The 144,179-nt window shown below is 39.4% G+C and overlaps 1 protein-coding gene across 9 annotated transcripts; it reads left to right on the top strand.

Annotated features, from left to right (window-relative positions):
• Positions 1 to 35,796: 35,796 nt before the first annotated feature.
• ZNF608 (zinc finger protein 608) lies at positions 35,797 to 140,436 on the top strand (the record flags this gene model as incomplete). Of its 9 annotated transcripts, none has more annotated exons than XM_079144054.1 (10): positions 35,797 to 36,076; positions 39,406 to 40,505; positions 78,767 to 79,022; positions 127,971 to 128,058; positions 128,556 to 131,010; positions 132,845 to 133,262; positions 133,849 to 134,021; positions 136,298 to 136,451; positions 139,062 to 139,146; positions 139,734 to 140,436. In XM_079144054.1, exons 2-10 carry the CDS (start codon positions 39,591 to 39,593, stop codon positions 139,738 to 139,740), a joined length of 4,551 nt encoding a protein of 1,516 aa, XP_079000180.1. In that variant the 5' UTR covers positions 35,797 to 36,076; positions 39,406 to 39,590. The 9 variants fall into 9 exon arrangements, with proteins under 9 accessions (XP_079000180.1, XP_079000186.1, XP_079000187.1 ...); XM_079144055.1 differs by lacking the exon at positions 35,797 to 36,076 and adding an exon at positions 37,155 to 38,033; XM_079144053.1 differs by lacking the exon at positions 35,797 to 36,076 and adding an exon at positions 37,155 to 38,401.
• Between the last annotated feature and the right edge of the window lie 3,743 nt (positions 140,437 to 144,179).

Genomic DNA, 144,179 nt, shown 5'->3' with positions numbered 1-144,179 from the left:
AAAAATTGGACAAAAGGGATTTTTAGGTTTTTCTGTATATAAAAAGTAAAATAGGCATATAAGACAATAATTTCTAAAAGATAAAACCCTAAAAAAATATTAGATTAAAAACATTTTTATACTGCTGGCTTCCATATATTATACATATAATGCAACCCATATTCAAGATGTTACTAGGCTCATATTTACCAAGCAATGTTTCACATAAGAGGCTTAACATTATTTTGAGCCATTACAGCTTTAAATGTTCATAATATGCATATTTAAATATGTACTTACACTGTATTTGACAGATTTACACACTTCCCATGTCAACCATCATATACTTTCATTAAAGATTTATTTATTTTTAAAAATACATTTTATGCCTTCATAAAAAGGCAATATTGAATCATAAAAATACACACAAAGTTGGTGTTTACAGTTTAACTACAACTCACACAAGAAACCTCAGAATCACTAGTAGTCTCTCACTTGTTGAGTGTGGAGAGAAATTCCAGGAAACAGTTTTATTTCTGTTCCCAGAGCATCATAATGAATAAATGAATTTTCCTACATATCCACGTATAACAAGTAGGAGGTACAAATATGTCATCTTCTAACAGAGCAGAAGACTAAAATTGTATTTATCTGTGCTTGGCCTCACCTTCATTAATATTGAAATTTTAAGAATCGGTAGTCATCCAGTAGCAAGAAACTTTTGGAAAATCAATACTGTGAAATTCAGATAAGAGATGAATGCTTTCCAGCAAGTTTTCTGTGTGCTTATACAATAATTCATTCATTCAATAAGTACTTACTGAGTAACTGTGATGTGCCAGACTCCATAAATAGGTAGATACAGGATGGTGACAGTCTTTGCACTCAAGGACTTAATGTTTTTGGTGAGGAACAAAGTAAATCCTCAGCTTGCTGTTATGATTGACAGTACTAGCTGTGTTCTGCATAACTCCCAGGTGGGGAGCCATTCACAGACTACAGTGTAGTCCCTGAGCAACCCCAACGCTGGCTTAGGTCATTTGGTTTATGCATCTTCCTGGCCACTATGAATAACTCAGAAATAGGCATGTCATTCAGTCACAGTCAATGAGATCTGAAGAGATGTTTGTTGGGACTTTGGGTGGAAAAACTCCATCTCTTCCAAGAGCTGCCAGAGAAGATCTGGATAATGTAATGTGAGGATGTGAGGTTGGGAATTGCTTCAGATGTCTTGTCGCCATGTAAAGCTATGCAGCTGAAGTGTTTTGGTTCATCATATGGAGCCTGAGGAGGAAGGCAAAAAATGAGGCAGGCAGAAAGGAGGAGTGCATGCCAGATGTCACCATGAGAGTAGGGGATAGAGCCTCTTCCAAAGTTGGAACTATCCCATCTGTATGAACCCAGGAATTCTCCGTTTTACTTAAGCCAGATTGCATGGGATTTCTTGTCAAAGTTACAAGAATCCTGCCATGTTCATCAACATTAGTACCTGCCTTATATCCAATTTTTGTGCCTATTTGGGTATCCACTGGTCCATGTCCCTCCAGATGTATGTTTCAGCTTAGAGTCAAAAGGAACCCAGTGGAATCAAAGACAATGTGTAAGCCTGTCTTCGTTGAGAGCTTGACCTAAGCACTGAGGTGGAACCAACCACTTTCTAATCCATCAACTCTCACTCTACCTGATTTGGAGATGAGGACAAAGAAAATAGATACTAAAATGAAGTCTTTGACATTCGAAGCTGACTTGACACTATCTTCCTAGATTTGAAGGCTTTTTGTTTTTCATATCATCAGGAGCACATAGGAAAGAGCTCAGCAGTTATGTGATGCTTAGTAAAGATTTGCTTTAAAAACTTTTTTATTGTGGTAAAGTATACATAACATAAAATTTAATATATTAACCATTTTAAGGGTACCATTCAGGGCATTTAATACAATCACAATGTTGTACAACCATCTGTCTACCTCCAGAAATTTTGCATCATACCAAACGGAAACTGTATACTCATTAAACAATAAACTGTAACTTCCCATCCCCCACCCTTAGCCCCTGACTTCTGGTAACCTCTATTCTACCTTCTGCCTCTATGAATTTGCCTATTCTCGGTACCACATATAAGTGGAATCATATATTTTCTTTTTGTGTGTTATTTCACATAGCATAATATTTTCAAGTTTCAATCATGTTGTAGCATAATGGTTCATTTTTAAATGTATTCACCTTTTCATTCCCCTAAAATATTTCATTCATTTTTCCTATTCAAAAGATAACATGGTGCCAGGGATCCCTAGGGTTGGGTTTAAACCTCAAGATAGAAGGTCCTGAGTGTTCAGTTGCGATATGGCTACTTATCTTAAGTAGCAATAGGGACTTAATAATACCCAGGCACATGTTGAAGATCTGAATTTATTCATGAAATTATTCCTACAAGTACATATAATGACAGATTTGAGGTCTGGAACCCGGTAAATTAAGGGTAATACAGACAACTCTAAGGAAGAAAATGGAAAGGGTAATGGAGAAAAACAGGCAGTAGGTAGAAAAAAGGTGGTGATTACTAAAGCAATCAGCATAGGGTTAGTGAAAGGGAGGAATCAGAGGAACCCTCTGTCACCTGAGAGGGTAGTGGTCTCATATGCAGAAAAAGAAACCAGAATAAGAGGTGCTTGTTTGGTGGGGAGATGGGGCATGGTGTAGAGATACCTACTAGATCCTGAGACCCCAAAGTAGCCGCTCTGTGAAGAAGAGTCCAAAGTGTTAAGTTGACATTTGAAAAGATTTTAGACCTGAGTGCAGCAGGTCTCAAATTTCACATTTGGTACAGGATTAATGCCTTAATATGGTAACAACATTTTATTGTACAGAATCTTTTCTCGATCTGCTTATTTTTAATATGTGTGGATTGATTATTTTTCTCACCCAGATTTAATACTTTTGGGTATGAAAGAAGGCATTTATGAAATCTGCCTGCTGATGTGCTTTTTCACCTGAAGTTGGTTCCTTTCCTTTGCTTTTTTCCAGTGCCTTTTTCAGTGATTGTAGTTCTTGTAGGGTTTGCAGGTTCTGTTGGTAAGAGCTGCCTGCACACATACTGGAACATTACAGTCTTTATAGGTCCTTATCAAAACCATCAAAATCCAGGCCACCATTAGCCCTCTCTTGGATCACAGCTCTGACCTCCTCCCTTGCCTCCTATCTCATCTCCTCATACCATCTTATCTTCCACCTCCTGAATCATCCATTCTCTAGATAAAAGCCTGACTTGATATTTTTAAAACACAACTCAGATCCTATCAATTTCTCCTGTTATGGTTTGGGTTTGGAACATCCCCCAAAAGCTCATGTGTTGAAAGCTTGGTCCTCTATGCATCAAGGTTTAGGGTGGGGGGAGTGGCTTTGGGGAAGTGATTAGACCATGAGGGCTTTGACCTCATCAGGGGATTAATCTACTGATACATGAATGAACTACTAAGAGGTGGGATCTAGCTGGGGGAAGGAGGTTCCCGGGGGTGTGCCCTAGAAGTGTTTATCTTCTCTCTTGTCCCCTACTTTCTTTCTCTATGTCCGCTTCCTGGCTTCCATGAGCCCCCTCTGCCATGTGTTCCTGCCTCCATGATGTTCTGCCTCACCTCAGACCCAGAGCAATGGAGCTGGCCAACTATGGACTGGAATCTCTGAAACCATGAGCATAATAAAACTTTTCTCCTCCTCCAAGTTGTTTGCGACTGATATTTTGGTCACAGTGATGAAAAGCTGACTAATACAACTTCTCAGTACTTTCCAGCAGTTTTTCTTTTCACTTATAATGAACTCTATAAACTCTTCACCTTAAAGGAGCCTAAATGACCTCATTCTTGCCCACATCTCGGACAATTTTGCTCCCCTCTCTACTTTAATTTCTTTTGTCCTATTTCTCTTTCCCTAAGACACTATCCTCATTCTTACTTCATAGCCTTTGAATATGCTGTTCCTTCTACAAAGAATGCTTTCACCTAGATCATAAACAGTTCAGTTCTAGTCATTCCAGTTTTGACTTCAATGTTCCAATTAGAAAGATGTTCTCTGGACTCTCTATCAAATGTCACCTGCCCTTACTCCTCTCTGTTCCTGTCCCATTATCTTGTCTTATTTTCTTCACAGAAATTATCACTGTTTAAAAGCATCTGTTTCATTTATTTCTTTGCTTATTTACTGTCTATTTCCAAAATTTTAAGTACCATGAAACAGAACAAGAACTTTGGTTTTCCAGTCTGCCCACATGTAAAGCTCCATCTGGCTCAAGAAACACTTGTGTGATTGAATGTGGTGCAGGTCACATTCAAGTCCTTCTATTTTATGGTTTTCAGTCTTCTCACCACACTCAACCATGCCTAATGCACAATATTCCCTAGTCCTCAACGTCCTCTGACACTATAAACAATTCTTCTAGTACATTCAATAATTAGAGAACTAAAGAAGTATCTCTTCATCTGATTAATTCACTTTTACTGGTGCAGGTTAAGATAGGACTTTTGGCTTCTATGAAACTGGTAGGAAGCAAAGACTAGAATTTTCTCCTACAAACTGCTCCTAATCCAAACCTCAGTCTTTTCCACACCCCAAATTGTTATTAAAAATATGTTTTTCATGTATGAGTTTGTCAGGATAAACCTAACTACTATGGATAACTATAAAACTCTGTATTTTAAAAGTCACAAAAATTTTTTTTTTTTTTTAATGTCATAAGGGCTTTGTCTTATTCAGTTTTCAGTTTCAGGCCTATGATTCCTTTCCTAATTTGTCAGGATTTTTCTGAATCCACATTATGTCACAAACCACATTAGCTTGGCTTCCTAGTTTTGTGCCAAATTCAAACTTGATCAGCATGTTTCCCCTGTCTTCTGCAAAGTAGATGATAAAATGTTGCACAGGAAAGTCCTAACAGAGCCCTACAATTGTTATACCACTAGAAATCTCTATCTGGGTTTAGCCTATTACGCACCCTATTCTCCACTCTTTCTGAGCCTGACCTTGACCATTTGTCTTAAGTCTTCTTGAAATTAAGGTATTAAATATTTATAGCAGACCTTTTTCTCTGTGTTGAAGCAATCCTATTTTTAAAAATGAGGGTTGGAGTGTAGTTCAATGGTGGAACCCATGCTTAGCATGCACTAGGCCCTGGACCCAGTATTCAGCAGTAGGTTAAAAAGGAATGAGTTTGTTTTGATTTGCTTTCATCTTCTTGTTGACTGTTCCTTTTACCACAGGAAAACTTCCTCAATCCAACCAATGTTCCACTCGTTTACTAGGACTTCCTCTAGTATCTCCTTTCATCTCCTTGCCGACTTCCAGCATCTGCTGTCTTCTGTATTATCAGTCAGTCTATCTTCTTCACTAGATCATAGTCATCACTACTGCGATATTGGTTCTCAAACTTGATTTGGTTTCAGAATTACCCAAAGACCTCAATAAAATCCAGATTGCTGCACCTCATTTCTAGAATTTCCAATACAGCAGGGGTGAAAATCAACACTTTGCATTTCTAATAAATTATTAACTGATACTAATATTGCTGGTAGGGCACCATACTTTGAAAACCACTAACCTAGCATATCCCGTCTTTAAAAAGTAAAGCAAACAAAAACACCAAAACTTTCCTCCGATTTTATAAGTACCTCCAAAAATGTTGCTCAATTTCCTCTTTCATAGCCAAACTTTCTCAGAGTATTCTCTAACCTTCCATTTTTTTATGTTCACCCTGACACCACTGAAGCATCTTTTAGCAAGTCTGTGAATGCTTTTCTTATTGCCAGATTTAAAGGTCACTTCTCTGACCTATTCTTACTCTCCATCGTGCTGAAAATTTCTTTCTTAAAATACTTTTCTTCTAATAGTTTTCAAGATGTCATGCTTTTATTCTTTACCTCCTCTCTTTCTAGTTCCACCTACTCTACCAATTTCTAAATGCTGGAGGGAAATAGGGTTTAGTAATAGACTTTCTTCTCTTGTAACTCTTATTGCAAGTTATCTATAACCATGGTTTAAAATATCACAACTCTCAACATTTGTAACTATTAGCTTGTCTTCTAAACTTTAGACATATACAAGTAGAGATTCAACTGTCCACATGACTGCCCATTTGAATATTTCTTAAGCATCTCATATTTAAATATTAATTTCCATCTTTCTTTTCTTTTTATCCTGTAGCTCAAAACCAAAGCCTCATGCATGCTAGATAAGAGCTCTACCACTGATCTATATCCCCACCCCTTGATTTAATTTTCCATCTTAAACCTAGTCTTTTCACTATTATCCCCATGGACAAAGATGTCCACAGGTTGATTCCTGGAACCTGTAGATATGTCACTTTAGAGGGCAAAAGTCACCTTACATGGCAAAAGGGACTTTGCAGGTGTGTTTGAGGTCAAGGACCTTGAGATGGGGAGACTACCCTGAATGATCTGAACTGACTCAGTGTGATCATTACATTGTCTTAGGTCTTAGGTAGAAGAGTAAAGACGTAATCACGCAAATGAGATGGCACTGTGGTTATCTAAGTGGGCCCAATCTAATTCTGAAAATCAAAGAAACCTTTCCCAAGAAGGAGACATGATAATGGAAGGAATCTCAGAGATATTAGATGCCCAAACCTCCTTTGATGTCATTGAAGATGAGGAAAGGAGGCCATAAGCTAAAAATGCTAGTGGTTGCTAAAAGCTGGAATTAGCAAGGAAACAGGTTCTCCCCTGGAGCCTCCAGAAATGAACATGGTATTGCCAGAACTTGGATTTTTAGCGCAGTGGGACTTATGTCTGACTTCTGACATATAGAAGACAGTAGATTCATGTTGTTTTAATCGGTTTAATTTGTGGTAATTTTTTTACAACAGTAATAGAAAATTAAGGCAAGCTCCATCTCCAGAAGTGTCACCAATACCTGCCCAGTGGGCTTGGCAGAAACTATAGGTATAGTCCCTGGTGCTTCCATTTCCTCTGCTGTCTACCCACGTAATCCATCAAGAGATTCTGGTGGTTCTCCAGAACAGATCTCGAATCTGTCCATTTCTCTCCATATCCATGCCAACGCCCTTGTTACACCATCAACATCTTGCATCTGAACTACCACAGTAGCCTAATAAGTGGTCTCTTTGTTTCTACACTGCCTTCTTCCAATTGATAACCCATAACTGACAATGATCTTTTGAAAAGTGCACATCACTTTCCTTCCTAAAACTCTTCAGTATCTTCCCTGCTTAAAACTGTTCAATAGCTTCCCAAGTTTCTGAACTTGGCCTACAAGGGCCTATGTGACTTGGTTCCAGCTTTCTTCTCGGATTCCTTTATATACATCTATCTTACCACGTTAGACTCCTTTCTTCTCCTATACTATCATAAACTCATTACTTTGTATTTGTTATTTGCCCTCCAGTAATTTTCTATGTATAGCTTCTTATTTTTCATGTCTGAACTTAAATATCACCTCCTTAGAAAGGCCTTCATTGACCTCTCCAGCTAAAGCACCCCAAACCACCAACTGAGTCATTAAAGGTAATTGTTTGTAATTATCAAGTTTGTTTGTTTTGCTTCTTTGTTTTTTTTTTTTTTTTTGCTGGCTGGAATACAAACTTTGTGAGGTTTGTTTAACTGATTCAGCATTATATACCCAGGGTCTACCGCAGTGCTTGACATGTTTCATGGCAAATAGACACTCCCTGTCGTCACAAATGCAAGTGAATGAGTGAGTGAGTGAGTGAGTGATGAGATCAAGTTTTATGAAATATACATAACATACAATTAACAACTTAAAAGTGAAGAACTCAGTGGCATCTAACATGTTTGCAATGTTGTTCACCTATCACTTCTAGTTTCAAAATATTCTCATCACTCCAAAATAAAATCCCATGCCCATTAAGAAATTATATCCCATTCTTCCCTCCCCGAGTCCCTGGCAGCTATCAGTCTGCTTTCTATGACAATGACTCTATCTATTCTAAATATTTCACCTTCATGAAATAACATAGCATAGGACTTTTATGTCTGGCTTCTTTCAACTAGCATAATGTCTTTGAGATTCCTCTCCACTACAACATGATCAGTACTTTGTTCCCTGTGTTGCTGAATAATATTTCACCATGCATATATTCTGTGATCTATTTAACTGCTCCTCTGTTGATGAACATGTGGGTGGCTTCCATCTTTCAGCCACTGTGAACAGTGCTTCTCTGAACAGGGTACAAATTTCCCTTTAACAGGTCACAAACTCCATTTCAGAATTTGGGACACAGGCAGTGATTTCTAGAGCACAAGCTCATTAAATTCTTGCCTGTTTCTGATTTTCTAGCATGTCTTTCATGCCCCAGGATTTCTCAGCGTCACTGAGAGTAGCTTTATGATCATATCTGCTTAATCATCATAGAATTCTTAATTAAGTTGTTTACTCTGCAGATTCATGCAGCAGGTCCTGAACTTAATATAGCTAGGCAGGAAGAGATTCAGGGGAAGGATGGGAGGAGAGGCTAAAACTAGGAGTTTTTAAAAATATGCACATTGCAAAATAATCAACTTACTCATTCAGTGATGAACTCTATTTCATTCAGAAGTGTTAGTAGCTGCCAATGCTTTCTGAATTAAGCACTTGGAGTCCCTTGGTAGTATGTTCAATGCCATCTCAGCATTAGAAAGTTTTAATCTGCAATTAGATATATATTAAGCCATTAAAATATCATTGCATTTTAATGATTTGAATCTATGAAAATATGTAAATTAGTAATGGCTTATTAAACTTTACAGTTTCGGGTTATTGTAAAAAAAGATCTGTACATATAAAATGTTAGGGGGGAAGCTTTTTGTGTATTTTATTACATCATTCTTCAGTGAGGATGACAAGAATGAAAATGTTCATGCAATTAATGATTTTAAAAAATAAGTATATGAGCTATCATGAATAGAAACGACTTCCATGAAAGCTGAGTGCAAACAGTTGTTTAGGTCTAAACACTTTATCTCGATCCCTGGCACTCTATTTTGTGCTTTGGAAAACTCCATTCAATTCAGAACATAAATTTAGAAAAGGTTTCCTCCCTGAAACCTCCTGAAAGCCTGTAGTTATGGTGGTTACTTAAATATGATTTCCATAGCTACGCTGGCTTCGAGCTACAGTTGAAATGCATATCAACAAGCTTGGTGTGAAAATGGGAAGGGAGGGGAAAAAACAGGGGAGACAGAGGACACTAATTTTCCTTCTTCAGAGTAGGAGGTATAATGTCTTTATAAAGTAATAATTAAAAGAAAAACAATTACTGGAACCTTATCTGGACCGTGCAGCTGTACTTCCTCCTTCTGCATTAGCAGTGTTTCTAAGGTTATGACAAACCATGAAAATTGCATCTTTAGAGGAGTTTTATTCCTTTTCCTATGATTTGATTGAAACAGACAGCTACATTTTGTGTATATATAATTAGGCAGTAAAATGGGCTTTGAAGGCAGGTTCCCATTTAGTATGTGAGTCACACGCACAACAGCCTTTCATTCACCAGCCAAAGACTGATCTTTTTAATGCCTCGACTGGCTCAACATGTTTTCTGAATGCTACAGCTTGCACTGGGGGGAAAAGAGAAAAAGAAAAAAAAAAATCAGCTTTTAGCCCATATTTCTTTCTTTTTTTCATCTTCTTTCCAAAGGAGAAACAATCTGAAAAGCCAATCTAGGAAGTCTTTGGTGATTTAACCTTACAACAAACTGATTTTTATCGTCTTTTTTCCAGATTGTGGTCTGGGGCACAGAGAATGCTGCACCAGTTCTTGGCGTATCTAATCCCTCTCATAAAAGGCCATTGTGGCAGTAAAACTGAGACCAATGGCTTTTCATTCTCCACCTCTCAGCTCTCCAAAGTAATGGCACTGGGTCTCCTCTCCTCATCGTGTTTTTTTTTTTTTTTTCCTTTCAGATGCATAGTTTCTCCCTTTAACAAGGTTTTTTAAAAAGGGGGGGGCATGAGGAGGGAGGAACAAGGAGGGGAGAAGAAACACAATCCCATTTTCTCAATGCTGTCCCCATATGTGGCTCTAAGTGATTTTTTTTTCCCTGAACCTAAATTAGGAAGGGCTTTAACGTAGTGGTTATTCGAGATGCAGCCTGTTTTTATGAAAGAGATTTTCCTCTGAGATTTTGTGAGTACAATGAGAACAACCCTGGGTGTATTTTTTTTTTTTTTCCCTTGTAATAGAAATCAGGCCTATCAACTGTGCATCGTCATGCCTTATCTGATTAAAAAGCAGTCGCCTATTAATCTCTATGCTTTCATCTCACTGTATACCATTTGCTATCTCCTATCTGTTCTGGCAAACTAGAAGATGCAGAGAAAAATTATCGAGCTACTTGGTTGATTTATGCAAGCCATAGTTTGTGTTTGTAGAATGTCTTTCATCTAAAGACCTCAAAGGGCCTTAGGAACATTACCACATTGACAGGGCCCAGCTCCAACATAAAGGGCACAGAAGGGCCATAGTCATGTAAATCTAAATTTCTGGAGTGATTAGTACCCTGGTAACCAAAAGAGATGAACTAGGTTCTCATTTTTGATGTGAAATTTGATGTCCATGCAAGAATTTCAATTTCCAATTCAGTCCTATCACTGGGTAAACCACTCAGTATTCAATTTACTTCCTGGGATGTCCCCCTGGGGAGTCTACTCCCCAAGATGAAGGGCTTTACATGACAGGCAGGTGTATATATTTCTTCAATTGGCCTAATCTAATAAAGCTGGACATGATTTATATGTGCAAAATGTTGCCATGTTAAATAATTCAGAATGAAACTGCCTTTTCTAGTTGCGCTACAAATAGATGTCAATCTACATTTGATGGTGCCTATCTCCCATGGGGACTTTGGATCAACTGACGGAAAATACATTCCTTGTGCTAATTCTAAGGAAGAACACAGGGAACAGCTCTCCTAACTGAAGCCTATGGCTTCTGGCCCAAACCAAAACAGATTTTCAAAGTAGACCATTCTGGCTGGTTCTGTTTTTGTAAGAGGAGCAGCCTCCATAGAGCAGGGTGGTATCCATCCAGATTTCTATGTAAATCTGACACAAAGGCTTCCTCATTAGAAGAGAGATACATGGGCTCAACGTTTAAGGCCCAAGGTCAGAATAATCAACTTGACCTCCCCAAAATTCTTTCTTTTTCATTCTCCAGTTTCTTATTTCTTTTCACATTCCTGGCTCCTATACATACCTCACAATCTCTCTTCCTACTCCCTATCATTTTCCCCTACACTAGATTTTCAAAGTGGTTTTTGTTTTTTTTGGTTTTTTTTTTTTTCACAAAAGCAGTATTTTGAGCCAAACTTTTATCATAGTTTATCTCAAATAAAGTCATAAGGTCTGTACTCATCACTTCCACATTAACCATACAGACACAATGGGAGCTGTCAGTTTGCAAAAATAAGGTCTCCACACTTCCAGAGAGTTATGTGTCTGAACTTCAGCAATGGTTTGCATTTACATGATAAAGCATAACAGGCAGTTTTTCCCAAATGGATCCTCTTCGCTTATGAAAATGAAATGGAAACATTATGAAAATAATCCAACCAGTACTGGGAGTTTCTTGATAATAACTTCGGGATGCCACTTTGTATTATCTACTTGTTAGCCTTACTTTATGAATGGATAAGATAAAACAAAGAAAATATATTTCCTGTGCCTTTCACTGGTGGATTAACCAGACCATCATAGTCAGTTATTTAATCGATATTCAACAATTTGATTGGGATCCCAGAGATTTGAGTTACCCTGAAAGACCATGAGGAAAAGGCCAAAAATAAGTGGAAAATGCCTGGTGAATTCAGTTTCTGTTCTCCCTTAGTCACCCAGTACCAAAATGTGGGTTTTCTGAGGCTGGTTCTATTTCAAATAGACAATGCTTAGCCAATATTCCTTTTAATGAAGGCATGTTTTTAATGTTTGCTTTAAACCCAACCCAGGGAAATATTCTACAGTTATGAAAGGAGGACTTTTTCTGTTTTTTTAACAAAGAGGCAAGGGGCATTGAGAGAGTTAAAATTTCTTCAGATCCCAGGATATTCCCTCTTATTCTTTTCCAATTTCTACATAGCATTTGTTGTTATCAGAAATGATCATATTTTATTACCTGTTATTCATATTTTATTACTGGTTTACTTATTATATCTTAACTGCACTAGAACATACACTTATAACAGAAGGAACTTTAGTGTCTTTGGTGCCTAGAGTAGAACCTGGAACACAATAAATATTGAGCCTGGTACTCAGTAAATAATTGTTGAAGGAATTGATGAATTAAATAATATTAGTGTTCTATATAGATGTATCAACATTTGATAGATTTCTGATTCTGTAAATAAATTAAACTACTACAGAAATGACCTGATTATTTTGATTGTTGTTTGGAATAAACATCAATCCACCAGAATTTATTGCAAGCCAAGGTCCAATAATTCCCTACTGCCACTCTATTCACATCTACACTGCAATGAAAGATTAGATGCATATGAATGAATAAGAATCAAAGCAAGATGTTAACTGTAATCTAAGTGGCAATTTTGAAACAAAGTTTAGTGTAAATCCACTGATACTTTGTGTCAAGTCCTAGGTGGCTCAGGGAGCAAGTCTGTGACTCTCAGTCCCAAGCGCTACATTTCACACATGCTTTCTTATTCCCTCTCTCTAAACAGAGGTCCTAGGCCACACGGGTGGAATCTTGGACTTCTGCAGGTTAAGTTCCTACTCTCCCATATGGTCTCCATTTTCTCTTCCACCAAAATGAAATAATTATTCCCATTTCATTTCTTTTTCTTTTCGAGACTGTAAGATGAGAATTATGTAAAACACTTAGCACCTGTGCCTCACATACACTCAATAAAAATTAGCTAGTCTTCCCCCACCCCCCAGCACTGGGGGATTGAACAGGGGAAGTAACTACTGAGTCACATTCCCAGCCCTTTTTATTTTTTAATTTTGAAACAGGGTCTCACTAAGTTGCTTAGGACCTTGCTAAATTGCTGAGACTGGCCTCAAACTTGCAATCCTCCTGTCTCAACATCCCTAGTCTCGTATTACAGGTACTCATCATCACACTGGCTTCAAAGGTTTTTTTTTTTTTTTTTTTTTTTTTGGGGGGGGGGGGGAGGGTTGCCGAGGATTGAACTTGAAGCACTCGACCACTGAGTCACATCCCCAGCTCTATTTTGTATTTGATTTAGAGACAGGTTCTCACTATGTTGCTTAGCACCTTGCTTTTGCTGAGGTTGGCTTTAAAACTCAAGATCCTCCTGCCTCAGCCTCCTGAGCAAGGCACTGGGATTACAGGCATATGCCACCATGTTCAACTCCCAAGTCTGTCTGGGGTAACTGGTCTTAACTGGTGTGGAATTCACTCCTTGTGTCTACATTATTTCCAGTTTAAGGACTCATTTCAGACAGCCTGGATGGCTATCTTTTAGAATTCTTTTGACCCACTTCTGCTTTTTTATTGGAATAAATCATCCAACAAATGTGTTTGTGCTTATATCTGTCAATAAATTTCACTTCGTAATTCAGCCATGGTAGCGCTGTTCATCTTGTCTATCTCTGGAAGCCCAGGTTCTAAGTCTGGCTACCACCTTGACTCTTACTTAGTCTTACACTTTGGACTTGAAAAAGTTCCAACATAGCCACAGTATTAGAATATTAGAATAAAATCTTGCTACTATCTTAGATCTGTGACCTTGGACAAAACACATGCAAACTAAGTTTTATATTTTCATTTACAAAATTAAAGAAGTTGGTTTAGAATGTTTTCTAAAGTATGGGGCTTAGGGTATAGCTCAGTAGTTAAGAGCTTGCCTAGCATGCATAAGGTTTGATCCAGGATACAGAAAAAAAAGAAAAAAGAAAGATAAATAATAATCTCTAAGTTGTTTCCAACTGAAAATGTTTGATTATGATATAAATTTTCTTCTGCTTTCCATAACTCTTCAGGCTAAATTCTTATAGCAAAGTGTTCTACCTCATTACTACTTTACTGATCTTGATTGTACATGTGCTATCTACTGTGTCTTTCTTGACATCTTTTACTGCCGTCAGTCTTTAATATACCAGTTTCTAACATACTCTTAGGTTCATATCAATTCATTCCAGAAATATAATTTCAGTTTATAATATTAGCAAATTTATTATGCCTGTTTGTATATTCCACAGCATCAACAAGGAATATCATTTTAACTACATGTCTCTTTGATACTTTCACTGGACAACATAACATAGGATGTGTTGCAGTCGTAAATGGCTCTGTCGGGGCTCAGAAAAAAAATACCCCAAATGAAGGTCTCAGAAGCAAAGCTTCCCTCTGATCTCCTGCCCTCAGGTCTCTTACCCCTCATTCTCTCCAGAAGCACATGATAGAAACTAGAGCCTTTTTTCCCCAAAGCCAACCATAAAAATGAGAAATAGAACTCTAACCTTCTCCTACCTTTGGGTATGAGGCTAGCCATAAAGAAATTCTCTGATTTTCCTCATTTGATAAAGGGTGATAAGACCTCATTCCAGTAAAGGACCCTGCCCAATACCCAGGAGGAAGAAATCCTACAACGAAGAGGCCAAGAATCCAACCAAACAGGCCTTACTGGGTTTCTCCACTCAGTCTCTTACTATTGGACCATATCTTTTTAGTCCAATCATCTTTCTACACCGCTGTCACTGCTTCATCAAATCTAAACCTAACATACACATTTTCCCCTGCGTCCTCATCCTGAAGGTCTAAAACTATGATTAAATAAATTTGTTGTGCTTTTCTCCTGTTAACCTGCATTTTGTTACAGAGGTGTAAGCCATGACCCTCATGATGGGGAAGAAAGGTCTCACTCTTTTCTGCCTGGACAGTTTTATGCCTTAAAAGTACACGCACACACGTTAACTCCTCTGACCCTCACAACAAACTAATGAGGTAAGTAGGGCAAGCCTTATTGTCCCAATTTATACAAGAAAATCTAGGGCATAGCAGAAAACTGAAGCAGCTTGCCCTAGGCACCACAATTGATTAGTGACAACTAGGACAAGCGCCCAGGATTCTAACTCTGAATCCAGGGTTATTTCCATGGTGCCTGCCCCCATTCTCAGAGCCCGCTCACCCCTCCAAGTGCCCATCAGCAAATGCTCTGGCATTGGAAGAAATCTCTCCTAGTCACTAACCACACTGTTTTCTTTAGGCAGAACAGCAATAATTAGTTACATAAAGACAAAAAATTGTGTGTGTGCCTGTGTGTGTACTGAAATACATATGAGAAGTTGATATAGGTAAGTATTTGCGGTTTACAGTTATGGATGTGATTTACCGATAAACACAAAACTCCTGGCTATGCTTGGCTTTAGTGCCCTATTGCTTTCTCCAAATATCCCTTTGTGTGGAAACAAATCATCTAATACTCAGTTTAAAATAATACCAAACTCCAGGATCCTGTGAAGAGTGAGTAGCATGGCTGTGTACAGGAAGCAGCAAACAGCTTCCTTGAAACTGTGCAGTTCCTTCTATTTACAGGCTTGAATGAACCATGAAGTCAGTTGTTTACTCTTGCTGAGTTGCACAAACTTTCCCTGAGTTATCACTATTGCCTCATGGACATTGGTATTAATCTCTTTCAACATCAAAAGCCTAGGAGTTCTAGCCAGGTTTGTAATCCCAGTGATTGGGAAGGATGAGGCAGGGAAATGGTGAATTTGAGTTTAGCCTCTGCAGTTTAACAAGACCTTGTCTAAATAAATAAATAAATAAGCAGATTGGAGGAGTAGCTCAGTGGTAAAGTGCCCTTGGGTTCAGTCCCCAATATCGAATAAAAAATAAATAAACAATTAAAGGGGGGGAAGGGAAAAAAAAAACAGAATGAATCAAACAACATTGCTCTATGTAAATTTATGATTTTTAATTAAAATTAAAAAAAAAACAATTAAAAAAAAAGAAACTTGGAGTTTTAAACATCTGTCATTTCTCCAGTCCTATACCACAGACCTCTTTCATTCTAGTGAATCCATGTGTTATCATAGTTGTCTCTCCAAAGTTGTCTCTTTTGATTTGCATATTCCATAATATCAACTTTCATTTGGCTATTGCTCAGGTAATCTATTACATGTCTAGCTACAACTTTAACCCTGTGAAAAAAATATAGACGAAGTAGTAATTATTATCCATCCACATGAGGGCTTGAAAGATAAGGGAGATATAAGAAGGTACTTAGGTACTAAATGTTTGTCCCCTGCTCCATAATTCATCTGCAGAAGTCCTCAGGGTAGCTATTTTTGGTGATGAGTCCTCTATGGAGGTAGACAGGGTTGAAGAATGAGGTCGTGAGAGTGGGGCCCTGATCCAGTTCAATAGGAACAGTGTCCTATATGAAGAGAACCAGACCCCTCTCTCTTTCTTTAACTTCCTGTTGTTCTTGTTCCTCTCTCTTTCTTTTTCTTTCTCCCTTCACCATATAAAGACACAGACAGAAGGCAACCATCTGCAAGTCAGGAGGAGAAATCTCACTACAAATCAACCATGCTGGAACTTGATGCATCCAGAGCTGTGAAAAAATAAATTTCTGTTGTATAAGCCACCTAGTCTACCTCATGCTGTTATTGTAGCCCAAGCTAGTCAATATATCACTTTGAGAAAAAAAATATATATATATAAGAAAACCTATGTAAAACATGATCATATTGTATGCAGGGCAAATAAATAATTTAAAATAAGAGAAGTAAAACATTATTTGGGGCTAGGAATTCTTAGTATAGAAACTATGGTAGGTTTAGATTTATTTTTTTTTAATAAAAGGATTATATGATTTGGATCACCGAAACTAGCAAAGGAAATGGAAAATTAGAGGCATGGTCACACGACCTCAGTTTTCAGAACATAGTCCAGAGTTATGAATCAAAAACAGGGAGTCCTGTGTTCAAATGTTTATTTCCTGCCAGGTACTATGTTAAATGCATGACTTTATTTAATCCTGTAAACACCTTGTTACTCAGTGCCCAATACATTGTAGGAATTCAGAAAATACTTATTAAATGATTGAACACTAGAGTATGGATTCTGAGGAAACTGAAGCTCAGAGAAATTATATTATTGCACATGACCACATGTCTATCAAAAACAAGCTATAACTTGAACAAAATCTGTGTAATTTTTAAATGGAAGTGCACACCTATAATCCCAGCAATTTGGGAGACTGAATCGGAGGATTGCAAATTTGAGACCAGTCTCAACAATTTAGTGAGACCCTGTCTCAAAGTTTAAAAAGAACTGGCTATGTAGTTCAGTGCACTAGACTCTGGATTCAATCCCTAGCACCACAAAAATAAAAACAAAAACAAATACCAGTCTACCTAAAGATGTAAAACACTGCACAGAATGTGCTTAAAAATATTAGCAAAAAATATTTTAGTGGTAAACTAAAAAGGAATGAGTGGAAAAACAATACAGAAAGAAGAGCACAACTATTTTTGGATTTTCAACAGTTTAAGGCAATGTGTTTAGAGTTGATAGAACTTCAAATGACCCATGTAAAACAAATATTTGATGTGATGTTTGCTTTTATGCTCAGCCATGGCAACTGTTACTTAGTTTTTAAATTTTATTTAGTCTAATAATTTTAATACCAAGTATAGGAGAAACAACTAAATGACTTTTCCTGGAACATTCTCCATTTTCTATATTTAAAAATGGCCTAATAATATTTCTATTATGACCTAAGATATTATTTGATACTCCTGATTCATATACTTTAATAACCCTTTGGTATATTGAATCAAATAATGAGTTTTTGGGAAACAACCTAGAATAAAACCTTGAATAAGCCTCTCTCAAATGGGATTTTTATAAGATGGTCCCTGTAGGCAACACTCAGGTATTTACAAATGCTCAGAGAAGCTCCCATAGTCAGAGAATAAAACAGCAGCATGCCCCTCCTTCCTAAGCTTCAGATACTGCTGGTGACATGTTATCCATAATAGGAAGAAGAGTGACACCTTGAAAGGCAGACTCAAAATTCAGGAAGTGGAACTAAGCCATGAGGGAAGAATCACGTGTCTAAACAAAGAAAAAGTAGTATTGTAAAAGATTTGAGAAAATCTTATGTACACAAAAGAATAAGTTATGGGCTGGAGTTGTGGCTCAGAGGAAGAGTGCTTGCCTAGCATGTGTGAAGCACTGGGTTTGATCCTCAGTACCGCATATAAATAAATAAAATAAAAGTCCATTGACAACTAAAAAAAAATTTTTTAAAGAATAGTCTATGAAAAAGAAGCAATAACAGTTTTTAGAAAAAAAAATTGTGATTATTGAAATAAAACTTGTGAATAGATAAGAGAAAGGGCATAATGGATATGCTTGATCCACTGAATGATCAAGGCAATGGAACCCAGTATACCAGGTAAAAGGATAATGTAATAGGATGCACTGTGTTTCCCCTAAATTTATGTTGAAGCCCTGGCATCTATTTCCTCAGAATGTAACTGTATATAGAGATAGAGTCATTAAAGAGATCATTAAGGTTAATTGAGGTCATATAAGTGAACCCTAATCCAGTCTGACTGGTGTCCTCACAACAAGAGGAAATTTGGAGATAGAAGAAGAGACACCAAAGGTGGATGCCCGTAAAGTCACGTGAAGACACAGCAAGAAGGAAGCCATTCACAAACCCAGGAGAGGCCCCAGAAGAACCCAAATCCACTGACAGCCTAATCAGGCATTCTGGTCTCCAGAACAAAGATAAATTCTTGTTGCTTACACCCCACAATCTACGGTATTTTGTTTTATCAGCTCTAGCAAAATAAAACAGACAAAAAAAAAAAAAAAAAAAGGAAAGTATGGGAACATGAAAAATACCTAAGAAATACAAGATATTCTACCCCAAAATTTTAACATATTCAATAAGACTTCCAGAAAGGTAGAACAAACAAAATGAAAGAAAAAATATAATCAATAAAAATAAAACAAATCTTCAGAACTGAAGGCAAATGAGTCTGCTTACTAAGAGTTCCACATGTGCTAAGCAGGATTCATTTAGAAAGGCCCACATTGGGCTGGGGATGTATCTCAGTGGTATAGCATTTACCTAGCATGCCCCAGGCCCTGGGTTCAATTCTTAGCACTGCCAAACAACAGTATCAAAAGTGAAATTCTATAAATAAATCAGAAAAACATGATGTAAGGTTCCTTTTTAATACAATAATCTATTTTCAATTTACCTGTGCAGTAAATTTTATCTCCCATTGATAGAATCAAATTTACAAATTTAGGAGCTCATTACTACAAATCTCATTTCTTTAAAATGAGGAAATTGAGACTGAGATTTCATAACAGGATGTTCTTAAAAATAAAGTTCGGAATTTCTTAACACTCTCCTACAGAACCCCATTGAGATGGCGTCCAATGGGGTTGGACCTGTTGAATATCTATGAGCTGGTGGCTTCTTCAACTGGCACTTCAATATGGCACTAAGGTAACCAGTTATATTGGTTTGTGAGAATAGCCCTATCTCTGCACTGCAAATTCCCCAGGAATCTTCTCAGAACTGGAAAGAGGGATGGTTAGTCACCAGAGAAGGGACTATGTGACCCCCAGTGCTGGATTGTAAAGGTTTTGCAGCTAATGCTTTGCTTTCTGGGTCCTCATTCTTGGAGTCCTAAAAGGTCACATAAGGAGTCAGATTTTCCTGAGGCTGCTGTGCTGGAAAGGCCATGTATGGGCATTTCCTCCAAGACGGCTCACATGTCAGTGAAGCAGTCTTGGATCCCTATAAACTAGCCCACCCTCCAGTTGAAAGTCACCAAGTGACTTCCATTGACACCACGGGAAACACAAAGGTCCACAGCAAGTCCTGCACTCATTACAGACACTCAAAATCATGAACTATAAAACATCTGTTGTTATTTTAAATCTCCAATTTGGGGAGTTGCGTGCTACATAACTATAGATAATTGAAACATTCCCTAAAATTATCAAGACTCTCAGAATTTATAGGATTTATTGTTCTGGCCTAGTGTTTGTTCTACCATAACCCAGTCCCATGGGGTTGTTTTTGTTTTTTTATTTCAAAATTAATATAGATTCCCTTTCTAAATTGAAATATAGCTTTCTAGATATTAGATATATTTATATGTCTAAATACAGTAATTCATCTTTTGATAAAGAAATGACTGTAAGTCCAATCTGGTGGCACACATTTGTTATTCTAGCATCCCATGAGGCTGAGAGAAGAGGATTGCAAGTTCTTGGTCAGCCTTGGCACCCTAATGAGACTGCCTCAAAACACAAAGCAACAACAACAATAAAACAAATGGGAATTGATAGAAAGATATCAATATTTCTTCTCATGGTTACTTCTCTATCAGTCTGTGTATAATCAAGAAGGAAAAGTCAAACAGTAATTTAAACAGGGTAAGTTTAAAATGTAAAAAGTTAACTATAAAAGGGGATGGTAGGATTGAGGGACTGGTTAGTAAGACGTCAAGAGAACTTGAAAGAACAGGGACATTTACTGTACATTTCAAAAAGTTAGAAGAAAGAATTTTGAAAGTTTTCACCAAAAATAAGTGATAAATGTTTGAGAGGATAAATCTCTCTAAAGTGATTTAAGCATTACACAATGTGTAACATGTATAGGATATTATGTGATACCCTATTAATGTGTACAACTTTTATGTTTTCATATATTAGTTAAGAGAATAGAGAATATAACAACAGCAAATATAATACATAACATCAGAAATAATACAATATCCCTATCCTTAGTACTGAGATAAGCTACCCAAGGACTAGGACTACCCTCTTCCCTGACTTATTCCAATTGGTGATTAAGACCTTTTTAGAGATGACATAGCCTGGCTCTTGGGATTGCAAAAAGTCATTGTGAGGTCATTCCAGAACTTGCAAGAAATCTCCCTTCAGCAACTTGCTGGAGATCCAGTACCTAGGGTGTTGGGGAAAGCTGTATACAGGGAGGTCTCTCATAAGAGGTCTTTGGCCTTAGGGGATGCCAAGGGAAGTCGTAGGTGACTGGGTGCTGCAGAAGAAGTCTCCCATAAAGCAAGAACCTGCCAACTGGATATGCTAAAACCAGAATGCAAAACCCTTTTCTCTTGCAATGCCTCTCTGGTATCCTCTACTAACAATGCTTAACACTGCATCAGATGGCAAGGAAAAAATATATAAAAAATATATAAAGGGTTCAGATTCCTTTCACAAAGCAGGCAAAAAGATGAGTTCAGAGCTGAGAAATCAAAAAAGATAATTGGCATAATCATTATGAACTGAATACCATGATTTTGCTTTATCATAGCTTAAGCTTCTCATTCAAATTCTACAAAGAATTACACAGGTGTTTTCAAAAGGTGAATATTTTAGTTAGCAATGATCATATGTTGTAAGCAAATTCATTATTTTCCAATCATAATTTTTATATGAATACCATTTTATTAGGATACAAAATCAGTAAATGGTTTCCAAAATTAATATTCAAAACCCCATTTGTGACTATAAATAGACATGCAGTTTTGTTTGGGGGTATTGGGAATATTCTAAAATTAGACTGTGACAAATGGTTGTAAAACTGTAAATATGCTAAAATTTTGTAATTGTACACTTAAAATGAGTAAATATCATGACCTATGAATTATGTCTCAATAAAATTATTTTTTACAAAATAAGATATTAAATGTCAAATGTTCAAATGGAAAAAATAGACATGATATATATTTAAAGGTCTGAAAAATGATAAATAATCTGTTTTTCACCATTAGCTAATTTAATAATGTTAGTACTATTCTCAGATGTTATAGGCATATCTGGTCTCTACATTTTTTTTCCTTTATAAAATATTTTCCCAGAATTATAATATTTCCTGGCTTCCACAAATCATTTTAGAGCTTCAGCTTCAATTCCCTTAATAATGTTATGCCACCCCAAATTATTTTTTGTATTTGGGTATCTTTGAATATTTTGGAAATATTTACATCATGATCTTTAGTATATGCCTTGGAAATATTTACATTGTGATCTTCAGTACATACATTGAGTATATGGGCAGAAAGAGGATATTTATCATTGGAACTTTGCTTTTTGTCTTATTTAGTCTCCTGAATTGAAATTAATCTTCTGAGACAGATCACCTGAGGTATGGGCAACTCCAATCTTGGAACTGACATCCTAGGCTCTATTTTATGAGACTGACCTATGCCTCAGCTAAGTGATGCAGTGAGTTCACTAATTAGTTTCTTATTTTTAAAGTGCAAAAATTAATGATGTTTTAGAATTATTTTTATCCTACCCTAACTTTTAAAAACACATATTCTAAAATAAAATATAAAATGGAATCTTTCAGCTTTTCATGAATTAACCAATAAAACTCTTTGTATCTTCAAATCTAGCACAATGCTTGGAAAAATACAGGTATTCACTAAATGTTAGCTTCCCCAAAAGTTACTGTATATATTGAATCATTCTGAGTTTGGGGCAACAAAATAAAAAAAGAATCGTTTTGCTTTCTCTCTCTCTCTCTCTCTCTTTTTCCAAGACTGGAAATCAAACCCAGTCCCTCATGCATTGCTAAGCAAGAGCTCTACCACTGAACTACATCTTGAACCCTTTTATTTTGATACAGGGTCATGCTAAGCTGCCCAGGCTGGCCTTGAACTTGGGATCCTCCTGCTTCATGTACCACTGTGCCCCTGCTCATCTTGGTCTCTATTCATTAACCATGTGTATTTCACTTTTACTGTGTGCTGAGATTGATCTGGCTTCCACTGATCTCCTTGTGCTCTGCTACAGGAGAGGAGTCCTCTGTGAAAGCAGCCCCCGCAGCCTCCTCTTGCGCCCTCCATTTGGAGTACCCTGTGCTGAGAATACACATGAGTGCTTCAATGGCTCCACCGCAGACTCAACTGAACGCTCCTTTTCTTTCCCTCCTTTCTCAACCAGGGTCTTTGTTCATTAGTAAACTTCTAAAACGCTAACTACTCTCTCCACTGACTCCTATCTCCCAGAATTAAGCGTGGTGATGACTGTTTCATGCTAAAACAACAAAAGGCTCTTCCCACTCTTTTTCTTCAAGCCCCTTCTCTCTCACCCTTTCAGCACAAGCTTCTAAAAAGCAGGCTTCAATTGATTGCTACATTTGCTTCTATTTCAGTTCTAAACTGGTTGCTGTCCTTGAGTTCCTGCTACAATTCCACTTAAATTGTTCCAAGATCAATAATGACTTCCCCCAAATAAAAACCAGTGAAGGTTTTTCAATCTTAAACTTACTGGATTTCCCTGATGCATGTGGAATTGTTGATCACTCTCCCTAAGAGGGAATTTCTTTCCTTATTTTTTCCTTTTTATTTCCCTCTTGGGTTTGGTTTGGTTTCATCCCCCCATTCACTCACTCAAGCCCTTGTGTTTTCTGCCCCATACTTAGATGTTGGTGTTCCCCAAGGATCTCATTTTTGACCCTGTGTTCTATTTGCTGACTTTAACATTTGCTTCAATCGACAAGTTTTCATTCATGAAGACCTATCTCTCAACAGGTTTTCATGCATACATCCCACTCCTTGCTCTGGTTAGTTTATTTAATTTGGTTGTAGAATATTCTTGTAGAATTTGCACCTTCTGATCTGGGAGTTTCTAAATTCAGAGTTACCTTGTTACATGTACTTGTTGTCTTGAATATATTGCAATGTTCCCAGAGCTGTTCACTATTTCGTACTCTTATCTGTGCATTTTGGGAACCTGTTCTCTGTACTATTCATGAATATGGACATTCAGTAAAAATTCCTTAATTTTTTAAATTTATTTTTATTTTTACTAAATGCATTTTGATTCATTGTACACAAATGGGGTACAGCTTTTCATTTTTGTGCTTGTAAACACTGTAGATTCACACGATTTGTGTACTTTCATGTACAGAAAGTAATGATATTTGTCTCATTTCACTATCTTTCCTTCCCCTGTCCCCTCCCCTCATTTCCCTCTACACAATCCAGTACTCCTAATTTCTTTCCTTACCCCATCTCGGTCCCCCATTATGGATCAGTATCCACTTATCAGAGAAAACATTCGACCTTTGATTTTTTGGGATTGGCTTATTTCAGCATGATATTCTCCAACTCCACCCATTTACCTGCAAATGCATAATTTTATTCTTTATGGCTGAATAATATTCCATTGTGTATATGTACACCATATTTTCTTTATCCATTCATCTGTCGAAGGGCACCTAGGTTGGTTCCATAGCTTAGCTATTGTGAATTGAGCTGCTATAAACATCGATATGGTTGCATCACTATAGTCTGTTAAGTCCTTTGGTTAAAACTAAGGAGTGGGATATCTGGATCAAATGGTGGGTTTGTTCCAAGTTTTCTGAGGAATCTCCATACTAAGCAGATCAGCTACACACCAATTTGCAACTCCACCAGAAATGTATGAGTGTGCCTCTTTTCCCACATCCTCGCCAACACCTTTTATTGCTTGTATTCTTGATAATCGCCATTCTAATTGGAGTGAGATGAAATCTTAGGGTAGTTTTGATTTGCATTTCTCTAATTACTAGAGATGTTGAACACTTTTTCTAAAACTCCTTAATTTAACAAACTTTTTTTTTTTTTTTTTTTTTTTTTGGTTCTAGGGATTGAACCCAGGGATGCTTAACCACAGAGCCATATCCCTAACCTTAAAAGAAAAAAAAAAAATTTTTTTTAATTTGCTAAATTGCTGAGGCCGGCCTCAAACTTGCCCTCTTTTTGCCTCAGCCTTCCCAGTTGCTGGAATTGTAGGTATATGCTACCATGCCCGGTTTAACAAACATCTTTTTATTTAAGTATTACAATTTCTAAGAATTTGGCCAGGTGTAGATAATATGATTCATTTTCTACCTCCTGGACCTTTCAGACAACCTTATCTTTATATATGTCAATAAAATGCTATAAATTCAAGAATTTTTCACAGTTCCTACTCAGCATATGCCATTGCCCTGTGATGTACTCAAGCATGTAAGTATGTGTTCCTGCCAGGCTGAGAGCACAGTCCCCTTGGACTGACACCACAGAACCAGGCACTCACTGCAGGTGAGTTGGGCCTGATGTCAGCTTCCATTGTTCTGTCAACAAAATTCCTCTGTGCTGGTTCACAATGACCGTGGCTACAATGTGACTTCAACCTAGAACCTGATCATCATCCTTTTCTTTCAAGGCCCTATGATTTGGTCAAGTTAGACTAACACTGCTGCCCCCAAAACCAATTTTTGCCTCTACATCTGTGTTCATGGTGTTTCTTCTGCTGGGCAATACCTTTCCTCCACCTCCCTTATAATGTAGAACCCATTTTAACCTACTGCTCTAGAGCCTATACCAGCTCCATACATAAAGTTGGCTTCTCCTCTCCCTGGAAGTAATGCTTTTTTGGACTGATTGTCGTAAATCAGATTCTTTTCAGGATTTGACAAGTGTCTCGTCTTACCTGGGAAACTTGATTCATTTCAAGGCACAGACAACATCTTACTCCTTTTCCAATCTTCTGTGAAGCTAATATAGCACAATAGAGTTTTATTGAATTACTGAGTGAAGGAATGTCTCAAATTTAATCACAAGAAATGAGTTAATATTTGTAAAACAGCGTAGTGCCTTGCACAGAGTTAGTGATAGACAGGTGTTTGTTAAATAAAATGAAAGGTTGATAGGGTATAAGTTTGGATTGAGGAGGAGTATTGTTACTATAATTAATGAAAATCATGTCTGTAATTTATTAACAGACTCATACTTCCTTCTTTATCGCTAGAGTTTTACTAATGTGGAACCATGGATAGAACCTTACTTTCTTTTTATATTCCATTCATTTTTCTAATTGCATATCATTTCTCTCACAGTGATAGTTAAATCTCATTATATTTAATGATTTATCCATTTTCTGTTATAACAGTTTTATCAGTGACTCCTTGTGTTATAATCTCATTATTTCACAAAATTATGTCCTATTTGTTAATAGTAACAGTTACCATGATTTTATCATCTTCAATGTTCTTTTCAATGCTAATGTCTTAGTCCTCTTTGTGAAAAGATTAAACGTATTTTCTCTTACTTTAGTATAATTCTGTTCAATGATGCTTATATTACTTAAGTGTCTTTCACTGTATTGCTGTTTTATTTAAAGAATTTAATTCATGGGAGAACTGTGTCCGTTTCATTTCTCCAGTTCTATTTCTTGAAATAAGACAGAAAGCATGCACTAAAGAAATCCAAATTGCCAAATCTTTTTCTTTATTCCAAGTATATTATACTTGTAATGAATGTTGAATATTTATTCTTTAATTTTTATTGACTCTGTTTCTTTATGGAATCGATTTTTTTAACTTCTTGATTGAAATATAGTTTATGCAAGGATGTTATAAAGTGTTCAAGTGAGTCTCCTAAGTGCATGTCGCAAGTATAAATAGAGCATTGCAGACTTTCGCCCTATATGGCCTTACCAATACATTTGGCTCAGACGAATAAAACCTATGTAAACAAAGGGTAGAATGCAAGTGAAATCTTCTATTTCTTTGTACACATAACAATGTCATTTGAGATAATTTTACTTTGTTGATGCCAAAAAATGTTCCAAAGTCAAGGGTTAAATTGTGTTTCTGAATAGCTCTTTCCTTTCCCCAAAACAAGTAACTTTCTTTTCCTTTTAGCTTTTAATGTAGAAATTTTCAAACGTGTGTGTGTGTGTGTGTGTGTGTGTGTGTGTGTGTGTGTGCAGCCCGCGCGCTCACGTGTGTGCCTGGATGCATGAGTTACATAAACAATAATATAATCCCTGGGGGGAGAGGAAGGAAAGGGGAGTACTGGGGATTGAAATGGAGCAAATAATGTTATATGTCTTCATGAACATGTCAAAATGTACTCCACAATTATATAAAACTACAATGCACTAATAAAAACATAACAAAGAATGGAATGACCCCAGTGCACACCCACTAGTCACAATAATTGAGAGTCTTATGTCATATTTAATCTCACTCTGCCACCCATTATGGTGATATTTTTAAACTGTTTAAAAATGTTGGGGCTGGGAATGTAGCTCAGTTGGTAGAGGGCTTGCCTCACAAGCACAAGGCCCTGGGTTCAATTCCTAGCACTGCAAAAAATAAATAAATAAATAAAAATAAAAATGTTCAGTTAGGCTGGGTATAGCTCAGTGGTAGAGTGTTTTCCTAGTAGGTGTGACACCCTGGGTTCAGTCCCCAGTACTGCAAAAAAAGAAGGTGGGTGGGTGTTCAATTAAATGATAACAAGAAACATATAGATATCAAATCTATATATATCATTGATAAACATATGTTCAATTAAATGATAATAAACTGAGGTACATACACACACACACACACACACACACACACACACACACACACACATACACTTATAAATCTGCGTAACCCTTAGTCTTAGGACCAGAAGTAATATACTTTGTCACATAACTTGTTTTTCTGCTGAAGCTCCATGATTTCTTCTTGGCATAGCTTTTATCTTTGGTGCAAAAATTACCACATTGCTTTTCTTTGCTGGAAAAGCAGCTAAATTAATTTTTTTGTTTGTTTGTTTGTTTTGAAAATAATTCATCAATCACCTGCAAATGTTCCTATGCTCAAGAAAAAGGGTAGCATTGTTTGGGGAGACACATTTTTGGTGACACTTTAGTATAGGGGTTAAGCATATAAACTCACTGGACTTCTGTGAAAATTAAATAAGCTAATATATATGAAGAATTAAGAAGAGATTCTGGAATATGGTCACACATGTATTTCCTATTATTATTCACTTGAATTACAAATTAATCAATTTATTTATTTATTTATTTATTTATTTATTTATTTATTTATTTGGGAGACTGAACCCAGGGGTAATTTACCACTGAGTTACAGCCTCAGATCATTTATTTATTTATTTTTAAAATTTTGCTTTGAGACAGATTCTTGGCATATTGACAAAACTGGCCTCAAATTTGCAATTCTCCAGAGTAGTTGGGATTAGAGACATGGGCCCCTATATCTGGCAAATTACAAACCTATTCTAACCTTGAAAAAAAATTGTGTATTCTTAAGACACTTGTGAGGCTTATGGAATAGATAAATTTCTAAAACGTTTTAAAAATTATCAGTAAAATTCATTGTCTTAATTATAAAGAAAAGTACATCATATTTTTGCTCTTAAAAATGGTTTGGCAAAACTATTCAGTATTAAGTTCAAAACTTTTTAATTTAATGCTTTAATTAATAAAAACATAGCAAAAATTCTTGTTAGGACAGATAATAATTATAAAAAATAAAGCATATGACTGGCACAGTGGTGCACGCTTCTGATTGCAGCGACTCTGGAAGTGGAAGCAGTAGGATCACAAGTCCAAGCAAGGCTAGCCTGGGAAGCTTAGTGAGACCCTACCTCCAAATAAATAAAAAGGGTTGGGGATGTAGCTCCGTGGTAGAGTGCCCCTGTGTTCAATCCCCACTAGTAGAAGAGAAGAGAAGAGAAGAGAAGAGAAGAGAAGAGAAGAGAAGAGAAGAGAAGAGAAGAGAAGAGAAGAGAAGAGAAGAGAAGAGAAGAGAAGAGAAGAGAAAAGAGAAAAGAGAAGAGAAAGAGAGAGATAAAGCACATGTTCCAGCAATGTGTTATTTAACTTCGTGAGATTGCTCTAAAAATCCAAAGACACGCCATGAAATCCCAGATACATAGAAAACATTAAAATATGGTTAGATGAAATGTCCCTGTACCTTAATCACTCTTAGCAGATCTCTAATATGATCCTTATGTGTTAAAAATATATAGAAGATGCTTCCCTGGATGATTTTAGAACCTGAAGACTGATGAAGAGGTAGAGAAGGAGAAGGAAGAAAACAGAATAAAATAAGGGAAGAGAAAGAAGGAAGAGAAAAGAAGGGAAATCAAAATATTTTTGGAAGAAGGGATGTCCCTAGAGGAGGCCAGCATGCCGTGTGTGTTGAACTGTAGGAACCTTAACATCCTGGCCCAGGAGTCAGCCAATCAGGAGGCTGAGAACCACATTTCCATAATGATGATTGGCTGGTGCACTGGAAGCTGCGTTGAGCTGGGGGAGGATGGGGAGAAAACGCTCTGCTGAGAAAAAAGCGAAACAACTTTCTGGCTTTCTGTTGTTTATTGCATATTCTCCAAATGATTGTAGTGATTCATCCTTTAGGGAAGCTTGTTTTGAAAACAAAAGAGGCACAGTTGTTCACAACAAAAGTGATATTCAACAGCGAAAGAAACTCTTTTCTTCTTTAAAATAAACTTTAGTCTTCTAACCATTCATATTAAGACTTCCTAGGAGGTGCATAAGGGTTACAATTAGACAGAATTTACTATTTCTGATAAGCATCAATGCTTTATTAATCTGCAGTCAACTTCATGAAATGTGCAGAGTATAATTCATAAAGTATAAAAATCCTTAAATTCTAGTGCCAAAAATATATTAAATACTTCCACAATGAAGATAATTTCACAAAGAAGCTATTTTAGGTATTTTGCCTCTGAAATCATATGTGTATGAAAGTTAAAGATACATTTATCAATGTATTTGATATCACTCTCATAAATTTCCATATGCATAAAAATCTGTTGTAAGTCATAGTGTTTTTTTGTTTTTTGTTTTGCTTTGGTTTGTTTTAATGACAGAAGTGGAATCAGAGAAAGGGAGGCAAGGAAGACAGATGAAGTGCAACATAATGGCTGTGTCCTGCTGCTTTTTGACACAGCAAAAAGTATGGCATTTTGGTGTAGTTGTTTTAAATTCAAATAGAGCAGTGACAACATTTCACCTACAAGTTTTTAAATTTAGTTTTACGAACATTGTTTCCACAGGCCATCTTTCTGGAAATGAGAATAACTCTATAATGCAGATTAAGCAGAAGTATTTTGCAGTCTTTCCCAGTGACCATTCCTTGGCTAGCTAACAGACCAGCCATTCAGAAGCAATTTTCTTCAGGCTGAAATTATGTGCTGACCGTAGCAGATCACTTCCCATAATAACCCTTCCCCCACCCAATGCTAAATACAATCTGTCTCCTACTCACTGTAATAACGTGCAAATGACTGTAATTTTGCAGACAAGAAACAGCCCAAAGTGAAACGTGTCTAAACAGAGGTCGATTTGAAAAATCAGGGCTATTACCTAAATCTGTAAAATACATATTGTAATAAAACCAGCAACAGCAATCTCCGATAAGTAGTTTTTTTTTTTTTTTTTAATGTAGCTTGTGTTTTGATCTTCTTTATGCACCCAGTCTCTACCAGCATAAAGGAAAAATCCTTTTCCAGAAATGGTTTTATTACATGCAATGTAAATTGCCTTACTTTGCTAACGGATCCGTAGACCTTGCTAGGGCACCAGTTCAGATAGAGTAGCACACACTACACCACAAGAGTCTGGGCCAAGCAGGGGTACGATTTCAGTCACTTAACACTGACCTACATTACAATTCTCTCAATGCAAGCAGTATACAAATATTTTTCTTTAAAAGAATGTGCTGTGTTGCAGTAGTTTGCTAGGTTCTCTAGAACTGAAAGGCATCAAAGGGACACAATCTGCTTTTTCTTTTTGATTATTATAAGGTGTAGGATTGGGAAAAGTAATGAGGAAATATATGAACCTACAGGGAGAAGCAACATCTTCTTCAACTTTCTTTCTCCTTCCTTTCTTATGCTGGGGATCAAATGCAGCTCTTGTGCACACTAGGCAAATGCTCTGCCACTGAGCTATATCCCTAGCCCTATACCTGTACTCTTAAATCAATCGGAACAATATTTGCTTTATATCTTCTTTTGAGATAAACTGTATTATAAAGATTTGTCAAAGTAGTCATTATTCTCTGTCTTGGATGTAGAGTCCCTTTATCATACTCTAAGGAATTAAATTGAAGATAAGTTAGTAGGGCATAAAAATGACCTGAAAAGTTTAATATAGCAGTGTTATGCAATGTCTGTAAATATCTATAATCACAACATGTTTTTTCAGAAATGTCCAAGTCTTTCATGGCAGGATACACCATTGATATCATTGCTTCCTATTCGCCCCCAACCTCTGACCCACAACAAGGACCTGAAATGTTTCAGTGTACAGGAACCTCTCTCACCTATAGACCAGTTTTTGATGCTGTATCTTGGTCCAGTGTTATTTCTGGGTAATATAAAATACCAGATATTTAAACAAAAACACCGCTCTTCTCTTTGATGAGACTTATCCAGAGAAGGATATTATTAAAAGTACTCCACAAAAACTTGAATTGGATTTAGTAGGCAGGTGTAAATGGGCAGAGAAACTTTTTCTGGAAGCTCTTTAGCAAGTAGAAAGTTAAGATATTACCTGTAGGAACTTGGCATGTTGGCTCAAACCTGTAATCCTAGTGACTCCATGATGCTGAGGCAGGAGAATCACAAGTTGGAAGCAAGCCACAACAACTTAGTGAGACCCTCTCAAAATAAAAATTAGATAAAAAGGGCCGAGGATGTGGCTTCATGATTAAGTGCCCCTGGGTTCAATCCTCTTCCCAACCCTCTCAATAGATAGGTAGATATAAATGTAGATATTACCTGTAAGGGTGTGGGGGTGTAGCTCAGAGATAGAGGGCTTGCCTGATGTGTATGAAGTGCATGAAAAAATCTATCTATATCTATATCTATATCTATGTCTATATATTAACTGTTAACTGTAGGTAAAAAGAGTGAAGACCTGGTAATGTTTGTGTGGGTGTTTAATAAATCACCAACTCTACCTTCCCTAGAAAACAGACTAGGTCACCTGTCCACTGCCTTCAGGCAGACCATTGCATAACAACTCCAGACAGATAAGGATCTTTCTGTGCAGTTTTCCTGGGTTAGCCAGTAACCAGTACCTTATATATGTTTAAATTAGGTTCATTTTTCTATAAATTAAGCCCATTTATGCATATAATTTATTTTTTTATTTTTCTATCTTTCCCCTTGATCTTGAGTAGATTTCAAGTGTTGATGTTGGCACAGATTTAAAAACTAGGTAGAGGAACAGACTTACTTCTGAAGAAACAAAAAGTCACTGGGTACAGTGGTGCATTCCTAAATCCCAGTGACTGGGGAAGCTGAGGCAGAAGAATTGCATGTTTGAAGTCAGCCTCAGCAACTTAGCCAGGTCCTGTCTTTAAAAAAAGAATAAAAAGGGCTGGGGTATAGCTCAGTGGAACAACCTGCGTTCAATCTCTAGCACAACAACAAAAACAAAACAAGCAAAAATTCAAGAAATTGGTTCTGATTCTTATTAGCATATCCCAAATAAAAGGAAACAGAGACAAAGACCACCATGTTTTCCCACGTTATTGCTTAAAGCCCTTGACCTCCTCAGATTTTTCCAAAACCTTTTGATCACTTTGTAAAGGACATAGTATATGCTGGGCAGAGTTAATCCTGGGCCCCAGGGAGGGGTAATGGCATTTCCTAGAGGTGGGATGAGACAACTGCCCCTTTCACATTATTTTTATGGTTTCCCCAACTGTCAATTCCTAGTACTGTTCTCCTTTTCAGACATCTCTTTCCATCTTCCACATCTCTGAGTTGGCACACACTATAATATAAAATTATGCTAGGTGTAGTGGTGCAGGCCTATAAGCCCAGTCACTCCGAGACTGAGACAGGAGGGTCATAAGTTTGAGGCTAGTCTCAGTAACTTAGCGAAGCCCTAAGCAACTTAGTGAGAGCCTACCGCAAAATAAAAAAAATAAAAAAGGCTGGGGATGTAGTTCAGTGGTAAAGTGCCCCTGGTTCAATACCCAGTACCAATACAAAAATAAATAAACAAACAAATAAGTAAATATATAAATAAATAATTTGAAACGATGAAGCATGCATATTACACAATGGTATACTGTTATTATCAAGTACATGTATGTGGAGATTAGTGTAGAGACAAGTATGTCCCCTGTTACTTTGATAAGAAATTAAGATAAAAACTGATGGTGGTAGCCGCTTTCCTAGCTTGCATGAAAGTTTGGGTTCTATCCCTAGCAATGCAAGGGGAAAAAAAAGAAAAGAAAAGAAGAAAGGAAGAAAAACATTTTTATACAGAATTGAATTTCCTCATTGTGTAAGGGCAGCAACTCTGATTTTCAAGGCTGATAGTTCATTGTCTTAGTTTCTATCATTAATTAGCTGATAGTCCTCTGATTCCACTTGATGGCTCCTTTGTCAAACAAACAAATACCACATGGTAAAGCCCGCAAGGACACCATTGTATTCAAACATTGCCTAGAAGAATTTGGGAATCAGGAGATGGGAATAGGGTGTAAATGGAGTGTGGAAATGCTGCCATGGAAGGGAATGCTTTAATTTTTCAAAATATTGAGTTAAATACGTGGTGCAGTTGGGCATAAGCCTTCATCTTTGGCCAGTGTTATTTATCAAAAAGGGTTAAGGAGACTGGGGTTGTGGCTCAGTGGTAGAGGCTTGCCTAGCCTGTGTGAGGCACTGGGTTGGATCCTCAGCACTGCATGAAAATAAACAAATAAAATAATTGTGTTCATCTACAACTACAATATTTTTTTGAAAACAAGGGTAAAGGCGAGGTGTGCAATTAGGGCTAGTTTCGAACATTTGTGTACTAGGATGCTTAGACTTTGGTTTTGGTTATAATAAATCTATGCTGTAGACCTGTGGTTTGCTTTTACGTAGGAGGTGTATTGGAGGGCCCTACCCATCTCCATTGTCACTAGATCTCATATTTTTAAAATGCCCTTTGAAGTCCTGTTGTTATTAAGAACTAACCATTGATTTCTCCAAACTGAGTTAACACATGGGTGTAACTATAGGCTTCCCAAAGCTCAAATGGAGATGACCACCCCCCCCCCCCCCCCCCAGGAACCCAGGAAGTACCCAAGAATGATCTGGTGCTTTAATGAACCACTCCTCTGAAAGGTGAAAAGTTAAGGTGCTGTGCTATTATCCACGGGCCCATCACAAATGTAGAATTTATACACTCAAAACTATAAAACAAATAGAAGATAAGTGGATATGAGATATTTAATTTGTCCCATTTTGTTTGTTAATGTACAGCTTTGATTTGAGTGTAAATGTATTTAGGGAGGTCTAAGGACTATTATGGATTGCATTCTTCTAAGTTTATACATCCCAATAAAGGGTAGAAACTGCTGTCTATTACTATTTGCCACATCAAATGTAGTTCATCTAGAGTAGTGAAACAATGAATTGGCAATTTTTTAATGGACTAAATATATTAAAAGCCCAAACATGAGTCAATAGCCAGTACTTAAAACATGTGACATAAATATTCGTATTGATCCACAAAGTCATCACTGAATATTTACATCATATGCTATCTTCTGCTAGCACTAATTCACTTTATGTGTCCATTTGATTCTGTTAGGACACATTCTTAAATTGCAATTGTCAGGTGGAAATTACAATCCCAGTTGTATTGGATCCTTTAAACTTGGGATCATGATGCTTTCCATCAAATTCATTGGCTTTAAAATTTCCATATTATAGCTCCTAAAAATAATGGAAAATAACAATAAAAATTATAAATAAAACATACTTTGAAGACAATATATATAAGCACAGTCATTTAAAGATATATTAGCAACTTGCTATTTCATATTACTATCTTAACTACATCATGAATCTTATTAACTTGGTTGTATATGTCCTACAATAAAGACTAAAATTTGTGTGTGTGTGTGTGTGTTTTGGATTGCAGATGTAGCATTCAGAGAATTAAGATACCCCATTTTCACCAAGTTAGAGTTAAAAATTTGGGGAAAGAGGAATCACAACAATTCCAACGGTTTAAAAATGTGGACTGGGACTCTTTAAGGGGTTAATCTTCCTAGTATATATTATCTCCCACAAATCGATTTTTTTTTTTTAAATATGAGACTGGCCCGAGGTGTTAATATGGTTGGTGGCGGCCTTATTGTATTTTTTATTTTTTGGAGCCGCATAAGACCAGGTGGAAAGGTTTGTTACTAATTTAAGGGAAGAACCATTCCTGTAGTGCTGGCTAAATGGTTGCCAGCGTTCACACTTCAGTGGTTGTAAACCCGAAGACTGGAAACAAAAGGGTTACTTGTTTCCCCGCCGCCGCCTTTACCCCCAGATCGATTTTTCTTATTTAATCAGCGAGCAAAAAGACACAGGGAAAAAAAAAAAAAAATTGCAAGAAGGGCAAAGTGGTGGGGGAGGGCTGAGAGCCTGAAGCTGCAATACAGAAAATCATTCTTGGGAGTTGGGCTGCCGAGTCCTTGGAACAAGGAAGGGAAGCCAGCAAAACCCTCACAGTCATTTCCACACAGCCAGCCTCCCTGTTCTCGCTATGCGCTGGTGGCTCATTTGGCTTCCCTCTGCCACCGAGCGATCACATACATTATTTTCCCCAAGATAACACAATCAAACTTGTATTTACCGACATCCTCTCTTCGCAGCCTGTTTGAGATTTGTTTTAATAAATAAGTGTTTTATGTGAATGATGTAGTAATTGAAACGGGCGCACCATTTTTTTCCCCCTTCTTACTGCGGGAGGTTCCTCAACCCCAATCTGGTTGGAAAATAAAACGCTTTGTCTCCACAACTACCCCCCACCGCACCCCCACCCGGGCTCAGTGTGTGTTTTATACGTGTGTATATCTCAACCCCCTACAGTAGCCAAGAGAAAGCAGCTAGCCAATGAGAGAGCCCAGTTTCATAAAAGCTGCTCTCTGATTGGCCCGATGCGAAAGGGCATTGGGAACAAAGAAAAGTCCCTTTCAGGTATAGAGGCTGAGAGCTCCTTTTGCTCCACTCCCCCTGTGTGTGTGTTGTGTTTCGGTCCTGATTTCAGTGTTGCAGAACAAGCTTGTGTGTGTGCACCAGGGGGATTTTTGTTTTTTATTTTAATTTTAATTTTTGTTTTTACAAAAAATACACAGGACGGTCTGTGACATTTGATGGTCCATCTTCTTTAATAAAAAATTTGTTGAAGAGATTATAATTTCCAAAATAAAGCGGCTGCAACCAAACACATTCAATGCAGTTAGAAGGAAAAGGTCAACTCGATCCCATACAGACCGTAAGTACGGTTGCGTGGTGTGTCTCTATATAGCACTTAGCGGGGACTTCATGCAGGGGAATGTGCGAGTTTTATGCATTGAAATGAGGAACTAGTTACAGGGTTTGGCTTTTGCATTTAGAACAACCCAAGAAGGGTGAATTTTATTCAGTGGAGGGTAAAGCATTTGTAACTTCTTCACACAAATTAAGCTTGACTGGGCACTCGGGGTAACTTAGAGTAAATTACCTTTTGGGCTCTAACCCAAAGGAGAATAAAAGTGACACAGTTACATATCCTGGTCCGTAGTGTCAGTTCTCTAGCGCACCTTACCTTCTACCTCTCCTTTCCTTGCTGGGCAGACCCCCTCCCAAACCGAGCCATTAAAATGGGGGCAAGGGCAGAACAAGCCGATTTTTGTCTCCTGTCACATTCTAGTGCCCAATAATTTAATATTAAGGGAATAGTCATCCATTCCATCTAATGGTTATAACTACCATTTTCCACTGTCTTAAAAAAGCAACCAGCAAAGACACCATTAAGAGAAAAAGAAGAAAAAAGAAAAAAGCCCCACCCAACCCAAACAAACCCACAAATAGTAACAATGGTGTGTTTATTACAGGACCCAGTTTGGGAGCTAGAAAAAAATGTTTTTCTTTGTGTAATACATGAAGGGGTCCCTAAAATCCAAATAGTTCGGAGGTGCTCTCCCCCTCCCCCAAGCGTCCGCTCTCTGGCCCCTTGGGAAAGCCGACAAATTGGAGATAAGTTGAGGAAAGGTTTATAAGGTGTTTCTTTAAAACATCTGCTTTGCTCTTGTGCTCATTACATTTCACTCCTTCCGAACTTCCGAGATCCTAGATCTGAGAAATGTTTCACATTCATAACTTGTAGCTTCGCCCACTGCGGGGGGGGTGCGACGGTGGGGGGAGTGTGTGCAGGGGGAGGCGAGAGACCTTCAGCTTTTTTTTAAAGACCAGATCAGTATTTTCTTGATACGCTTGTCACCATTTTTGTTCTCACGACAACCAATTGAGCCCTTGATCCTCACGTGATGTGAAAGGCTTGCACTGTAACAAAATCGCTCCTTTTAGATGGTTGGTTGTTGCTAACTCGCCCATCCCCCTCTCCCGGCCCCGACATTTCCAGCAAAGCGACTCTCCACTTCCAATCCATCAACAATTCATTACTGCTTTTAGCTTCCAAACGCCAGCTAATTAAAAATACTAAGCCAAGCTCCGAGGCCATCTGACTAAACACAGGAGGGGGTGGGCAAGAGGTGGAGGAGGAGAGAAAAAAAATAAATAGAAGGGAGACGCACCGTTTGCTGCGTGTGTAAGGGGGAAAAACTGTCTTGAAAAAGGTCGCCTTAATTTTTTTTTTTTACTCTAATTATCGAATTACCACATGACTGATGGACTTGAGCGACAGAGGATTTTAGACCGTCCCCGGGGGGGTATACTAGGAACTCGGTTCCTTTTTCTTAAAACAACATAACACAGGAAAACATCACATCCTTTAGGTTTCGAAGTCTGAGCCCATTTTAGACGCCGTTATTTCCCCCGCTCCGCTGCCCCCGCCCCGAGCGAATGCTGTTATAACTGGTTTATCAGCTCACTGAATCGTCTGCTCCCTCCTCCTCCACACCTTTCTTTTTCTCCTCTGGCTCAGCTTCTCATCCCACCCTTTCTTCCTCCTTCTCCTCCCCCCATTCTTCTTCCCCCTCCTTGTCTCTTAAGTTAGTTCGAGAAATCAAATCTGTCAGGACGGGCGGAAAAATGCCACTTCCCGACTAACAGGCGGAATCCAGCCCAGATTTTCAGTCCTTTCTTCTTATTCTTTCTTCCCTTTCACTAATTTATCCCGATGTTAGCACATTCTGTCTTGTTACTAGCGGACGCCTGTAGGTTTGCTACATGGGATCATTACTTACTGATCACGGTGACTCTGAAGTCTGGAACTGAAGGCGGAATGAGAAGTTGGGAAAACTTTTTTCTCTAAGCTCTTTCTCTCTCTCTCTCTTTTAAACCCTGTTATTCTCGATGCTTGTTAAGAGGGAAAAAAACCTTTGGTGCTTCTGTTGTGAATGTGAAACATTATCTTCCAGCTGTACAGTGACACATTTTTTTAAGGAGAAAAGGACTCCTGATCCGTTTGCCAAAAGAGGGGGGTGGGGAGGTGGAATAATGTTATCGAGTGATTATTCTGGCTGAGATGTGTTATTTGGTTTCTTCCTTCTTGATCATTTGGTGTTTAAGTAAAATGAGGCACAGGCTTGTTTGCCGAGTGGAGTGGGAAATGCATTTTGATTTGCTGGCCTAATTAAAAAATGATAAAGGATTAAAGGTAAGCAATGTCTCTCTGTGTGTGTGTGTATATATATATATATATGTATATTTATTTATTTTTTTTCCTTGACAATCAACTGTTAAAAAGGGGCTGATCCCTTTAAAAACCGTTTTAACTGCTCTTTGTCAAACACACACTCATTTGCGGTCATTGAGGCCACCTTGGCGCAGATCACTTAAAGTGTATGTCTTAATCAGTTTCCCTGTACAGTCAGTAGCACCATATTTAACAGACTGAGCAATTCTGTGACCTAGGGATATGGTAGAATTGTTTAGGTGGATTTTTTTTTTTTTCTCAAGGCAAATATTTAACCTTTTATATAACACTGTCTTTTATATAGCGAAATGCTCTTGAAGACGTGTGTGTATTTAAAAAAAAAATTGTATAAGCTTTTGGAAAAGGGAGGATAGGAGGGAGGTATGTATGTGTGTGGGGGATTATTGGTTGTTTTTTCTGTTCCTTACTGGGAACAAATACCAGATTGCCCAGACAATTTGTAAAAAGAAGTACTAAAATTAGAAATAAGGAAAATTTAGCAGCATCATTCTGAAAACTAGTCTTCAGAGAACTTCCAGGGTCTGGTCTTTTAAATTGCAAGAGCTAGGACATGTTTAGGGCTGTTTGATGCCGTGTTCCTCTTGTCTGAGTGTTCAAGCTGTATTTCAGAGGCTGAGATATCACATGTGCCAGACAAAATTCTAAACTTAAACCCACAAAACCTTCCTGGACTTGAATCAGATTCTTAAGGTATTTTAATGCTTTTTAAAGAGTGATTATCCTTGTGTTGTTGATAAAGGGATTTTAGTAAGATGCTTACTGTCATGGGTTTGTTTTGGGGGTCTGATTATTTTCCTTTAAACCTGATATTGGACTGTGGAGACAATACATGAGGCACCTTACTCTCTATCCTTCCCTGTACCCCTTACTGACTCCCCAGTATTAATCGTTTTTTATTCTGGTAACACCCAGACAAGAAATATTCGACTTTTCCCCCTTCACAGGAAAAGGTGGACCTGGACTGAAGGGTGTAAAATCCCTGGACACATTCGTGGGGCAGGATAAAGAAGAGGAAGATTGGAAGATTTTTTTTTTTCTTTAAGAGAAAGCCCAGCGGAGCTAAACGAATGTCCCCTCATCTCCAAAGGAAACTTCATCGGATTTTTATTCTAGAGAGCTCATCTTCAGGATGTCAGTGAACATTTCTACTGCAGGAAAAGGTGTGGATCCAAATACAGTTGATACTTATGACAGTGGCGATGATTGGGAAATCGGGGTTGGAAATTTAATAATTGATTTGGACGCTGATTTGGAGAAAGACAGACAGAAATTTGAGATGAATAATTCCACCAACACCACTAGCAGCAGCAGCTCTAAGGATTGTGGAGGTCCGGCCTCCAGTGGGGCCAGTGCTACGGCAGCCTTAGCTGATGGCCTAAAATTTGCTTCTGTTCAGCCCTCTGCTCCCCAGGGGAATTCACACAAAGAGACCAGCAAATCAAAAGTGAAAAGGAGTAAAACTTCTAAGGATGCTAATAAATCTCTGCCTTCTGCTGCCTTGTATGGGATTCCCGAGATCAGCAGCACTGGCAAGAGGCAGGAAGTCCAAGGGCGCCCTGGAGAGGCAACTGGCATGAATTCAGCGCTGGGTCAAAGTGTGAGCAGCGGCGGCGGCGGCGGCGGCGGCAACCCAAACAGCAATAGTACCAGCACCAGCACCTCCGCTGCCACCGCGGGGGCAGGCTCCTGTGGGAAAAGCAAAGAGGAGAAGCCAGGTAAAAGCCAGAGCAGCCGAGGCGCCAAGCGGGATAAGGATGCGGGGAAATCCAGGAAGGACAAGCACGACCTGCTGCAGGGCCACCAGAATGGCAGTGGCGGCCAGGCCCCTTCCGGGGGGCACCTCTATGGCTTTGGGGCCAAGAGCAATGGAGGTGGCGCGAGCCCCTTCCACTGCGGGGGCACTGGGAGTGGCAGCGTCGCCGCTGCAGGGGAAGTTAGCAAAAGTGCTCCGGATTCAGGGCTCATGGGAAACTCTATGTTGGTAAAGAAGGAAGAGGAGGAGGAGGAGAGCCACAGGCGAATCAAGAAACTGAAAACTGAGAAGGTAGGATAAAGTCGCCTTCCTAGATGTCCCACTCTCTTCTGTGTGCATTTGTGTGGGTGTGTGGGGGTGTCCCTCTGTGTGCCTTACACTTCTTCGTGCTTTCGTTCTTTGTGAGATTTCTATGAGATATGTCCTTTACATTAAAATTTGATATGGGGGCGCTTTCATGGGTGCAATGTTTGACTCTTGCTGCTGTTGCTTCTGCTGTTTCTGCTGCTTTGGGCCCCCAGGTGGGAGGGTCTGAGTGTTGTAAGTACCTTCTGCCCTGCACGTGAGCTCCTGGCCAGTCAGCAAGTTGTGGTGTGCTTTCAGTTGAAAACTTGCTTATGCACCCACTTGCCTCTTGTCCTGGTTTCTCCCCTAAGAACAGTGTTCTGTTTAGTTAACATGCCCATATTATTGCTAGTAATGTGTCCTTAGGTGCAGGGTTCAAGTTTCCTCTGTGGAGAACATCTTCCAGGATTCCATTTTACACCCTCAGTCCATTCATTGTTACTTTCTCCAAAATAGTTCAGTCAAAGGATATCCTTGGATGATTTCCTGTTATTACTTCTGAATTAAACTCCAGGCCTGGGGTGTTGGGTCATTGGTTTCATAAATGTGCAGCAAAACTGAGATGGTTTTGGTGGCTGCTAGGATGATAAAACCCTTCCTTGTTTCCTCACCAAGTTTTTAGCTAGAGATTTGTGTTATCTCCTGGGTGCCAGCTTCACTGGGGAGCTTTAATGCTGTAAGAAGAGTAAAATAGAGTTGGTGGACTGATGTTCCTGAAATGTGGAGACAAGACCACAGAAGTGAGGCTGAATACTAGATTGTGTGTTGCACTTGAACAATGTGGATAGTTGTTTTAGACCATTTGGGTCCTTTCCCTCATCTTTGTCATTGTCTTAAAATCTGCAGTTAACACTATCTTAGGAAAACTGCCCTCAATGTTTTACTGTTTAGGACTGGTCTTGCTGGTCTGGGATGTGATTGTTGCGCATTGAGTAATGTCTGCTGTGTCCACCAGGCAGGCTAGGAGCTAACTGGGGTGTGAGTGATCTTTCTGTAAAATTAACCTTTAGATTAATTCTACAGGTTGTGCCTTGCAGAAGCAGCATTTCTATCATGTGGCTTGTGGTGTGGTTGTTTGGAAATATGCTTATTAAATGATTTGATTTTTGCTCTTTGCTGATTAGAATTTTAAGTGGTGGTATTTATCTTCGGGTAACTATTTCTGTGTGCAATTATTCGTGATTCTCTATTTAAACCTTTTTATTTTTGTTTTTATGCATTCAAGATTCAAAAAGGAGTTTAGGAATAAAGTTTTGATTTTAGAAGTTGACAGAGGAATATTAATTGTAGCTAAAAATGCCCAACTTGGAAGGGACCACTGAACGCTTTTTGAAATTCATATCCTCTTGGTTAGACAGCCTTTTACATTGATGAATTTAAATCAGCTTTTTAAAATCCCAGGTTTTGATTCTTATGTTTAAATGTGCAGTTTCATATAATTTCTACTAAAAGGCATTTTGAAATGTTCTTATTATTTAGTACAGTAGGGCATTTACTTTTGTTGCCAATAGTCTTCAAATTGCAGTTCTAATCTGCTTTAACTATCTAGATGAATTGCCCTAATCCAGTGCTCACAATGGCTGTGGTTAAGGAGTCAGAGGCATTTGATTGGATTCACTGGCTGCCTGGAATGTGGGAGGTACTGCCCTTTTGCATTCCCCTTAGCCTTTTAATCTTCCAGCCAAATGTTCACATTCAACAATTTTGTTTAGCTGGCAATCGGAACATTTCAGGATCTCAAAGGCTGCTGTCATGGCAACTGAGATTAGAGCGTGGTGTCGGTTCTCCAGTTTTTGTGTTCTTTTCACTTTTCAGTCACAGAGGAAACTGGATGAAGAATGGAAGAATTAAATTATTCATATACACGCACCCCATCTTCAGTCAGAGCATATAAATGTGATCATATGAATTACATGAATGAAGAGCAAACAAGTCATGGTGGGGTTGGGGTGTGGAAGGGGAGAGAGAGCACATGGCACTTAGATTCACTCCTGGCCCTAAGTGGGAAGGAAGCTGCACTGCCAACTTTAGCCACTGGATTTGGCACAAAGGTCCTCCTGGGATGATTTGGAGGCACTTGGATCTTGCAGGGTTGGCCATTCTTGTCAAGCAGGGGAGTTAGCTCAGGATCTCAGACTTCATTCCTTAAGTCTTTCCTTCCCACCCCCACCCCACTCCACCCCAGAAGGACTTGAAAATGCTTTCATCCTTGGCACACAAAGATGGCACTCCCTGGCATGAATGCCACCCAGGGAAGTAACTCTAATTTCACTAACTAGTGGTTATGTCAAATTAGGCTTCAATTTAGAAAATACTTCCTAATGACATGAAGAAATCTATTTAGGAAGTAAAGATTGAGTAGGACAAGCTTCACCTGACAAATGTTTCAACTCTGAGGCATCTTTGAGGAAGGTTTTATTTTATTTTAGGTGGTGCTGGGGCTTGAACCCTGGGCCTCCTGCATGCCAAGCAAGCACTCTTATTTACTGAGCTATATCCCCAGCCCTAGGAAAGGGTTTTGATTCTTGGACCTTTTATGCAATGTTTTAATTTCAGCCTTGCTTGATTATCTGAGTTTGTGAAGATCCAGCTCCTTAAAAGTGAAGATGATTAATTTTCATTCATCAGATGTGTCTCATGAGGGGCTACATGTGAAAACCAAAGGAGAGTGTAGGTGTGTGCCCATTTGCCCCCCACCCCTTTGGAAGGTTCGCAGGAGATTCGTAAGACTTGCTGTTACTGGTTAATTTTCACAGCATGCTTAAACGTCTATTTTTGGTATGTTTATTCTATTTCCTCACTATACAAAGTCATGTAAAACATGATAAATTAGACCTTATGAAACCTAATTAAATCAGTGAGTGTTCTACTCCTTTATGTGGAAACCACAAGCATGTTGTAAAAGTCGCCACTCCCTTAATACGTGAACAAAATCAAAACATGCCATAATTCTAAGATGTTTGAGCTATATTTCTATAGCCCATTTTGTGGTTAAGCCACCAGTGACATGTCTGAATAAGTAGATTTGACGGGTTGGCTTTTGGATGTTAAAACCTGCCTCCCCGCCACCCCCCTCCTTTCTTTTGATGCATAATAGTCTTGTGTTGAAACCCTTCTTTATGTGTCCTCCTTAGCCGTCTTATAGTTTTGACTTATCAGAGAGGGAGGCATTTGACTGGGCTAAATAAACAGTTACATAAAGTATTACACATGAGTTTATTTGCTCGCTAGATAATTTGAAGATTGTTCAAAGCAACTAATACTTAAATAGAAATGAAAAACACAGGAGGTCACATAGTTGTGTCTTAGGGTCCTATTCAATATATATTCCCAGGAGAGAATTATTTCTGTAATATCATATTGCTTTCATTAAGATGGTCCTTGTCATTCTAAAGGTGATATCTATAAATGGACCTGCCTATAAAAGATATCATTCATTTTATTTTATTCTCGTGCAGAAGCCTTTTTACACCTCACTAGGGAATTCTGGCACATTTTCTAAGTGAGTGTGAGCAGTTTAAGAACATATTTTGATTAATGAGTTTTGTGGATGATTTTTTTTTCCAGATATAGTGCCCCTTATGAATTCTGCTTAGAGAGTGCAGATTATCTATGGTGAAATAAAGGGGCAGGAAGGTCACTTGCTATAATTAAAGAACAAAGTCCATTGTTGTTGGACAGCAAACTGTTTTGAAAGCTACATAAGGGATTTAGCTGTTAAAAACGTTGGTAACTAAGGCTGGCTCCCAGTCAGCATTGATCCAGCTCCTTACTTTTCTATGGGCTTTCCTGGAGGGTGACAGGGCTTTCTGAGGTGGGTGCAGAGGGGCTGCCCTTCCCCAAGGAAGGTTTCTGTGAGAACCCATGTATTGGAACACTTTTGTGACCAGGCTTATCACTGAATTCTGAGTTTAGTATTTGCTGGAGAGATTAAGAAATATGCACAACTGCTTAAGGAGATAATAGCAACTTTTAGTAACTTTACAAATAGTCTGTAAAACAAAAAGCGGGTGTTGGGGGGGATTGATTGTCCAAATGTCATGAGGTTAAGAATGCTCTTCAAGTGAAATTGCTTGGCTGCAAGATGGTTTTAATTAGAGTGTTATAAAGACTTATTTTTCCTAAGCAGCATTTTATAGTTAGTAAATTAAATGTATGCCGAAAGTGCTAAGCAGAAATCTCCCTAACCACAGAGGTGTTCAATAACCAGATTCAAACAACATGGAAAGTACCATCTGTTCTTCGTTTTCAGCATGAAAAACAGGGATTGGATGGCTGAGATTTGCTCCAATTTTGATGGTGTCTCTGTGTGTGTGTGTGTGTGTGTGTGTGTGTGTTTTAAATTTAAAAAAAGTTCACCTGATACTTCATAGAAACTTGAAATTGCAGTAATATGAGTAACACTGTGAAAACACATGTTCCAACACTTATTTTAACCAGTTCAACTTTTATTTAAAAGATTTCCAGAAGCTCAGCCATTGACCACTTTATAATGGTTATTTGGTTCCTGCAGGCACTCACAATGGGGGTGGGGGTCAGCTCTTCAAAGATCTGACTATTTAGTCAGTACCTGAATTATTCTGTCAATTTTCCCCCTGGAGGTGGGAGGTGCTCTCACAGGCTAACCTTGGTCTGCGTTTATGGTTAATCTAATTGTGTGTGATAGTGCTTCAGATTGGTGTTTACTCTGTATAGGCCATGCGCTTGTTGGGAGATGTAGTCTAGGATTGTCCATAATGAGCAAAATACGTTTGTAAGGATAACTTTCTAGTTTTTGACTTTTAGGCACTAAGATTCTTGGTTCTGGGTTAGTAAGAGCCCTGGGTAAAACATTATCCGGCCTTTGTTTGAGGTCTTTTATTGAAGCTAATGACTGGGCTTGTGCCTCCCTGAGATAAATGACATTATCTCTGAGTGGGCTGACAGGAAACAGACATGTTAATGGTGAAGCTGCGGGGAGGATCTGCTCCAGTTCTGACAAAAGAGTGGAGAAGGGACCCCTGGTTGTGGTCATTAACACATAATGCATTCTTGCTCTTCCTAAGAGGCCCTTGATAATTGGAAAGCTATTTTAGCCACAAGCACTTAAATCATAAATCTACTATTCCTAGTTCCTTTGCATTCTTAAAAGTAGCAAAGTAATGTGTTTTTGTTAACAAGTGTGTGATCTGGTTTTTTAGCATGGTAGCAGTTCTAGGCTGCCTGATCATGACATTTAAAAGAGCTGCAGGTTGAACTCTTTTTATCAGATGGGCCCACTCTTTGTCTCTCAACATTGCCCTGCCATGGGGAAAAAGTGGCTCCAAAGCTTAAGAGAAGTCATTTTTATACTTGAAGATGTCTCACGGGAGGGGGATGAATTTTTTTTTTTTTTTATAAGCTGGGAAAGAAATTTTACTCAGTGATCTGAATGTGACGAAACCTGCCTTTTGAAGTGTGTGTTTTTAGAAAGTCATGGTTATAATTGAGTTTCAATGCAGTTTAAACTCTGCTTCTTGAACGAAGATAATTGCCATGTTGAACACACTCTAGAGGTGTAGAAGAGGTGGAAGGATTGTGTTATTCTATTCTTTAATATTAAGCACTGGAAGTTTTTCATAGTAATTACTGTAGCACAACATAGTTTTTTGATTGCCAGCGCTCTGAACTTGCTAGCGATCTGAACATCAAGGGATTCGCTTGAATACTAAACAGTTTATTCCTTACTTGTATAGCATTGTTGTATAATATGGAAGGGAAGCCAGAACTAAGGAAATATTGGTTTATCCTTTATGGCAACATCACAGTGGAAATAATCCTTCTTCTTTAGGTTTGTTTTCAACAAATGATAATAATGCCCACCTAAGATGACAGAAGAAAAGGTGAGATCTTTGCCTTAGTAATGACTTAGATTATCCTTACAGCGTGGCACAGGGATCATATTGGTGCCCTGAAACTGGTATTTCATAGTTGTGGGCATATAAATTTAGTTGCATATATAGATTGGATTGGGAGTTTTAGGTGGTATGGGCTTTATTCTTTCAAAAAGATCACCATTGATTTCTGTGTTCTACTCTGCTACAGAGTAAATGGGCCATTTTCAGTTCTCCCTTCCCGGAGAAGTTTCACTAGTGGCTTCTTGCTTTCTTTTACAAGTTTTAATTGAAGCTGGTTTTGGCACCAGGAACAAAAACCATTGCACCTAAATGAAAGGTTGTTGAACTATTCATAGTTGATTGACCAGGCATTTGGATTGTTTGTAATGTTATTTTGGGGTGAGGGGATATTCAAGATGGTCAGACTGGCACTTTGTTCTTAAAGTCAAATGTTGCATATTTGCTAAATTTTGTTTTGTTTAGGTTTCTAAACAAAATTTGGGAATGTAGTAGAAGAGATTGTAGGTTTTGCCTGATAACCTGAAATGATCACAAAGCAAATACAAATACTTATATTTTGATAGGTCTGTAGAACTTGAACCATGGAAATCTTCTCTGATATGTAGGTTTTCTTTTCTTACCTCCAGTGAAGCTAAATGAAAATTTAAAAGTATGTGTTATAATTGTAATAGAGAACTCAGAACAAGTGGGTTTGAAATGGTGAACAAATACTATTGCTGATTTTTCAAAGCTACCCCGCCTCCATCCTCAGTTTGATTATTATTCATTGTGATGACTTCAGCTCAACCACTGAGGTTTCTGCCTCCTGGGAAACCTCATTGTCAGCCAGCACCTTAAGAAAAATGTGCCTACAGGGACATTTTAGGCATAGTCCAGTAATGCCATGTGAATGCAGCTTTTGCAGTTTTAGAGTAAATAAAAATACATTGATTATATTTTGTGTTGTACATAATGATTTTAGAAAGTAGATATTTAGGTTGTGGAATTGGCTTATTATGTTAACCAGAGAGCAGATGGCATGGTGCCACAGACGTATAATTTTACTTAAAGGGACTTTTAAGGTTTTGATGTGTTTTCTTTTCCTCTTATTTCCCTGATGGCTTCTTTTTATTGAAGGGTAACTTAAGGAGACCTGGTAGCAATTTTACTGCTTTCCCCTGACAGTTTGAAATAATAGCTTGGTCTTTGGTTGCACTGATCTTCTACCAGTCAGCTTGATTCTGGTTTTTGTCATGTGGCAGTGAATTAAAAAAAAAAAAAAAAAGTGTTTGTAGTATGTTTTAAGAAATGGACTCTTTTATATGCTTCAATTAGCAACAGACGACAAAGTTCCAGTTGGTCACACTTTCATAAACTCCTGGAAGTCACTGTTCGTCCTTTTGATTAAAGAAAACTCCTGGTTTGATTTCTTAGGAAAGCACATCTGGCCCTCTGGCTGCTTTCTGTACCTTTCTGTCCTTCACATTAGTCACTGAAGGTTCAAAGGTTATGTCTAAGTTGTTCCTAGTTAGGTTAGCAAGCTTTCCCCATGTTGGAGGGCTGTACTTTTGGTTACTGCACTCACCACACGTTTGGATTTAGTTGGAATAAAAGTACCATTTGTTTCTGTGCCTAGATTTTAATTTAACCCGTTCTTCACTTAAAATATCATCAGAGTTAGTTGGAAAACATCTCCAAAAACTTTTCTTCCCCCTAAACGTGCATAGCCAGACCAGATTACTTTTGGATTTCCTGTCACATCCTTGGCTGATTTTATGGATGGCTCATGTTAAAAACAATAATGTTTGAATTGGAAGAACTGCAACCTTGGGTTTTCAATCTTCATAGAGAACTGTTTATTTGTGTGTGGTTCACCACAGTACATGGATAATGCTATCAAATCTGTGCTTTATTATAGGCTTATAACTGTCCCAGCAGCGCTTAGTTAGTGTTCCTGAGCTTCAGTTCTTCATCAATTCTTTTGTGATGGAAATGAATTAGAACTGAATCTTTGCAGCAAAGGAGAAAATAAGCACAACAAATAGAAACTGTCCCCTGAGCCATTTCAAAAGTAAGCAGTGTGAGTTTTTAAAAAAACACAATTATTTTCTTAATAAGTGTAATATACATAAAAAGAGTTCATTTTAACTTTGGTGAAGATACATGGAAGATGAGCTGAACCCTTGGACAAATGGAGCCTTCTCCAACAACTAGTCTTTATTCCGACTTATTGTTTGACGTCTTGAATAAGAGACTGAAAAGAGATTCATTTCCCCAGATCTTTAAGCTGTGCTGAAGGTGGAATGTGAGTTAGGTAATAGTATTTGCTTCTGATCCCCAAAGGGAGCAACATGATTTTAAAACAGAGCGATTGAGCTTTTCCACATCCAACTCCATTTGGGCAATTGTCTCCATTTACATTCCTTGTCCAAATCCTTCACCAGCCTTTCCCATGATGCCGCAGCAGATGCCAGACACTGAAGTAGAAAGCCAGCAGCTGTTTCCATTACTCCACTGCTGTATTATCCCCTACAATCTGCTTTCTTTTTCTCTCCCTTCCCCCACCTTAAAAAATAAAGCAGCTTTCTCTCTCTTTGACTTTTGCATCCTCCAGTTTATCAGTCTGCAAGTTTAATATCTTATCAGTAGCACGGGCTTCTTCTGAAGACGCATTTATTGTTTTCGCTTAGGGAGCAGATGGAGGGCCCAGGTCCCTGGGGGCGTGGCCGCTGGCGCCTCGGGCCAGGGCTGCGCGCTCCCGGCGGGGCCGCGGGGACGCGCCCTCCTTCCCGCCCGGGACCCGTTTATGGCCCTGAGCGCTGTAAATCTGTCAGCTCTTCACGACGCCTTCACCTCTTTCTTCATTTGCTCCAGCTTCTAGTTTGACAACGTTCCCCTGAGGCGGAATTCTAATCTGCTTCCAATTAGTTGCAAAATGTGACTGAAATTTCCACATTATGACTGCTGTTTTACTTGCACGCACACATCTAGAAACAAATTAATGCTCTTGAATATTTATTTTTTCAGCCCTTGAATTTACTTTAAGAGGAAGAGTTTCCAACTGTTTGGAATGACTTCCAGGATTTGCATTCTTCCCCGCCCCCAAAGTCTCCTACAGTTGGGTTTATTCAAACAAAACAGAACAACTATGGTTGGGGTCCCCGCCCCCACCAGCCTTTAATGAGTCTTTGCCATCTTTTCAAGATTTCCCCAAATGTATTGCATATGTTTAAGTTTTGCAAATAAATTTTGTAGTATTTCTAAAATAAACAAAACAAGGATGTTTGGCTAAGGAGGGGTCCCTATAAAGTGTTTTACTAGAACACAAATACACACAAATTTACTTCTAAATATAGCTAAAGTTTATTTATTTGGCCAAAACACAGAGACTTTTGTTTTTCGCTTTTAAATTCTTTGATTTGATTGTCAAAAGCTGTAAATCCAAATACATGAATTGAGTGATTTATTGGCTTGACAAATATAAGGACAGCATTAGCCATGTCATTGTGGGTAGTAACCTGGGCCCTAAATTTGTGTGTAGGTCTTTGGATTACACTGAGTTGTTTGAGTGCTTGAGTTGCAAGAGTTGGAATGGGTGTAGTCCTGTGACTTAAGTCCCCCCTTCCCTTAAATAATCTACCATGAAGAGAGTGAACAGGACTCTGGGTTTTGTGGTGATCTTAACCTTGAGGCAGATCATTGCTTCAACTCTCATTAATTCATCTCTGTTTCTTCCTTTTCAGTGATTTTTTTTTTAAGATGCTTGATCCACCTGATTATATGTAAATATTAGAGTTGTTTAAATTTTGGTTTTTGAGAAAGTTAAGACTACTATTTACCTTATTTGCCTTGAAAACTTCTTTCTCCATTACTGTACTGGAGAATTTTAACGACTTGGACAGTGGATTTCTGGCTTAGTGTTTGCAGAAAGGTGGTACTCTTAAGTTAAAGAATGTAAACAGTGAAATTTACTGGTGCATTTTATAGTAGAATTCAGTCCTCAAACATCTTGGCAGATTGATATCAACAGTAATAATGGGCTTTAAGAGGTGTGAAGGTTTTTATTGATGGTAAAGTGGTTATGTTGATCACATCACTCAGCATTAGTTTCTGAGTAACACCTTCACATGTAAATGATGCATCCATTGTTTTTTCCAACATTATTGTCATAAATAAAAACCCTGCACTGATTGATTTTTACTGTCCTTTTTTATGTGCTATTTTCAATCTCTGTAATCAAGAGGTAGAGCATTTATTTCACTACATTTAAACAAAACTTGTTTTAGTTTATTATATATTCTATATATAGAATATAAATTAAATGATTTTATGATAAAACCTAATTGTAAGTACACCAGAATTCCAGAAGAGAAGTAGGAGTGCTCTTTGTATTGCTTTCTTTCTTTTTACTCGATTACTGGTAGTAGGAAAAAAATAAAAGTCAGATTAAGATCCTTAAAAATTTTAAATGTGGGTCTTTCAGATTGCAGAGACCTCCTGGGCAAAAAAAAAAAAAAAAGAAAAAGAAAAAAGAAAGAAAATAGTGGCCCTATAGTGAAATGCTTACAATGGGCATGATTGTGGTAGCCCCTCAAGTCCTGGGGTTCACTAATTACCCTTTAATGAGGTCAGTCTGCCCGGGCTTTTTCCCTACCTTGGGAGGGAAAGCACACAAGACGGTTGGAGTTCAAGTGGATCTTTCTGTATTTGCAACTTAGCATAACTGCTTTGAAGGCCCCCAGGGTGCTTAATTGGGGCCGTGCATTTTTGTTTGGGGGGAGACTGCACACAGCTCCTCATTGTGCATGTAGAAGCCACTGTGCATCTTGGAAGCATTACATGCTTTTGTTGATGGTGCATAGTTTTATCAACTCCAAATGAGCTTATTGCCTTTTAACCATTGGGAGAGCTAAATAATGGAAGAACCTAGAAGTCTCTGGGTTGGGCAGCCGCCCAGCAGTTTAGGGAAGGAAAAAAAAAAAAAAAAAAAGGAAAAAAGAAAAAACGAATGAATGGTTTAATTGTAGAGCAAACCATTTGTTTACAGATTAAGATTTACTTGGTCACTAAATCCTATGGACTAGGAGCTGAAAGAATGAGGCTGTAAGGTGCAGAAATTGAAAGCCCAGTGTTGTGTTTTGTGATCATGCTCAGCTGTTTTTGCCCCCCCCCCTTTTTTTTTCCACAAAGGAGGCAAAAGAAGAATGAATTGTTTAATGGTGAGAATGGCCTGGCCAAGTGTACTTTTTGAGCTCTAAAGAATGAGGGGAAGAACGAGGAACGAGGAGGCAGGTTGTTATGTCTTTGCTGCTGCTCAAGAAGTTGAAGCCTGCAGTTTCTTCTAGCTGAGAGGGGACTAGAAGATTGTTGCTGAACCTTCCTGTTGGTTGAGGGGGGTGGTGGTGGGTGGAGTAGTGAGTGGAAGAAAGGTGTGTGGGAAAGTGGGTGGTTGCTGGAGGCCTTTGTCGTCGTGGGCCTGGACAATGCATTCTCATAAATAGTAGGAACCCTTTGTAGAAATCCCCCTATTTCATTAGTTAGTTTCTGAATAGAGAGGGACTCTACAGCAATGGCAGTGAAGTGGTTTAGCAGCTTTTTTGGGGGGATGTGGGGGGAGGAAGAGCTGTTCCCTGGCACCCTGAATTTCAGCATTTTTTACCTCCCCATTTTAAGGATTTTATTATATTTTAATAGTAAAAGGCCAGAAATCATAGGGTTTGTTCCATAGTAGTCCTATTTCATTCTTTTAATCTGCCTATGAATACATAGGCTTATAGAACTCTCTAGTAGAGTGTTGTTTTCTAGCCGTGTCATTGTAAGCACTCCCCAGATCTCTGTTTTTACTTTTACATTAATCTTGGAAGTACAACCCGTTTTCTCAAACACTTGTCTTGTGCATTAGTCTGTTGCCCTTTCTGTTAACTCAGGATGTAAGTACTGTTTCTACACCAAGTTTTTGTGTTCTGTTAGCCCGTGACTAGGCCCATCACTTCTGTAACATAAAGTCATTTGTTCATTGCCTGATGTGAATTCGATCAACTGAGCTTTTAAAATCTTAGTTGGTTTAGGATGATCTTGTTTTGTGTTTTTCTCCTTTAAGTTTGGCCACTATTGTTTTCATATCATGATTCTTCTGAAATGGCATGATTTTTGAGTCCAGATGATGGCTGAAAACTTCATTCCACAGATGTATTTCTTCTGGGGTTGGGATGGTGGTGTTGAGCAACATGATTATAAGGGGCTGGAAAGTAAAGAGGGTATTAAAATGAAGACTTGTCAAACTGCTAGTGACTTGTTAAGGCGTTTTTGTTCATTTCTGATGCTTTCCTATTATCTTCTCTGTATTAGTGAGGAAAGACACTGGAGCATCCAACATAATTTTTAAAACTCTGATTTTTAAATAGCCTGAAACTTAGCACTGTCATAGTCACCAAGTAGACTAACTTTGTGAAATCACATTTTTTAAAAAATCCTGAAAAAAAAATTTTTTTTTTTTTTTAACTAAAGTGGTAAAACTCTACAAGTGCTCATCTAAATTTGATTTCTCTGGTGGTTGTTTGAATGTTAATATGTTCTCAGTCTAGGTTTACTTAGACACCAAAACACAAATGCAAAAATGAAATACATGACTCGGGTTAATATTTACGACAGCTTTGGGCTGTGTAAGCTTGAGCTCTCTCTATGGTTTTAATTCTTTTGGAAAGAAAGCTTTATACCAAATTGTCAGTGCCTCTACAAAATGAATGCTTCTAAGGATTTTTAAAATGTCATCTAGTTGGGTAAGTTTGTGTTCTCTTGTATAAGAATGGGGAGAAGGTGCTGAGTTTCCTGCCCCTCGGGACTTTATCTGAACAGGAGCTCCCCTTGGCTCTTCTTCTGTGTATTATTTAAGTGAATTCTTTGTGTTGCCCATGTAAAATGTGAAAGGAAAAATGCTAACCTAAGATGCTCTGAAAAAGATTTTTATAAACCTGCTTACACCAAAGTCTAGTACTTTGTGTCTTAGCTCATGTGAAAGTTTTAAAGTCTCCTTTGAAAGACTAGTGTATGAATCTATAAGCCTGCCATAAATTCATGTACATATTTCCTTGTAAAAACCAGTGTTTTCCATTTACCTGGAGCTTGTACAGCTGTAGAGTTACTTCCAACAGATAATCCTGTCCAATTTTAGATTGATGGAAGTTCTGTAATACTACAGTTATGTACTGGTGATTGGATGTCAGTTCTCTGAGTACATTAAACCTTAAACCTTTTCTGACAATTGTAGTAAACTCTGAAGACTCTTGTTCTTGAAAAAAATCTAGAAAATGCCCAGCATATTCAAATCATGTTGTTACCAGTGTTCAATACATAAATATAGAACTCTGCTAATTGCTTTTGAATTAAGTGGGCAGTTTGCCAGCACAAACCAGTAGCAGTAGGACAGTAAATGGTGGTTAAAAAAAGAGATGCTGTTTTATCTTTTGTCTGTAAGATAAATTGTGAAAGGTTTTTGAAGAATTTCATTTTGGAATTGTTGCAACTCACTTTGGTATCTAAGGAATAACATTAACTGTACAAATAATTGTGTGCAGTGAGGTATAGTTGCCTCCGTGTTATCTGAGCCTCAATGTGCGTGCATAATTGGAGAGATTATTGGAAAGAGAGTGTTTTGCTGTGGTAGATGTGGTTTAAATCCTAGCGCTGAGCATAGCATTTAGTTTCTCAGCTTACCCACAAAATCTGTGACTAATTTAGTGAATGTGAAGATTTTTGTCCAGATGGTTAGGTTTAATTGTAAAAACTGGAAAGATTTCAAAGTACCCTTTGGGGGAGTACGGGAAACAAGTAAACAACACAAAAGAATTAAAAGTAACTATAAATCACTAAATATAGCATATATGTATATATTTCATATTTATAAACATACATAGTCATATATACTTAAACATATACACACATATATGTATATACAGTCAAGGAAAAGCTTAAAGAATTGATTACAACAGCATGAATAAATAGGATCTGTGAGTGATTGGAATGTTTAAGGATTCACCATGTTTTATTCTTAATTATTTCCTAGTTTGTGTTTGGCCTTTCTGGACTCAAAACAAGTTTCTTCTCAAGTGTGCTAAAGTATCGCTGTCTGGTCGCTGGTTATTCTTGGTTGAGGGGCTTGGTAATGACCAAATGTTAGGGCAAATCCTTGCTCTAGCCCAGAACTTTAGTGGCTGCTCTTGCTTCTTTGTGGGTCTCTGAGGCTTGGGCCAGCTTGCTCTTCCCAGTCTGCAGCTGTGAGGCCAGAGAGGTAGTAAGCTTGCAAAAAGGGGAGGTAGATGGAGCTTATGTATCATAGCGACCTTCCCTTTCAGCATCCATTTCTTCTTCACAATTACTCCATTTGATGGCTGCACTAGAATGGAAAGATAATCTGAGCTGATAATCTTAGAGTTGCTCAAGACCTCATCCTTCTTCTGGTTGGTCCCTGTGAAGAGCAAAGCTTTAGGGACAGAAATTGTCCCCCTTCAAATTGGCTTTGAAGTTGGTAGGCTAATAGGGTTCTATAGTGAACTTTGTGTTACCTGGAACAACCAAGAGAGGAAGAAGAGGATGGGCTATGGGGTTTAGAAAGTAGCAAGACAGAAGTTGAGATGGGCTATTGATAATGTTTGCTGTGTTGGAGAAAAGTGAGACTTCATGGCATAGTGCTCTACGAGGCAAGAAACATGGACACATTTCTTGTGCAGGAATGGAAATGTACCCAGATATTTATAAACATACACATTTCATAGCATTCAGGAAGTAGAGAGGAGGAGCTAAATGTATGCGTTATATTTAATATGTATCAATTGCTTTAATATTTGATTATAGAGTCCTTAGCATTTAAAAATGGCCCAAGAAATGAGCTTGAGGTTATCTTGTACAGCCGGGAAGATAAGCAGGCCATGGGTGTTGAGACGGTGATTTTCAGGCCATGAAAAGTCTATGTAAGAGAAGTGGCTCCCTAGGAGGAGTAAAGTGTAGGTCAGTGAGGTCGTCCTCTTCTCCAGCTCTTCTCTGTCCCCTTCCACCACTCTTGGTCTTCCTTCTATTTCCTGAGATCCTTCTCTAGGGGTTTCTTAAGATACTTACAGCCAGCTTTAAGATTCAAATGATGAAATTGAAGCAGGATCTGACATACTTTCCCCTCCCCCTGGTGTTTTTTTGGAGAGGGGCATTTTTTAAACTAAAATAGGGAGTACGATTCAATTAGGGATCTAATAAGCAAATGAGAGTCTGAAGCTTGGTACTGATATTAAGTTGTGCTGTGACTCACACTGCAGTATAAATTTTTTGTCTTTTTACTTTTCACATCTGTTATTCAAGTTTTACATGTATTTCTATCCATAAGTTGTGTTTTCTAGAAATTTCTGCCTATTTGTAAGATACCTGATGAAATTGATATGAGGAACTGAACTAACGCACAATTATGCACAGTTATGAACTGACAGTTATGAAGAAGAAGCTGAGATAAAGGCCACTGGGATTCCAAGGACACAAATCAGAAAGATAATGGGTGTGATAAGCTCACCACGATTTGTGCAAGCAGTGGTATTTTTAATTTCCTCTGATGTCTTCATTTGGGGAAAGGAGAGCCTTTTGGGTTGCCAGAGTACACGGTTATGTGTTTTTCTGTTGGAAATTCTGGAACATCTTAGGATAGAGTGGGCAAGGAGGTTGACCAGAAAAGCAAAAGGTTTGCCTACTTGTTGCAAAACTTCTTCTGTTGTTAATGTTTCTTTAAGGCTTCCGGTGCTGGGAACTGCACATGAGGGATGAAGTTGAAGTTCAGGGGCTGATGGAGCTGATTTTGAAGCTCTATTACAGGATAGAGAGCTGTATCAAGTATAGGCTTGAGATGGGAGAGAAAGAGCAGACTCAGCAGAAAGAACCACGTCAGCAGATTCAGCAACTGACGCTGAATGGAGAGGGGAACCAAGCCTGGAATCCCGATTGATTGAACGTTTGCACTTTTTTCTGGACATGCTTCCTAGGCTTTTTCTTGGCTGACTGCACATGCTGTTAAATCCACTCAGATAACACACGTGGAATGTGTTTTGCACAGACCTTGTAGAGATTGGGTTGGGAGTTGGGCACAGTCCTAATCATGCAGGACCTTGTAGGTCATAGTAAGGAGTTTGGATTTTAGTTTGAATATGAGAAAATTTTCAGAATTTTGAGCAAGGGAATAACATGATTTGGTCTGTTTTTTAAAAATCTTACTCTGACTACTGTGTACAGAACTGCCTATAGAGAGACGGGAAGACAAGAAGAGGAATAGGGAAATCAGTTTACAGAACTTCCTCAATAGGCCCAAGGAGAGGGAAGAGACTTGGTACTCATGAAGGTGGAAGGAAGATAGGACTTGGATATGCAGTCAGGAAAGAATGAGGATTAAGGATAAACCTGGATTTGGGGGCATGTGGAATCAAGAGTTGTGATTAGTCTGGTGCAGTGGTGCATACCTGTAATCCCAGTTATTCAGGAACCTGAGGTCGGAGGATCCCAAGTTTGAGACCAGCCTGGTCAACTTTGTGAGAGCCTGTCTCAAAATAAAATAAAAATGACTGGGGATGTGCTCAGTGGTAGAATGCCCCTAGGCTCAATCTCGAATACCAAAAAAAAAAAAAAGAAAAAGTACAACTCACTTTTGATATAGCTGCTGGTTGCCAAGTGATGTTTGATCAGTTGGATGGCTAGACAGGAGGCACAGATGAGGAGAAATGGTTATATATAGCTTGACTTTAAAGTTGTTGGGCTGGAGTGGGTTACCTCGAGAAAGGATAGTTGGAGAAAACTGGGGTCCAGAGCTGAGCCATGGACATTAGGATGAGCTAGCCCCACTTCAGTGAGGCGAAAGAAATCCAGTCAATCTGGTGTTTCTGGAGAGCAAATGAAGAAATTCCAGCAAGGAGGCTCTGATCAGCCATGGCAAATACTGCCAAGAAGTCAGGTTAAGATGAGACTCAGGACTGACTGATGGCAACCTTAACATAGATGGTCCTGAGATGAGGGGTAGGGATAAGGAAATTAAAAATCTGACTGCAGGACTGGATTTTTTTATGAGTGAGGAAAAAAAAAAAAAAGAATATAATTAATACATCATTCTTTTCTATAAGGGGCACCATGAGGTCAGGGACTACTCTATCATTTTCTTTAGAGTGGGGAACTTTTAACAGACTGTTTGCAGAGGGGAGGGTGGTGAAGAGAAGCTGATCAAATTAGACAGAGGGGGTGCGCTGGTGTTTGGGAGGTCTGGTACATGGGTGCAGCTGTGGGCTTCTGGAGTTGCTGGGACAGGTAATCCATTTGAACAGGAAGAGTCTGCATACATGCAAGGGAGCGAGATAGGTCTTGTGCTTAAAATCCAAACCAAACCAAACCAAACAAAAAATAGCAAGTTTTTATCATTTGTGCACTGTTGGTACTCTGTTAAGTTTTTGTTTTGTTTTGTTTTGTTTTTGTTTTTACCTGGACAGCAGTTGGATATTCACTTCTTTGTTCATTCCACCCCTCTTTCTCCCAACAGTTTAGGGAGCTTTGACCATTTTATGTTCAGACAGTAGAAATCTTAGAAAGGAAAAGTGCTGATACAAGTTTCAACTTGTTTTTTCCTTTCCTTCCTTGGCCCTCTCCTTCCCTCAGCAAGTAGTTTTTGAATGTCTATCGTATGTGAAGCACCATCTGGGTCCTGGAGGTCCAATAGTGAACAAACCAAGTATCTGCTCTCATGAAGCTTATATTCTAGTTTATTCTTGATGAATGAATGTATTTTGGTTGGCGTTACGTGCTTTAAGGGAGAATCACGTCTTGGAAGGTGGGAGGGAGAGTGGGATTGTGGGAAAGGAGAGCTGATATTTGTTTATGTTTGAGTAGGGACCTGAGTACAGTGGGGAGGAGCCATTTGGCCTCCTGTGGTGGGAAACTTTAGAGCTGGGAAGCCGCCTGTGTACAAGCCCTGAGGTGGTGAGTGTTTGGTGTGTTTGCTGAGAGGCAGGTGCCGGGAGATGAAGTTCAAGAAGGAACTGGAGGCCAGGCTCAATCAAGTAAGACTCAAAGGTGGGAGGGACAGGCTGTGATGGCCCTGTGTGGGAACTTGCCCTAAACTTCACTATGGCTCCAGTCCTTAGATTTCATTTTCATTTCTAAGAGGTTCAGATACTTGTACAGGCTATCTTGTATGAATTTTATCAAGTGATTCACAAGGCAAGATTGTAAATATTGAGTCTTAAAAAAAAATGTAAAAGAGTGGACCAAAAATGTTACCTTCTTCAGAAGACATTGATTAAAAGAGATTATTCTTCCCTGGGGCATGTGTTCCGATGTCTCAGGCATCACAGGCTTACATATGCGATTATATTAATATAGTTGATTTTTACCAATTTTGCTAACAACAGAAATAGATGGGGGTAGTAATGTAAATAGGTCAATATTTTTTGCCTTTTACCTCCTCCTTTGAAGACTAGTGTAGAGCTCTGAAAAACTATTGCCATTTATTAAAATACTTTTTAATTGACTTTTTTAAATTTAAAAAAAGCAGTAAATAAGTCTATAGACGTTTAAGTTGTAAAATGTTATATAATGGAAAGTAGTCTTTACTTCCCCCCCTAAACGTTCCCCCTAGCCTATTAGAACCAGTTACTTTTAACAATTTTGTGTGTCTCCATCTGGTCAAGAATATATTTATATTTCTCCTCTCAGTACACAAGTTAAAGCACTTGAAAGAAACTAATGTTGCTGAACACAGTGGTGCACGCCTGTAATCCTAGTAACTCAGGAGACTAAGACAAGAGGATTGCTAGTTTGAGGCCAGTCTCAGCAGCTTAATGAGACCCTCAGAATAAGAAGAAGAAAAAAAAAAAAAGTGCTGGAGTTTAGCTCAGTAGGTTGAACCCAGTGGGTTCAATCCCCAGTACTGCAAAAAAAGAAAAAAAAAATAGCAATAAAGAAACTGATCTGCCCCTTGCCCTTTGCAGTTAGCACAGTCTTGGATAGCACATGTTCCTTTTCTACCTTTGATTCCATAATTAAACTAGTCTGAAAGCCATTAGGTTGTTTCCAGTATTTTTCAGCTGCAAAAAATTTTCTTGTGAACATCTTTGCACACATGTATTTCAAAATGCAGTTGTTCTCTAACTTGATTTGCATCAGGTTGAGTATCCATTTACACTGGGATTTATTAAGTGCCTGTATTTCTATAATCTAATGCTGTGGATTATAATTTTCTGGCTTCAATGTTAATGTGATAATACAGATTATTTTATTTGTATTTTTTCATATGTACAAGTCATTATATATATTTTCCTACATGTTGGTAATTATAACCTTTGACTACCTTTGTAATGCATTGATAGCCATTTCTAGTTAATTTAAAAGTATTTTAGTATATTTTAGCTAAATGCACTTTTTTTATGTTTTGAAATTTTTTCATGTGCTTTGCAAATATTTTTTCATCTCTTTATTTGTCTTTTGCGTCTGTTTATGCTAGTCCTCTTCCCTCCCCAGCAAAATATCTTAAACTGTGTAGTCAGGTTTATAATTTATGTATTTTTATGGCTGCTGGATTTTATATTGACTTAGGAAGACCTTTTTTACTCCAAGATTATTCTACTTTTTTTCTTCTTTTGCCCTTATGGTACTTGAACTATCTTTAAGGTCTTTAACCAGGAGAAAAGAGAATTACCTTATTTATTTTGAGGGTCATGTTTCTCTATAACTTTTTATCCCATATTTAAAAATTCTTGAGACCTTAATATAAATAGTTCTTGTTAAGAGTTGTGTCTGACTCACCCAAAGAATGGTTAAGTTTTCTTCATTTCCCCAAATACCCAGTCCCTGGTCCCTACCCTTATTCTGGTTCTTGAGCTCCTTTGTGTACATTTAGAAAAATCTTCAGACAACTCATCTGAAGATTCTCTCTCTCAGGACGAATGTTAGGAATGGTTATTAGAATTTTTTTAAAGGTGGTTCTGTATAGAAAAATCACCACAGTATTGCTTTAAATATGACTTCATTAAGGTGTTTTACAGGTGTTTAATTTCTGTACTTGGTCAAATCGGAGGTAGAGTCAGAACAACTTAATGATTTGCAGCTCTAGCCCTAGGAATATTTATACCCAGTAAATACACTTACTAGTGTTTCCTAGAATCCTAGGGTAGAAATATTCCTGCACAGACGAACTGCTTAAGTAGTAAAGATGAGCCATGACTTTGCTTAGTTAGCCATTTTGGTTTAGTAGCATGTAGATAATTGCTGTGGAGGCAGGAGGAAATGTTTGGGGAATGTATAAAGCATGCAGTTTTAAGTATAACGGCTGCTGGTCTGATCTATGGAGGTCGTCTCTCCTGGTCAGCTGGGCTTTGACTTCTTTTATGATCCTGGACAAACGCCACTGTTTTCTGGGCTTTGTTTTCTACTTGGACTGTTGCCTCCCGGTTCCAAAAGAGTTCTAATTTTCCCCATTCCTACTTATTGCACTGGAGACAGATGTCTTTTATCTACACTTCTCCCATTTTGTTCTGTAATATCTAATGTATGTTTCTCTGCTAGCCCCAGACCCTGAGGACATGGATGCCATCTTATTTTTATTTCAGTCAATATTTGTTGAACTGGATGCTCTTTTAGTAGGGTCACAGAGTAGAAGAGGGCCTGAAGGCTGGCTCCACTGGGTCTCCATCTTTTGTCTTTCTTTCAGGTAGAGATCACAGGCACAGACACTGCTGGGAATTATTTGGATTTTCTTCTATCTTGCACTTATTTTGGCATTTTATCTGTCATCTGGATAATCAGTTATATTGTGCCTGCTTTCTCTGGGTCTGGTAGCATGTCTGTTGAATTTTAAAGAATAAAGATAAAGATGATTTACCCAGAAGGGTTATGTGGTGTCAGAATAACAGATTACAACGGCATCCTGTTTGTTGGCAGATTTTTGTTTGATGATTTCTTTGTTGCCCACAAAACCCTCAGGACTAAAGTGGAAGGCTATGCTTAAAAAAGAAAAAAAAAGTCATTATTCAAGAAAAAAAAAAAGAAGTGTTTATTGGAAAGCTGACACCAAATCATCAATCTAATTTGCAAACAAAAACTTTTAAAAAACCAGTCCAGGAGTTTGGAGTGTGCTCAGATCTTTGGGACTCATGCATGAATCTGGTCCCTTTCTCTCTGCTGATAGTCATATAAGAACTTGAAGCACAGCCCATTCTGAGGAGTTTGGTGTGTAATCACTGATTACAATCATATGTCATTATTAGCTGTAACTGTTGTTAAATAGAACAATAGTTTGATTTTTACCTTGAAGTTGTCCATTAAACTCAACATGTTATTAAAGCCTATCCTCCCCCCACCAAATAGTCTTGCTGTTATGCGTTCAGTAGATTGAAACTACTCATGTTTATTGTGAAAGTCTGCTTTACCTGAATGAGTTTTGTGCTGCTGTGTTAGCCACCACATGGTTGTGGTTCTTACGGAGTGTCTACCCAGTTGCATGTCTTTTTTGCTAGTAGAGAAAGAAATTTGATAATAAGATATATTATAAAAGATGATGGATGATGCAAATTAATGAGAAAGCTAACATCTATTGGAGTGAGCAAATACAGCATCAGCAAAGCCTGAGAGTAGTTTCCTCTTTGAGAAGTTCCCCAGATAAATTATTTACTTAGAAGTCTTATTTCCTTTCTAACATCAAAAGGTACAATCGATAATTTTTACTCTTGGTACAATGCTTAGCATTTAGCTGCCCAAGGAACGTTGGTTGAATTCAGTAGCACCTTAAATTATGTGTAAATACTTCCAAAGGAATATGCTGTTGGTTTTTTATGACAGTCTTCAAAGGTCATAAGAAAACATATTATTGCTTTGGTTTCCAGGCAGAGAAACTGAGGTTTAGAATGAATGTCAGTGCCTTCTAGTTTATTGAGTATGTACTACAATGAAAAAGAGGCACAGCTTTTGTCCTTGAATTTATACCTGGTCTGTTCTTACCTCATCTTGTAGGTTTGGATTTTAGTGAGCATCTGAGGACCCTCTTTCCAGGAATTAAAAATAATAATAATAGAAGAAGAAAGAAAATGTGCGCACACACACAAACCTTTGCTTCTATAATCACAGGGTTTCTCAGACTCCACAAAGTCTTTGAAGCTCAGGTACAGAATCTTCGATTTAACAATTGCTTGTCAACAAGCCCTTGAATGAAGTGACTTGCTCAGGGGCCAAACAGCCTGACTACTGAGAAGCAACAGGAACCCCATGCTTCTTTTTCCTCCCCTAATGTTTTCCCCATACCCCATGCTGATTCTGAAATGATGAACCACAAATTAAATAATGGGAAAACTCTTTGTAAATATAGAGTGTTTTACAAATATAAATGCAAACAAATCTGTAAGTGACAGGGAAACCCAGGCCACACATTTGGAAGTGGCTTATGTTCATGAATTAGGGAGCCTTCTAAAACCCCACTAAATGTTGAGTTGCCAGCTGTTTGCTTTAATCTGATCATTTACAAAAAATCCAGCAATCCTCACTGGTGTGTATGTTAAATAATGATATAAGCAAAATGAATGCTGTGCCTGTGGCCTCTATTTTTGCAAATGCTCTCTATATATGGGTTGTGAGAACTGGTTAATTCTAATTGCAGAAATATCAATGGGCTTTATATCTGTCTTCCTGAGATAGTTGTAAAGAAGAAATTTAAGTACTTAGAGAACACACATTTTGATTTTTGTTCTACAATGGGAAGAACCATGTTAGCTTGAAGAACCTCATTAACGTGAGGGTTAGTACTATTAGTTTCTCTTAATTAAATTTTGGTGGATGGCAGAAATATTAGAAATAGAATACAGATGAGATTTTACAAAATTTCTGATTTTGAGAGTAGAGAAAAAGCCAGTGGTTATTTCTACTGTGCATGATAATTTAAAAATAATTCGATAATGACTCCATTTGTGTGATGCCGGTATTAAAAAAGGGATATGGTGAAGGCTTGCCTGTCTTTATTCACCAAATAGCAGTTTTGCAGACCCTTACAAGTTCCCATATGTTAGTGAAAAACATTTTCCAAGGAATTGGCAGTGTTGTACTTTGTAGCTGATGCCAGCTTCTTCCTTGGGCCAATTCAACAGAGAAGAGAGAGAAAAAGCCTTGTTTTAGTGGCTGAATTACTCTGACAAGCTTTCACATTGCCCCTCCTCTTATTAATATTCTTTTTGATGTGAGCTTGTAAAACAGAGGATTGGCTGTTAATCTCCAAGATCTCAAGGGCTTTTGGCAGTGGCCCATAATTGATGTGTTCACATGGCTGTTGTCTGACTACTAATGATTAGACAGCAGTGTTATCTACCAGCTAAATCAGTGTTGCTTATAAATCACACTTGATAAACTGCAGTTTCATTTCTTCAAAGAGTCCGTACATGTCTACATACTTTGATAGAACTGCCAGAGGCATTTCATGATTCTATGACAGCTTAGATTAGGTTTATTTTTCATTTCTGTTTGACAAAATATTAGACTCTCTAACGCATGTGAAAGAGAATTTGTTTTGTTCCCCTAACAAGGCACTTGGGGAATGATAAGCAGAGGAAGATTACCTATTCTCAGTGGGAGGGTGAACAGGTTGTGATGGCAGGTTGTATTTTTGCCTTTGCGACTTACTCCAAGGTGAATGGAGTGGGGCGGTAGTACTTGGGGTCATGCCACTCTGAAAGAAGGAGAGCAGAAGACTCCGGGGAGAAAGTTCTCAGAATGTGGGCCTGTGCTCAGATTGTGACATGGCTGGGGAGGGCCATCTAGAAGTGTGAGATTGTGCTGACTGTTCAGTCATAGTGTGTGCTGAGCCCATGCAAGGTATGACTTCCTTTTATAGAAGGGCCAGAGAAAACAAGAAGGTTCTACAACAAGAAGAGGTAACAGCCACAGAATAATACCTGTTGTTCTCCACTGCCTGGTGCTTACTGACCACAGACACATCCAGACTTTTGCCCCAAACTTTGCTCACTGCAAACAGGAAGCCTGGTTGCATGTCCCATATACATGGTGGGCTTTGGGAACTTGATGCTAAGTCATGGCTCTTTACCTAACGGCCACAGACTCCTCTGGCCCAGAGCTAACTTTTACTATTTGTAAAAGTAAAAAACAAAAGGACTTAATTTTTAAGGTTATTTTGTTGCCCTATGCATGTACTGGGGCACAATTGTTTATTAATGATAGTTAATCTTTAATTTTTGAGATCAGATGTCTTTAGATTTCAGTGAAATAATTAAATCAGTATTGTCATTTTTTTTTTTTTTTTGAAACTGGACTCAGTGGCACTTGACCACTGAGCCACATCCCCAGCCCTATTTTGTACTTAAGAGACAGGGTCTCGCCGAGTTGCTTAGCACCTCGCTTTTGCTGAAGCTGGCTTTGAACAAGATCTTCCTGCCTCAGCCTCCCAGGCTCCGGGATTACAGGCTTGCCCCACTGTGCCCAGCTCAGAATTGTCATTTTTAAGAAGCTGATTTTTTTCATGGGTTTTTAAAAAATTATGTTGCTTTGAAGAGAAGTCTGTATGGTTTTAAGGTATATCAGAGGTTGAATATTTTATCAAAATTCATTAACTTTTATTCAGAGTATTGGGTTCTGTGGCAAAGATCAGGGTGGAAGTTCTGTTAATATATTGCTATAGTTAGTGGAGTTCTTGGATATAGGAATGCAGGAGAATGCACTTAGCACCAGAGCTACTTAAAATAAATGGTACTCACCCCATCCAGAGCAAACAAAAGAGCCATGAGTGCTGCAGAGTTTTGATCTCCTTAATTCCAGGGGTCAAGTTTATTCCTCAGCTATCTAAGAGTGGCTTTGACATGAACATTCCTTTTCCTTAGTAAATTTTAGGGTTGTAATTAAAATAAGCACTAACGTCAAGGAATAAATGTTTATTGAAAAGTGTGAACATTGACTAACAAAGGTACTTAACTAACCTGCTTATCTTACAGTGATTCATGGTTGAATCTAATACTTTTTTTTTATTATACAAAAGCAATTTATAAGTTGTTTTGGTTATGGTTATTAGATTTTAATATAGTGGGAAAATACCCATGATTAACTCAGAGAACACAGTCCTTCAGTTATTTAAATAGATGCTTCATTTAGTTTTGATACATAAAGCAACTATATTAGAGTTTCTAATGTAGCTGTAAATAAGAAAAAAATGCATTAAGAGGTATGGAGCATGGTTTTCATTATGTAAAATATGTATGCATATGTAAGGACTGGATGGTAATATTAAAAATAAAAATTATGGGAATGTTTTAAAAGATTTTTATACCATCTTTAAGTAATGTTTTATTTTAAAAAGTAGTGTATGTACACACATCTATGAGTTTTATGAAGTGTATTATTACCATTATGGCAAAAGTAAGCATGCATTTTTTTAATGTTAAAAGATATTAGTTCTTCTTCACTGATGGTTTAAATCATGATTCAAATCAACTCGATTTAAATTTAGCTTAGTCTGATGCTGAAACTGTTGGCAGGTGTTTATTGACTTACTGGAAATTATTGTAAAATTAAGGGAAGGTATAATAGAAATACATATTTCGTTGTAAACATGGGAAGCTCTTTTGCCTACAGGGTGCTCATAGTTTGATATTAGTATACAGAATATATCCCCGTCATCTGCTGTTTTGGGGGTCACATTATATAAAATATCTTATTCATTGATTAAGAAATCTTGGATTCTTTGTGGTACGTACTGTAAAGATTGTGGCTACATGTCCATTTGGGAGCTAATCTCTTATTGTTCTGTGTGACAAAAAACTATTTGCCAGATATGAGATTGAGTGATTGCCTCCCCCCACCAAATTAGTTTTTTTGTTTTTCCAATGTTGGGGATTGAATACAGGCCTTATGCATGCACTCTACCAACTGAATTACATTCCAGCCTCCCAACCCCTCATTAGTCTTAATAATTTCCTATTGTCATCCAAGAATTTTTCTGAAGTAAAAGACATGTAAAAATAAGTAAGTATTCTGGAAAAACTGGATGCTAAAAGAATGTGATCCTGTCTACCCCTGTACTAGCCTTTAATCTTTTGTAACTCTATAAAGTGGATTAGTAATTATACAAGTACAAATGGATAGTAACATTTATTTCTGTTTATATCTGTGCATTGGTTCGAAGCCATTTTCATAGAGTTCGTTTTATTTAATTCTTGAGATGCTTCTATAAAATTGCTGAGGCAAGCATTCTTAATTCTTAGATACTGACACTGGTGGATCCTGATCTCATTCTTAGGTGAGGATTCTTCCTAGACACTAGCTTCTGGAAGAGAAAAAAAATCATCCCCTCAAATAAAATCCTATTACATATGTGATTCTAAATAACTATAAATATTCTATTATAAGTCCATCCCTAGATATTTGGAGGTTTTCCATCTTTCATCTCTGTTGAAAACTATCCTGTGGTTTCCAGAGACCGTAGTAGCTTGGTTTTAATATGTTGGCTTAGCCATATGGTAACATAAGCTCTGTAAACGTGTTATTAAGGTTGGTGCCTTGGGTATCACTGGAAGGGGCAGGATCAGGTAGGGGTAATTTGAAAAAGCTCACTCAGGATACCCATTGGATTTGTGACACAGCCCCCTGAAGTGAAGTTCACTCTTTGCCTTTTAGACTGCCCGTGACACACAAAGGATTAAGGGACATGGCATTTAGGAGTAGGGTCTGCTTTCTCAAAGATCACAAGTCATCTAATGGGAAAAGGTGATTACAGTCCCGGGCTTAAGTCTTATTTCTTCTCCTGCATTGAGACAGACAGTTCCAAGTGTGTGCAGTGACCACTGTGGGCTGCCTTGGCTGTTAGAGTGGAATTAAGGGAAGTGTCCGGAATCGGCAGTCTTTAAGAAAACACCAGCCTTGCTCTTCCAGTGGTTGGAGGGGAGAGGGACTCTGGGCCAGCTCCATAAGAGATCTGGGTCCTCTTGGCTTCTGCATGGTGGTGCTGCACACTGTGTAGCCCTTTCTTTTCAGTTTTTTTTTTTTTTTTTTTTTGATTGAACCCAGGGCCTTGTGCTTGGGAGGCAAACACTCTACCAACTGAGCTATATCCCCAGCCCGCACTGTGTAGCCCTTTCTAATCTTGGAGCTGCTCTCCATTCTCCCTGATTACTGAGTCACTCAGCTCCTTCCCCTCACTCTCTTCTGTACCACTGCTGGGCTGTCCAGGGCTCTGCCCCTTTCCTCAACACTCCTCTTGCTTTTCCTGAGCCATCTGGTCCACTCCGCTGGCTCCATTACTTTCTCTGTACCAGCGACTCCTCTCTAGTCTAAATAATTCCCTTGAGTTCCAGCAGTTCTGCTCAGTATACTCATTGCCCCACAGGTGACCCTCTGCTGAAGCTCTGCAGAGTGACACTTTCATCTGAACAGACACCTGGGATTCATCTTTTGGGTTTATCCTCTCCCCGCCTTCCTGGGTCCCATCTGCTCCCTGTCCCCACCATGGCTGCCCTCTTTTTCTTGGAATTCTATCATGGCTTCCTAATTATCTTTCTCCCTCTAGTTTTTCCTTCTCTCATGTGTTTTCCAGCATATTTTGAAGTGCTTTTTATCAGATGATCTTCCCTTGCCCCTGTTTAGAATCCTTAGTGCTGTCTTCTAACTTCACAGTGAACCCCAGATTCTTAATCTGGCCTCGTCTGTTTGTGAGCTGATTTTCAGCCTCAGCCCTTCCTGCCCTTCCTGGCTTCCTGAGCTGCCAACCCCTTAACTGAATGTAACATCCAGAGTGGTTCAGCTCTGCCCACACACCCCACCTCTTCAACAGGACAAATTCCACACATCCTTCTGATCCATCTCAGCACACTCCCTACACCACCCCCTGGTACTTCCACAATGCCCTGAGCTTACCTGACCATCCCAGCCCTGACCACTCTCTGTTCTGCAAATACCATTTGTCTCCTCTGCCAGCCTCCGGCTTCCAAATGGCATCTGGAACAATGCTTGGCATATAGTGGCACCCACAGATTATTTTTGAATGAGAGAATGACTTCCCCAACAATGAGGTGCACACAGCAGCCCTTGCAAAGAGAGTGTGGGGTCAGTGCCTGGTTCCCCAGCGCAAACTGGGTCCTTGATCCACCTGAGACTCACTTGTTGAAATAATAGTCCTCCACCATGAGCCCTCTTCCTCAGCCCTCTTCCTGTTTATGTCTGTTTATTCTAAAATGGAATGGCTTAACATCTTTTATTAAAGAGATGTCTTTAAATGATGTAAGTATAACATGTTCATGTTAACACTCAGGTAACGCAGAAGGCTGTAAATGAAAAGTAATCCACTTTCCCTCCGTGTTTGTATATGAGAGGATACACAAGAAACTGCTAGAAAAGAGGTTCAGAAGTGGCCTACTGGATTTTAAAATCTGATCTATTTTTGGGAGGGAAAATAGCCCTGGCCTATGGGTAACATTCTTTCATGTGGGGCTCTGTGAGAAGAAACTTTTTTTTTTTCCCCCCCAGAGTGCTGGGATTGGACCCAGGACTTTGTGCATACTAAGCAAACACTGCACTGAGCTATATATACTCAGCCCCCAGAAGAAACTTTTGAAAGTGTGGGTTGTAGTGTAGAACTTGGTAGAGAGAATGACCAATCTCACCGGTATTGCCCATATTTTCTCATTTTTGCTCCTGATCCTGAGAAGTAGCTTCTCTCCTAAGACTTCAGTTTCCTCGGTTCACAAAATCACATTGAGGAAACCCCCACTGCTGTTGCTTTTTTTTATTACATGGTAGTAGTGAATGTGTCTTTTAAAGTACACTTGATCCTCTCATGTGTATCTAAAAAGAACAAATAATAAAAAAGATTTTTGAAAACCTCCAAAATAAACAAGGTGTACTTGAGAATAGGTATGTGCTAAGTATTATGTATGGAAATACCATATACATCGATGTAGTAGATATGTTCGAAAATAGGTATGTACGAGCTCTATGATTTTTCTCTTTCTCTTTAACCATTTCATCCCTGTGATAAATGATGGGGAGCTTTACTAAGTTGTACTCAATAATTAAAGCTTCAGAACATTCCTTAATTTAGTGGTATGGATCAATATTTCGGATGGATGTTTGGGAGGGAGGGAAGGAAGGAAAAGATGTATACACTGAGCCTTTTAGACAAGTGTTGAGTTTTTGTGAGCAGTGCTACTATTTTGCAAGGAGGAATGTGGTACCAAGATAGTATCCTGGTCAGGGAGACAAAATTGTCCTTTCTGTGGCTGATTCATGGTGCTTTGAAAAAGCAGGTTTTGACTCTTTTTAAGATACCGCCTTAGTTCCCACACTGTGTGATTCAGACACAGCCCCGTCATTTAGTTTGTAATGGGCAGCATATGTCTGGTTTATCATTCAAATGTCTTAAAGTTTAGTTGTAATCTCAAGTGAGACTTCTTAATATAATATAAAGAATTGCTGTTAGTTGAGATGAAGAGGAGGAAGGGGATTATCCCCCAACAGGTTTTCTTCCCTTCCTGGTCCCTGCCTTCCTCCTCTCTTCAAATCATGTTTGCATCCAGAAAGATGAGGGTCAGATACCTTCAGCCTTTCCCTTATTTCTGTGTGACTTCAAGGAGAAATTAGGAGCTCCTCAAATCTGGCACTGTTTATCAGTGGTCAGTGTCTACTAAGATACATGCATTGTCCACGTGATTTGAAATCGATGGCTAATGTAGGTGTGTTCCTATAAAGCAACACCCAGAGTTTACCATTTGGCTCTCTTTTAAAAGTCTTTCTTTTAAGGGCCCAGAAATGAGATCTAATTGATAGACATGGAATCTGTATGAAACTTTTCAGGAATTTAGCTTTGTACAAACAAAGGGACTCATAAAAAGAATTAATCCAAGAACATAGGCTTTTCTATTACCTTTACGATGGTCTCCTTTCTTTGTAGCTTATTTTCATGTTTTAAGTGTCTTTGGAAACAGGATGAGAGGAAATCAGAGAATGCTTTTGAACGAGATATGAAAACACTGATCATTTACTGCTACTATTTAAAGCACTCCCAGCTCTGTGCAGTGAAAGATGTCAGCGACGCTTTCAGACAGATTGAGTATCTGTGGCTCAGCAATGGACGGGATTCTTTCAGAGAACATAGATGAGGCTAAGTATGTGACAACTGATGTGCTCTGGCGGAAGAGTCCTCGAGGTCCCAGCATCTGCTCCACCTCTGTAACTGTCACTTTGCAGTGAACTTGACACATTAGGGCCTTCAAGGGGAGATTTAGTTTGGCTTCAAAACAAAAATTTAAGGCATTGAGTAGAGTCATTTAATTATGCTTAGTCTTTACATGCTCAGTACCTTCTGCTGTACTTTGAAAACTGTTAAGGCTAGAGGATGAAGTTAAAAATAGTCACTGTTTGGAACATATTTGACACATGTGACCGACCATGTGAGCCTCTGCTTTGTGACTTGTGCACAGAGCCACCTCTGGGGTGACCACAACAGTTGGTGACACCCTCCCCCACACAGCACCATGAGGTGTTGGATTGTTGAAATCAGGTTCTGGCGAAATGGAAGCGTTCATCTTGACCCTGTGGGGCCACAGACCTAGCCGGACCCAGGGGGTTAGTTGCTAAGCCCAAACTACACTTCATTAGCTGAGACTGCTGTGACTTGTTATTTAAGACAATGTTGGTTTTCACAGCAGGTAGTGCAAAAATGAAACTAGTAATATAATTTCCACGTATGTGTACATAGTTGTAACTGGTGGAATTGAATGAGTTTAAAACAATAGCAACAACAAAACCAAACCTGAGCTTCGGTTTTAGAAGGAGGTTTCTGAAGGGAATGCAGTATTTTCTGGGAAGCCTTGAGATGCTCTGTTTCAACCTGTGGGCAAAAAACAGATTTAGGAGTGTGGCTTCCAACATAGGGAAGAGTAAGAAATTACCATTGGAGGAGGTTTTCTTTCCATCTTGTCTTCTAGTATACATTTAGAAGAGTTTGCCTTTGATGCTAGGCCAGGGCAGACCCAATTCTGACTCAACCAAGGCATTCTAAGTCTTCTTTCTAGTTACTTAACTTTTCCCAAGTTTCCTTTTCTTCATCTCTTAAGGTACTTCTCTTCACAGTCTTATGAAGATTCTTATGAAGAATGCAGAGTATAAGCCTGCCTATACTATAAATGTCAAAACAGTTAAAAATTCCTCTATGGGTTTTTTGTTTTTTAATACTAAAGTTGAGGCCAGGGGGATTTTACCACTGAACTACATCCCCAGTCTTTTTTTTTTTTTTTTTTTTTTTTTATTGTGGGATAGGGCCTTGCTGTGTTGCTGAGGGTCTGACTAAATTGGTGAGGCTGGGTGTGAACTTGAGATCCTCCTGCCTCAGCCTCTGGAGTGGCTGGGATTACAGGTGTGCAACACCACAACCAGCGTAATCCCTCTGTGTTATACGTGTGAAACAGTAGCTGCTGCCAGTGTTCTTACTATTTTTACAAGAAAGATTGTGGACTTTGAGACTAGGAAGCTTTGACTTTAAATTTCAGTTCCTCAGATAAGTGACACATACTGTTAGATCTTTAGTTTCTGCCTCTGTCAAATTGGGGTGATGGGGAGTTAAAGGAGATGGAATTCTGGCACCTTAGACTCTTAGTGAGAATTTGCTCATGTTGTTTGTGCAGCAAGCTGTGAAGCATAAATTGCTCTGATCATTGTTCTGAAAAGTCTGCATCACGTTTAGGAAAGGGAGGATTAGGAACAACCACAGATATAGTGGTTCCAGGTTTGTCCATCAGGGATGGAAATTCAGACTTGATTAACTCACAGAGAGGTTTTAAGCCTCCCCTGCCTTGCTGATGAAGCTGTGATGTCAGGCAGATGCCAAGTGCGATTCTGTGGCACTGGTCACCTCTCAAGAGTGGTGATTTCTCCTACTGTAGTGCAGGCTCTGTCTAATGCTTTTTAAATTAAGAGGAGACTGTGGGCAATCTCATAAAATAGCCAAATACTAGGACATGGAGAAAATGTGAGCATTAAGTAATCATAACCCAGCATGCTCATAGAATATAAAAATATCGACTCTGAGCAAAATAAAACACCATCCCCCCTCTGGTTGTTGGCAATCTGAGAATCCCAGGATTGAAGGGTTAATAGCAGGATGGGTGTGGAGATTTGTGGCAACAGATGGCAGAAACCTGGGGCCAGCTCCCTCCTGCAGGGTTCCGCCCTGACCCAGCCGAGGCAGGGAATCGCTGCATTTAAGAGACTTGCCTATCTGCAGTGCTGGGCTCCACCTTCTCCCTCTGCCTGGCAGCACTGGCTGCCTCATGCCACAGAGCCACCTGAATGTCCGTTATTACATCCGGGTGGAGCAGGAGTGCCCACTGGAGTGCTCCCCAGCCCTGCCCTGGAGACCCCTCCTCATTTGCTGTCAGTTTGCTGGTACTGAAAACCATCTCTGGCTGACGCTGTCAAATGCTGGAGTGATGAAAGCCTGCCACCACCAGCACTCCAGCCTTGGAGCCGTCCTTGTTCATCAGCACTCAGGAAGCCCTTGAAATAAGGTGAACAGAGGAAATATTGCCAGGACCTCTGCAGAGTCCCCCCACCCCACCACCAGCCCTCCGATTGCACACGCTAAGTGCCGCTATCTGTGTAAATAACCTTTTCTTCCCTGCCTCCCTCTGCCCTCCCTGCTCCCCCCTCCCATGCTCTTAGACTCTCTGGCGTGATAAATAGCCAGGCTACTGCTCAGCGTGCTCCAACACCTGGGAATAATCATGCAAAAATAACAGTGAGAGACTGCCGCGCGTCTGTTCTTGACATTAACTTTCCTCAGTTTGACAGGCTGCCACCACCAGCTGTTAGACTTATGGGTCTTTTTTTTTTTTTTTTTTTCTTTTTTTCTTTTCTACTGGAGATGACTGCTTTCCTGCTTTCCTCTTTTGGGCTCTAATAGGTTACATCCGTGCCCCATCAAGATGACAGAAAAGAGGTTGGACAAAGGAACCGTAGCTAAAACTGGCCATTTCTTTAGCTTGATCTCTTACTCTAGTTGTTATTAGACCAATAATGCCTCAATGACTTTTAAATGAGGAATATCTGATTAGAACTGTATTTGAGTTTCTCCCCCAGAATGATGTTCAGAACTGCCTCTCTTGACTGCTCTTTGGTGTAGTAAATCCTGGCATTTTGCCCTATGGGACTAAACCACTAATCTATTTTTTTTAGTTCAGGTTTCAGATGTTTTTGTAATAATGATAATAACATGTACAGTAGTAATCACTCCTATTTTTTGAGTGCTGCTCTGTACCAAGTGCTGAGCTAAGGTTATTTGTGGGATGTCACCTAGTCACATTAGGCAAGTGCTGTTGCCATTTTGTCAATGAAGACAAAGGCCCAGAGAGATCAAGTGGCTTGCCTAAGGTGATACAGCAAAGGGTTAATGTGGGATTTCAACTCCAAAGACTGATGTCTGTGTCCCTTGTCTTTCACCAGGGCCCTGCTTTTTTCACACAGGCTACCAAGGACAGTCCTATGGATGTGGTTCAATAATACAGCTGTGATTTTGATCTATTTATGTGATGATTTGGAGTGTGACAGTCTTGCTCACTAAGCAGTTAGTCCATGAGGGTAGGGATGTGGTTGGTTTGGGCCAACTCATTCTAGCAGGTTCCGTGGTACCTGGCACCCAGCATGTGTGCTATAATTGTCTGTTAGGTGAATGTGTGATTGAGTTTAGGTAAGCAGGAGTAAATTTTTTTGATGGCAGTGCATGAAAAAGAGGTGCAATTAGAGATTTGTGGAAGGAAATTTTTGTAGTAGTTTAGAACTCTTTGGGACCTCCATGGCAATCGCATCATTGCTATAAAACTATAAAATGGGGGTGGATTAAGCCAGTCGACTGCTGCCAGATGCCAGTATATGAAAGAAGCAATATTTCCCCAGGCTGAGCTTCTCTGGGTTAAGCCCCTTTTTCTTGTACTTTTAACACACTTTAACCGCACTTAACCATGCATTTGGAGGGGATTATAGATTTATGTTAAATATAGTAGGATATAAAAAGAGCTTTGTAAGGTTGTGTGCAGGGTTAGGGAACTGTAATATCAGACCAGGGACTTTTTTTTTTTTTTTTAAGCCAGTGTTTACTGAGCTATGCACTGCAGTGAGCATTCGCTTTACATGAATTATCTCATTGAATCTTTGCTGCAACCCAGTAAGTGTAACTGTTTGTTATCATTCCCATTTCTTAGATGCAGACAACTGAGCCCAGTAACTTACTCAGGGTCCAACACAGCAAGCACAGGTAGGGCCAGGATTTGAATCCCAGAGTCACCACCTAGGAGGCTGCCTCCTCTTAGGATGAGGTCCTGTGGAAATCTTTGCTGCCTTCTGCCTTAACGAGCTTCATTGTTTGAAGGGATTGTGGTTCAGTTTATGGACCATTGACCTGAGAAGTCAGGGTGCAGTTGGGTTGATCTTTTATATTAGGCAAAAATAACTACTGAGCATCCTTTAAAATTCTGCTTTACATATGGTCCCACATATAGTACATGCAGCTTCGGGGGTGACACCATGAGATACACATGAGAACTGAAACCTTTTTGTGGGGGGCATATTCCACTGGGGGCATTACCTGGAAGAAAGAATTGGCCACATTCTTTGAATTATTTTCCTCTTACCCTTCTTGGTCTCCCAGTATGTGCTGAACTCTTGTAAATTTTCTGCTACTCTACTCCACTCGCCCCAGCTGCCACTAGTGGTGGCTTATTGCCCTTGCACAATACAGGCTGCTCTTTTCTCCCTAGGTCGCTTGGCCTCGGTGACCTTCTTGGTGGAACATTCTATGACTGCTTCAGGGAAAGGCTGGAAGCACAAACTCGAGCTGCCTGTGCGGGGCAAGTTAAATGGGAAAGCTGAAGTGGAGTTCAGCCCTGGTATTGATGCCGTGGGTAATGTGGGCCCAGCAAAGCACATTATCCAATTTAAGTTTAAGCTGTAATGGAAATCCAGATCCCTCTGTAATGTTTCAAGTACTGGCAAAAAAAAAAAATTGGAGCGTTTTTAAAAATAGCATACCTGTCCTGGGGCAGTGGAGCACGCCTGTAATTCCAGCGACTTGGAAGACTGAGGCAGAAGGATCACAAGTTTGAGGCCAGCCTCCACAACCTAGAAAGACCCTGTCTCAAAATAAAAGATAAATAGGCCTGGGGACTGTAAGGGTTGGGGATTTAGCTCAGTGATAAAGTGCCCTGGGTTCGGTCCCCAGTACCCAAAGAACAAACCAAAACAAACCTCAAAAGCATACTTGCCAAATAAAACACTTCCAGAATAGCTCAATTCTCCATCTCCAAACCCCTTTCCCATTGGTGACCTCTAGAGAAGAGGGGCCTGCCACAGACCACATGGGTGGTCTTTGTACTCCACTCTCTCCTCAGGGAGAAGAGAAAGGGCCTGCTGGGGGGGAAGGCAGGATTCCCTTTACGCTTCTTAAGAGACACAGATGGTGCCCATCCAGTGACTCTGGGAATAGTGGATTTGAGCTACCACAAGCAAAGCCAGTACAGGAGAGAAACTAAGAGAAATTCATTTGTGTAAATAAAAAACCTTGACCTTTTAAGACTATTACCTATCAGGTTTAAGGGTTTTAGACTATTATCATGTCGGATATTCATATTTATAGTTCAACATCTCTGAACCTTAGCATTGTCATTTTTAAACATGTTGGACAGGGTTCCAATTTCCCATCTTTAGTATCACCAACTAAACTTTTGTCATTACATTTGGATTGCATTAATGAAAATAAGCAGTTGATTCATTTGTAGGCCTGTAGGATATCATGGCCCCACCCTCAAGCCAGCCAGATTCTCGGAAATCTGGTATCTTTGGACTGGTGGTGTAGTTCAGTGGTAGAACTTGTGCTTATCATGCCTGAGGTCCTGGGTTCAATCTCCAGCACCACCAAAATAAAGAAGAGGAAGAGGATAAAGGGAGAGGAGAAGAAAAGGAGTAGTAAATTCGATCTTTGGAATTATATAAATGTCATTGATAGTATGGTGGTGTATTTGTATGCACATAAATACAGGGATTTGGTCCAGAAACCTATGTGATAGGATTTATCATCAACAATTAGAAGGCCGAGGAATATACATTTTCTGTTTGAGGAAAACACCTCAGAGGTGTGAAGTGACTCTTCAAGGTTACAAGCTAATTAGTGTCAGATTGGAGGCCAAAATCCTGGAGTCAGCATGTCCTGCTCCCTTAACTTCTGTAGCATTCATTGCCCCATTGTGTCCTCAGCTCAAGGAGCTGATGCTTTCTAAGACCCCTTTTTAATTTTATTCCATTTTCATGCATATTCTTCTCCAGTTTAGTTGTCTTGGTATTAATGGAGGCTGTCAATCAGGCCATGTAAAGAACACTTTCAGAATATTCCATTTTGTCTTTACAGTTTATACACATAGTATCGAATCATGGCCAGTTTACAACAAACTATACAAATTATGAAGTTTTGGGGAGCAAGTAGAACTGATTTATAATTTTCTTTCTTTTTTTAAATTCTGGAAAATGATTCTAACCCACACTGCTTTTCAGTTGTAATAAAGACTACAGGGTAACATCGGATTGTTTTTTTCCCCTGCTTAAATTTCCTGCCTCAGAACCCCTCTCTTCATTTGTCAGCCCCATTTAAAAATAGGAACTATCAGAGTGAACTTTGATCCATATTAAGGTGCATTTACCCAGAATCATAAATCATCATATCTGGGTTTGAGACTGCAAAATGCTTTCCTCTCTTGGACTCTGTGATCAAGAATATAGAACAGTAAAATGCATGGAGCAAAAGAAGTTTTATGGCAGCTTTGAGAGCAGGAAATTAAGTTTCTTTAACATGCAGATGGGTGAAGGGCTGTTCTATTGCGGCTTGGATCACTCAGGCAAGTGAACGTCAGTTTATCACTTTAGTGAAATGCAAACTGTAGAAGTAGTTCCTACAGGCATTTGAACAAGGAGCCCACACAGCTGACTGCTTCAGCTGTTTAACTGGGCGCACACGTCCTCATCTGATTCTCTTGGAATATATTCTTTTTGCTTTGCTTTATTACTTTTTTTAAGCAACAAAGACTATGATATTACATCTGTAGCCAAGTGACTACAGAGGATAACAAGGGATATATGTGAACAACAGATAAGATAGCATTTTACCAGAACAATCTTCTATGCATGCTTTTTAAACATTTATGATTTGTTAGCCCAACTGATAATGCAGCATGTCATCATTTGTAAGCAGGCCATGTCTATGGGCAACATCAGGATATAGGATAATCTGGAGTCCTAGTACAGGTGTGTTTTGTGTAGCTTTTCCCACAACCAATAACCTGTCACCAGGTTCAAAGCTATTCTGTAGTAGGTCCAAGTTGGTAAGTGGCAAAATAAAGAATAGGTTGTTGGTGATCTACCTATGTACTGTATGCATAGGCTTTGATTCATCATGTCAGACTTCTAGACTTACTCTTTTGCTGACCTCCTGGGGACAAGGTGCAAAGGAGATATCTTTGCACCACAAACTCTTGTACTTGACTGTCATTTTTGTTTCCTGTATTGAGAAAGAGGGCTGCTAAGCATTGGTTAAATTCATCAGGGATCTTGAAAGGCAGAATCACTAAAAAGGATTTGTGCACTGGAATAATTAATATTCTGTTGAAGTTGGGCACACACATTTATTTCTCCTCTTTTATGAATTCTGCTAAACTTTGCAATAGAAAACTTAATTAGGAGTTGATGTTTAATACATGCTAATAATATCCAGTTTATGTGTTTCAGTGTGTGTAATCAAGTTTATATATTTTATATATTCAGCAGAGTAAATTAATATATTTTAGTGGTGATTTAATTCATTATGGTTTATAAAGTACTTTGAAAACAATTTCAGTCCGTTTCCTGTACTTAAATTTAAGTCCAATAAGGTAGGCCTTATTGTTTATTGATATTTATTGGAGTTAATCCTTTGGAAAAGCATATGATTTTGAAAATAAGATTTCAGTCCAAGTGGAAAATAGTCTTAATTTTGCAACACATTTTTCATTCACGTCTACTGAGACTAACAAGTTGTTCATTGGTGAATTTAGAATATTGAAGGCCTGGCTGTAAGTCAGGAAGCTAGTGCTCTTACGTTTACCTTGTTTGTCATGAAAAAATACAATGTTCATTTCTATTTTACTTTATATTTTGGCATCATTAAAACCCTCAAAGTAGATTATAATTGCAAATGGAATTTGGAATGATGATGTATTCTAGAAGCGATGTAAACAGATTGCATTAAAAAGAACTCGGGAATGCAGCGCCACTGCAGTAAGCCTGTCTGTCTTTCAGGTTGACCCCCTGTTCACAGTGCCAGCACCACCGCCACCGATTTCCAGCAGTCTCACGCCTCAGATTCTACCCTCCTACTTTCCCCCATCCTCATCCAATATTGCAGCACCAGTTGAACAGCTTTTGGTTCGGACTCGTTCCGTGGGTGTCAATACGTGTGAAGTTGGAGTAGTGACAGAGCCAGAGTGTCTGGGGCCCTGTGAACCTGGGACCAGTGTGAATTTGGAAGGGATCGTGTGGCATGAAACAGAAGAAGGTAAATACAATTTATTTTTCTTTATTTTCCTGTGCCCTCTACCCTGTGTTGTGTTTCTGTCCATCTGTGAGGGGAATTGGTTTTGTGGTATTCAGAGAGGAGAGAAAAGAGGTTTTTTAGGCTCTCTGAATTTTTGTTGATCTAAGAACTGTGTTTGTCGTCTTGTTCATGGATGCTTTTACCTTTAAGATGAGTTGGTGCCCCTAAAAGTGGTTCTCCACTTTAAGGGCTGAACAGGGAAGAACTGTGAGAAGCAGGGTCAGGGGTAACTTGATGTCATGTTCATTTTATTCCTGGTGTGCCAGACAGTCTGTCTGTCTTGATGTGATTGCTTTTGTGTTGTGGAGGCTTATGTTTACCTTCTGGATGGAGCAAGGGTTCTTGTACATAGCGAGGACCATTGTCATGATGTGGTTGTGGCTGGTTGGTGCTCAGAGCTAATGGAGTCAAGGTCAAAGGCTTACACCCTAGTTGAGCCAGTCATCTCTTCTATGGCCAGAGACATGGGACCTTTCCTGCCCCTTAACTCAGCAAGCCATTTGGCAAGTGCAGTCCATTAGTCACAAGGGAAACAAGGTACAAGAGAAATGGATCGATTTGTCATTGCTATTGGAAATATAAATCAGAGCATGTGCCATGCTGGTAGTGGATCCACATTAGAGTTGGCCACGTCTCATAGCACATGGTCAGGTACAGGGTGTTTCAGATGGCCTGTGTCATTAACAGGCCAACAAATTCTAAAAACCAACTGCCAAGAACCGAGAGCCCCTTGCTTCCTTCAGAATGGGTAGAGGAGTTTAAGGAAAAAGTATGCCCCGGGGGCACCAGAGGGAACAAAGGAAAATAAAGAACTGGGGACACTTTTTCTCCCCATTTAAACTAGACTGGTCAAGGATAAAGGGGGGGTGACAATTGTGAATATCACTGTCATTTATTAGAAGAGTAAACCAAGATGAGAATAATAAGAAGTGTCTTACACTTAAAATCATTCATTAGGTTCCTCCGAATCAAGGGGGGGAAATTGAGGGCCAAAATTCAAAGGGAAAAGGTAGAATATGTGCAAAAGAGACTGAGTGGGTGGGAAAGGGGAATATGTCAGGGGAGTAATTACTGGGCAAGAAGTAGCTCAAGCTCTTTCAAGATAGAAAAAACAAAGATTTTTAGATAAGGCTTTGAATTCTACTTACTACATTACACACACTTTTGTATGATATGTTTCATAATTAGATAAAAAAATTGTGTAGATAGTGCCAGAAAGAGAGAAAAAGACTTAATTACACAAGAAAAGGAAATGAAAATAGTATCTGTGATGTGCTCTCTTGTTTGCTTACATGGAAGTGATGGTTAGAATTTACTTTTGGCTTTAGAAATTTTGGGGTTTTTCATCTTCTCCCTCATTATATTTTTAATTGGGGTTTTTCAGACATTCTGGGAAGCAATTTAAAACAATACTGTGAAACCACATTGGGAGGAATTGATGTAAGAGGAGCCGGAATTAAATCGTTCTGAGCTTGCTTGTCTACTGGGGACCGCCGCCTCCTCCCAGCACCAGGACAGGCTTCTGTCTGATCACCTCCCTTTGGGTTGTGCACAGTTTGCCTTCCCTGGAGCAGAAGTGGTGGAGAAGGGTTTCAGACTAATACCTCAGTGTGAAAAGTATAGAAAAAGGAGTTGAGGCATTAATAAGATCACAGTTAATTAGTTTGGGTGCAGATTTTCAGGGACAGAAAAAAGATTTGGAAGGAACAAGAGTTAACTTCCATACACTTGGAGTCAGCTTTTCTTTGTACCTGGATAATTGCTCTTTGGGATGAAGTGCTGTTTCCCGGTTCTTAGCTGTGACTTAACACTCATCAGTTCAGTGCTTGTCATAATTTTATTTATTTAACTGTGGATTAGGACTGAGTTCCTGCAGTGTGATCTCACTGGGCGATGTGGTAAAATTAGCCACAAACTTTCTGGGACAGTTGGGTTGTTTTTGAGTTTGCTTAGAAGTCTGGTTTAGTTTCAACTTTTAACCTTAACCTCTAATAAAAGATAGGATTATTTAGAAAAATAGAATCTGTCTTTAGAAACTAGCAGTTCATGAATTGAAGTAGAATTCTGATACTCTGATCATATGTTTGAAGAGCTGAGATATGATTATTATTATTTGATAATGATATATATATAGAGAGAGAGCCTCACCATTCCGCAGTGTCCTCTGAAAAGTCAGTTTGTTGATTCTGACGTGCCTGCTTTTATGTGCTGCCATCTGTCTGTCTCTGCATATGTCTTTGTTCATTCGTATGGCAGACCCAGCCTGAGAGGCCTTTCAGGCACTGTAGCAGAACCTTGGGCAGCTCTGAATTTCTCTTTACTGCCTCATATTTTCCAGGATTTGGGGATGTGTAGATGTTTACCATGATGATGAGAAGGAGCTGGAGATGTTAATAGAGATATTTTTCTGAATAAAACTAAACTTCTGACCTCCATAGGATTTAAGAGCTCATCTTAGTGAAGGCCTGGGTTATAAGACGTGTGTTTAATGTGCAACCATTTTCTAGAGCATTCCATTTGCATTCTTTTCTCAGTACAGTGTATTTAAAGCCTGTACGAACTTAAAAATGAAGTCCACTTGACCGTTAAATTTTCCCTTTTGGAAAAAAACAGACATAAAACAAACACATTTGGAGCCAGTTATTTGGCAGAGCTTAAAGAGATGGTTTTGGGGAGTAGGGAGGGAAAAGTAAGATACAATAGTTTGGTAGTATGAGGTTTCGCTAAACAAAGAGCTTTGAGTGGAGCACTTATAAAACTGTCAGGTGCTTTGACTAATGTTCTGTAGATTGAGTTGGGTAAAATCCCTTCCCTGGTGTTTTTATATTGAGGGTATTGTATAACTGGTGGTGTTTTTCACAAACCTAATTTGTTATGTGCATTCATGTGTGTTGAAATTTGTGTGTGTGTGTGTGTGTTTTAAGGTCCTAGAATTTTGAGAGTTCATATTGAAAGTCTTTGGGGAATGTTGAATATTCTTTTGGGTTTGTTTGGCTGTGGTGAGACTGGAATGTGAAATCCCTATTTAACACTTAATTGTTCCTTGTGCTTGGAATTTGTCTTTAGAGGACGGTTCTTTTACTCATAATCTTTGCCCCCAGTGTATTACCAGTACGTGAAGTCCTGCTTGTCTTTAGAACCAAGTGAAGTGTTACTGGTGAAGTTCCCTCTGGAAAAAATTAGTGTTTCAGACCATGTTTAATAGGAGAGAAAAACTATTACTACATTTGGATGTTTGGTTATTCTACTCTGATCTTTCTTCTTTAAGGTGAATGCATAGGAGCAATGATGTATTGTACAAAATTACTCACAGATGTTGGAAAGAATTTCCTCAGCATTTCATTCCTGACATTTGGGACACACATGCCTTGTATAATTATTTGTTTGAGAATTTTGCTTTTTTGAGAAAGAAAAAAGCATGGTATATAAAGCACTGTTTATAAATACATATGTGTTGAACTTGGCTTTTTAGCTCTCATGAATGTATTTTCTTTTTGCATTTCATTGAATCATGTTACTTAATGGACTTATTTTTTTTTGTGGGTGGTGGGGCATAACCAAGAACATACTTGTTTCAACTAAGTCTGTTGTCCATTGCTATGACTGTCATTTACTCTTGCCCTGACAGTATCATTCACATCCCCTCTAGTCTCTTAAGTATTAGACAAAGCTACTGAAGAAAAGGAAGTGAGGGGAAGAAAGCTGGCATTTGCCAATGATGGTCTTTCAGACATCTATAGGTTATGGGACATTGGATTTCACTACTGTGCCTTTGAATCACCTGGAGAGCTTTAAAAGCATGCAGATATCCAGGTGCCATCACAGCATTTCCCTCGTCAGGTATGGTGATCTGGCATTGGTCTTCTTTCAGAGCCTTCCCAGGTGACTCTACTGTTGAGACAGTGGCAAACTACAGCCTCAGGACAGGGTGGAAAACTGAGCCTTCTGCAAGTTCCTTGACCATTTCCCTTTAAGGAATTCACACGTATTATCGCTTCACGTTCCAAAGTATGAAATGGACAGGGCACCTGTGTTGTTTATACCACAGTAGTAGTAGTAGATAGTGCCTTTCAAGATGCTGAAGTGTGGCAGGTGAGCATGGTTGTCTAGTGACCTTTGAGAAAGAGGATCCAGCCTTGAACCTCGTGGTGAAAACCACAGAGGATTTGAGGGGCTTCCTGAACCGCTAATTGATACCGATCTTTCTAATTTATTGATGTGGTGGGGATGGTCCTCACTGTTGATTTCTCAAACAAGCCAGACACAATAGTTTCATTTCTGCATGATCTCTGCTAAATGATTTTGAAATAGTTTAGAAACCCATACTAGTAGGGGAAGTGGTTAAGGCAGCAAAGGAAGAACTGGACTCAGAGAATCGGAGTGAGTTTTCAGGGGGGGGGGGGGGGGGTTGATGAAAATTCAAATGGCAACTTAGGGTAGTGAGTGTGATTTTAATGGGAAGACGTGGCACCAGGTGTGAGAGGAGGAACGCTTGGTACCTCATAGGATGTTCCTCACCTGGTGTTCTATGTGTTCAGCTTCCAAGGGAAGAAAAGTGATTTGGGGAATTAATGTTTTAAAGGTAATTAACTGGAGAAATAAATGGTTCTTTTTTGAACCACTAGAGATATCCTTAAAGTCTTCTGCTTCTTTTTTATCTCCAGTGTTATTAAATGTGCAGTGTAGGGGGTTTTAAACTAATTCATTAAAAGGCAAATGATCCTATGTAATTGAGGATGGATTTAACATATGGTATTGTTATTCCTCCTCTGCAGTATTTACTTACAATCTTATTACTTCAAATAAGATATTTCTTTTAAAATTTTGATTACCTTGGGTAGAGATTAAACATTAATCCAGGCTAACTTTGTGTCTTCAGTAACTGAGCATGGAGTTTGTGCAATAACTGATGGAGTGAGGTATTATTTATGTAATTTCATAAATTCAACTTTTGACTCATAAAGGGAGTAAGAAGAACACTTTTAACTTGTATATTCATTATACCTTCCCATCAGCGATGATCAGAACCATACACTTATGGGGAGCTATAGGATGGCCAGTGGTTGGTGCTTTCCATGAGTGCTAACTGGGGGTACATCAGCCCCTATCCAGTAGGTGGGTTTGGGCAGATGAGCCTTGTTTTATCACTGTGGTAACAGGGAAACGGGTTCAGCCTGGATTCTCACCAGAGATTCTCACCAGAATGCCACAGAGGTTTTGAGGGACTAAAAGAACTACGAGTTAGTTCTACCCAGTATCTGGGCCATCAGCTTCTCTCTTACCTTCTCAGGCCAACCTGCAGTAGGGTTTGACCATGAGAGAGTGGATTGAGATCCCTGGCGGCAGGGCAGCCCAGAGGTGGCCGTGTCCTTCCAAGCTGCACATTTACTGCCCACTTTGCCAATGGAAAAGGCAAACCAAGTTGAAAATCAGATTTATGTGTTTGCTGGACCAGAATGGTGAATTTTCCTCCCCCCTCCCCTTTCCCTTCCTCTTTCCTTTCTTCCCTCCTCCCTTCCCCTCTCTCTCCCTCCCTCTTTTTTTTTTTTTTTTTTTTTTCATTCTTTCTTTTCTTAAGACAGGGTCTCTGCCCTGACCTCAGACTCCTGGGTTCAAGTGATCCTCTTGCCTCAGCCTCACCAGTAGCTGAGACTATAGGCACAGATCCATGCCAGCAAAAAAATTTTTAATAAAAATACAATCCACTTAAGGATACATAATAAACAACAAAATTCACTGAAGTACTTTCTTTCTTAAGGTGAGTGAAACTAATGTTATCAGCTTTCAAGAGTATAAATGGAGAGTGGGTCTTCACATAGGCACACAGAAGACAATAAAGATTTATTGAATGAAGGAGAGGAAAAGAATCAGAGAAGTTTCGTGGATTTTGTGCCATTTTCCAGTGTTTGGTTCTGCTTTCCCCCCGGCCCCACTTGTTTTACGCTTTCCTGATGAGGCGATGTGGTCAGAGTTCAGGTAGCATGAGTGATTGTGTGTTTTGCTGCACAGCAACAACATGCCTGGTCACTTTACCTCTTGCCAGTGTGAAAAATGTGCTGCTCTTAAGTAGGATTCAGCTTACTGACTTTAGACCAAACATTTAGTTTCTGGTTCATTTGGGTGTATATGTTGGTATGGTGATGTTGGGCGTTAAGTGACGCAGCAGTAACTTTTGAACTCTCCATATAAAGGCATCTCGTTACCCCTTTTTGTTAGTTGATATTATAGCTAAACTCCCCCCCCCCCCATGGTACTGAGGATTAAATCCAGAGCTTCACACATGCTAGGCAGGTACTGTACCACATTGAACTTGTGATCCTTCTGCCTCAGTCTCTGAAGTTGCTGGGATTATAGGCATACACCACCACGCCTAGCATGAAATTTAACTACTGTGTGTGAATATGGAATGTAAACATTTAAAAGCTTTTTTTAGGACATGGATGTAGTAGAAGATTAAAGTTGTCTTGTAGGACTTGTGTGTGTGTGAGTGTGTGTGTGTGTGTGTGTGATATTGTCCTGTCTGCTTGTTTATTTTTTTCTTGTAAAGAAGGAATTGGTAAGGAAATCTTAAGAGTCTTGACATTACAGGGACTTTGAATTGAAGATATATTTCTGATTGCAAAATGGAAATGGTCTCATTAGTTGCAAAGATTAGCTGTTTGCCCATCTAAGCATATTGATCTGAGTATTTCATTGATTTTTTTACACAATGTTTATAGCAGCTTTATTGAGATATAATTTACATAGCATACAATCTACCCATTTAAAGTGTACAATTCATTGGTTTTTAGTATGTTCAGAGTTAAACAACCATCATTTATAATTAATTTCAAAACGTTTTCATTACCTCCAAAGAAATCCTGTACCCTGCCAGTTATCGGACTCCTCCCATTCATTGACTTTTACATCTTTGTCCTTAAGTCCTTGCTATTATGCTTAAACAGTTATATTTTACGTATAAGACAAAGGATTCATTTGTTGAACACTTAATCTGTGCCAGGCATTGTGCTGGGGACACTTACCAGATGGTTTCTTTTATCCCACAGAACAAAATCCAAAGTAAGCTCACTCTCCTTATCCATATTTTAATCATGGATTCTTAGAAGGGAATTCACCTTGCCAGGTGGCTTGCCAAGTCCGAATTTGAACTCTCCACAGTTGGACCTTCAAAGCCCTTGCTCTTCACACTATTCCTGGGTTCTGGATTTCTCTGTATCACCACTCAGAAGTTCCTGTGTATTTCTCAAAGTGTTCTACAGAACAAGGAAGTAAAAAGGGACATAATAGCTAGATTTTTAATTTTAAACATAGAGTGATAAAAATTTCTTTATAGTTTTAGCATCTAATTTTGACAGTTGTTCTAGCATGAGCTTCTGCTGGGTTGGTGTGTACAAACCATCCCTTTCAGCCCCACTTTGCTGTGAGCTGCTTAAGTGCACAAATCTCATCTGTCTTGCTCACTGTTGGATCCCTGGTGCCTGGCACAGAGTAACTACATTTGTTGACTGTTGAATAAATTCATGGAACAAAGTGGTATGCACTTGATACCTCTTTAAATTTGAGTAATACAAATTTCTAGTCAGGAATATGTTTCTTTTAAATTAAGTTTGGTCTAGACAGTCAAAAACAGTTCCAGAAACCTAGTTTGTCACTGATTTTTTTTGATCCATTATAAAATTAGATTATATTTTATTATATTTCAGCTCCCAACCTTGTTGCTGTTAGGCTAATCAGAACAAAAGGAGAGAAACAAAGTATTTGGCATGCCTTTTCTGTTAAGTCATGCATATCCTCAATATGGTTTCTATTTTCTGATTATAAAAGGAATATATGACCATTTTAGGACATTTGGAAAGAAAAGTTAAAACGTAGAAGAAAAAAATCCATACTCTCACTATTCAAGTATCACTTAGTTTACTTTCTTTAAAAAATGATTGCTAACTATAGGTACAGTATTGTACAATGGGTCACTAGAACATATCACCTTGCATAGCTGACCGCTTTAGCATCATGTTCTCAAGGTTCATTCCATTGTGGTTTTGATTTGCATTTTCCTGATGGTTGGTGATGTTGAACATCTTTTCACATACTTGGCCATTTGTCTCCTTTGGACAAATGTCTATTCAAGTCTGTTGCCCATTTGGCAAAAAATTGGATTACTCTTTGTTTTGCTATTGATTTTAAGGAGTTCCTTGTAAGGTTTGGATATTAACCTCTTTTCAGATATGGGTTTGCAAATATTTTTTTTTTCCATTCCATAGGTTGCCTTTTCATTTTGTTGATGTTTCCTGTGCTCTGCATAAGCTTTTTAGTTTTATGTAGTCCCATTTGACTACTTGTACTTTTTTTTGCCTGTGTGTTAGCCTTTAAAAAGAAATATATATATATATATATATATAAGTTATATATATATATATAAGTTGTAGATGGACACAATACCTTTATTTTGTTTTTTTTTTATTTATTTATTTTATGTGGTGCTGAGGATCGAACCCAGTGCCTTGCATGTGAAGGCAAGTGCTCTACCGCTGAGCTACACCCCAGCCCATCTTAGCTTTTTTAAATATACATTTTTAAAAATAGTCGAGCTCATTCATTAGATGTACTCTTTTTAAAAAAGACTTTATATTTTAGATTCACAGCAAACTGAAAGGAAGGTATAGAAATTGCCCGTATAATCCTTGCTTCTACACATGCATAGCCTCCTCATCTACATTCCCAGCCTGAGTTGTTTGTCTGTTATATTTGATGAACCTATATTGACACAGAATTTTCATCCAAGGTCCATAGTTTATGTTAGGGTTCACACTTGTTGTTGTGTAATCTATGGGTTTGGACAAATATATAATAACAGGTATGTTCCATATAGTATCAATCAGAGTTATTTTCACTTCCCTAAATATCCTCTGTGCTCTGCCTGTTTGTTCATCCTTCCCCACCCTTAACCTCTGGCAACCATTGATACCTTTTACTATTCACATAGTTTTTCCCTTTTCAGAATGCCACAGTTGGATTCATACCGTGGGTAACATTTTCTGATTGGCTTTTTTCATATTGTTAAATGCATTTATGTTTCCTCCTGTCTTTTCGTGAGTAGTAATTTGTTTCTTATGAGCACTAATATTCTGTCTGGATAGATCACAGTTGATCCGTTCGCCTTACTGAAGGACATCATGGTAGCTCCCAAGTTTGGCTCCCAAGTATGAATAAAGCTGATACAAATATCCGTGTGCATGTTTTTGTGTGGATGTAGTGTTTAGCTCCTTTGGTTGATACCAGGGAGCAGTGCAGTTGCTGGAGTCCATGGTGAGTTCAGTTGGTAAGAAGCTGTGCGGGGGCTGCACCGCTTTGTGTTCTCACCAGCGGTGAACAAGAGCTACTCTTGCTGCACGTCCTCATCAGCACTGGCCTTCACCAGTGGTGCTGGTTCCCTCATTCTCATAGGCACGTGCTGGTGTCTTCTTGTTTTAATGTGAATTTCCCTAATGACACAGAACATAGAGTCTCTTTTTTCATATGTTTACTTGCCATCTGTATGCTTTTTTGGTGACGTGTTAAGATCTTTGGTCTGTTTTTTTAAAATAGGTTTTATTTCCTTGTTGAGTTTTAAGAGGTATATTTTAGATAGCAGTCTTTTTTTCAGGTGGGTCCTGCAAATATTTTCTCCCAGGCCTTGGCTTGTCTTTTCATTCTCTTGATTGTTCTTATGCAAAACAGCACATTTTAATTTTAATGAAGTATACAGCATGTTGATTTTTTTCATGGATTGTGCTGGTGGTGTATCTGAAAAGTCATTCTCAAACCTTCTAGATTTGCTTCTGTTATCCTCCAGTTTTATAGTTTTGCACTTTAAACTTAGGTGTGATCCATTGTACGTTTATTTTTTGAAAGGTATAAGGTTTATACCTAGATTTTTTTTTTCTTTTAACACATAGCCAATTATTTCCCATTATTGGTTAAAAAGATTATCTTTTCTCCATTCTCTTCTTTGTTCCTTTGTCAAAGATCGTTAACTATTTTCGTGGATCTTTTTCTGGACTCTAATATCCCTTCATCTATTTGTCTCTTCTACCAGTACCACTCTGTCTTGATTACTATAGCTTTAAAGGAAGTCTTAACGTCAGTCAGTATCAGTTCTCTGACTTTGTTCATCAATATTTTGTTGGCCGTTTTTATTCATTTTTGCCTATCATTAGAGACTTTAAAATCAATTTGCCAATATCTATTAAATAACTGACAGGGATTTTGATTAAGATTCCATTGACTCTACAGGTCAAGTTGGAAACACTGACATGTTCCAATATTGAGTCTTTTCATGAACATGGAATATCTCTGCGTTTATTTAGGTCTTTGATTTTTTTTTTCATCCGAGTTTTGTAGTTTTCCTTTTATAGATCTAGTATGTATTTTGCTACATTTATTCCTACATATTTCAGTTTTGGGGTGCTAATGTAAATGATATTGTGTGTATGTATGTTTTAATTCCATGTGTTCATTACTGGTGTATGGGAAAGTGATTGTCTTTTGTGTATCAACCTTATATTCTGCACCTTGCTATAATCACTAATTAGTCTTAAGTAGTTGCACTATTTTTTTTTTTTTTTTTTCTGATGCTGGGGATCCAACCCAGGACCTCATGCATGCTAGATAAGTGCTGTATCATTGAGCTACATTGAAAGTTCTTATCTTTATTTTTGAGACAGGGTCTCACAAAGTTGTCCTAGCAGGTTCTACTTTGTGATCTTCCTGCCTCAGCCTTCTGACTAGCTGGGATTACAGTGTGCACCACCACTTCTGGCTCATTGCTGATAATAAAACACTTTCTGAGAAGTATTTTTCTTTGCTGTGAAATAGTCCATGGAATGGACACATCAAAGTTTAATTTAATTTACATTCCTCTAACAATGGATATTTATATTGATTTCACCTTACTAAATAAATATAAGTAGTATTGCTTAGTGTATCTTTGTGGATGGAATGGGTTTTTGTTTGTTTATGAATCTGGAATTATTATGCTGGTATCAGTTTTCAAGAAAATGAATTGCTGAGTCAGTGGAAACAAACATTGTTTGTGTGCTGAAACACATTTTGCTTAACTGCTTTGTACACTGGAGTACCTGTCTCACACTGCCCAACTTTGGACCCACTGACATTTCAGTGAAAAAGGAGATGAGCTTTAAAGTCGTATACATAACTTGTCCATATCCATGTTCCTACACTTAACAGAAAGGGATTGAGAGGTCCCCCTTGTACACACATCACAAGGGTTCAGCAAAAGAAAGCAGGGCGCAGGGGATGCTCCAATAGAAGACATGCTGGGGTTCTGCCTCAGTGGGGGACCTTACTCTGGGTGATGGATTATCCTTGTGTCTATGTTATAGTCCCCCATGAAGGAAATTAAAAGATACTTCTAAATATGAGGAATTCAAACATCCAGGGGAGAAAATCAGTCTGTCATTCATCTTTTCTGAACTGGCAGAGATCAGAGCCACTTGTGCTTTTGCTTCTGCAAACGTCATTCTTTTGGGTTCTGCTCTTTCCAAATAAGTAAGGATGAAGGACCAGATTTTTTCTTTTTAGAAAACCTTTTGTGTCCCATAACTTGTTTATAATGTATAATTTGTCAATAGATGCATTCCAGCCATATACACATTTTTCCCTGGCACACCCAAGCTCTGCCTGCTTCCATCTCTTATTTTTACTAATAGTCTCTCTTCCCTTGGCAGGAGGAAGAAATATCCAGGGAGTTTTTTTTCTTCCCACATCATATCTAACAAAGTATTCCCATTTGTCCTTCCAAACAACCTTTCTGTTCTCAAATAAGTTTGGCTGACACTTCCCTGGCAAAAAGAACATAAGCTATAATATGGGAAAATGCATATCATAGGTTTCAAAAACCTGTTCCTATCAGAGAAAGTTGGGGAAATTGGGCTTCTGGGCACAGTTGCAGAGTATTTATCAGGCTCTGACATGACCTGTTCAGGAGACCCAAGAGGAGGGCAGATAAAAAGTGCTGTGAGGTAGGCAGAACCCTTATTGCTCATTTATAATTTCTTATAATTAAATAGTAAATTGAGCAAGTATATGCATAGCACACCCATATACCCATATATATTTATTTTGTAAGTAAACCTTCTGACTCAATTGAAGCACTATATAGTTCCTGCTAGAAATGTGGCTGCTTCCTTTAGGTGACACATGACACACCTGGCCCATGTCTGAACTATTTAAACACTTTTGTCTGGGGAATCTTCCATGTTGCTCTTCAACACCATTTAATTAGCATTTTTCTCATTTATGTGGCAGTCTCCCATAATTAATCCTACTATTCTCTGGAAAAACCGAGATACAGTCTAAATGAAGCGACTTCAGGGAGTGCATTTTATCTAAATTTCTAGTTCCAATCTAAAGCCATTGGCCTTTCCTAGTTTTGAGCCTCTCTGTGTATATGTGTAGATGAATATAACTAGTTCTTTCAAAATATGCTAAAGAAAACAAACATCTGCCTGTCAGTTTGAGTGAAATGTGGAAACCCTGTTCATTGACAGAGTGAAATGTTTTTTAAGTTTAATATTCACCAAATATTTTTTTACCAAAATACCCCAAACATCGTTTTCAACTATGTATTTCATAACAAGAAAAAACGGCCAACCACTTCCTGTGCCTCAGAGAGGCAGCACCACATGTTCTCCTGGCCCAGTGGGCAGCTTGGAGCCTGCCAGCTCTTCAGGGACCCACGTGTACATGTGCACAGTTTGTATGCTGTCATGTAGATGTCTTCTTGATATCCACATTGACAGACAACTTTTGAAGTAACTCAAGTCGAAAGAGCTGACTGAGGATATTTAATGTGTCTTCCTTCGCTTGAGTAGCAGCACAGGGCTGCTTATTCAAAGAGACCAAAGGCTGCTTTCCACTGCGTTCCTCAGCATTCTGAGAAGGCCTCGTCACTTCACGGTATGAAAAGCCAGTCAGTCCCAAGCAGTGCACACAGTTGGCTGCTTCTTCCCAGTGTCTCTCATGCACATACGTGGAATTATTCTTGTCCAAACAAACTTATGGGGTGGATACCGCAAGCAGGGCAGAACCATCACTGGAATCGGATTGGGTAAATTGGCTTGATATTCTCCATACCTGCAACTGAGCAGGCTCATGTGAGAGATGCTTTGAAATCTTTCAATACTCAAGGGCAGACAAGGGAAGAAGCCATAGAATGGGAATTGGGACAAGCTTCATTGCAAAGCACTAGAGCCTTGTTGAACTCCTCTTCCATAGACCCCTGCCTGGCAGGTGACTGAAAGCACATTTACCAGGATTTTTGGGTTGATAGTTGGACAAATAACGTAATGGAATTTGGGGGACAAAAGGTCAATGTTCAAAAAAAAAAAATCAGAATGCAGTGAGCTACTTAAAATTATGTTGACTGCACATTACTCCTCAGTGATTCAGGAGAAGAGCATTACCTCAAAATCCCCAGTCAGTCACCAGAGGATCTCTGAAGTGTGCCCCTTCTAGGACATCTCACTTTATCTCTGGCTCTTGAATTAAATGCCTTCTTAGAATAAATACCATCAGCTGCACTAGTCCCCCTGAGCTTGCAGTTTGAGCTTGCAAGTAGCACATTTCCAAGTATGGAATTTCAACAAAGCACGTCGTCATGTGTTGAAAGTAAACGTTAAATATTTGAGCTGTGATTTAGCATCACTATCTTTATTTTCTCATAGTGAGGGAAAAAAGAATGAGGAATTTCTGACTTGTGTAGCAATCAGGACAGGGTCCAAAGGAGAATTCAAAGGCACTCGGTTCCACAGCTTAAGCATGGTGTACGGGAGAGATCTCATTGTCTTGCTCACATGCATCCTCTTCAGAGTTCCAGGACCAGGTGGGCTGGACCACAGGCTCTTCCTCTGAAGAATCAGGCCTGGCAGCTAAGCCAGATCCCCAGGTGTCCAGGTTCTGGTTTGTTGATAAGTTGGTTATTTTCCCTCCAGATTTGGCTCATCCTGTCCAGTCTTGATCAGTAGAGAAGTTATATGTCTTTATCTCATACAATAACTAAGCAAAAGGTGCATTTTATATTTCATACAGAGGAAGGGCACAATTTCTCAGGTCAAGAAGTGCCTGTAATATTTTGATTAAAACTTCTTTTATTTTTGGGGGGCTACAGTATTTTAATATCTCTCCATTTAGTAGATTTAAAAAACAATGTATTTTTGCAGAACCCTCAAGAGTTCTTGGTATTGCAATCACGACTACTACTGGACAAACTGTTCTTGAGAAAAGCCCTGTAGTTAACCCATGAGAAAAACCATATTAAAACACAGTGATGCAATTGTTATCATTCTGAGGTGACTAGAGTATATTGGTTTTAAAAGAAAGGAAAACCAATTAAAAGGAAAAAGGAAACCATGTGACCTTTGCATCAGCCTGTTGGGATCTCTCACTTCCCACCACCATCCCTGTTTGCGTTAAGAATATGCATATGGGTAAGGACCAGTGCAGTTCTTCCAGTCTTCCTGTAGCTTCTCTGCTTTTGCTGACGTGATCCCTACTTGTCCTGAAAACTGATGCATCTTACATAACCTGAATAGTACAATGTAGGTCAGAAACGCCTGGGGACTTGTGGAGAAGCTTGATAAAGGTACAAGGGAAAAGAAGAACCCTGGAAGACAGCACTGACTAGGTGTGGAGAACCAGGCTTAACCTCATCTCTTTCACTCCAGCTGTGCTTCCTTGGCCTCGGGCCACACTTTCCTCCTGTGCAAAATGTGGGGAAGGGTTGGAGTTTATGCTCTTTTGGAAATACCTGAGGTTTAGGTAGCACAGGAATATAAAGATCATAAGGTGTTCTTCATGCCAAAATCATTTCAGACTTCAAGACTTCCGAAACAAAATTCTTAGAAAATAGGTGGACAAGGTGGCATTATTCATAATAACCCTCTGGGTTAGTGCCAAGTCCTGTCGAATAAGCAGGGCCCAACTTAAGTCTCCAGGACTAGATCCATTTCTGGGATTATTCACTCAAATCATTTATTGAACTGTTAGTACTTGTGGAGGTAACGTGGGATCTGATCAGAGCAGGCTGATGCTGCTTTTATGCTCTGAACCCTCCAAGGAAGAATGAGCCTATTAATGACATTATCAGATAAAATTCACAGTTCCATTGGCAGGCCTTGGAACCCTTGGTTCAGTGCTTCTAGTGCTACTTATACAGACTCCTTAAAATGTCCTAAAAACCACTGTGAAATAGAAAAGTTATTGGATACACGAGAGTTAACACAGAAATGCAGTTTAATTATCTTTTTAACTTTTATGCAAGTTACACGTGTATATAGTTTTAAAGGCTACAGAGTTCTACAAGGTCTGTAACAAAAAACTATAGTTTCATATTCCACCTTTCCCTCACCAAATTTTTACTCCTCAGAGGTAAAATGAACTCTTCAGCTGGGATATTTTCTCTGCATTTTAAATACAGGCTTATATGAGTATTTCTTGATTATTTATTTCAGCTTCAGATGTTTTCTAGAACCTCCTATTTTGGAAGATAGTGATTTAGCTCTCTTGCCTCCTTAAACACAAATATATTTTACCACCACCTGTACTCCCGACATAGTTATGAGTTATGAGCTTTCTATTGCTGTATAACAAATTATTCCGAAATGGTGTGTCTTAAAATAACAAACATCTATTATGTCACAATTTCAGTGGGTCAGGAATCTGGGAGTGACTTGGCTGGGTGCTTTTGGCTTAAGCTGTCCTGTGAGGATCCAGTCAAGCTGTGGGCAGTTGCTGCTGTCGGGGCTGGAGCTGAGGGACCCCCTTCTAAGCTTACTTAATGGCTGTTGGTGGGCTTTAATTCCTCACAGCTGCTGGGCTGAGGGCCTTAACTCCTGTCTAGGCCCAGTGGACCTCTTCATAGAACTGCTCACAACAAGGTAGCTTGCTTTTCCAGCAGGACCCGAGAGAGGGAAAGGGAGGAACTGGAGGTGGGGAAGAAGCAACCCCAAATGGAATCCATCACATTTGTATAGCTTAATGTTAGAGAGGACTCATTTGAAGGAAGTCCGAGGAGGGACCTTTGGATCCATCTTAGAGGCAACCTACCCCAAGAATTTGTCCATGAGGTCAAATATTCAGTATTTACATTGTTCTGACTATGAATATTTTATTCACAGCATAGCCCTGTACTATGATATCTTTCTTTTCTCATCCAGCTTTCTTCCTGGAGTTAAACTTGACTTATTTTTTGATTGCTTAGTGTTCTCAGTACTCATTACTAATTCATCATGAACTATCGTGCTGGAATTATAAATTGCTTCTCAGTTTATTGAAAGACATCAAATATTCTATACATTTTATCTATTGGAGTAATTTCTCCCATAGTCTTCTGACCTGCTCCAATTTGGACTGATTTTTCTAAGCATTATTTGTAGCTGTAAAAATCTGAGATCTCTCCCATATGCCATTGTGGTTTCTTTCTTTCTTTTCTTTTTCTTTTTTTTTTTTTTTTTGTGTGTGTGTTTGTGTTGCTAGGGATCGAACCCAGGGCCTTGTGCATGCCAGGCAAGCACTCTACCAACTGAGCTATATCCCTAGCCCCCATATGACATTCTGAAACTGCCATTGCCTCTGATGTTGGACTCATTATTTCCTGAATCTCTGTACTCTTCTCTCTTGGTCTGTCCTTCATTTTGGTGGCCCACACCTTCCAGTAGATTTCTAAGAAAGGCTCATGGGAAATTAAAGTTTTGAAATCTTGAATGCCTTAAATATGTTCCCTTCTACTTCATATTTGACCGATAGTGTGGATGGATGAAGAATTGTTGAAAGTCATTTTTTCCTCAGCCCTTTGAGAGTGGTGCCCCATTGCTTTGAGCTCTCCAGTGTTCAGCTAGGTATTTGAGCTCTTATGTTTGATCCTAACCCTTCGTCTTTTCCTTCACTCCAACATTCTGACATATCTCAGTGACATCTTTGACCAGAGTCTTAAAAACCTGTTGGTGCTGAGCTTGGTCCTCTCATTGGAAACTGAGATCCTGTATTCAAAATTATGTAGATTTATTTCTTTGGAGAGAATGTAATTTATATTCCATGTTCTACCTTTTTAGAACACCCTTGATTTAGAACCTCCCGTACCAATGGGCATGGTGACTGATTTGTAATCTCAGCTACTCTTGAGGATGAGGCAGGAGGATCTCAAGTTGGAGGCCAGCCTGAGCAACTTAGTGAGACCTGGTCTCAAAAAATAAAAATGGCTGGCAATGTAGCTCAGTGGTACAGTGTTCTTAGGTTCAATCCTTAGTATTAAATAAATAAACAAACAAACAAATGAAAGAACTTCTTGTATCAGTCTTCTTTACTGATCTTTTCATTTTCAAAACTCTGGTTTTGTAGGCATTTATGTATTTCTGGTTTCGGAAAAAAAATTTCAATTCATTGTTTTTTTCATTTACAAATCTGTGCATATGCAATTAATTTCTAAAGGCTTTTCAAAGAATTTTCAGAACTGTTCCCTTCAGAAGCTTCCTACTTTAGCTGGGCACTGTGGCTTTCTCCTGTAATCCCAATACTCAGGAGGCTGAGGCAAGAGGATCACAAGTTCCAGGTCAGCCTTAGCAACTTAGCAAGGCCCTAAACGACTTAGTGAGACCCCCGTCTCAAAATAAAAAATAAAAAGGACTGGGGATGTGGGTTCAGTGGAGAAGCACCCCTGGGTTCAATCTCTAGCACCAAACAAACAAACAAAAACAAAACACAAAAACCCCAAAAAACTTCCTATTCTAGTTTCATGAATGCAGTCTCTCCTCTTTTTTCTGAGGATATTAATTACCTTCTTTTTTCTTTTTTCTTATTAACTTTATTTCTAATTCCTCTGAGTTTCTTTTATTGTTTTGTGTGCTTGCTTTGGCCTCTGTGTTTTTGTTTTGTTTTTGTTTTTGTTTTGGTACCAGGGATTTAACTCAAGGGCACTTGACCACTGAGTCACACCTCCAGCCCTATTTTGTATTTTATTTAAATACAGGGTCTTACTGAGTTGCTTAGGGCCTTTCTGTTGCTGAGGTTGGCCTGCAACTTGTGAACCTCCTGCCTCAGCCTCCGAGCTGCTGGATTTACAGGCATGTGCCACTGTGCCCAGCTTGGCCTCTGTGTTGACTTTCCTTCAATATCTGATGAGCCTTGGTCATCTGCTTCTCATTGTGGTGTGTTAAAAAGCTAGTTTGAAGTGCCACACGTTTGAAGGAACTTATTGATACAGGAATATCCAGGTACATCATTTCTCTAGAGAGTCTCTGAACTCTGGATTTCCACTTACCTTTGTCTTACTTTTATCAATTTCCTCAGAAAAATTTCCTCTGATTCCCAACTACTTTCCTGATGCCAATTTTAAGAAAAAAGGGCAAAGGTTTTACTCTCCATCATATAAACTTTGACTTAATCTTCCAGTTACTGACTGTAATATTATCCCCATTTTATGGATGAGAAAATTATTAGCTTTAAGTTTCTTTGTTGAGATTTCTTAGTAGTAGCCTGAAATTGAGATCATTTGAGTCAATATGGAGTAAACCTTCATACTTATCACTTTTCTTCTATAGAGATCAAATCATTTAGTTTATTATTGTTATGGTGTACTTGGCCTCCCCCTGCCCCCACATACTCCAAGCAAGTATGCTTGGTTTTTTAGACAGAGTTTGGAAACTTAAAACAGAGGCATAGAAATGGAACATCTTATGTCACCAAACTGCCTTCTTCTTCTTTTTTATTTATTTATTTTTTTTGGTTCCCGGTTTTCTAAATAAAACCAATTTAGTAGCATTTGGGATAGGCAGATTCCTCTAACCCCAGCCCTACCTACCTCCTTATGGTTCTTTGCCAGGTCATTGTCTCAAGCTTGAGCTCTTCTTTTAACCTTTTCTTAGCAACAAGAGTGTCCTCTCAGCTGATTTTTTTCATAAATTCTTTTCGGTGTTTGCCACAGAACTCCCCACTTCTTCATTGGCCAGCCCTAAACACCTGCACCTCTAAGAACTTGAGTTGAGACAGGCCTCATTAGCATGTTCCTTTTCTACAAGGGACAGGTGCAGGGAAGACTCATTAGCACCAAGGGCCCCTGCTGCACTGAGGTTTACTTCTGGATGCACATTGACTTACTTGAGTTTTTATGGTTTTGTTCTCAGCCTAGAAAGGTGCTGTTTCTTTAGTCCACCTGCTCTAGAATAATAAAAGATACCTGCTTCCCTTTCTGGAATGTAAAGATGGTGAAAGATGATTATAAACTTCAGATGGATGTTTTCTTCTGAGGCATGTCTGTCTGGTTCATGAATGTATCCGCAGTGCAGAGCACGTGGGCAGCCACCAATAAATACTGTCATCTGAAAGGATGAATGAAGAGAAAGTAGGCCAAGTCAACCCATGACTATCTTTCAACCTAGAACTCCATGTATTAAAGCACTCTTCCCTTCTCTGTCCTGCTCCACCACGTTCCTCAAGCAAGATGTGAGTTCTGAGAGGTGCGTGTGCATGGTTGGTGCTGTGGTGTCGGTGGAGTCACTAAGGCCGTGAGCTGGAGGAAACGTTTTTCTACCCTTAAAAGTGTTATCTTCAAGGAGAACACTTCGTAATGCTGGAGAGAAAAGAAGCCTCCTTTCAGATGACCGGCTCGATTCAGGCAAAGCTGCTGATTTGTTTTTAGCTTGAAGGAGATTGAGAGCTGCGGCCTCCCTGGCAGTAGCTCAGAGTGGAATTGTTTTCTTGCTTCTTCATCTAAGTCTGCTGCTCAGCAATAGGAAGGCTCAGATGTTTACCGAATTGGCAGGACCAAATTCCTCTTTTGCAGACAGACGTGGAGATTTGTTGCCCAGGACTTCTCTGACTTAATGGTGTGCTCTTGGGAAAATACACCCATCTCTTTCATATCTGAGGACAGCCACAGACCTGCCAGGAAGAAAAAGAATCAGAGGGAAAGTTCTTGGCCCTCTAGCCCTGGGCAGAGCCGTCATCTGCCCTGCTTAAAGTAGACAGCAAACAAAGACAACATATACATCAGCTAACGTGAAAGCTCACAAAATGCTAGTCAGACTTAAATCTTTGGCCGAATGTTCTAGATATGCTCATGAGAACTAAGATGGCACACTCATTGTGGTGTGGATGGCCATTCCAAGCTGTCCTTTCTGACCTAACCGACCTCCAGTTAAGTCCCAAGTCTGTTTAGATTACACATGCAGGGACCTATCCGTGGCACTTAGAAGAGGAATATAGAGAAAAAACAAACAAAACAACAACAGCAACAAAACCCTAGTAGGCTGTTATGTTTGTGCACTCTTGAACAGACTTTCATTATTATGTAGATTTCCATAGTTAATTAGATTAATTTTAGTCTATTACAGTTCACTGCGATTTTTTTCCCCAAAGTGGAGGCCTTTGGGTATTGAGAATTGGAGTTTTTAAATTTCTTGGTAATGCCTGGATCAACATTCTAGGAATTGCTTCATTGCCAGCTTTCTTTTTTTGGCAATGGAAAATGCATGAATAATGCCTTCTTTGAAGGTTTAAGTCGCACAATAAGCTAAGAACTCTCTAATTGAACTTTACAAGCTGAAGGGGTTGACTTATGGGCAGCATTTGGACAAACTTCTAGTCACTATAATTTGGTAAGGGTTGACTGCCAAAAGCCATATAAGGCTTTATTTGATCCATTTATGAATTAAGGGCCTGCAGTAAATTAATTACCACATATTGGGACTAATAAAATATAGCAGAAAGAGAATGCCTTTGGGTTCATCTGCAGAGGAGAATCGAGACAGAGAGCTGGTTCCTGGTATCTGGGTGTTTCCTGGCCCGGAGCTTTCCACAGTGCTGGGCAAGGATGGCGTTCAGGCTCTGTGTCCACCCAAGAGGCATTTGAGCCAGCTTTTGGCTCTGCCACTGCTGGAAGGCTTTGCTTTATTGATCATAATAAACTGTTCTGTCTTATTAAAGTTGCATCATGGAGTCTGGTTTTTAGGAGCCCTATTGAGAATTAGTTGCAGAAGAAGCGATTTGCTTGTATTTTCCGACAGTTAACAGGCCAAGCAGATGGGATAGCAGACCTGAAATAGTTGGGTTGGCTGCCTGCCACTGTTCTATGAATTTTGATTTGCACGGATATATAATAGTTTTATTTTTCCCTTTTTTGGAAGTACTTGCCTACGAGCCTTGGGAAAATTAATCCTTGGTTTCCTGTAAAATACACGCTTGTAAACAAATGTGCTGCAGTGCTCCTTGCAGACCCTGTGCTGTGTCACGTGTCAACTATCTCAGGACACTGTGGGCTCCAGGTCCTGTCAAAAAGGGATGTGCACATTTTGTATGCTGGAGCATGGTTTACATGCACAATTTATTTTGTGTTTTAAAGTGTTTTCCTTTTCAAAGGGTGAGATTACTTTCCCTTTTCTGCAGGCTGTGTCCACCAAAATATTGAATAAATGAAAGAAAAGATGTTAAACAAGTTTTAAAAAAAAGGAATTTATATATCAATATGAAAGAAGCAGGAGTGGCATTGATGTGAAGATGATGAGTTCTTCCTAAATCAGTTGCAAAAGACATTTTATTAATTATTGAATATATACAAAATATGTTTTAAAACAGAGACAAGGTGTAAAGAACAACATGAAAACACACATATATACATATATGTATTTCCCACTGCTTAGATTAAAACATAGAAAAGTTAACAGCTCCGGAGGCTGAGGCAGGAGGAGGATCGGGAGTTCAAAGCCAAGCTCAGCAAAAGTGAGGTGCTAAACAACTCAGTGAGACCCCGTCACTAAATAAAATACAAATTAGGGCTGGGGTGTGCCTCAGTGGTCGAGCGCCCCGGAGTTTAGTCCCCAGTACTGCCCCCACCCCCCAAAAACCAGTAAAGTTTATTTTTAGGACCTTTGAAACCCCTGTGACCCTTTCTCATTTGTATTCTGCTTCTTATTCTCCCTATGTGACTGCTAGCATTAGTTTTGTATTGTTAATTACCTTATTTTATCACAAACCTCTGAATTCCTAAATAATACATTGCTTAGATTCTCGTTTTTTAAACTTTCCATGAGCAGAATCATGAACAGTGTCTTTTCTCAACTTGCTTTTTCTGCTCTACATTAAACTGAAGTTCATTGCCACTGCTATATCAGATTGAATACACCATTATTATTTATACAATCTCATGCCCATGGACTTTTGGATTGTGGCCAGTTCTTTGCTATTTCAGTGTTGTCTCGTGGTTTCCAAGCCAGTTTTTAAACAAACCAATCTACTTTAAACAGTATGCTGGCGTTTTTTTCTTTTCGTAAGGTTTGTTTTGCTAAATATTTCAGGTACTATAGATTATAAAATGACCATTTATTACACACTTCAAAGAAAGGCCCGCATTTACACAGCAGTATAAAGGAACAGTAGCTTTGTTTTTCTGCTCTGTACAGTGGTCCAGATAAAGGGAATTGTTACTGCAAACACAATTCATTAATATTTGTTAAAACCACAGCTTGAGGAACCAAGTGGAATTTTAAGATCAAAAAGACAAACAGAAGGAAAAGGAAACCTGCAAGGAGAAATGCTCACTTCATTTCCATGTGCTGCTCTCACCTCCCTCTCTTGGGTTCATGGAACATTTACTGTTTGCACTTGCCTCTCGTCTCTGGGTTTCTGGTTACTTCTCTACACTGAGTGTACTAAAGGCCTTTGATGGCATCTCTTTAACTTTGTTGAGGACACGCTGGGCTCTCCCTGAATATGTGCCACCTCTCAAGCATGACTTCTAAGGTAAATGGAAAGGCACACTTCTCCTTCTGCAGCCCCAGCTCCTTGCTGTGGGGCCTTTGAATGGTCCATCTTGAGTCTTTTAGATCTTGCCTTGGGTATTATCCTCCCCATAAAGGGCTTCCTCCACTCCCATTCCCAAACTAGCCTCTCCCTTGGCACTTTCTAAACCTGTATTTTGCTTTATTTTCTCCAGGAACTTAGTACCTAAAATTATGGCTGCTCTCAGGACTATTATTGATTTGTCTCATGTGAGCATGGAGTCTGTCTTACTTACTGTATAGCCTAACTCTCCTCCCGTCCCCCTCCAGGAGCAGGGTATAAAAATGGGTTTAGGAACAAATGGATAAAGGATTATCTCTAAATATATGATGGCTGTAGTCTCAGTGAGGAATTTTAGTCAAGATGAGAGACTTCTAAGCAAGTCATTCAACTCCTTGGGCCTATTTTTCTCATTAGGAAGATGAGATTAATAATGTGACAAATATAAAATGTAAATATATAAAAAATGACTTTAAAAAATGGAGAAGTTTTTATTATTCAATGTGTTATTGTTGTATAAACTGCCACTGGTGTCACTGGCCCTAAAAGTTGTTGAAGCGAACTTGGATTGGAAGTGTTCAACTTGGATTGAAACTAGGAAAACGACAGGCTCCAGAGACTTTTATTTCTCTCAAACCTTTGACTCCAGGTTAGCTTCAGTGATTTTCCCAGAGAATCTGCACACTTTGGGATGGTTTGTACACCTAGTTAATGTGAACTGAAAACTAAACACTTTTCAGTTTTCTTCTCAACACTTAAGTTTTTCACAGTTCTATAAAATATTATCCTTGTGAGAAGGTGTTTCTTAATATTTTTTGTTATTTCATCTAAGTATATTACTTATCTGACCAGACGAGTTGCAGCCTCCTTCAAAGTAGAGGCTGTTTTGCTTTTTAATTTGTTATTTTATTTGGCAAACATAATCATATGCTTTGCAGAAAAAGGGTGTTTGGATGAAAGCTTATTAAGTTGTTTAAATACTGTTTATGAACCTTAGAATCTTTAATACCCATTCTTCTCAATCCAGACCACGTTAAAATAATTTTAGCAACTAGGAAAAAAAATGCCAGGGCTCAGGTTTCAGGTCCAAATATTCTCATTTAGCTAGTTTAAGATAGAAGAGTCTAGGCATTTTTGAAAAAATTATTATTATTAGCCTGTCATTTCCTACATATTATAACTGCATTAGGGCATTTGTTCATAACCCTGGCTGTCCACTGGACTTGCCTAGAAGTTAAAACATACTGATGCCTGTGTCTCACTGCTGTGGGTTCTAAGTTTGAGGCAGGCATCACCCAGATGATAGTAATGTGCAGAGAAGTTACTGAACCCCACTGTACTCATGTACTCAGCGATGGGTTCCTTGAATCCTGTGCCACACATAGATTGATTAGGCCTTTCCTGATTTGGCTTGCAGATTCACCTGTAATGCTTACAAAAGTGCAGATTGCTGGATGGTGCTCCACATCTACAAAGGAATGGTCAGGGAACTCCAGGTCACCAGGATCCACAGGGTGTTTTGGTTTTGGTTTGGTTTTGATTTGGGGATTGTGTTGTTGTTGTTGTTTGTTTTTATAATACAAGTTTGGGGAATATTACCCAGTAAATATTCTACTTTTTACTGCATTATGGTTATGAACATATTTTCTCATAATTTACCAAGGTTTACCGTTGAGCACAGAAACCTGCTTTGTAGGCACATGTTGTCTTTTGAATAATTAAAATAAAATACTCTCTTTTTTAGGGAAAATGTATAAAAGCAGCCAAAGGTGTCAATTATGCCATTTCAGGAACAATCATAATTGCTTTCTTTCTATAGTTAAATGATCATAAACTACATGCTGTGTAAATCCTTGAAACAAACAGCCTATTTAGGGATAAGCATTTGATCATAGAAATATGGCAGATTCTTAACTGTTTATAAAAAGCAAGGATATCACAGGTAGTTAAAAGCCAAAACTGATGAAAAGCCTCATCATACTTGAGGGTTCTCCCTCCCTTATCTCTTCTCTCTTTCTACCGACTCTTTTAAAGTTGGAGTTGTCTGGTTTGAGTTCCACCCTACTTCATTTTCACGTTCATCTTATGGACACACTCAAATATACCATCATATTACAAAAGAAAGAGAGAAACAAAGGTGAAAAGCCAAGAGCACTCAGTAGAATTTACTGAATTCTGTTATGTGCTCAGCATTGAGCAAATTACTCGGAGTGAAATTAAAAGCATAAGATGACCCCTTGGGGTTGAGGGATGAATACTTTTCAGAGGATCTGCTTAATGTACAACTCATTTAATCTACTAACTGGTTCATCAATTGTATAACAGTTGGGAGTGGGAGATATGTCTATACCTCCATCTTACACATCATTGTTGTCCAGTGTTTCTGATCATTTCTGAGAGATTTCCAATCCTTTGTAGAGGAAAGTTCCTCTGTTGTGAGTTAAGAGACTGAGTTTGATAGTACTAAGCATTCCCAGTTTCCTGCTGAATATGTCTGAAAGGCTGCATGATCTGTGCCCATAATGATGGTGAGGGATATGGTGTGTTGGGACTGTGTAGATATCACAGTCAAGTTCCCCTAACTGGATATTGGAAGCTCCAGAAATTTATTAATTGCTTGTGTCCATTCTCTCAGGTTGTTTTTCATGCTTGTTATTTGTGTGTTTTTGCAGTACCAGGGACTAAACTCAGAGGTATGCTACCATCCAGCTACATCCCTAGCCTTTTTTATTTTTAAGTTTGAGGCTGAGTCTCACTAAATTGCGCACACTGACCTCAAGCTTGCAATCTTCCTGCCTCAGTCTCCCAAAGTACCAGCGTTACAGTCATGCACCTCCATGTCCAGCTGAGGTTAATCTTGTTTGTCTGTTGTTCGAAGTTTGAGAGTGGCTAGTCCATTGCACTTCCCCTTATTCCTATTTTTAGCTCAGAGAGTCACCTTAATTTACTAGGATCTTGCTATTGTCACCACATAGTGACTACAAGCCTATGATAAATGACTTGGGTTCAGACTTCTTTCTGATGAAAGAACTTTTAGGAAACATATTTATTTTCTCTAGGTTTCCTCTGAACAATGTTAAGATCTGAGATTTTTGCCTTTTAGCATTGGAGACCTAACATCAAAAGACCGTTCCTTCAAAGAACTTCATGCTGCTATTTAAATGGTAATTGCTTTCCCTCTGGTTTAGCTCTGGGCTTGGTAAATTTAATAGGCTTCGGTATTTTTATTTTATATTGTGGGTACTATGAGATGAGTATCTGAATTGAAAACACCTAAATTTGGATGAGGAAAACGGCTGAACACCTGGATTGGAGATCTGCTCCAGTGTTGCTTGGGAAACATTTTGAATACTGCCCCAGTGACTGAGTGATCCTTTTGCTTTGGGTAGTCATTCATTCATCTTACACACATTTTTCACTGTGCAGATAGTTTTCCCTGTCATTGTAGCCCACTGGTGGAGTTAAGGGCATTTAGAAATGCATCTTTTCCATGGAGGAAGAACCTAGGCCAGTGGGTTTTCAACTCTGGCTCCCCATGAGGATCACATTTTTTAAAATGTGACCAGGAACCCAGATCACTAATCACTCTATTAGGGATCAATCCATGGCATAGGTATTTAATTTTTTTTCTCTGTAATTATAATATACCACAGAATTGGGAACAACTGTCATAGACAAACTAATTCTACATTTTATTTAATCAAGAAAGTTAAATTGACTTTGGTGGTTATGGATATTTTACGTTGCATTTCTCAATAGAAATTTTAGGGAAAGAATGAGTCTTTTGGCATTTTTGCAGTTTTGCTGGTTAATCTGTTTGGCGTGTGTGTGGTGTGGGGGATTGAACCCAGGACCTTGCACAGGTTAGGACAAGCTCTGTACCCCTGAGCTACCTACCCAGCACATTCCTGGTTAGTTTCTTGATTTTTTTTTTTTTTTTAATCCTTTCTTTGTTAGTCATTCACTTTATACCCATTTGGGGTTTGTATAGGAACCATAAGCCTTTCTGTGCACTTCCTGGTAGAAAAGTCCATGGAAGTATGATGACCCTATTTCTTAACCACAAAAAGAAACTCGATTTCTGTATCCATATAAGATATTTTTGGTTAAGATAAATTTGGCCTTCGAGGTAGTGTGTGGGTGGAGGCATTTGCAAAAGAAGGTTGGAAATGGACTCTGTTGTTCTCACTATGTGCTGTAGGAGTTATTAGAAACTTAATGCGGAACGGGATTTGTTTTTGTGGTTTCAAGTGACCTTTTGGGTATGGCAAGTTATTTAAAACCCCAGGTGGCAAGGTGAGTCTTGGCACATTACCCATCTAGAAATTAGGCTGGAGACACACAAACAGAAAAAGACCTTTCTGGGCTTTTCTTTATATTTTGTATCTCTATTCCCCAGACACTTAGTTAGAGTCTCCTTTGAATATTTTATTATCTACTTGGTTTATAATCAAGACCACCCACCTGATTTTAGCCTGCTGACTTTTTTTCTGCCTTTTTATTCCCTCAAGCCCACAATGCATGTGTATTCATGTTTTTGCTTTCCATTCACGGAGATCTCCAGCTGGGAAAATATAGTGTGTACAATACTCTCTGCCTTCAACTGACATTGCTCATAAATTGCAACAGAAACACTGCTATCAGCAGCTTAATAGCAGGTAGAATACAGCTCTACATATCAAGTCTCAGCAGGATACAGAAACTATGGTTACCAAATTTCCAAAGGAGAATGGGAGGGGGTAGAAAGTTTTCTATCTAAGAATAACTGAAACAACATTGAAAATTGATTCACTGAAAGCAGCTTTTTGAAAAGGCCTTATAAGGGCTGACTCAGTGGTTGCTCTGCTGTCACTTTTTGCTGAATTGTTATTTCTGAAGACCTCACAAGAGGTTTTTTGTGGTGGAGCAGGGTAGAAAAGGCAAGCTTGTTCGCTTCTCTTCCTCCCTCTCTCCCTGTCTTTCTCTTCTATCCTTTCAAAAGAAAAGAAAAGGCCTTTGATAAACTTCATGAAAAGGTTGCTGGTGAGGGGATTCTCAGGGAGGGTGCCTAGGTGGAGTGAGAAGTGACAGTCCAGTTGTACCACGTTCACCCAGGCTTCCGAGCAGAGGACGCCTAGGACCATGGACAAGCTAAACTTGACATTAGTTTTATCCCTGAGCCACAGTTTATTTTATCTTGCACTGTGACATGTCTGGTCATTTGACTTCTGGTAAAAAAGCACCCAACTGCATAACATCAAGATGTGAATTTTTAGGCTCTGATGTGAGAATAGATACTTTTCTTTAAAAAAAAAAAAAAGGAAAAGAATAGATAGCTGCTCCAGTGTGAGAATTTCTAGTGCTTTAGCACATCGTTTTATCTTAATAAGTGAGATTATATTAATATTTTGAAAAGTCCCAAATTCCCTTCCATGAAGAAAGGATTGCTGGGCTCCATCATCTGCTGTGAGTGGCCACAGCAGAATTCTGCCTCTTGCCAGAGGAGATTAGTGTGGATGGTGAAATAATTCTTTCTTTAAACCAAGTAAAGCTGTTGTATTAATACTCCTGTCAAAGGGTTCAGGCAGATAAAAAGTTTTAGCCTCATTCCAGCCTCCTTCGTGACTTTTTTTTTCAAAGGAATAGCAAAATACATCCTACCCCTACCTGCAGCCCTGGCCCCCAGGATGTTGGAAAGTAATTCATCAAAATCGCAAAATGTTTCTTTCCTGGAAAAACTAAACTTGGTGTATGTATATTTTATTTTATATAGGATGTACATTTTTCTTTAAAGTCTGTTAGCCTAGTGGCTCTGATAAGAATCACCTTAGCCCTTGGGATAGAGCTAGGAATTAGTATTTTTAATAAGCACTCAGGAGAAAATAGGCCAGAATTTGAAACCCAAATATACTGTCTCTAGGGGTATGTGGCGGGGGTGGGGGGTTCCCCTGTAGTCCATCCAGGGACCCAGGCTTGGAAACTTACCCTTTTTCTCCTTCAGAAAGGGAACCCCAATTCTAAGCATTTAGAAGGTTCTGGAGCCTCGCAGTCTGCAGAGTTCACTTGCTACAACACTCCCCTTGGTGGGCATTGTGTGATGCTCAGGCGCTGTGGCATCTCCACCTGGGCAGGCAGTTGTAGGTATGCTGGCTCAGCACTGTCTCCACCCCCTCGCCCCCTTTGTGTTTTGGGAAAATGCACTCAGTGGATGCCTGAAGATGCAGTCCCCACCTTTCAATCACCAGTGACCACTTTCTCTGAACCTTGTGATACAATAAAATAAGTAGAGTAAGAGACTTGCAATGTAAGTTTAGATTAAACTCTTTTTTTTCTTCTTCTTCTTTTGTATCTGGGATTGAATCCAGGGGTGCTTAACCACTGATCTACAGTCCCAGCCCCCCCCCCCTTTTTTTTAACTTATTTAAAAAAATTTTTTTTCTTTGAAGTTGTAGATGGACAGCATGCCTTTATTTTATTTGTTTATTTTTATGTGGTGCTAAGGATCGAAACCAGTCCTTGCACATGCTAGCAAGTGCTCTGCCACTGAGCTACGGCCCTGGCCTCTATCCTTTTATTTTGAGACAGGGCCTCACTAAGTTGATCAGGGCCTTGCCAAGTTGCTAAGGCTGGCTTTGAACTTGTGATCCTCCTACCTCAGCCTCTGGAGCCCCTGGGATTGTAGGCCTAGCTAGATAAACTCTTATTTTGTAATGTGATTTCTGAAGGGTAGAGTGGTGAGTCATCAAGCTCCTTCTTGTCACCCACTTGTCCCTCTTGTCTTATCAAGGTGCTCTCTGGAGAGGTCTTTGGTCACAGTTTATCTGAATTGACCATGATTCATCTGAATTTATCAAGTTCTTTTGTGCATTGAGTGGGTTGAATTTTAGTGTATGTCCTTTACAAAAAATGTCTTCTAGTTCATTCTTTTCAGTCATTTTATATGTCATAAATTCAAGACATTAAGCTTCCTTGCTAGTTGGGCCAACAAGTTTAGGACTGATTAAATGAAAAGAGGAGTCCTTGTTTCCTGTGTCAGCTACCTACCCCAGGGCTTTGGTTACTGCCCAGTGCATTTCTTTGTCCAGACCTCAAGGAAGCCTTTCCTTGACCCCCTTATTTTCCAGAGCAGTATTAATCACTCGGCTGTGCGTTAAGTCTCATAATTCCTACTTGACTCCTGGCTGTGGGCGGGGCTTTAAAGGAAGCTCCTGCTGGGGAGAGCAAAGGACCATTGGAAGAGAAGACAGTTGGAGACCCAGTTGTGATGTTGGTGCTGGTTATTAGTCTTGGGACCTAGCACCAACCATTTAACCTCTCTGGTCTGTGGCAAGTTTCCTTCTTGATAAAGAGAGCAAGTTTGGAATAAGTGATTTCCAAGATTCTTTTGTGCTTGCAAATTATGTTGGGGGGGTTGTTATTTTGTGAGAATTTTAGACATGATATGATGAAGCTCATAGTATGACCCAATTATTTGTTGTGTATGCATAGAACCCTAACAAATGAGGGCACGAGGACAATCTCTTAAGTAGAGGACCAGGAGTGTTATGGTCACTCTCTTTCCACCAGTGTTTTCTACATGGGCAATTGTCACCAACTACAGCCAGACCTCACTGGGTTCTATTGCCTGGTTCCACAGCTTACTGTCTAAGTGACCTTGGGCAGTTACTACTGCGTTGTGAAGTGGAGATAATATGGTACCCCTCACTGGGTGTTAGGATTAAGTGAGTTTATATGTGTAAGATGCTTAGGATAGTGCCTCAGTCACAGTCAGCACTGTAGGCCCTGGTTAAACTTCACAAACAAGAGTGTGTTTTCCAGTTGTAAGGCTCTTTCTGGGAAGAGCTAAAGGTGCTTTTCATTAGCCTGCCCATACTTTCTCTATAATTTGGGGTTTCAACCCAGAAGACCTCATTTTTGAAGGTCTTATTACAGTGATTAACAGTGGCATTAATGCTGCCATGTATGTCCTTCCAACAAAGGTGACCATGAGGGGAGGGGCAAGCTGTGATCAAATCTGCAGGAACTGCAGGGAGGGAGCACTGTTCCCAGGAGTTCGGTTTTGCTGATTGTCAGATGCAGCTTTCCTCTGGGGTCACATGGAATCTAAGCTACAAGAAAACGTGTAGCTGGAAATAGCTGGAAACAGTGCTTTATGTTCAATTACTTTGTAAAAAAAAATATTTATGGCTCCTCTCATCCCTCCTGCCACCCCAACTTCCAAATCCATAGCAATAAATCTATCTTTCTTTCTTTCTTTCTTTCTTTCTTTCTTTCTTTCTTTCTTTCTTTCTTTCTTTCTTTCTTTCTTTCTTTCTTTCTTTCTTTTTATGTAACTACAGTAGTGGTGAATACAGTCTAAATAGAAGTTATCTTGAAAGGTTGATCCCAAATACTTCTTCCACTCAGGGATCAGGCAGTTCATTTTTACTATGAATTGAATTGTTAATTTATATGAAGTAAATGAGAACTTAAATGTCTGTAATCTACTGCACCAAAGGACACAATTTGCATCTATATTGATTTGATCACCAGCATTTACATTGTTGCTGTTGTTATGGCCATGGTGTTTTAGAATGACAATTTTCATAAAAAAATTTCTTTTTTAGTATTTTGTAGAGTACTATTATGTTCTGTTTTGTAGAATACATGCCTTCACGTTAGAATTTCTACATATTTACCAAGTTTCTATTTTAAAATATGCCTCAACATATAATTACACTAATTTAATTAACTGGGATTAAGTATTAAAGGCCACAATTTGTTAAACAGATTAAACAGACACACACACATACACACAGCAAACCTAATTTGTATTTTGATCATTTGAGTTGTGAAGGGACTAGTAAGTGCATCACCAATCTTCTGGGGGAAAAAGTATGTCTTTATTGTGTTATGAAGGCAAGAATTATGAAGTTATTCCTTCTCCATGTCCTTCCCTTATCTTAGGAGCCAGGTATGTGATTCCTATTAGCTTAATGACCTGAGATTTATGAAGTAACTACTATATTTATGATACTTGGAGAACAGGAGGTACACAGAAACATTTTGGGAATGAAAGTTATTGTTCTGCATTCGAACTGTCACCAAGAAAGTGCCTATTGAAGGTCATGAGCCACTTGTTGAGAACAAGAGGTGTATGTGCCCACTTCTTGTAGTAGCATGCTAACCAAAAGGCTGATGAAACCATCTGTGTCAACAGGGTCAAGGCAAGAAAGCATCACCTGAGTTTTCTACCATGGACAATCATGAATGTATGACCTGGGATTTACATTGCCAGGCAATATGTTAAGTAATTTTCTGTCTCCTTGAAATCAATTTTTGGTGATCACACATGCAGATTGAAACCCCCGGTTTTAAGATTTACACTCGGTGAATAAAATTTACGTTCCCTGAAAGGCAAAGAAGGCTGTCATTTCATGCTCCCTGGCCTTCATTGTCTATTTCCCTTTGGTACACACAAGTCACCTGGTACGCGCAAATGTACGTGCCATTATGGAGAGAGAGCTTTCTGCTCTGTCAACTTTGTTTTATAAAAGCTCTGTTTTCTTTATTGCCTTTATCTATTACATCTGTAAAATTTATTTAAGCAATGACAAATCTCTCTTTGGGGCCCAGAGTCTGGGAGAATAACCACTGGCAGGCTATTGGGAGGAGATTTGTTGGATATGACTGTTCATTAAATTGCAAGGAGTACTGAAAGAGGCCAACAGTCTGGATCTGTCGTGGCTGGGTGGCTTATGGCCTGTGTTTAGAGCTCCTGCATCAGGTGAGCAACAAATGTACCTCATCAATTGCTTTTGTAATAGTTCAACAAAAGTGGATGGCTTTTGAAATCCCAGAGGAGAGTTCCTGCTTTTGTTAACTTGTAAGATTATTTATTCCACCAAAAAAATCTATTAAAAAAAAAGAAGATGCATAAAACCAAATTATTTATATCTATATTGTTATCAGATTATTTGAAAAGTGGAGAAAATCAACTGGAAGGAGCTCTTTCACTTAGGAGATAGCACAATTAGCTGACAGTTTTGAACTTCACAATTTTCACTTGTATATTTTGATGTGTGTATGTAATTATAATACAGGAGCTCTTTTGTATTTTCATTCATTTTAATATTTCATTTTCCTTTAAAAAAATGTGTTGGGTGCTTACACTCTAGCAGAGATTTAAAAACACATAATGCTTAGCCAACTAGGAGAGGCTGGCAGGTAAAAATCAGGCATCTGGAATCTCGTGGTAAGTGTGTCTACAGAGATACCTGTTGGGCAGTCAGGCAGTCTCAGGGCTTTTGGGAAGGGCTCCCTGGTGTTCAGTGCACCTGAACTTGGACTCAAAAGATTAAGCCAGGCAAAGCAGGCCATCATTCTCCAAGCAAAAGATAGGAGCAAAGCAGAGAAGTGTGAAATAACTTACTGTGTCCCAGGGGTATTTAAAGTCATCTTGAAGTGTGAGGCAGGAGAGAGGTAAGGGATAACCTGTAGCGACCTAACCAAAACCTGATTTTGGAAGGTGGTGTGAACGATGAAGGTGTGTAGTTGAGTTATGAGGAAGTCAAAATAGGCACTCCTCCAAGACCACTGAGATGTGAGTGCTTAAGCAGAAGGGGAAGCCTGGGATTGGGGATCCTTTGAAACAACAACTAAAATCATAAGAATTTGATGCCATAGTGAGTTCTAGAATCAGCCTCAGTTTTCTCTTACAGACAGCTTCTAAAGAGTTAAACATGAATATAGAAGGGTTTTGAACTTCTCTGCTTTTCCCAGGCCCTGATTTTCTCTGACAAGGTACATTACTATGTGAGAGAAGAGTAGCAGTTCAACAAATTAATGTTCAACAAATTAATGTTGTAACCACTGGCATGCCCTTAAGCGGCTCTGGACGGGAGCTGCAGAGGGAAAACCCTGCAGCATTTGCTGTTTTCTGTATGTTTGTCTCCACCAACGTCAATTTGAAGCTTCTAGTGTGATGCCACCGAATGTGGAGTTGGGAAGAGATTTAAATATCTGCAGTGCATCTCAGACACACTGCTGGTCATCATGGAGATGGCCTTTCTTCCCCTTGTAGGTCCCCATCTGTGCGTTTGTAGTTCCTTCATGAACTTGTGTGATCTATAAACTTATATTTATGTAACCTTACACAATGCACCTGGAAGCCCAGTAACAGAAGTCAAACTCCCTGTATTCAGCCTCTTGACTTTCTGTCCTGGGGCAAGTCTATTAAAAGATTCTAAGAGTTAATTTTTGCTCCTTAGTAGAATAGTGATAATTTAAGAACCCAACACATGGTCTCTGAGGAATAAATGAGATAATCTGTGTAAAAACACTTATCTTGTGACCTACATGAGGCTAACCTCTCCATCACCGTTCCTTGTATTTATTTTCCACATTTACCCCCTGGGGACAGTATCACAATCATTAACTACCAGGAGTGTAAAATGACACTATTTTGTTAGTTTTCGAATTGGCTTCCTGAAGCTTCAGGGGAGGCCCCAAATCCAACCTCATCAAGATTGAGTAAGTGAATATTGCAGTTTGTCCATAGGCTTAAACATTTTAGTAATACCTATTTTGCTCTTGTTTTCGACTGTTTTGTGCTGCTGAAACAGAATACTTGAGATTGGGTAATTTATAAGGAACAGGAGTTTATTTTCTCCCAGTTTTGGATGCTGAAAAGTCTAAAGATCACAACTGTGGCATCTAGTCCAGCCTTCTTGCCGTGTCCTCACATGTTTGAAGGCGGAAGAACAAAAAGGGGATTGAACTCTGGGTCAAGCCCTTTTATCAGGACAACTCATCTCATCACAAGGTAGACGCCCTTACGGCCCAATCAGCTCAAATCAGCTCCTAAATTTCCCACTTCAATACTGTCACATCGACAGCACCTGAATTTGGAGGGGACACACTCAAATCATAGCATTCCACTTGTAACTTCTGTCTTTATTAACTCAGGACTTACAATTTATGGTAAACCCAGAAATGCAGGTTCCAGATCCTCAGAACCAACCAACTGCAGATAAAAATACTTGGGGGGGGGGGTCTGTTTGAACATGTATAAATATTTTTTTATCATTATTCCCTAAACAACACAACTATTTACATAGCATTTATGTTTTATTGAATATTAGAAGAAATGAGAGGGTATTTGTAGGTTTTATTCAAATACTGTGTCCCTTTTTATAAAGGACTTGAGCAAATTTTGGTGTCCACTGGGAAAGTAGGCATCAATCCTGTAACCCCCTGGACAACAAGATATATATACATATTGTCTGTCTTTATGTGGCAGCTACTTAAATGTAAGAACAGGAATGTAAGAACACATTCCATTTTGTTTTGGACATTGTCACAAAATATTTTTCAGCCTTGATAGCCCATTGTATTTGTGCATTCAATCTGCTATGAGCATGCATTCTTGGTGGTTTAAAATTAAAGGTTTTTTAAATACATTTAAGCTGTGGACATACAACTGTGACTTTAAGGGAAAAAATTCATAGCAAAAATTTAGTTTTTCTTGAATTCATTCTAATATTAAAGTTGATTGGGACTCATTGGCAACAGAAAATGGAAACCACCTAATAACTAGAGGTTATTAGGACAAAAAGCACTGTTCTCTTACCGGTTACCTTTTTGAAAAGCTTATCAAATTTAGTATTACTATCACATACCTTGGAGTTAGTACACAGTGAAGCACTCAAATGGGGCAGAATTTAAAATGGCAACAGAAAAATGACTTTCTACTTGCTTGTTTGGAAAGGTGTGCACTAATTCATACATATTAATTCATACACTGGAGTTTACTACACAAAGTAGCATAATCCCTTAACTAAATACTGATGGTTTTCGCAGCTGAAAATTTATCAGCCAAAGGTTGATTAAAAAAAAAAAAAAAAAAAAAACAAGCTTTTTGGTTTTTGTGATATTACTCTGTACTCAAGAAATTTGATTTCCAAAAATGTCAACATGTGATTTCTTCCTCATATTCCAGTCTTTTGTTCACCACCTTCAACAACAAGGTGGGGTTTTATTTTATTTTGTTTTGTTTTGGGTTTTGGTGCTGCTGTGTGGCATGCTTGGCTGGGCCTTGGTGCTGCTGGCAGCAGACCCGGGCTGGGCCTGCTGGGCTAACTCCCACCTCGCCACTGGCCTCCTTTCCCTGCTCTCTCCCCAGAGAGGCCTGGCTGTGGCTGAGTAAGAAGAGAGAATGGTTTGCCTGGTTTTTCTTTCAGAGAAAATCAGACAGCCTTTAGCCCAGTTAATTCTACCACCCCTTCAAGTGCTGAGTTCTTCAAAGCCGCCTTAGTGGGACCTTGCACACCTCACCCTGAAGCCAACCAGTCTGTTGCTGGCTGCTGACAAAGACAGCTTCCAGTTTCAACTGAAAAAGATCTTGAGTTTCTTTAAGCAAAGGTCATCAGAAGGAAATAATAGGTTTACACTTCATTCCTCTATCAGGCATTTTCCTGCCCCATGTACTAATCCCCACAGCTATTTGCCATGGAAAAAAAAAAAAAAAAAAAAAACTATGTATTTATTGTTTCATGTGCCAACTCCCAAGTGTTAGCCTGTCCAGCCAAACATTCTGTATTTGCACTGGTGTTAGATTTAGTAATTCAGAGCTGGTGGTGGATACAAATCAGATTTTTGTGGTATATGTGTGTGTGTGTGTGTGTGTGTGTGTGTGTGTGTGTGTGTGTGCGTGTTTTAACTCTTGTGAAATACAAGGCAACCTGGAAAGATGTTGAAATATTTAGTCAGGTCTCAGGTTTTCCTCCAGTGAAAGAGGTGTATAAAACACACCCTGATGATGAGCAGCAATTAACAGTGCATTACTTTCTGGAAAAGACTTGAAGTTGGCTGCCCTGCAGGTCAGAGTCAATAAAGACTGAGTTACTAACAATAGCCTTTCTCTCTTGCTGAAGCCTTGGACTTAACCCTAACTTCATCAGACCAGAGAAGAAGAGAATAATGCGAACAATAGGAGTCTTAGAGGTTGACTTGGGCCTAATGTGCAGGGGCTGTAAAAGCTGTCAGAGAGCTTGATTGATTGGCTCGCACGCCTTAGTCCCCAGTGCAAAGCACTAATGTTTCTGCCTCTTCTGAGAGAGCTGATGTGCCACCTGGGGTCAGAACTTATCAGCCTGTGGGGCTAATGTTTCAGACGAGGCCAAAGTGCAGTCAATAATTTATACGGAAATTTGTGCTTAGATTCGCAAGGAAAGCATGTTTTGACTTGAATTTCTCCCTCTGTCCATGAAAGAAGTCTGAGCCAACTTCAGATCTTCCTGCTAACATCATTCTTGTGTGTGTTGATGACACTGAAGACACACTTTAATTGAAGAAGAGAATAATTTATTTAGCAGTTAACATTTGGAGCCATAATTTCAGGCTTTCAGAACCGATGGTGAAATGAGGGAGGGAATCAGCCACTCTGAATGTCTTTAAAAAAAAAAAAAAAAAATGAAATCACCTCTAGAAAGTAATAACCAGGTCAGGTGAAATCTGAGTGACTTCGGAAACAATTACCAAGTGACCATGGGGAGCTTCAGTTACAGGCTTAGGTAGTCTCAAGGACTGGAAGATAGAATTGTCAGCGAGGAATTAGACTTAGGCTGGACGCCTTGAATACTTCATCTGGTTTGCAGAGAAACAGAACCAAAAGTTAGCTTAGATGCCTGAATGTGTGTATGGAACATCATCCCCATGTCTGTATAAACACGTGTATTTACACACACACTGTATAGAGGTAGGCAGTGAAGCAGTGACACCCAGCAGGGCTGGTCGATCAATAACCAGCGAAGTTTTGTTCTGCTCCAGCAAAATGACGACTTTGCTCCAGTAAGTGCTAACAAAGGCCCTTTTACCATCCCTCTGCTCAAGGAGAGCACTATTAGTCACACTTCATTAGGCTTGTTTACAGAAAAGAGCTGGTCTCTAAGCACGTTATTGAAATACTTGTAACTCTGTTGGGCCTTTTCTCTTCCCTGAAAGATAAGAACTTTGGAATGTGGGAGGGGGAGGGGGAGAAGCAGCCTCCGACCATTGTCAAGAAAACTGGTCTGTTTAGATGGGAATTGGACCGATAAGTTCACATTTAACCCCAATCTAGCTACACCCCCAGAGCCTTGCTGCTGTGTTTCATTTCTGTTGTCCCAACTTGGGGAGCTTTAATTTTGACTTTGTAATCTAGGCACACGTCAGGTGTTCAGTTAGCTGGTTCCCAAAAACTTGCGATGAGGTTTCCTTACCGTTAATGGTCCAGAGAGGAGGCCTCAGTGATAGAGAACTGAATTGCATTTCTCAGCACACTTTACTGTTGAGTGGTCAGATGAGGAAACGCTTCGTTCAAATAATGGATGCGTTTGTCAGGAAATACAACACTGTATGGCTTGAAATTAGTGGTGGATATAGAAACTTGAAAAAATGTCCTTAAGGTTGGAACTTGGCGCCTGGAAGATTCTAAATGTGCTGCATCTGCAGTCAACCTTGTGCCAAGACTACAGGCTAATTGGGCTGGGCCTGGGTGCAGTGGTAAAGTGCTCGCCTAGTGTGCCTGAGGCCCTGGGTTCAATCCCCAGCACCACAGAAAAGAGGGGAAAATCTAGGCTAATTATTGCAGATGCCTGCATCTAAGGGACCTTGCCTGGAAGGAAAGCACGAAAATTTTCTGGTCCAGTTTCTGGGTAGGACTTAAGTTACAGAGAGGTTTAAAAGTCACCGAGTGACTGCTGTATGCCCATGCATGGGCCCAGTGCTTCACCTAAATCACATCACATTTAATAATCACACTGTCCCTGTTATGTAGATGAAGAAACTGAGGCTCTGGAAGGTTTAGTTCAGCTCAGGATGAAGCAGCTGCTGAGCTGAACCAGAAGTGTCTGTCTGTGGGAGCTTAGGGTGCTCTATTCAATCACCATGATCTTCCTTCTTCCTCTTCAGAATTGACTGCCAATTAAACTTGATTAGAGTTAGCCCCTTCAGCTTTCCTCCATTCTGAATCTGAGCCATGCTGTGTGTTACCAGAGTGTATGAACTGCTCCCCAGGGTGCCTGTAGGGCAAACCACTCCCAGTGAGAACAGGAGGGGTACTTGCACAAGAAACCTCATTCACGCTTCTCTCCTCAACTGGGAGGATACTGAGGGTAGCTTTGTGATGTTCCCATTCCTTCTTTTCTTTCTAGATTGGCCAAGATGGTGGCTTTTTGGTGACACACAAAATCTACCCCTTTGTGTGTCATATGCCTGCAGATCCCTCCTGTTACACACACACACACACACACACACACACACACACACAGAGTTAAGAGAGGCAGTTCCCTGTTTCAACTGCTGTTGTAAATTGCTATTTTAAATTTCAGCGAGTGGAATAATAGCAGAGCGATCATCTCCAGTAAATGTTGTTGGCCTATGTAAAGAATGACTCCTTCAGAGGTTTTATGATTTATAGACGACACAGCTGGTGGCCAGCAGAGCTGTAGGAATGTGTGCTCTCCTGGGCCCGGTGAGCTAGAGATGAAAAGGACCCAGAGCTGGCACAAAAGCAAATAAGCGCTCTGACTTTAAATAAAGCATCATAATTTATAGGAAGCCTGGCTCTTCAATCCCAGTGAGATACACGGATCAGTAGCAGCTTTTTGATGTGGAGCATAATTGTCAATTGGTTCCCACTGTCTCCTTATGGCTCAAGGACTGGGGATAAAAAAAAAAAAAAAAATTACTTTAAAACACAATCCTGCAATCTATAGTTGTACTGCACATATTTTGACAAGCAATTCAGTAGCATTTAAACCTGAAACTCTGCTAATCATCCGTGACCTGGACTGGCACTGATCTAACTGGCACTGATCTAGGAGAGAAGGAGGATTTTAAGAAAGGCTAGGTGATTAGGGATGTTGGGAGGACCCATATCTCTGTCTCCGTTTCCTTGCCTACCCTTCCGCGCAAAGCACATGAGGTTTTTCCATTCTTTATTTATTTCCTGTTCGTCTTTCAGTTTCATTCATCTCCATAATTACTTTGCCTCCCCGAGCTCCTCCCTCCCCTGCTCCTGGTTGGGGGCAAGGAGCCTTGAGCAAGAGACAGAAGGCTGCCTGAGCCAGAAAATGGGAAGGTGGCAGAGAGCTGGACATGACTTCATATGCACAGCATTTTACCCTCTCAGCCCCCTAGAGGGGCTCAGTCCCTCAGAGGGAGTTTGGGGGTGGAGCGGGGAGGCTTTGTCTTGAGAGCTGATTTTTGTCTGGCTCTGCTGTTCCCTTTACCTGTTTTTCAAGCTGAGGTAATGGCATGGTGGAGGGCTTGGGTGTAGGAGTTGTTAGCTGGAAAGGTCCTGTCATTAACATGATGCTCAGGAGAGGACGAGAGTGGTGGTTTGAAAGACCACATCCTTTTAGTTGCTTATCTTAGGAGACATGTGACTCTGATATGGGGGGAGAGGGGGGAGTAGAGGCTGTTTCCCTCTCACTATGAGAGACTCTGGCCATGTGCTGCTATGTGCCAGGGCCACTTGTACACAGTTGTGCCCTAAAATGACATTCTTGAGAAAGGAATGACTGTTGGGAGGTAATACAATAAGAACTGGATCATTATTGTTGCTCATGGTAAGCCTAGTTCAACAAATATATAGAAAATGCCTTTCCCAAACTTCTGAATGCTTTTATTTAAAGGAAGAAAAATATCTCCTAATGAGCTAATAATAAAAGCTTGTGAGCCAGGCTGGGGAGTGGGCTTAATCCATTAACAGTGGGCTTTTGAACTCCTGTCTTCTCATGATGAAAGGGAGGAGAAAGGGAAAGAAAAATCCAGTATCCTCCAATGAGAACATTGTGCTGCAAAAAAAGGAGAGGGCGTGAGGAACCTGCCAGTGTTAGAAGTCCTCATCTAAACTCGTCAGAGTTCTGATAAACCAGCAGGCGCCTTGAAAATTCAGGTTTAGAACTTGGCATTGGAAATCAGAGTGCTGCTGTTGCTTATCTCCAAGCCCCAAGCCTCAAAGGAAGCAGTGCAGTTACTGGAAGTTCACTCAAAGGCAAGAAATAAAACCTCTTTGTACAAATGCACACAGACACTGTATACATTACATGTACCTGTTCAGTTTATGCATTTAAATTGCTCCAAATGTCTGTGTGAGAAACCTGTTTTTTTGGGGGGAGGGTGCATTTTCCCTTGTCCCTCTTTATTCTTTCTATCCTACTGTGTGTTGACAGAGCCCTAATGGAACATGGCTCCTAAAAATCATCCCCTTAGGGGCACAGAGGTGGCTGCTTTTTTTTTTTTTTTTTTTTTTTTTTTTTTGTGGTACTAAGGATTAAACCTAGGGCCACTTTGCCACTGAACTGAACCCCCAGCCCTTTGAATTTTTGTTTTGAGACAGTGACTGGCTAAGTTTCTGAGACTGGCTTCAAACTTGCAATCCTCTTGCCTCAGCCTCCCAAGTAGCTATGTCACTATATTCCTTTGTCACTGTACTCCTAGCCAGCCCAGGAGGGGTGGCTTTTTATGCTGTCCAATTAAATATCTCTGGTTTGCTGTCCTCGTTGAAATTGATCCCCTATTTCTTAAAAGTTGTACCTTAGGCTATCACCGTTTTCATTAGTCCTTAAACTTCCTGAAAATATCGTTACCATCCTCATGTGCAGTGCAGGCTCCTATGCAAATGTATGGGACAGCATTTTAGTGTCCCCAGTGGGACCTGACAAAAGCCTTATTTTTGCTCCCTCTTCTGGCCCACTAGACTTCTTAACAGGCCATTGTATTTTCTAGAAGTGGGAAAGGATAACGTTACTAGGGAAGCAAGAGAAAGAAAAGCAGCAAGAGCTTCTTTTAGCTGACCAGTCAACTGGATATTGACCACCTGTCTTCATGGGAAAGAAATAGATGGCAGTGAATAAGCGAGAGTCTAGTTTTCCAAGAAGCTCAATGATTTTCCCAAATCAATACAGCTCATCAGGCCTCAGAACAAAGGCTGCAGGGGGAGGTGACAGTGATGGAAGTGGTTCTGTGTTCTTTTGTGTATTAAACCATAAGGCCCATGGGGAAACATGGGCTTTAGCTGTGTATGTGTGTGTTTTTTTTTTTTTTTTTTTTCTTCTTCGTCTTCTTCTTTTTCTTTTAAGGGCTTATTCAGTATATTTAGGGGGAAAATCCATTCATATATATATATATATATATATATCTGATATATATATATATGTGTGTGTATATAAATAAATATATAAATATAAAACTTAAAGATCTCCACAGTTTGTATACTGATGCTCAAATGTATTTTGAAAGAGATAAGTGAAGTCGAGTAAGAAAGAATACTATCTTTTAAAATGCAGATTAGAATAGCATTTTGCCATTGCTTTTTCGGTACTGGTTAAAGTTTCACTTTTTTCTCCCTTGTTATTTATGGATGGTGTTTAGATGAACCTAGAAGAAAGTCTCAGTGTTCCGATTAACCTCTGGCAAAGAATCTCCACTATCCTCCCGTAAATGTGAACCCTGTTCCCAATGTCCTGAAAATAGCACCAAACCCTAATCTGAATGCTGAACTGTCATCTGAGAGGTTATAATTAACGTAGATAGAACGATGCCAACATATTCCAGCCACTAACAGAGAATATCAACCCAAACCAGCAATTTTTAGCCCTTCAGTCCTTTCATCTTTAAGCTGGCTATGCTTTCCATAAAGTAGTGCATTAACACCAGAGCTGTGTGTCTCTGGGGTTTATGACTGGGGTGGCGGCACACTAGGGCATGAAGTGTTTCATTACACTTCCTTTTGTTAGTCCTGCCCTATCTCCCAAGCTCCATTGCCATACACTATTTGTTCAGATAAAGCCCAGTGTTCAGGGTGACTAATCGCAGCACTGTGTTCCAGATGGTTTGATTACAGGATGTGGTTAAAATGACTCTTCAAACATTCAGCCCAGCAGTAGGGCTCTTTAAAAAAAAATACTGTTTTATGGTCATGTGACAACACTTACTTTTCTTGTCCTAGTGCTCCATATATACTTGGTGTAGGGAACAGGAAAGTCCCTCTGCTTTTGGGCTGGCAGGTATTTTGTGGGCTACCTTAGTTAATAACTTTTGCATTTTCCCAAACACTTACAAACTCACCTTTGTCCTTTGAAGAAGGCTGCATCCAAAGATGAAGAGCTCTAAAGCTGAAGCAATGAATAAAGGGGACTCTGTCACTTTTTAGCCTGAAAAAAAGTACCTCGTACTGAATAGAGCAGAACAAAACTAACAAAATATTAGGGGAACGAGTTCTGAACAAAGGAATAAATCATACTTTGTGCAGGAGTCACATTGTGTGAGAATGTGGGATAACATGATATCTGAAATATAGGAATTTTATTAAAATAGCATATTATGGCATTTTTATCAACACCAATGTTTCACTAGGAAGAATATATAAAAGGAAAGAAATGTGTAAACTTTGAAAAGAAGGATTAGAGCATAAATGGGTTACAATTTGGTATTATCAGAATGAGGTTTCTGTTTTCTGCCTGAGTGCACACCAAGTCCATCCAGATGTGGTAGTCAGAATAAGAGTTCAAAAACACTTCTGTCTGGTTCCAAATTCAGCATTTGCAATGCTTGGCAAAGACTTCTGTCCCAAGGATGAGGCATTTTAAAGACTCTGAGACAGTCTTTAAGTCATAATATAAACATTTTATGCCGATCCACTGGGAAATTAGGCATTTGCCCATTTCTACAGGAAACAGCTTCACAAATACTAGAAATAATAATTCATACGCCACATTTATTACATCTTTGGAGTAAAATCTCTCCATAGAGAATGTCTATCATCTATAAGCTAGTGAGAGATTTCCTTATTGAAAAAGTATGGTAATATTGGGAAAAGAGCCATTCAGGACTCAACTGCTATTCCAGTTAATTCCTAAGTGTTTGGGGAGCTCTCCCTGTAAGCCAGGCACTGTGCTCCTGGGGGCTGTGGGTGCAGGCACTGCCCCTAATCTTAAGGAGTGTCACCTAGCTGGATGAGATAAGCTCACTGTGTAGTGAGTGGAGTGAAATATCAAAGGGACATGTATCAGGGTGTACACAAAGTGTTACCATATTCAAACATGGGAGGAATTTACTTGCTGCTCATCTAATAGACTGAATTGAGTACAGGATCCTGGTGAGTTCTCGTCATTCAGGAACCCAGATGTAGGAGAATCTGCAAGCTTCAACTTGTGACCTTCAAGGTCACCATAATCATTTCTATCTCCAGGAGAAAGGGGAGGAGACCAGAAGAATATATATATGGGAGGTTCTGATGGACCTGATCTGGAAGTGACCCACACCCCTTCAGTCATTTTCTTTGGTAAAATGCAGCTACATGGCCACATCCAAGGAAAGAAGGCCAAGTCCAGCTGTGGACTCTGCAAGGGGAGGGAAATATGAATTCTGGTGAGGATCCATCAGGGAAAGCTGTATATAGAGTCCAGCTGAGAACCCAGGAGAGAATGACTATTTTGGAGGTGATGTGTGTGACAAAGGGAAGGATTTACATAAGAGATAATACTGGAATTTGTCACTGTTTGGTCCTAATTTATTAGGAAACTCCACTTTCCTTGGGGATTGGGACTAAAATCCTTTATTTTAAGGTTTCTTTCAGGGGAGTTAAAACTGTGAGGTGAAGAATGTTTGAAGAAACTTGTCTAGACTGGAGGACAAAAAGAGAGGGTGAACTGGAAGTGAGAAAATGTCAGCATGGTTTTGTCCTTGCCTGGATGAAAGGCTGTCAGGTGGTGGAGGGGTGGACTACTTCTGCAGGGTATCAGAAGGCACAGCCAAGATAAGGTATTCAAACACAGATTTTAGGTTAAGACAAGGAACAACTTTTTAATAAAATGACTGGAAAATAACTAGGGGTCTTGTGTGACTGCTGGTAAAAATCCTCATCAGCTTTGAGGCCGGAGGAAGAGGAAGAAGGGACACATACAAAAGAGCCGAGGGCATTGCACCAGCAGTTGGCTTCTTCGCCTTGTAGCTATTGCAGCCTTGGAGCTTTGGCCCATGTGGTCCTTTCAGCCTTTTAGTTACTTTACGACCTTTAGGGCTTCTCAGGGTACCAACTCTCCAGAACTTCCATATTCCTAATTTGTATTCCCAGCATAAGTCTCTTTAGTTGCCTCTGTTTTAGATGCCCTTGACTCAAGGCGGGAACCCAGTAACATCATATCTGGGGTCCTGTCTAATGTGAGGCCATAAAGGGCCTGCCTACTCAGTAAATGTGGGTATTACAGAACCAGCCTATGACGGCTCTGACTGCAGACTCTTTAAGTACGGAGTTTAAAACATTTCCAGCCAAACTGTGTTGATTCAGTAGCACATAATGTATACCCCACAGATGGAGTAAACACTTGATGGGCCTATCTTCCTGGAATCTCTGTTGAGGAAATAGAACACTGGAATCCTTATGAGGTCTCAGGGCTGTTTTGACTTGCAGAGATGAGGATCTTGGACTATATAATAAACACCATGTTCATATTAGATGCTCTGTAGGTAATATGCTTTTGGGAGCAGCATCTTGGATTTCGCTTCAGTATCTGAAACAAAATGTCAACACTGCAGACAAGAAAACGTGTGATGAGATATCTCAAACCATCCTTTGATTGGTCCATTTCTGCTGTCTTCTTACTTTGCTAGAAATAAGCCTCAGGTATTTTTCAAATTAAAAAAAAAAAAAAAAGTTACAAGGTATTTATTAACTCTTTGAGAAAGACCATGCCTAGTTTGTGGTAGAAAGGGGAAGATAAGAAACCTGTGAGATTTTTGAGAATATAAAAGTGTAAAGGATTTGTATAGAGCATCCCCAGCACCTAGCTCATAGGCTAGATGTTTGAAAGAATAAATGTGCTTTGATAGAAAATAGCAAATCTTTGGGGAATAAATGCACATTTATTTCCAATTTATATAACTTTATGTCCAGATTTATAAAAGCTGGTTTTATACTTTTAGAGGACTAATTTTCATTTAGAACATTGTTGCCCTTAGTACATATATGCTTTATATGGCCACCGGTTACAAAATATTCAAGATTTGAGATTTCAGCAAAATCATAAACTCTTTACATATTTTAGAGCTAAGACGCCACTTTTATTCTTGGCCCTTCATAATGGGATGTTGTCTAAACATAGACCTTCTTACAAAGAAGCAGCGCACTGTTTATATAGTAGTACAGTAGTTTATATGAGGAACATTCCTTAAGCCTTCCTTCCAACATAGAGGGGCAGATTTGGCTGTGTAAACATGTGCGTGTATATATTCGTACGTGGATTGTAGGCAGATTTAAATGCTCTGTGGGAATATGAGTGGCTTGCATATGTAAAGATAGACACAAGTCCATGTATCTAATTAGGAGTGCTTGATGGAAACTGTTCAAATGTCCCTGGGAGTGAAGCATTTGTTTTGAGCATTGTATGTGCTTCTGGAAAAATAAGGGTGACTTATTTAGGCCCTCTGAAGTTGAAAATGGGCTTTTCTTTACAGGATTTCATTCCTGCCCAACACCACCAACAACAATAAACAACATCATTTGTACTTAGATAAGAAGTGTGCTTGTGTGGTTTCTAGAGACTAGCAGATGGGAATAGTTTTAATGTGGAGATTGCAATTGCAGTTCAGCCTTTGTGACAGTTTCAACATGTAGTTCCGAATCATCAGTGCTTGACTGACTGATTGCTTTGGGTCCCTTACTTGTCTCTGGCCCCACCTTTCCCCCGATCCGGTTTTGAAACCGCGAATTCGGGTCTGAGCGGGTTGGGATGTTGTGTTGAGCCGCGCGGCGTGCGTGGTAGAGCAGCGACGCAGCACCTCCGCGCAGATCGCAGCCTTCTTCCCGAGAACCGTTCTTGTTAGCGCAGATCAGCCCGCGCGGATGGAAGGAGTCGGGTCGCGCGAGCCCTCCGGCCGCCGGCGCCGGGCGCGCTCGTCCCTTGTCTGCACGCCCGCGGGCCCAGGGGCCGCATCCTCCTACCCGCGCGGCTCCTTTCTCCCAGGCCGCTGCCTCGGGAGCTCCGGCCGGCCGCCCTCGGCCCAGCCAATCAGACGCGAGCGTTCGCAGCAGGCGCTGGCCAATCCGCGGCCAGCTTTTGCTGGAAACGCGAAACCCTTAGGGGAAAAGCAATAACAAAAGCCTTTCACTGCAGACAAATGTTAAGTGTCTGTGCAGACTTTTCCTGTTTTTAATTTTATTACTGCAAGAATGGAGGGTTTGTTGTTTCTTTCATGTTTCCTTTCAAGCAGTTTTAATTATACATTTGTGCTACATCAGGGACTCCGGAACGCAGTGATTCAGCCTATTGCATCTAAAGCTAAAATGCAGTAACCTTCTGGCAATACAGATATATTCCTGCACTGTAAATATAGCTGACATGCTAAAGAATTTTAAGCAGCTGCAAAGGTCTTTGACACCACACACAGTGCCCCAGAGAGCAGATGATGAGAAAACCAGCTCAGTCTTCCCCTTCCCCTCCTCTCCCACCCCCTCCCCTTTCCTGAAGGGATGTGCTCATAAAGAATCCTTTCCTCCAATTGTTCTGTCTTGTGCAAATTTTGACCAAATGCCTAATTACCGCTGATTATCTTCGCAATACAAATTTTTATATTCAATGGTTAAAAAAAAAATTCCTGAGGGAATTACACAGGAATCAGCCATGAGTTAAGGAAATGCTTGCTTTGCTTCATCCTAGCTCTTCTTCCCCTGCTAGACTATTGCTACAATAGGCTGAATTTACAGTGAGTAAATTCAGCTGTCACATAAGCACTAGCAACATAGACCATGTGGGAAATGATTTTTAAATCTCCTTTTGAGACTTTTGATAGAAAATCTTCCTTCTCCATTACTTGAGTCCCAACCATTCAAATATTTACCTTCTGTTAAAAGGTTCCCAAGGAAATGAGTCTTACCTTGTGAGGTTTCTCTTACCATAAAGCTTAGTTCAGGTTTTTGTAAAATTCAAAATGGCACTGGTAGCTCAAGTGAACAAAACATCTAGAAAGAGATTTGAGCAATGTCCTCTGGTGTTTCCAAGAAAGAATGGGAGGTTGATGCAGAAAAAACAAAGGTTCACTAAAATTTTTCATTTATTTACCCTTGTATTTTATTTATGTTCCTAAAAACTAAGTCCTCCAAAAATGTGTTTTAAACGAGTGATTTTTTTTTAAAAGTGTCACCTGTCCTCTAGGGAAACAAGGAGGATGTTATATTTTGTTTCTCTGTGACATTTCGTATACTAAGTGCACTTATGTTTAGTAATTCACAGATGCAGTGCTAAATTAAATTGTCTGTCTGCAAAGCAGTGGGGAAAAAGCAGAACGGCTTGCAGGAAACAAGTGTGTTGGTTTTGAGATTTCTTTTCTAATCCTCTGTAGCAAATGCTTACCAAAGTTGATTCCAAAGATAACCCCAAGAGCAAATCTATTGTGCACATTTATTTTCTTAAGAGGGCTATTTTAGGAGTCCTTAATATAAAACAAGACCAAAGAGTGAAACAGATACCATACCAAGGCTGATTATTGTCTCACAAAGTCAAAGAGGGGAGGATTAGGAAGGAGGAAACATGGCTGATTGTCTGCTATCTGGACTCTGAGTCCCCACTTTCCACTCTGTACCTATTTTTATGCCCGTGCATAATTTTTTTATTAATAGAAATCACCATTATTTTACATTGTTGAATTGGAAACAAAACCTATTCCTTTCAGTCACCTTCTGGTTTAAGCACTGGTAACTGGCGCTTAGTTTATGTTGGCTGCTTGCCAAACGAAAGCAATTATGTGTAATAATAGAAAAATTAAGAGGTGAGTGTTGCTGTTTTACAGCAGGACATGGCAAAAACCATTTCCTTCTGTCAGCAGTATCTTGATTACACTCTCACACACAGTCTCACCCTTTTGTACCACATGCACGCACGCGCACAAATTCACACACACACAATTTCCTGTGGGTTTTAACTTGAGGTCACTGAAACCAGAAAGAGGAAGAATGCAAACCACAGCTTTTGAAAGCAAATGGGAATAGAACTTTGCTGATAAAAATAATAACAATAAATGAAGTGGAAATAAAATAATCGGTGTTAAATGTGGTCCTTTTTCATCCCTTACCCCCCACAGGTGTCCTAGTGGTCAATGTCACGTGGAGGAACAAAACTTACGTGGGGACCCTACTGGACTGTACCAAGCACGACTGGGCCCCTCCCAGGTATGCATGGGGCCTTTTGTTTCTCCTCTTTTTCTCCTTCCCCCATCTTCTCTTTGCAAGGAAACTATAGAAAAAGATTAATAAATTTTAAAAGTCTGCCTGTAATTGAAAACAGGCAGAGGAGAAATGAGCGCTTCAGAACTGAGCACAGTAAAATGCAGATGGCTAGCTTTTCTATCAGGAGATCTCTACTCCCTCCTCACTTCTCCCCCTCTGCCTTTGTCTTCTTCTTTTCTCAAAATGGGAATTTGAACTGGATTGAAAACTAGCTACCTGAGCTGTTTCTCTTTGATTTTCTGAGGAGGGAATATAAGCCATTGATGGGTAGCCTGTTCTTTTTGGGGGTGCTGAAATTATCACTGGAAGAATGAGGAGTCTTGGCTGGGGCCGCCCACAAGCTATGGAGGTGTTGACTCCTCTTGGCCACTTTCTATCTTGTGATTTCACCCGGTTCTTTTGAAGGTGCTCATTTTGATGACTGTTGCTTGCTTCCCTAGGTTTTGTGAGTCACCGACAAGTGACCTGGAGATGAGAGGGGGCCGGGGCAGAGGAAAGAGAGCAAGGTCCGCCGCTGCGGCCCCCGGCTCCGAGACCGGCTTCACCGAGTCCAGAGGGCTGCAGAGCAAGAACAGAGGGGGGGCCAATGGGAAAGGGAGGCGGGGCAGCCTCAACGCCAGCGGACGAAGGACACCCCCAAATTGTGCCGCTGAGGAAATCAAAGCCAGTCCTTCCTCTACCAATAAAAGGAAAAACAAGCCTCCAATGGAGCTGGACCTGAACTCCAGCTCTGAGGACAATAAGCCGGGGAAGCGAGTCCGCACAAATTCTAGAAGCACTCCCACCACTCCTCAAGGGAAACCAGAGACTACTTTTTTGGACCAAGGCTGCTCCTCTCCAGTGTTAATCGATTGCCCCCACCCAAACTGCAACAAAAAGTACAAGCACATCAATGGCCTGAGGTACCACCAGGCTCATGCACACTTAGACCCAGAGAACAAGCTGGAGTTCGAGCCTGACAGCGAGGACAAGATCTCAGACTGTGAGGAAGCCTTGAGTAATGTGGCCCTTGAATGCAGCGAGCCAAGCACAAGTGTGTCAGCCTATGACCAGGTGAAGGCCCCCACCTCTCCTGGTGCTGGAAACCCCCCTGGGACCCCCAAGGGAAAGAGAGAGTTGATGAGCAATGGCCCAGGTTCTATTATCGGTTCAAAAGCCGGAAAGAATTCGGGCAAAAAGAAGGGCCTTAACAATGAACTGAACAACCTTCCAGTCATTTCCAACATGACGGCCACATCAGAGGGTTGCTCAGCGGTAGACGGCAGTTTGGCTGCTGAGATGCCCAAACTGGAAGCAGAAGGACTGATTGACAAGAAAAGTTTGGGCGATAAAGAAAAGGGCAGAAAAGCTAACAATTGCAAAATGGACAAAAACCTCTCTAAACTGAAAAGTGCCCGGCCCATCGCCCCTGCCCCGGCCCCCACGCCCCCACAACTCATTGCGATACCTACTGCAGCCTTCACAACCACCACTGCGGGGACGATACCTGGACTGCCCTCCCTCACCACAACTGTGGTCCAGGCCACACCAAAGAGTCCTCCATTAAAACCCATCCAACCAAAGCCCACCATTATGGGAGAGCCCATCACCGTGAACCCAGCTCTGGTGTCACTCAAAGACAAAAAGAAAAAGGAGAAGCGAAAGCTAAAGGACAAAGAAGGGAAAGAGTCAGGAAGCCCAAAAATGGATGCTAAGCTGGGGAAACTAGAGGACTCCAAGGGGGCTGGCAAAGATTTATCTGGGCATTTTTTAAAGGACCATCTCAACAAGAATGAAGGGCTGGCTAATGGACTGTCAGAGTCTCAGGAGAGCCGTATGGCCAGTATCAAAGCTGAGGCGGATAAGGTCTACACGTTCACAGACAACGCTCCCAGCCCTTCCATAGGGAGTGCCTCAAGGATGGAGTGCAGTGCTCTGGTGAATGGCCAGGCGCCGATGGCACCACTGCATGTGTTGACCCAGAATGGGGCTGAGAGCTCAGCCGCAAAGACCAGCAGCCCTGCCTACTCAGACATATCCGATGCTGCGGATGACGGAGGATCGGACAGCAGGTCGGAGGGCATGAGGTCAAAGGCCAGTTCTCCATCAGATATCATTTCTAGTAAGGACGGTGTTGTAAAAGGGCATTCATCAGCTACAACACAATCATCTCAACTGAAAGAGTCCCATTCTCCCTATTACCATGGCTACGATCCTTATTATTCTCCAAGTTACATGCACCCAGGACAGGTTGGCGCCCCTGCAACTGGAAACAATGGGAACACGCAGGGAATGAAGATCAAGAAGGAATCTGAGGAAGATGCAGAGAAGAAAGACAAGGCAGAACAGTTAGATTCTAAGAAAGTGGACCATAATTCTGCATCCCTACAGCCTCAGCATCAGTCGGTGATCACACAAAGACATCCCGCCCTGGCTCAGTCACTTTATTACGGCCAGTATGCTTATGGACTCTATATGGATCAGAAGTCTCTGATGGCCACCAGTCCTGCCTACAGACAGCAGTATGAGAAGTACTATGAGGACCAGAGACTGGCAGAGCAGAAAATGGCCCAGACTGGTAGAGGAGACTGTGAAAGGAAAACTGAGCTCCCCTTGAAGGAGCTGGGCAAGGAGGACAGTAAGCAGAAAAACATGCCATCGGCCACAATCTCAAAAGCTCCCTCTACCCCGGAGCCTAACAAAAACCATTCTAAATTAGGGCCATCAGTGCCTAATAAAACTGAGGAGACAGGTAAATCACAGCTTCTCTCCAATCACCAGCAGCAGCTACAGGCCGACAGCTTCAAAGCTAAGCAGATGGAAAACCACCAGCTTATTAAGGAGGCTGTAGAAATGAAGTCTGTCATGGACTCTATGAAGCAGACAGGTGTAGACCCAACCTCGAGATTTAAACAAGTAAGATTGTGGAGTGTGGCCCCAACAGAGAGAGCAGTCTGAGATGCGTACATGTCTGTGCTTGAATTGGTTAGACTTGGAGAGAAACCAACATCGGGGGGTTTTCCACTTCTCTTGAAAAATATCTTAAAAGATCCTCAGGACTTGTTGTGTAGCTCTAAAATGTACACCGATCACTGTTTTATTGTCATGTTGTGTAGTAAAATGAACTCTAGACATGCGCTTTGCAGACGTGTGGTCCATGCCATCATTTAATTTTGTGACTTTGCTGAGGTCCCTTATTTCTTGCTGAGCCCAAGGTGAGGGCAGTCCATTTCAGGGCTGCTGAATTCTCTACAGACTCCAAGATTTTGAGTCTGAATGATCACTTGTTCATTTATATTTCCAATTTTCTATAGCTTCTTCTCAAAATATTAAAACTGGGCACAGCTAGGTGTGGTGGTGATATCTGTAAATCCCAGTGGCTTGGGAGGCTGAAACAGGAAAATCATGAGTTTAAGACCAGACCCAGCAACTTAGCAAAGGAGACCCTGTCTCATAATAAAAAATAAAAAAGGGCTGGGGTGTAGCTCAATGGTAAATTGCACCTGGGTTAAGTCCCCAGTATCCCCCCAAAAAAAACAAACAGAAACAACAACAAGAAACCTCAATGGACACCTAAGTGTGCATTTCCCATTCATCTTTTCAATACAGTTGAGGACCCAGATGTTTTTCACCTAGGGCCCGAGATGCCTGATTTTTGTTTTACATTCTGTGTTAAGTGCCCAAAGCAGAGTTCAGTGCTAAGCATTTGTGAGGAAGGTGAGGAGGTTTGAGTGGTGGGCCTCAGTAGTCATCCCAGAGAACAGCGGGCCAGCCTGAGAACACCTGAAAACCAGTCACCATGAAACCACACATGTGCTAGGACTTTCTGTCATGGATCAGGCATCCTGACTCACTGCAGCCCTGGGAACATTCATTCTGGTATTTCCCAGCACCAGTCCCCCGCTGCCATGCTTAGACAGTCCCTAGTGAATCAGAATGAGAAATTTTCCCCATGCCCGTTTCTGCAGAGTTGGGATGTGGTCTTAACTTTGCATGTTCACTCAAGATCTGAATAACCAGTATACCATCAGTAGGATTGGGGTCACAAAGACCATTAGGATTTTTAGTTTTCCTCCTTCCAGAGGCCTAAAAATCAGGCTGTTGCTTCACAGGCTGCATTAGAACAATACAATTTGGGGGGGGGGGGGGTCTTATAGATGGCTTTATTTTTTAATAGAGAAGCCATAGGGTGTGCTATGACTTTGAAATTTTGTTTTGATAAGACATTAGTATATAATGAGATGTGAGCCAATATATGAAGCCTCAGCTGTGATAGATGAAGAAAGCGTATTAGGAAACCAAGAATTTCCTCCTAAATGGTGTTAGTAGCTATAGTAATTACTTAAATTTACCATTATGAGCTTCAGGTTTTAAAATCCTTTTTACCTATGTGTGATACTAAAAGGAAAATAGGATTAGATTACATATGTCTGAGGGTATTATTTAATGTTGAGAAATTACATTTTTAAAGACCTACCTTCAAATTCCAGCAGACCTGAGTTCGAAGCTCAGTTGACCTTGGTGTTACCTGAATTTTAAAAGCCTTCATTTCATCTTCTGTACAAAGGATCGATAATAACCCAAGATACTATGTTGAGAGAAGGAGGAATAACACATTGTCTGGCACATAAATAAATGTTAACCCAGTATGGGAGGTAACAGTGATAGTGCTATTGTGATGATTAATGGGTTTTCTTAAAAACTAAAATTTTAAGACAAAGTATTTTTTTTTTTTTTAATTTTAAATCAGGATCCAGATTCAAGAACATGGCATCATTACGTATACCAACCCAAATATCTGGATCAACAGAAATCAGAAGAACTTGATAGAGAGAAGAAATTGAAAGAGGATAGTCCAAGGAAAACTCCTAACAAAGAGAGTGGTGTGCCCAGCCTTCCTGTATCATTAACAAGCATTAAAGAGGAGCCCAAAGAGGCCAAGCGTCCTGACTCTCAATCAATGGAAGAGAACAAGTTGAAAAATGATGATCGAAAAACACCTGTGAATTGGAAGGACTCTCGGGGGACAAGAGTGGCTGTGTCCTCACCCATGAGTCAACATCAGTCATACATTCAGTACTTGCATGCTTATCCTTACCCACAGATGTATGACCCCAGCCACCCTGCATACCGGGCTGTTTCTCCTGTCCTAATGCACAGTTACCCTGGTACGTGTCCTGTTTTGGGTTCTAAGTATATTGGAGGGAAGAGACACTGTTCAAATATTAGCTATTAAAACTCAAGACAAATTAGAAGCTTCAAGAGTGACATTTGTTTTGCTTGCTTTTTTACTGTCCCAAAGATGTAACTGATTTAATGTAAGTTGTTGTTTTTTTTTTTTTTTTTTTTTTAATGAAATGTCAGAGTCTTCGGCTATAGCTTTCATAGTCTCTGATGGTCTGCTGTAGACATTAGACTGACAGATACTTCATTCCCTATGAAAATATTCTAAGCACTTACTGTCATAATCATTATAGTTACTATTCCTTTCACTTAAGTAGACACATAAATGCATGAAGTGGCTGTAAGCTCAATTTTGTTTATAACCTCTGTTCATCAGGATGAATTAACTGGAGAAGAAAATCAGAGAACCTAGATACAGTTTAACAATGATGTAGCCCATTCTTAATGTAACCCCTTATTTTAAGATCTCTGACTCTTATCCCAAATTCATGTAACACAAATGATTTTTTTTTTTTTTTTTTTTTAAGATGTAGCTTATAACTTGATGTGGCATTTGTCGTTTATCTGCAGGGGCCTATCTCTCTCCAGGATTTCATTATCCTGTTTATGGGAAGATGTCAGGGAGAGAAGAGGCAGAGAAAGTCAATACCAGTCCCAGCATCAACACGAAAACAACCACTGAATCTAAAGCACTGGACTTGCTCCAGCAGCATGCCAACCAATACCGCAGCAAGTCTCCTGCCGTAAGCCTGCTTTTGTTGTCATTTACAAGGACTATGTTTTGGGGGAGAAAGAGGGACAAGCTAGAGAACAGTCTTGAAATAGAAATGGTTTTGGAACCTAGCTGTGATTTCAGGATGCTGCTTTATCCTTGGTACAGAAAGAATAGAGTGTTCAAAAGTCAGATATTTTCATACATAAGGGACAGGTGTTGTTGAAGCTTGTGTGGCAGTAGTGAGCTTTTTATTAGGCAGACTTTAAAAATTATAGGACCTGGGTGTTGGTGCCAAGTATTACTGATAAAACTTTGAAAAAATAAGTAACAGAGGATGCTATTTTAGAGTAGCTTTGTAACTAAATATTTCTAAGTCCTCAGGCTTTTGACCCATTGGTTTTGTTGTTTGTTTGTTTTGGTACTGGGGATTAAACCTAGGGACATTTTACTACTGAGCTCCATCCCCAACCCTTTTTATGTTTTTATTTTGAGACAGGGTTTTGCTAAGTTGTTGAGCCTGGCCTCAAACCTATGATCTTCTTGACTCAGCCTCCCATGTAGCTGAGATTATAGGTGTGGTTTACCACACCCAGCCAAATTGAGTGTTAAAAAGTATATTCTTTGGGGACAGCTTTCAAAAATCAGAGTTTTCTTCCCTTTAGACAGTAGAAAATCTGGTCCAAAATCCCATGGAAGAAGTAGCCCCATGGAGATGGTATGTCTTGCTCCCCTTCAATGTATGTAAATAAGACCTACCCCTCCTGTATCACTCAAGTTTGGTTTTAGCCTGTTTTCTGTAGAGATTTGAGTTTTTTGACTCCTTCTGTGGATCTTTGGTATCCACATGGTCAGTGTTTATGGTCGGAGGCTCATCATGAGCAATGCTGATGGTCCATGACATGTAATAACTGTTAATTTTATCCAGGCACACATTTGAGTCTCGCACAGTGTGAAGCTCAAATGCAAGCATGAGTTGCTTGGCTAAGAAGTGAGGACTGCATCTGCTGTGGGGTTTTTTTGTTTTGTTTTGTTTTTTTGGCCTTTACTCATTGCCTTGTCCCTATAACTCTACTGAAGTAATGCAAATAAATGTCTCTGTGAAAGAGACTCTTCCAAAAAAGGCAACTTCCAGCCGCGGAATTCTGATGAAAGAGTGACTAAAGAAGGGAAATGATGGTTCTTGGCTAGAAAAAAGAAGTTTAAAATATAGTATCTGCAAGTCTGCCAGACACTATATAGGGAAATTAAAAAGGTGAATTATGAATCCTTTTCTGTGACTCTTCCTTCTAGTACACAGATTTTTTTTTCCAAGTGAGAAAGAGAACTTTAGTGAAAGGGTGGTTAGGTTCTAGAAGATAGAAATATGTAGGAAACATAATCTTTAATCAAACTTTGATTTGGGAGAACTGGAGTGCTTTATGAGTATTCAGAAACTGAGAGATTTCAGAATGTGGGAACAGGACAAAGGATTGCTATACAGCAGTCCCTTGGAGTCTGAAGGAGAACCCTTGCAGATCCCCCACTGGTAACAAAATCCTCAGATGTGCAGGTCCTTCACATAAAATGGCATAGTGTTTGTGTATAACATTGGCACATCCTCTTGTGTACCTTTAAGTCATCTCTAGATTGCCTATAATATCTATTACAATATAAATACTATCTAAACAATTATTATGCTGTATTGTTTAGGGAATAATGGCAAGTCTGTGTATGTTTAATACAGTGACTTTGAAATAATAGTTTTGATCCAAATTTGATTGAATTACTGGGATGGAACCCATGATTGTGGAGAGCAGACTGTACTTACTGTATATTGACATATGATATCTGGATGTGTATTTTCAGTGGAACCAAATGGATACAGATGTTTTAAACCATGAGATAGGTTCTCCCCACAAAGTATACATAAAAATGTAACTAGAAAATTTGAACTCCAGTAGATCTCCAAAACTACTTCTTTTCCTTGATCTGTCTATAAAAATTGTTATGGAAAGTTAGGTAGATTTCAATGACAGAAATTATCAGTGACTATAAAAAGAAGCCCTCTTGTTTCAGTCATTTGAGGACAATATTGATGCTACTCAGCTTACCGTGGATGGCACAATTATTTTTTGTTGTCTTAATGACAGTGGAAACTAATGCACGTCTTTTGAAATTATCTTCAATTAATACAGAATATTCAGTACCTGTAGATCTACTTTTTAATCACTAACACAATATTGCCAAAGGGGCACAGGTGGTTTAGTGTGCCTTCTTGTTATATTTTGAAACACGAAGTGGGGAAATTTCTCTGTTCTATTTCAGCCTGTGGAAAAGGCCACAGCCGAGCGGGAACGAGAGGCAGAAAGGGAACGGGACCGACACTCACCCTTTGGCCAGCGGCACCTGCACACGCATCACCACACCCACGTTGGCATGGGTTACCCGCTAATCCCTGGTCAATATGACCCTTTCCAAGGTCAGCAGCTCGATCATTACTGTGTCTTTTTTCATTGTGCTTTGGAAAACAGTTGCTAAAAACTACCTGTCATGGTTTTAAAATAAAATTATTGAACTTTGAATTAACATTAGCTCTGGGGAGGATTCTTAACACTTATTTCCTAGCATTGCCTACTGACACAGCTAAGGCTGTTCCCACATCTTTGTATTCTATTGAGACATGAAATGGCTACCAGTTAATAATTGTCACTGGTTGATGTTATCTGAGGCTTACTGTTATCTCACAGGCTGAGGGTGGCGGCCAGTGTCTGGGGCACTGAATATAACAATCAGAAGATCAGATACTGACTTCAGGAAAATTGGAAAGAAAATGAGGGATAGTGGGAGGTTTTGGGGAAGTATTTTTGTCCTGACATCTGCAGGCCCTTTAAGTCACTCTTTTTGCATGCAAGTAATGGGAGTGAGGTGACCACGTTTAACACTTTATAATCGAACTCAAGGACTCTTCACAGCACTTCACGCTGTGACTTTCACCAAAGATGAGAGTCGAGAAGAAGGGTTTTGCTTTTATTAGTGCATTATAGTTACACATAATAATTGGGGTTCATTTTGACAAAATCATAGGTGCATAGAATTTAATTTACTCCATTTCAATCCCTGGTGATCCTCTTTCTCTCTCCTTCTCCTTTCCCCATTTCCTCTTCCTCTAACCTACTGGTTTTCCTTTCCCTCATTTATTTTTAGTTGGTCCTTTTAAAGGTGGAATCCATTATGGTATATTCATACATTCACATAGCATAGCAAAGAGCCACAGAATTGACATGGTGGAGCTATCAGTCCATGGGGTATTTGTTGAGCATGTATTTTTTCTACCATTGTTACCAGTGAGCACCAATACTGCCCAGGAGGAAGAGGCTAGGCTGCGATGCTCATCACTCCAGAAATGTTTGGAATCTAATTGGTAGGAAAATAGATTTTCTTCAAAGTTAGCTTTGAAGGAAGATAGAAGAAACTTATGGTTTCAGAAAGCTCTGTCTTCAAAATCTCTGAACACTGGTGAAGCCTTTGAGGCCGCAAAATGGGACAAAAGGCAGGAAGTAGACATAGATTTAGCTAGCCTGTGCTGCACACACCTGGGGAGGGGACAGTCTCCACTCAGCCTCCTTGGTGCATTAGGCCACAGGAACAGCCCTTCAGCCTCCATTCTTAGCTGGAGCAAGTTTTTCTCAGTTCAGAAGGTCCTCCAAATTCAGTCTGTTTCACTGTCTTTGTCACTTCAGAAGGGGTTGGTCACAGTCTTTACCAACAGATCCACCCACCTAGTATCTGGCTGTCTTGTCATCTCAGACTGTCATTTACAACATACCACAGATTGCATGGACTCAAATAGCAGACGCTTATTTCTCACAGGTCTGGGACTGGGCATTGGAGATCTCGGTGGGTTTCTGGTGAGGCTGTCTTACTGACTTATGCCACATAACCACTTCACGGGCAGGAGGCAAGCACTCAGGTTCTTCTGAGGACACTAATCCTGTCACATGAGAATAAGGCCCTTCTGACTTCATTGTACTTCAGTCACCTCCTAACAGGCCCTGTTTTCAAATACACACAAATTGTGGGCTCAAGCTTCACCACAGGAATTTTAGGAGGACACAGTTCAGTCACTAATAGGGACTAAGTTGCATGTTACCTGCTGTATGAATGTAAAGCAAAATATTATGTTTACAAATGTGAAGGGACCAGCCTTGTCTATTTAGCTCTTGTTGCTTGGTGTCAAGCAGTGGTTTTAAAAGAGAACATCTCGGTTTCCTAAACAACTTGTATTGAGTGTGATAAGAACTTGGAACAGAAAGAGATTTGTTTCTAGCACATCACATCTATGTGAGTGAATGTGAGCAGAGTATGCTGTCACTTTCTATGTTATTATTTACTGTTGCTCTTACTGTAATGTCCTAAATTACCTCTGGGAAAGGAAACTTTGTCCGAGTTATAGGACACAGAAGGAGAGAGTTATCTTCCCTAGGTTTACTTTGTTTACTCTCATTTTACCCAGGACTATTTTCTGTAGAATTTAGAAGAACCTGGATTAGGCAACTTAATACCATCTGGAGCTGTTGCAGTGTCTGCTACCTTTGTTTTATGGATTAAGACTAAGAACTTCTAAGTTTGATTTACTGATTCCATGTACTTTGTAGGATGGATTATGGCAAATCACTGGGAAGAATGTTAAAGTGATCAAAGTTATTGTAAAAGTACCGTATTCTAAGGCAGCAAGTAGCATGTTGCTACTATAATTCACTGTGACTTTTGATTCCTATTGTTACCTGGTACCCATTATTTCTCCTGAGCTTCCTATTCCAGGATGCATGCAAACCATTTAGCACCATGCAGAGCCTGGGAGATGGAATGCTCTATCCCTGAATAGCTATTAAGGAAACCACAGAGGATTCAATAAAGGAATAGATATTGGTTAGACCAAGTGGCTTGTACTCTGTCCTTGCTGCATGAGACATTTCATGTGTTTAGGAAAGGACAAATTGCTGCTACAGGGTCTGCAGCCTTTGCCACTGGGCCTGTATCTACTCTTATCTTTCTAAATGTCACGGAGACCCCACATTTTTTCGCCCAGCAGGCTTGACCTCTGCTGCCCTCGTTGCCTCTCAGCAGGTGGCTGCTCAGGCATCTGCATCAGGAATGTTTCCTGCACAAAGAAGGTAAATATTCTCTATGTTTGCAGTTATTTTTCTAGGCAGAGACATCTTAATGTTTTTGAGGAAACAAGTCCAGGTTTTGCAGATGAAAGGCTTAGTTCCCTGTTTTTTTGTTTTTGTTTTTGTTTTTAATCATTGTAATCAATGGCTTTATTTGGCTAGTATAATTCATGGTACAACTTAAGTTCCAGGAACTTCATTTTATAAATGTAAGGTGGATTGGTAAAGAGTCGATTGGTTTTTTAGGCAGTTGAAATTTTCTTAGTTTATCCTCACAGCTTTGTTAAAATGACCCTTGTTTTCTCATATTTAAGCATAAAATTGCAAATGGAAAACTGTATTATCCAAATGCTGGATGTTTCTTCTATGATTTTTAATCACTCCTCAAGTTATTTTAAGAAGGAAAATAGTTTAAAGGAATTTCATGATTAATATAAAATTAACATTTTTCACAAAATGTACTTCATAGCCTGCTTTTAATTTGCTTTTTCTGGAATTGAATCCTACAAATGGAGTAGACTCTCAGTCTCAGTATTTTCAGTGTCAAATGTTGGTTGAACTCTATGCTAACATATGCTTTTCTTTTGCAGAGAATAACAGGATTGGAAGTGTACGGTGTCATGTGACTGGATCACATGGGGAAGCGCTTTATACAGACATCAGTTCCATGGTGTTAATTTGAAATGCCTTAATGGCAGGCAAAAACCAGTCATTTCATTTTTGTAAATTACAGATTTTATCACAGAGTAACAAATGTTGCTGTAATTAAACTTCTGTTTTATATATATATACGTATACATATCTGTATATATACATATACATATATATATATATACATATATATATATATATATATTCTTTACTTTTTTGTATCAGTAACCAGGCTCGCACACACAGGGTCTGCTGCCAAGTCGCAAACCACTCAGTAAAGGAAATAAAAAATGTATTTGTCACGTTGAAAAGTGTTAGCCACGAAAGGCTGCTTACTTTCTTTTCCTTTCCTTTGAAATTGTAAATAAATAATGTTATGTATCAGTGTGCCTGAACCTTGCATATCCTTCATATATTTCCTGTAAGCCCCTCAGAAAGGCGAACTGTGATGATGACACTTTGGTACAATTTAGATGTCTAATTGGTGGCTCCTGTTAAAGACGCATCAGTGTAAAATGTTCCTGTAGTCACTGTTTGTACTTGTGTATTGTGAGGAAAAAAAAAAAACAAAAAAAAACTTTTGGAAGGCATGGGGTTGCCAGTACCACAAAAACTGTGTTGTATATAATGTAAAGATTAAAATGGGGAAATAATGAGCATCTGTGAATAATGAGGTGTCATTTTTTGATAATCTTGAATGGCAAATAACCCAATAGCCTGCATACCAGAGACATCTGTGATTGTTCTATTACTTGAATAGTCCTGCAGTCCTTTTTTTCTTCTTCTACTTCTTCCTTTTTTTTTTTTTTTTTTTTTTTTTATTGTTTACAATTATCCAGTTTTAGAAGAGAGACTTTAATGCCATTGCCTGGTTACTTGTTTTATGCTGTAATCTAGTTTATTTTATGTAAAATGTATATTGAATGCTTTCCTTTTTTATACCTGCCTTAAATAATTTGGCAATCAGAATTAAAAAGGTTTTGTTTTTTTTTTTTATAATGGCTACTTGTCTGTCTCATGTTATTTCTTGCTGGCTGGTAGTGATACTGACTTTTGAAGAAGGGTTTCGTAATACTGTGAGTGTATACGGTATAAGGCAAAGATAACTTTTCTTATATGATACCCAGCTATAGTAAACAAATAAAAATATTTAATTCAGTGAATATATACATACTTAAGGGATATTTACTTCAAAATTTGGAAGTATCACTACAAATCTGTAGGTCCAGGTTTCTTCAGCAGGGAATGTTTTTCCAAAGGATATAGATTTTGTGACTTGCGGATAGTAGATAAAACATGTAAAAAGTCAGTCAGCTAGCTGCCACTAAATTGATTTACTGGAATATTTTATACCAAATTTTAATTTTTCCCTTTCTTGCTTTCCTTCCTCCATCCCTCCCTTCCTTCCTTTCTTCTTTCCATGCAACACATAGCTACTGAGCGCCTGTTCTGTTCTAGGCACTGGCACCAGGGTGCTGGGATACATTGCAATGAACAAAGCAATGAAAATTCCTGTCCTCATAGAGCTTGCATTTTCTAATGAGTTAGGGTAAACATAATAAAACATAGATAGAGCTTGCATTTTCTAATGTGTGAGATAAGCATACAATAAATTTCAGTACTATGCAAAGTATGTTAGTCCGATAAATGCTATGAAGAAAAAGAGAAGATGGTGGTGGATGGTGGGTAGGGGTGGGGATCTGGCTAATAGAGTAGCCCAAGAAGGCTTCACTAAAGGGATGAGAAAGGGGATCCATGAACACTTCTAGGGGGAAAGCCGTGCAGCTAGATGGAAAAGCAAGTGCAGAAGTCAGTCCTTCAGTAGGAGAGCGTTCTGTGGGTGGGACGGTTGATTTCATTTGTTCATTCTAGCTATAAGCTCTTAAGTTTTTATGACTACTATAATTGTTAATGACAGTTCTACTGCTTGGTTTACTAAAAAGTTCTTTAAGTTGACAATTTGTTTTCCTATAATTTGGTTAGTTATTCTTTAAAGAGCTTTACTTCACAAGTGAATTGATTTTTGCAATTGAAAAGAGATATTTCCTCTGCTTTTGAAAAACTACCTTAAAGTATTGGCATTTGCTTCTAGCTTTACAGATCTACTCCATGTTCCTCATAGATTTCAGTAGGAGGATTTTTTTTTTTCTAATTTTCAGTTTATTTTGCTTTTGAGTTTCCTCCACATTGTCATTTATAAAAATGTTTGTGGTATTTATTCCTGCAATAAGAACACTTCACATATATTTCATCTTTTTTATAAACCATCAAAAAAATTTTTTTAGTTCTTAAATCATATCTTGATAGTCTTCAGACTTAACTGTATTTGTCTTATACAGTTTATCAAGCATGTTTACTCTGTTCAGAAAACCAGAATAGCATTTATAGTGTGCGGTTCTGTCCATAGTCTGTGCTGCTTTAGTTCCTGACCAGTCCCTTAACTGCAGAAACACAGGGGCAGAACTAAGGTCGACTGACATCTTCCTGCAATGAGTTATCATGTTCCTCTTGGGAAATGGGTGAACTGTGGATTCCTGATGATTTTCCTATTTTCTATAATGCACATTTAAAAAAAATCATACATAATACATTCATATGCACAGAAGCCAATCTTATTTTTCAACTGCAGAATGACTGGTTGTGTATTTTTATTACATACCAGGCTTTTAATCACTTCTAGTTAGGTGGTTAAATAGATAGGATTATAAATAGGTGCATTACACCATGCTTAACTCTGCTACTGTAATAAACGGGAATGCTGATAAATGCAGAGAGATATATGACCAAAAGCACAATGTGATTTGAATAGTTTTCCCCTTAGGCTTTTACAGGAACATTATTCATGACTGGTTTACATTAATCACTAAATGAAGTTTTGTTTCTCCTCTGCACTGTTACAGTGTTATCTTTGCTGATGACAACATGAATTGCCAAAGGCCAGAGCTTGTTTATATTATGTGTGCCATTTCTTTGGCTGTGTATAGAGTCAGTACCAAATGGTAAATTAAAGATTCCCAAAAGACAAGCATACTTGGCTCCATTATATTACTATGATGAATCTGCCATTAATACGCTTCTAATTGTTTTACTTTTATAGACATAAAATCAGTCCCTTTAGTGACTAATAATAGGGTTTATTGATTTTACTAAACATTATTCATTCCAGGCCTGCTCATATCATCTTGTCCTGAACATATGCAAAAAGCCTGCAGTGCTGACACAGTGCAAATTAACTTCATGGAGAAACAAGAGTGAAGAGTTGTTTACAGCTGTGGTCCCATTGAATACAGAATATTAAAAACAAGGTAATAGGCTCCATATAGAGCCATTTATTCCTAGATTAGGGTCTCAGATGGCTTTTTCATGGAAACTTGCCATCGGTGTTCAGCCCAGGTCATTAACACTTCACAGAGTAAAAAGGCTGGCCTTATGCATTGGCTCTGACTGTGACCCTGATTTAGTGTGGTTTCAGCCCCAGAGTCTGTGAGTAACCGGAATGAATAGCCCTGATTGATACAGGATAAAACAGCAGTTTAAATGATAATTACTGGTCATTTCATTCCCTCTGACTCTGAAAAGAGACAAGACAGGCAAAGCCATTTATGATTGTTTGTGTCACTAACTACAGTCATCCATTCCCTGCTTCCTGCCTTAGTTAGAGTCATAAATGCTGCTTACTTTCAGTTAACTTTAGGAAAGGAAGCAAAGACGCAAGTCTGACTATTAGCACAGCCTCAGCCATGAATTCTTCTTTACTTGTATTAACAAAATCATTCTTTCAAGCAGGGAATGAGGGCTGGGGATGTAGCTCAGTGGTAGAGCTCTTGCCTCAAGTGCAAGGCCTTGGGTTGCATTACCAGTACAGGGTGGAGGTCAGGGTAGGGAATGGCTGCCAGCTTTGGCACTACTGATGTTGTTTTAGACCAGATGATTCTGTTTGGAGAGACTGGCCTCTGCACACAGAATCATTAATAGTACCCATGGCCTCCACCCCAGAGATGCCAGTATCATCTTCTCCAACAAACTATGAAAACCAACTGGTCATTGGAATTCTAGAACTCCTGCCTACCTTCTACCCCACAGGAAGACTCCTGAGTCCTCTTGTTCTTTGTTGCTTCAGGAGGTAAAACAGCCATCAACTGGCTCCTGGTAACCACATGAAATTATAATGTGGATGCTCATTTAACCATCATAGATGAAGTTCATCCAGATTGCCAGCTTTTAAAGAGATTAGAAGAATTGAATGATTCAGATTTTAACATAATAATTAGTAGCTTTTATAGGTTGAAATTAACTCAATTAAAAAATATTTGAGGGCAGAATTCAGTTCACAGCACATAAATTTACAATATGATTTTGTAGTAGCCCTCAAAAAAGACACATAT

Source organism: Sciurus vulgaris (genome assembly GCF_902686455.1).
Source record: "Sciurus vulgaris genome assembly, chromosome: 6".
In the NCBI taxonomy this organism is placed as follows: domain Eukaryota; kingdom Metazoa; phylum Chordata; class Mammalia; order Rodentia; family Sciuridae; genus Sciurus; species Sciurus vulgaris.
The sequence above is the reverse complement of the archived record's forward strand: the minus strand, read 5'-3'. Positions and strand labels throughout refer to the sequence as shown.